The sequence below is a fragment of the Rattus norvegicus genome, chromosome 1 (assembly GCF_036323735.1).
Source record: "Rattus norvegicus strain BN/NHsdMcwi chromosome 1, GRCr8, whole genome shotgun sequence".
In the NCBI taxonomy this organism is placed as follows: domain Eukaryota; kingdom Metazoa; phylum Chordata; class Mammalia; order Rodentia; family Muridae; genus Rattus; species Rattus norvegicus.
Genome location: NC_086019.1, coordinates 85,766,473 through 85,869,295, shown reverse-complemented (window position 1 = coordinate 85,869,295; position 102,823 = coordinate 85,766,473). Strand labels below are relative to the sequence as shown.

Here is a 102,823-nt window from a genome sequence, read left to right as displayed (position 1 = left end):
AGCTAGGTTGCTAATCTACTTTTTAAACCATATTCATGATTTTTTTTTTTTTTGGTTTTAGGAATTTTTACGAAAACGTGCACCTCAGTTTCTTGACTGGCTTTTATTAAGGAAGCTGACAGACACCCCAAAAAGGATTCTTCAGATCCAAAATCCCATCCTTAGTGGTCCTGTACTCTAAGAGCTGTCAGCCGCCAGCCCTGCTCTCCGAGGCCACGCCTCCGAAGCCCACCCGCTCGGCCTGATTCAAATCCAGCCAATAGAAGCGTGTAAACAAACATAAGCCACGCCCGCTGCACGAATAATTTCGAGCACCGTGGCGCGAAGCCTATTTTATCTTGTAAGTGTGTGTGATGGGGTGGAGGTGGGGAGGAGCTGTGGCCACGCCCCCACCTTGAGCCAATCAAAGACCAGACTCCGCCCCTCGCACTTGCGGCGCTGAGGACCCCAGGCTGGGCTTGTCTAGTCGCTGCCTGATTTTGCTGTGGGATTATTGCGCTCTGATCGTGGCTGTCCTCGAAGGGGTACCTTACAGCCACAGTGGAAGGGCATGGCTAGAGGACAGAGGCTACAAAGGAAGCGGTGCCTTCTTTTCCTTCTCTTCCTCTTCCTGGCCACCAAGACCCGGGGCCCTGAAAGTCTCGTGAAAACTTTCTCTTCTCCACCTTATTTAAAGTAACCTGGAAAGGCAGGAGTGTTTCAGGAAGGGAGCCAGGCTTTGGTTGTTGAAGTGTTCTATGCAAAAGAAAAAAGTGCACCAATCGTGTGCCATTGGTTTCGCGGGTAATGAAACAATTGGGGCGCAAAGTTCGAAGCTTCTGTTGCCTGACAGGAACCGCAGGAGAAGTGTTTCTACTTGCAGTGGTAGAAGCCATTTATTTAAAATGAGGTGGCAGAGGGGCTGACGAGGTGGCTCAGCGAGTAATGGCGCTTGCGACCAAAACTTGATCTGAAATTTATCTTCAGAAACCACAACCGTGTGTGTGTGTGTGTGTGTGTGTGTGTGTGTGTGTGTGTGTGTGTGTGTGTGTGTGTGTGGTTTCAGGTTTCCCTGGGCTACACAGCACGACTGAAGTCCACCTAGGCTATTAAACGGATGCTACTAACATCGTCTGTAGACAGATGGCGCTGATGAGGTTCTCCTGGGTAGGAGCTGGCAGTAGTGTGTTGCGTTTCTGAAAAGCTCAGGGCTCTGAAGAAGCTAAGGCATATGCAGAAATGTGCGAGAAAGGATGCTCACCTGGCTGGAGGATTCAGAGGACAAAATGATGTCAGGCCCTTTGGGCAAGGCAGTTCCCAATATCTGGACTTGCCCACAGCAAGACCATTGGACTTCTACCTTTTCTTTTTCTCTATACTATCATAATTAAAATCATCAGCCCAGCCTGGTGGTGCAGGCCTGTCATCACTGCTGCTAAGAAAGCTGAGGCTGGAGGATAGCAAGTTCAAGACCTGAACTTCGGCAACTTAGACCATGTCAAGATTAAAAGTGAACAAGAAGACTGGGGATGGTGGCTAGAGCCCTTGCTGTATGACACCCTGGGTTTAACCTGAAATAGAGATTAAAAACAAACAAACAAACAAAAAAAAAACAGCAGCCATCTGTCCCTTTGTGTGTGTGTGTGTGTGTGTGTGTGTGTGTGTGTGTGTGGGTGTGTGGTTTTTGTGTGTGTGTGTGTGTTTTTGTCCCTTTTTTTAAAAAAGATTTTTTTTTCTTCATCATCATCATCATCAAGACAGGGTCTCATTATGCAGGCTGGCCCTGCATTCAGAGACCCACCTGCCTCTGTCTTCCAAGTGCTGGAACTAAAGATGTGCTGGGTCACATGTAGTCCAGGTGAGCCTTAGATTTGATATGTGACTGACTGTTGTTTAAGATTTATTTTTATTTCAAACTATGTGTATGGGATTCCTGTTTGAATATATACACACGAATTACAGTGCCTAAGGAGGCTAAAACAGGGTATCAACTCTCTTGGGACTGGAATTAAGGGCTATTGTGAGCTGACATAGGTGCTGGGAACAGAACTTGGGTCCTCGTGTAAAAGTAATTCAGTCTTAACCACAGAGCTATGTCTCCAACCACTGATCCTAAACTTTTGATCCTTCTGAATACGTCCAGAATGCTGGGCTTATAGGTGTGCAACCACCATGCCTAGTGTATGTGGAGCTAGGAAAACTCTAGCAATGGAACTATGTCCCCAGCCTCACACAGTGCTTTTTGAATACCATGGGCTCTTGTCACTAGCTTGGAAGCCTGGATGGGCTTTCAGGGATGCCCAGGAAGATGGACATTTGATCTCCCAGGGCTGTGCCAGCTCTGACTCAGCTTGGGGGCTGTCTTGTCTTGGTTCCTCCACACCCAACCAGGGACTTACAAGTAGCACGTGTTTAAAGCCCTCGCCTAAGAGGTCTGGGTATTAGTCATAGTATCTTTTCAGCAAACCTTTGTTTTTGAGGCAAGGTCTTATGAAGCCCAGGCTTTGAACTTGCCGGACATCAGAAAATGCCTTTGAACCCCCAGCAAACCTATCTTATGTACTAAGTGCTGAGTACAATCCTAGTGGTAGAAGATATATCACAGTGCAGAAAGACCCAGAGCCTAGACCGGTGTGGTAGCACAGCACTTGGGAAGCTGAGGCAAGGAAACAGCCAGTTCAAAGCTATGTAGCAAGACCTCTTTCTCTAAACACTAAATTAAATGAAATCTGGGACTTGTAGAGCATGGTCTAGTAGAGAAGCGAGGCTGTAACTTGCTTGCTCTCTGCCTCACCTAATAAACTAAAGTGGGTGAGAGGCAGGAGGAGTTCATGGCTCTCATTGAATTCCTGATGCAGCTAGTTAGAACACATTTTCCATGTGAATGTATGAGCTGATGTAGAGTCAACCCCTTGGCTTCAAGATATCTAGTTCCCCGTCTGTTCCACCTTAAGTTCTGAGTTTTCCGGGGCTGGTAGCTCTAATATAGACACCCAAGTGACGCCCAGGTCAGGTCATTTTGCACATCATTTTCAGTAGATGGTTGGGTCCCACTTCCTGGATGCATGATCTTGGACAAAACGCTTCCCTTTTGGGAGCCACAGTTGTGTTTCTACACTGTGTGAAGTTATCTACATCGGGGTTAACTCCTTCTCCTTTGGGCAAGTTCTGAGACTTGAGACAGGCACTCGTGTAGCCCCAGGTAGCTGAGGAGGACCTTGATCTATTCTCTATCTCACATCTCCCAAGTATAGTGATTCTGCATGTCCAGCCCTCTGAGGGCAGTTCTGGTTAGAAACATCCTCAGGTCAACCCACTGGGCCAACTACACAAAAATAAAAGCAATGTGCACAGTACCGGTTTCCCAAGTGGTCCACACACCTCAAGGCTGTGCAAAAGGATGAACGCTCTCAGTGCTTCACTTCTGCAATGGATTCTACCAAGTCATCATATAATGGTAGCGGCTGGCACTTTATGATGGCTCTATAAAACCAGCCCATCATATTAAAAAAAAATACCAAAGACATTCATTACAAGCATAGAGCTCAGAGGACAACTTGTTGGTGCTGTTGGTTCTCTTTCTACCAATGTGGCTCCTGGGGATTGAAATCATTTTGCCAGGTCTTGTGGACAGCAACTTTACCCACCGAGCAACAAACCCACAATCAGCATTTTAGAAAACAGGAAATAGAGGTACAGATGAAGTAATTTACATCACATTACACAGCAAGCAAGTAGCAAAGGACATCGTTTAGCAGGATCCTGCTCATTGGTTCAGGGCCCATAGCTTCCAGCCTCTTACAATTTTTTATTGTTGCACCCGGACCTTCATTTACTAGAAAAACACCCTCATTACATATATTCTTAGACTTCATGAAAGCAATTAAAGAAATTAAGCCAGTCATAGTGACACCCAAGTGTTATCCTAACACCTGGGAGATGAATGGAGGAGTTCCAGGCCAGCCTGTGCTTCATAGCAAGACCTAGCCCCCCCCCCCCAAACAATTAAAATGTATGCTTAAGTATTAAGGCTAGTGCACCATGAAATCAACGATAAGACTTACAAAACAGATCGATCAGTCGTTTATACAACGCATTTATTCGATACCTACTGTTGTGCACAACGTTTTCTAGAGCTCGGGAGAAAGGGTATGTGAGACCTGAATGTTAAGAGATCAGGCCAGTGCTGTGCAGAAGGGCAGGCCGGGGCGGTCTGGGAACGCGCTGCGCAGTGCTAAAATGCCCGCTCACCAAGTGCTCTGCGAATAGACCTGTGAATCCAAGCGTCACTCAAAGGATTTTTGAGCTTCGGATCTGCGCGGCTGGCCAGGCATGAAGAAGCAGGCTCTCTAGCAGGGCTGACCATGGTCCTTGCGCCACAGCGGCTCAAAATCCCCAGGCTCGGAGAGACTTGATACGCCACGCCTGGAGTCCGGGTCATCCCCAATGTTCCCATCGCCTGGCACCCTCGGGGTCCGATGCGGGAAAGCACACTACTGTCCCACCTCCTCTAGAAGCCTCGACCGCACTATCTTTGCAAATCTTCTGAAGTGCCCTGCGCATCGTCCCGCAGAAGCCACTATCTTGGGCCACGGAGCACAAGGGGTCCTCTCTAGGCGGGCCTGGCGCAGGGATGCGGACACGTACGGATCCCCCTAGCTCCTCTTCCACTACCAACCGGAATACCAGCTCCAGGTTGCAGACCTACGGCACCAGAACGGAGCAGGCGCTCTAGCAGCCGGGCTCCGCCAGGAGGAGGGGGCGGTGCCGATACTCCGTGCTCCCGCCCACAGAGTTTGCAGCTTTTTATTGGCTTCCAGATCTGCCGCTCTAGCGCTCTTCACTACGATTGGTTAGATGACACATTAGAGGCGGACCCTTCTGTGGCTCCTCCTCGTAGCTGGGCGGAGGGGAGGAAGAGGAGGAGGAAGGGGAGGGGGGGCGGGACACAAAACCAGCAAGGTTTTTTTTTTTGCATTTAATTAAAAAAATTTTTTTTGCATACCCCAGGGGCGCTCCCCGGAGCGGGGCGCGGGGCCGGGCCGCGCGGGGCCGCTTCGTTGCAAGGGCGGCGGCGGGCCCGGGCGCAGCGGAGCCGGGCCCCGCCATGCGATCAGGCAGTGCGCTGACCGGCCCGGCCGGCCGGCCCCTTCTGGGTCCTCCCTGTGCAGCCCGTGCGGGGCCGTCCCGGAGACCCCGCGCCGACGGCTGCTCAAACATCAGGGTGAGTTTCTCACAATGTAGCAATTTCTCTTTAAATCTCTTAACTCTCTCTACCTGCGAGTCGGGGCTGTGACAGGGCGCAAAAGCGAGGGGGGGAGTGGGGCTCGGCGGCGAGGGTGTGTGTGTTGGGGGGAGAGAGCCAGAGCTGGGGCCGAACCCACTCCCCCCCGACTCTCCACACTCAGCCCCCCAACCGGGGCGCTGCGCCCGCTGCCGCTGCTCCGGCTCGATTTTTTTTTTTTTTTTTTTTTTTTGTGATCGGCGCCCACCACTATCCGCACACCCCCATCCCGGGTCTCTCGCGACACCGCCGCCACCCCGATCTTGCAGAGAGCTCCCCCTTCATTGCGCCCCGATCTCAAACCTTGCGCCCCGGTTCCCTCCCTGGTCCTTCCCGGGATACAATGCAACGGAGGAGAGGGGCGAGCGCGAACGTCCCACAGGGGGGAGGGGCGGAGACCCCCCCGCCCGCCTTAAGGACCCCCTCCCTTCCTCGTGCTCCCCGCCTTTTCTGGGGAGCGCCAAGGGCCATAGAGAGGCAGCTGGATCCATCTCCCCCCCTGTCGCGCGTCCCGTGCGCCCCCCTCCCCAAGTCCCTCTTGGGGGTGCCGGGGAGAATCGGGGGTCTTCTGCAGGCTTGTAGGGAGGGATGAACTGGGATGCAGGCCATTGGGTCTCCCCTCTCCATCGCCCCTAAACAATGAGAGGAGTTGACTTGGTTCTCCTATCCCCGGCAGGGAGTGTAGAGGACCCCCGCCCCCTCAGCGGGCTAGTCCTGCAGGAGGCCTGTTCCTAGGGATCAAAGGGAGGGAAAAAGGAAGCCTCCAAGCCTGTCACCTTCTGGGATTTGGGGCGGCCCCTGAACTCCAACTCCATGGGCCTAGGAATGGGAGGCACCAGGCCCAACCCTGGGCACCGCGCTCCGGGTGGTGACCTTTAGACAAAGGCAATCCTTTCCCCGGAGTGATCCCGGCCAGGTCCCTACGGAAGGGGGCCAGGCCGTGGGGTTGGAGGGAGAGGGGTGGGTTAGGATGGATGGATGGATGGTCGGGTGGATGGTTGGGTGGGTGGGTGGGTGGAGAAGGAGGGAGGAGGAGGTTTAGGACCATCTGGTTTTCCCATCGCCTTGGCTGCCCCACGGCTGCTTCCTCCGCTCCTGTCACCGGCAGCCGCGGGGAGACAAGGGACCAGGGAGGGAGCTACCCAGCCAGGCCTTGGGCCTCCGCCAGCCTGAGGACCCGGCGACGAGCCGCGGGAGGGCGCGGGCTCAGAAGCCCGCGGTGATTGGAAGGCATAGTGGCTCCTTCCTCTCCTCGCCCCTTTGTTTTGCTTTGTGGTTCTGAGCAGCTGAACATCCCTGGAGGTGGGGTTAGAGGCTGCCGGGTCAACTCTCCTGGGGAAGTCTTGGTGACAGGGCCTTCTGAGTCCCTGTGCACTGCATTTGGTACCCCACCCCCAAGTCTTAAACCTTCATCCCCTTTTGTTGCTATCCCCAACGTGGTGTCAGAAAAATCTGGGGATGTGTGAACATCCAAGACTCCAGGCTGGAAGTCAAGAGATCTTTGGCACACAGCCTCTCCCCACACCTGCACTCCAAGATGACCCCAACCCCCAAGATGAGGAAACAGGGGAAGCCACGCTTAGAGACCACCCTTTTCCTAGGCGGCCTCACGGGACTTATCAGTTGTTTACCTCAGTACCCTGTCTTCCTCTGTAGCTCCCCCACCTCCCAGAAGCCGGAAATAACCACTCTCTACCCTGGATTGGCTACTGCTAAATGTCTTCCATCCTTGTTACAGTCTGAGGAGTGAGCACAATGAAATGTTCCCGTTTCCCAGGCAGGCTCACTGAGGCCTAGAGTAGTTAAAGGATTAGTATAAGGTCACACAGTTGGGGTCACTTTGAGCCCCAGGTCACAACATCCTAGAGATTATACAGCCTAGCCTATACCAGTTGGCACTCACTTTGCTTTACTTTGTCCACTTTGACTTAAGTGGACTTGGGTTTAGAAGACATCCGCCAGGTGTTTTCCCTGCAGAGTTGGTTTGGCAGAGGAGGATGAGGGCTCAGCTCCATGGGCCATTTCACCTGTGTCTGGTGTGTGTCGGGACAGGGGGAGCCCAGGTCTAGCTGGATGTCTAGGGCTTGGCATTGCTTAGGACCCAGTACTGTGCCACCATCACTCAGCACTTCATCTGATTGGGACTTAGCTTGATTGCTGTCATTGGACTGTAGGGAGGGAAGATGAACTGATTGTCTGACTGGGACTGTTGTAGTGGTTTCTGCTCCTCTGGCCTGAGACCCACATGGCGTCTGGATACAACTGGCAAAGAACTTGGATCTCACACCAGCCCTAACCTTACTTAGGCAGGACTGTCACCTGCTTGGCTCTGTCACCTCCTTACAACATGCTGGAAGTTCTTTGACCTGACTCGGAGGTAGGGAAAGGAGTGGCTATCTATTTAGCCTTAGGTGTTTGGGATAAGGATGACCCATGTGATAGAGGGGTGTTCCACACTAAGGTGAGCAGAGAGAGAATACAGTAAGCAATGGCTAAGGTGTGCTCACTAGAGAAGAGCTCACTGCCCCCAGTGAGGGAGGTGATATGGGTGGTGTCTTTTTTTACAGGAAAATAAACGGAGGGCCAAGTATGTGCTCCATGGCTAAGTTGTGCTGGCCAGGTTGCAGGGGCTAGTGATGGGAGGGTTCCTTATGAGGCTGAGGCGTAGGCATAGGGTCTGATTCTAGGGTTGTTGCTCCCACACTGATTTCTTCTTTTTGTAAGGATAATATAACTCAAGGACTGGGCACACCAGGAGGAGAGGGGGCTGCTGGGAACACTGACTTTAGAGATTCAGTGTTCCCTGAGAGGAGGTGCCTGTTTGGGGAAGATAGGAGAAACTTAAATTAGATCTAAAAGGGACAGTCCTATGTCTTGCCTACTGTGTACTTACTTCCTTGCTTTGCCAGAAGCCTCTGGCACCTATGCTAACTTTTCCTGGGATATTGGGGTAGGGGTTCCCCTATCCTGTGGAAGGACCAGGAGTCAGCATCAAACCTTTGGGTCACAGGGAAGATGGGGGAAAGAGGTTCTAGGGTATACATGGGGCTTCCTAGTCCTAAGGCCAGCTCCCCCTCCTGACTCCCCAAGGCTTCCTTGACTCCTAGTCTCAAGAATGCAGAGGGCGGCTGGGGGGGGGGGGATGCTAATTGGAAACAGAAAAACGTGGCATTCCTTCGGAGGAGCTTGGGCTGCAAGCAGGCAGGCCTGCCATCTCCCCCCACCCTTCTCCTGCAGCTCAGGAGCTGGGGTGGGAGGCCCAGGTCATCTCATCCTGGTCTCCTCCCCTGATTCTTGGATGCAGCCCAAGAGCCTTGCACCTGGCTTCCTCTCCCCAGCAGGGTCATACACCCCCTCCCCTTTATCCTCTGTTCACTTTTTTTTTGGTCCCCAGCTATGAAAGATATAGCCATACCATAGCCTCAAGCAAGGTTGGGAAGTGCTGAATCGAGTGGTCCCCAAGGATTCCCCGCCCCCCAATTCCTTCTGTGCCTGTAGCAGCCTCTGTTTAACTGTTCCCAGTGGACTGAAGCCTTTGTGTCTCCAGGACAGACAAGGTTCCCCGTGAAAGGGCCTGAGGAGCTTTCCAAAGGCATTTTTAGTTTGGGGACAGTGAATTTTGTGTATGAGTTCTATGCATTCAGGTGGTGGCTGGTGAGGCAGAGTGCCTTTGTTTCTTCAGTTGTTTCCAGCTAAAGTTGCTGGGGGTTGGGGGACTGTTGGGGAATCAGCCCTGGATCAGTGTCTTTGCTGGAAGCCTGGTCAGCGGGAGAATTGCTGGGCTCCCTGCAGCAGGGCTTGATTAGTTCTGTCTGGATGGCCCGAGAAACTCCAAGGAGGAAGTTTGAGCTGTTTTTGCTCTCTCCTCCCTGCTTCTGATTTTTTGTTTTGTTTTTGTTTTTACTTTGATATATATATATATATATATATATATATATATATATATATAACCTCCAATTGCTGAGATTCTGTCACACCAGAATTTTTTGTTGTTATCAAGACAGGATTTCTGTGCGTAACAAACCCTGGCTGTCTTGGACTTGCTTGGTAGACCAGGCTAGCCTCAAACTCACAGAGATCTGTTTGCCTCTACCTCCCTAGCACTGGGATTAAGGGTGTGCGTATCCACCACGCCTGGTGAGGTTCATTTTCTTAACTGATTAATACCTAAAGGACAGATTAAAAAAAAAACCAAAAACCTGAAACAGAAAGTTATGGTTGTTAGTCTGCCTTCTATCCTCCCTCCAGCTTCCTCCCTGGGGATAACTTCTCAACTCTCCAAAGAAACTCACTTTGCATGGTTCGTAACACATTCTCCTATTGTTCAGCCCTTTGCTTTTTCATATCATCTTCCTAGGACAGCTTCTGTGTGGCTTTTCCACCTTTCGGTGGGCTCTGTGGTATTCCACTGGCTAGATAAGACTTTGTTCCCTGTGATGGTGTGGCTGTGTTACTGTGTATTGCCAACCTGCTGGATGAAGGCCTGGGGTTTGTTTCCTGGTAGCTCTCAGAGATGTCTGGGATGCTGCCCTGTAAGGAAGTCCGTTCTGGCTGTTCTCATCCAGAGTCTGCCGAGCTGCCTTAACGAGCTGGCAGTGTTTGTGTCCCAGGACATCTTTGCTTTCTACCCCTGCTTAGAGCCTGTATCACATGTAGTTGTGCAGGGCAGAACCTTGGAACCCAGCAGAGGGTCTGAGTTTCATTTCTGTAACTCGCTACCCAAATGGGGCTTGCTGACTCTAGTCCTGTTTCTCCTCCTCCATGAAACCCAGGACCAGCCTTAACCGGTAGCTGTGAGGAAATGCAACTCGGGTGAAGTTCATGAGTCACTGTGTCTGGGGTCTGTTCCACCTCAGCCAATTCTTTTTCCAGGCAACCTTTTCAACCTAGGTGGGCTGGGAATTCTATAATGGAGGCACAAAACAGGATGCCAGGTTTCTCAGTGCTGGGTCTGGAATCCAGGGTCTCATTGCATGCTAGTAAGCTATACTGTTAGCTCCTCCCTGGGGGATTCCAGGCAGGGGCTCTACCACTGAGCCATGCCCCCAGCCCCTCATTGTGGGATTTTTGACTGGTGCTCTACCACTGAGTCACTCCCTGACACATTGTATTTTAAATTATGTTGCCCACACAGTCCTTGAACACTTTAAAAAGTATTTTCATGTATATGTCTGTTTGTGGTCATATGCCTATGAAGGCCAGAGGATAGCTTCGCCTTCCATGCTGTTGGAAGTTAAGTCTCTTTTACTGTTTGCCCCTGTTCTGGGTACTCCAGACTAGTCAGCCCAAAAGCTTAGGGAAGGCTCCTGTGTCAGCATTCCTATCTCACCATAGGAATGCTGGCATTACAGATGCTCACCACCTTGTTTGGCTCTTATATAGGGTTCAGGGACCAAGTTCAGATTGTCTGGCTTGCACGGCCATCTCCCAGGTCCTAAGATTTTGTGAACCTTTTTTTGTTCAGCTCCCCAGTAGCGAGGAGGACAGCTCTGTGCCAAGTTCCGGGTCTTATATCTTACACAGCCCCCCCCCCCCCAGCATTGGCATTATAGTTTACTTTGTGTGTATAGGAGCTTATGAGTGTGTATGTGGTAAGTGCGTATGTGTGCGGAGGCCAGAGCGAGGTCCCAGGTGTCTTGCTCTCTCATTCCCCTCACTTTATGCTTATGCTTGGAGACAGGGACTCTCAGCCCAGAACTGTGTTCTGTCTCCCTCCATTCCTCTCCTTCAGTGCTGGAGCTTTGCATGGTCATACCTGGCTTTTTATTCCAGTTCGGGGATCTGAACTCGTGTCCTCATGCTTGCACAGCGTACACTTTTTCCAGCTGAATCATCTCCCCAAGCTACGTACAGTCTTGCATTTATTTTATTTTTTTTTTTTTGGTTCTTTTTTTTTTTTTTTTTTTTCGGAGCTGGGGACCGAACCCAGGGCCTTGCGCTTCCTAGGCAAGCGCTCTACCACTGAGCTAAATCCCCAACCCCGCATTTATTTTATTATGTTTGTTTGTTGTTTATTATATGTATGGAGGTCAGAGGGCAACCTACAGAGGAATCAGTTCTCTTCTTTCACCATGTGGGACCTGGGGATCAAATTCAGGTCATCAGGCTTGGCACTGTGTGTGTGTGTGTGTGTGTGTGTGTGTGTGTGTGTGTGTGTATTTAAAGTTTTTATTTTTTAATTTTTTTATATAGGGGTCTCACTATTTAGCCCTGGCTGGCTTGGGACTTGCTATGTAGACCAGTCTGGTCTCAAACTCACAACAGAGATCTGCCTCCTGAGTGCTAGGATCAAAGGTGTGCACTACTAAGCCTGACTTAAAAAAAAAAAAATGTTTTCCAGCCAGACGGCGGGTTTATTAATGATGCACTCATCTTTAAAAGCATTGGTAATTACATTTATTTATGTAGAGGTTAGGGCCAGATTGTAAGGAGCCATCTACCATGTGGTTCTGGGGATATGATTCAGGCTATCAGGCTTGGTGGCTTGTGCACTGAGCCACTGCAGCAGGTCAGGTATTGGCACTTGAAGTGGAGGGCACCAGGCACGATGGTCACATACCATCCAGCCTTAATTGACTTCTGGGTAACAGAACTCCCTCTCCTTGGATGGTTGTGAATTACAGGAGGCTTTCAGTATAAGCCTCACCACTGACGGAGAGGCTCCCAGGCTCACTTTGTTATAGTTAGCTTCCCATTTTGAATTTTTTATTGCTTTTATTTTTAAATTACATAAACGTGGGAGGTGGTGGGATTTGCACGTGTGAGTGCAGTGCCCAGGAAGGTCAATAGGTGTCGTGTCCCCTAGAGCTGGAGTTAATTTTGAACCAACTGAAGCAGGCGCAGAGAATTGAACTTGGTGAATTCGAGTCTTTTGAACATACTTTTAATCCCTGCCATCTCTCCAGTCCAGATTCTCATTTTCTATTAGAGAAATCTGCAAGCAACCACTCAGCAGAGTTCAAAGTAGCATATAGCCTGCCCAGATGTTCCTGGAACAATTTTTTTCCCCTGATCCTTTTTTTGGTCGGTTACCCCTCCTCCACACAGGTCAATCATTTTAACTTTTGCTCAGTGTTTCTTTTCGGTGGGATCATATTCTAACACATGGTGTTATCCATTGTGTTGTTTCTGGGTCCAGACTCCATTTCACCTTCTCCAGGGGATGGCCTGTGCTTCTAGAAGGTGGCGGCGGCGTTGGCATTGTCCATTTCTTGGGTGGGGAAAACAGATCACAGATCATGAGGGTTTGGGCTTGCTTATACATTCTCCTGACTTCCCCAGCTTGGGACTTCAGTACCCCCCCCCCCATCTTGGTCTCGCCCTATGGTGCATTGTCTGATTGCCTAGGTTTGGGGGGTCATACATTGGGTGTGTGGAGTGTAGGGTACAGATGGCTGAAATTATTGGAAGAAATTGTTCCCATGTGTTAGGCCTGGTGGTGCGGGCCCAAAATCCCAGCTACTTGCAAGGTTGAAGCGAGAGAATCCTGAGTTTAAGTCCTACCTGGGCTCCAGAGAGAGGTCAAGGTCAGGCCGAGAAACTTAGTGAGACTGTGTTAGAAACAGAAAAGGGGGGCTGGGGATTTAGCTCAGTGGTAGAGCGCTTACCTAGGAAGCGCAAGGCCCTGGGTTCGGTCCCCAGCTCCGAAAAAAAAAAAAAAAGAACCAAAAAAAAAAAAAAAGATTTAAAAAAAAAAAAAAAAAAAAAAAGAAAGAAACAGAAAAGGGGTCTGAGCGCCGCCGTGTGCTGTGATGGCTGTTGTTTTCCCACTAGGAAGCACTGGCTTTGCCACACCGCGAGAAACAAAACATTCCTCCTCTTTGAAAAAAAGGGGGATGGAGGATGGGGGCTAGGGGGTGTGGCTCTGAGGATGTAAAGTGCCTGGAATCTCCCTGTGAGAGGCTGGTCCAGGAGCATGTGGGAGGCCCTGATTTTGTCCCATTCTAACATGTACACATAAAACAGATACATTGTTCTCATCAAGGAGAGTGGAAGAAGGGGGCTGTAGCCTCTGCTTGGTGGTATGTCCCTTGGATGCCTGGGTCAACTGCCTGGGGTTTAATTAGACCTGGCTCTGCCCCTTCTAACTCTATGGCTGGGTGACAAGGCTGGTCTTTTCCTTAAAACTTAGGGGAAAGACAAGACTAGCCTCTCTCTCGAACCCCATTGTTAACTGCAGTCTTGTGTGACCAAGTGTTCCGCACTGGCACTAGGAGTGAAGTGTGTTGGTTACAGCTGGTGTCAGTGCTCTAGAGATGGCGGACAGAGTCGCTCTTTCTGCAGTTTGATTGGGTCAGAGAAATAAATGGCTGATGACTCAGGATACCCCTACACACGCCCCTCCAGCCAGCCTCAGCTGCCTTTGCACCCTTCTAGTTGCTAGCGTCATCCTTCCCTCTGCTTGGAGGGAACTCATGATCCTTCGGTGACCCTTCCCTAGTTTCTTCTCCAGCAGGCTCAGGGGCCCAGTGAGCTGAGATACCTGTCTAATGCTATGGGACTGTTGTTAATGACCCTAGGGACCTTGAAAGAGCCGGCGGGGGAGTCTTGCTACCTCAGCATTCCAGGGTACCTAAAGATGAGGTCCCCCTGGTATCCTGAACCAGGTGTGGGCACTTCTGCGGTTTGTCTGTCCAGATACAGGGTGGGCTGGCTGCCATATCGTGGACCCTACCAATGCACTGGACCTTAACTTTTCTCTGTCCCTCCTGAGGGACATATGGTGCCTTGAATGCTTGGCATAGTGGGGAGAGATCTCCTTAGGGGGCTTGGTAGCTCCCGAGGCTTCCTCGTGATGGCTCCTCTACTTCATGGTTTCAGTTATTTAAATTGAGCAAGAGGGGTGAATACAGTGCTGTAGGATGCATTACAGCTGGGCGTAGTGGTACATCTGTTGTCCAGCACTTGAGAGGCAGAAGGAGGAGGATTGCAAGCTAGCCTGGGCTACAGAGCAAGACTGTCTTAGAGCAAACGCCGTAAAAATCCCAGGGTTGTAACACATGAATCCGCTTGGTAGGTGGAGGCAGGAAGATCAAGAGTTCAAAGCTATCTTCAGCTATGTAGCAAATTTGAAGCCAGCCTTGGGTACAGAAGACAGTGCTTCACAAATAAATAAAATAAATATGAACAAGCAAAAGTGGATCAAAGTACCTTCCCGGTTTGGAGAGATGTACCTCTGAAAGTACTTCTTCACAAGCACGTGGACCCACGTTAGAATCCCAGCACTCACTTCAGAGGCTGGGCATGGCCACCTCCATATCAGTAACCCATGCATGGGGCAGAGTTGGTGCTGGGAGCTTTTTTTTTTTAAGGGCTTACTGGCTGCTAGCTTAGCTCCAGGTTCAATGAGAAACCCTGCCTCAAAAGAAAAGGGTAAGGCAGAAGCCAGGCAGTAGTGGCATGTACCTTTAATCCCAGCGCTTGGGAGACAGAGGCAGGAGGATCTCTGCTAGTTTGAGGCCAGCCTGATCTACAGAGCAAGTTCTAGGACAGCCAGGGCTTCTCAGAAAAACCCTGTCTCAAAAAAAAAAAAACAAAACAAGGAAGAGGCAGAGACGGAGATGGAGGGGGAGGCAGCGTCAGCAGCAGAGAGTGATGGAGTAGGGCACTCATGCTCTCCTAGCCTTGGGCACCGGCACACACAGGGTAGGATGTGGCTCAGCTTGCTTAGCTGTGAACAAAACTGGGTTTAATCCCTAGCATCTCAAACCCAGCATGGTGAAGCAAGCTTAGCATCCCAGCACTCAGGAGATAGAGGCAGGAGGATGAAAAGTTCAAGACTATTCTCAGCTTCACAGAAAGTTTATGTCCAGCCTGAGTTACATGAGCCCCTGCCTCAAAATAAAATATAAACACCTTGGATGAACCATTTTCAGAGAACATTCATAAACTTCCGGTAGATGGTTTAAATTGTTCCATTTTTCAATTTTATTGTTGCGGTGTGTATATACACATGTCATGGTAGAGATCTCAAGGTCAGAAGACAACCGCGTTATCTGTTCTTTCCTTCATCTTTACGGTGCTTTAGGACTTGAACTCAGATCTTCATGCTTGTGCAACAGTCACCTTTACCCACTGAACCATCTCACCAGCCCTAATTGTTCTATTTCATTTCTGTTGCTGTTAATCTCTTGCTATGTCTAACTTATAAGTTAGACTTTATCGTAGATATATATGTATAGAGAATATAGACTTTTCATATATTATTTATATAGTCTCATTTGTTTTGGTATAAGTAAATGATATATTAATTAGGTTAATTTATATACTAATTAATATATGTGAAAGACCATATCATTAGCGTCTGGAACCATCCTCTAGAGGTCTTGGGCTTTCTGCTCCTCAGGTAATGGAGGACTGCTGCAAATCTGCTTCCTCGTTGTCATCTCACTGAGGTGTAATTTACATACAATAAAATATACAGAGTCCACCCTTGTCTTCTGACAAGTCTTAGCCAGAGAATGCCACAGTGTAAGTCACACTCCTCAGCAAGACACAGCACATTCCTGGCCCCACCCAGCTCGCACCCTCCCAGTCACTGTCCCTGATGACTGTCATCCTGGCCACAGCCGGTGTTTCACAGTTGTGGAATACCACCTGTAGAGTGCTGTCCTTCAGCGTGTTGCTAGAGACAGGTCTGTGTGGTGTCCCTCCTGCTACCTCCTCAGTGCTGGGGTTATGGGCAAGCACAGCCATGCCTGGCTGTCCTTCAGGTTGAGCGCCTTCTACGTGTGTTTATGACGTGAGTTAGTATGTGTACAGGCATGGACTTGCCAGTACATGTATGTGTTTGGAATTCAGTGCAACCTGGGGTGCCCATCCCTGCCTTCCACTTGGTTTGAGGTAGTGTTTCTTGTTTTGCCAAGGTAACAGGGTCATGAACACTCAGGGGTTCTTGTGTTTCCACCTCCCATCTTACCACAGGATCATTGGAATTGTACGCATGTGCTACTGTGCCCACCCTTACTTGGGACCTGGGGGATTCAAACTCAGATCCTCACACTTATTCAGCAAGCACTTTACTTACTAAGCCATTTCGTCAGCCCTGGAGTGAACACATTTCACTCGGTATCATTCTTTGTAGACCCACTGCATAGATCAGGGGTTTGTGGTATGTAGCTGTCCACATAAACATGTGTTTCCCTTTGGATGGAGGCCAGAGGTTAACAGCAGATAGTTTCTCAATACCTCTCCTTTTTTTTTAACCTTTAAATTTTTATTTTAAATTTTGTGTGTATATGAGTATAGGTGTTTCTTGGTGTGTTGTATGTTTCTTGGTGTGTAGTGGATTCCAGGCAAGTGCTCTACCACTGAGCCACACTCCCAGCCCCTCACTGAGGATTCTAGGCAGGGACTCTACCACTGAACCATGTGCCCAGCCCCTCACTGGGGGATTCTAGGCAGGGGCTCTACCACTGAGCCATGCCCCCAGCCCCTCACTGGGGGATTCTAGGCAGAGGCTCTACCACTGAGACATGTGCCCAGCCCCTTACTGGGGGATTCTAGGCAGGGGCTCTACCACTGAGTCACGCCCCCAGCCCCCTCACTGGAAGATTCTAGGTGGGGGCTCTACCACTGAGCCACGCCCCCAGCCCCTCACTGGGGGATTCTAGGCAGGGCTCTACCACTGAGCCACACCCTTAGTCTTCCCTTTTCTTTATAACTTGGGACAGGCTCTCACTAAGTTACTCTGACTGGCATTAAATATAGTCCTACTTTGGTCTCTTAAGAGCTGGCATTATAGGCTTCTGCCATGCTTGGCTCGAGGTTCACTATTTGTTAGAGTTCCTGGCTTCTTACTTGGATGAACAGAATTTTCTGGTGTCCACCCAGACCATTTCCTTCCTGAGTATGTCCCTTTCCATGACTCTGTACTTTAACTTAGGTTTAGAAAACAAACAAACAAAAACTTTTCAAGCTAAATGTGTGTGTGCGTGCGTGTGTGTGTGTGTGTGTGTGTGTGTGTGTGTGTGTGTGTACACGTGCACCTCTGTGTGTATTGAGGTCGGGTGACAAACTTCTCTCCACCATGTGGTCCACAGGGGTAGGCTTCAGGTGGTTAGCACCTTTACCTGCTGAGCCATCTGGCTGGTCCTTACTCTGATTTTTAAGAAGCCTGGAGCTAGCTGTGCCCCCTTTTGTTGCTGGGAAACATAGAGGCAGCTTCTGTGCCTAGATATCCCCTCACCCACATAGCAGAGGTACAAGATAATTATTTAACTCAGTACAAATATAGGGAGGGACAAGGTATTCCTCACCAATTAAGAACGCTTGCTGCTTTATTGTAAGGACCAGCATTTAAAACCTAGCACCCAGTCCCATACACAGTTACACACATACCTAAGCAAAAACAAAGTAAGTTATACCGTGTGCATGTGCTGGCTGGGGGCGTGGGGTGGTGGTGGTGGTGGTGGCTCAGTTTCTAAAGAGTTTGGTTTGCAAGAATGGGGACCTGAGTTCAAGCCCCAAATCCTGGTTAAAAAAAAACAAAAAAAACGAAAAACCAAAACAGTCACGTGTCATAGTGCATATGTATAGCCCTGGCACTGGGAAGGCAGAGAAGGTGGATTCCTGGGGTGCTCTCAGCTAGGCTACCGTAATCAGTGAACCCTGAGTCTCTATGAGACCTGTCTGAAGAAAAGGTGGAGGGCCTGAGAGATCAGCAAAGTAGATACTTGGGACCCATGTAGTCAGAAAGAACTGAGTTCTGAGAGTTATCCTCTGACCTCTATACATGTGACATAAAATAAAATATTAAGAATTATTTTTTACGTGGGTGGTGCCTGGGGAATGACATCCTAGGTTGTCCTTGAACTCACACATATACACATGTGTGCACACACAGAGTGGCCATAGGGATTCAGCACTAGAGGGGCCGAGGTGGGAAGATGAGAATTCCAGGCCAACCCGGGCTACATAGCAGATTCCATTTCAAAACAAAAAAAAAAAAAAAGAACAGAATCACTTGTGATAAATGTACTACTCCAGGTCCATATGTTCACCTATATACATATATGATCAGTTCTAATACATCCAGAGACATAGTGGAAGTGTGATCTGCCTGCTCAGCCTTCCCTATCACTCCTGGCAGTTCCAGCCCGCGGTCACTCACCGTATCTGTGTGTGGCTCATCCTTCGCTGTCCCTGCAGATGGATCTGTGTGGAGATTTTGCTGGGTGTAAAGGCTTGTGTCCCTCCTGTGCCTTCCTCCCCAGCTGCCTTTCAAATACCACATGTACACTCTCTGTCTGTCGCTTTTCTCTGTGTCATGTACAATGGCTTACACTGCTTGCCTCAGTAGTAGAACATTTTTGCTTTCCCCTTTAAAAAAAGCCTCTTATCACATTTATCTACTGATTTGTGTTTATGAAGAGGGAGTGCATGTCATAGCACATGTGTGGAAATGAGAGGACAGTGTGCTGCAGTCGTTTTTCTCAGTTTACCCTGTGGGCCTGGGGGGTGTTGAACTCAGGTCACCATGCTTAGCTGCAAGCACCTTTTACCTACCCAGCCATTGTACCTGCCAGTAGAATATATTTCTTGAGTCCATGAGGCCTGGATTTGTCCCTGGCACTGGAGTAATGGTTTGGAGGTACGGGGGTAAATGAGGGAAAGTAATTGAAAGAAATCTACAGTTTAGATTCCCAGGTTACTTCTGGCCATCTGTCTGTCCCAGAGGCAAAGCCCTATGCCAAGTCTCTACCCGAGTTGAGATTTGCTGCTAGTTAATTCTAATTCTGTCTTCCTGGCCTGTGGTTTGTGGCCCCCTTGAGCATGGTGAGGCAGAACTTTGCTTTCCAGGCAGGTGAGGAAGAGGTTCTGGATCGAGATTCCCGGACTGGTTCAGGAAGAGGCTTCCGTCTTGATTATGCACTTTGGCAGGCTTCTTGAAGTAGAATGTTCTCCGCGGGCATTGGGCACAGTGGCTAGCAGTAAGAGGACGCCCTTCGCCTGAGGTGTTTTGATCAAAGCCACTAGGAGCTTTTCAAGGGAGGGTGGGCCTGGCAGATGGAACTGGACGTGAGTGGTTTTGTGGGTTTGTGGACGGAAAAGGAGTTCAAGAGCAAGGCCACGGGGATGAGTAGCTCACAGGTGGACATGCATGTGGTATAAGGGGCAGCCCTTCCATAAGAAAGTTCAGACACCCCTGGGTTGGCAAAGGGAGACAAGGGTGAGGATGTGTGAGGACAGCTCCTGAAGGAGGGACTGGCCTGACCAAGAATCAATCTGTCCTCCCTATGCTGTGCACTTGTGGGGAGGAGAGTCTCGCCCAGGTGTGAAGGTCAGTGTCTCCTCCTGAACAAGTAGGGAGTTTCCAGAAGCCTCTTGGCTCAGAGGGACTAGGGTCAGGTTTCCTGGGTTAGAACAGGTGTTCTGGAAGCTCTGGACCACGGTTAGGAACTCAGGAAGCTGGGAGGGCGGGCCCTGTGGGGAGTTCATGACCATTCTCAATTATATAGCAAACTCCCTGAAACCCTATCTCTAGGAAGGTTGAGGAGTGGACAGCGAGACGGCTCCATAATAGATGCTTGCTGCCTGGCTTCACCTCCTGAATTCAGCCTAAGGGATTTACATGGTAGGAGAGAACCAACTCCCACTCCATTGGTCGCCCTCTGACCTCCACACAGCACATTGTGCACACCACTAATACACTCACAAACACACAGAAATATAAAAGGGGGAAAGAAGGAATGAGTGAGGGCTGCCCGGGCGGGGAGAGGGCAGACAGAGGCAGCTATAAGACTGAAAGAAAACAACAGTTTTGCCACCTCTTGGCTCTAGGCTCTCTGAGGTGGAAAGCCCTGTCCTTCCATCCAAAGTCCTTGTACCTGGCTCCTTTCCCTAACCTTATCTCCCGCCCTTTTATCTGTTTTCCCCACACCCAGGCTCCCAGCTCCTTCACTCTCACCTGTCTCTACTGGGCTGTGCCCAGGGCCACTTCCCCATGCTCTACCGCTGGCTCCTTAAGCAGGTGTCTGCCCACAGCCCCCTGCCCCATTGGCACAATAGTCTCCTACAGGCCCTCCAGGACCTAACACACAATCCAGTCCATACTTAGTAGGCAGAAGAGGCCACACGCAACTTTCACACAGGTTGTGGGTATAGAGGACACCCTGGGCGAGTTCTAAGAGTATGACCAGGTTTCTGGAGCGTATGAGAAGAAAGAGTGATGGAAGGTTCTGGAAGAGGCAGGGGAGTGCCGGACTGAGCTGAGGAGAACAGCTTTCTCACAGGTTGGCTGCTAAGGACTCTGGGAATAACTGAGGCCACCCTGGTGGAGAAAACCACTTAGGAGGTCTTCCTGCCTGGCCTGGGTCAGGGACCTTTGTTTCTTTGTGCCTTCTATAAGCACAAGGTAGTTCTGGGGTCTTCAGATTCCTCTAAGGGGTTCTCAATAGAAAAATACATCAATAACTGTATACCCTCCAGGTTTTTTTTCTTCTGAAATAGGGCCTCACTCCAGATAGGCTTACCACAGACTCACAATGATGCTCCTGCCTTTCCCTGCTGAGTGCTGAGGTTAAAGGTGTGTACTAATATCCCTGGTCTAATTTGGAGAAAGGATTTTGGGCTCTTTTCAGTGAGACAGGAACTCCTGTGACCCAGCTTTTTTGAGCTCACAATACAATCAAAGATGACCTTGAATTCTCAAGCTTCCCACTCCCAAGTTCTCTGCCACACCCAGTAAACCCATGCTCTGCTGGGAATCAAACCCAGGTCTTTGTGCTAAATAAGCATTCTCCAACTGAGCTTAGCCCAGCCCTGCCTAAGGGCTTTATCTAGAGTCTAGAGTCTAGATTATGACAACCTGAGTTGGCTCTACCTGGTCTATATCTGGATAGATCTTTTTGCAAAAGACTTGGGAGTATTGTGCTGTTACTCACAGTTGCATTTAGGAGTTTGGTTTAGAAGTGCCTTATTTCACAGAGGAGGAAACTGAGGCATGGAGATGTTCACTGCCTTGCTGGGTATCATCATCGTTGTCGTCATTATCACAACACACACACCTTGCCAGTGTTTTATTCACAAACTATAAGACCAGGTCCTAGTTCTCAGGTCCAAGGCCAGAAAGCCCAGAGCCACTTTAGAAAATAGCTTACTTCTTCTCTTATCTCCTAATTGCCCCTGAACCATAGTTCTAATTGCCCCTGAACCACGGTTGATGCAGTTCAGAAGCTTCTGTTCTTTGTCCGTAAAGCCTTGGTAACCTGTGGTTATGGTGGTGACCCATGTCAACAGCCTCCTGGAGTCTCTAGGTATATGTGAGAGCACCTCATCTACTGAGGCTGGTGACAGATTCATGTCCTGAGAGCAAAGCCCTGCCCTCCCAGCTTGGTTTCCGCTAGCGAGCCCTTCTGCCTTCTTGGTAGCTAGAAGGATGACATTCTGGGTCACCAAAGCTCTGTGTTCCTCCTCATAGTAGCCAATGTAGACGTTTCAAAATTCATTCCCTGGCCACCCATGTAGAGTGGCTGTTGATATTAAGGGACAGTTAGGGCAATCCAGGGACATGTGCACTGTGAGTTGAGGTAGGGGTGGGGAATGCAGAATTCAGTTTTGTATTGACTGCAGATCCACACTACCCCCTGGGAGGGTGGCTGTGGAATTTAATTTAGCTGTGGAATTTAGTTCCGATGACTTTTAAAGACCCTGCCAGTTGCTCTCTGTACCGGCTGTTGTTGCTGTTGCTGTCACCAATATTTTGTGACTTGATACTATACCTGCCCTGAAATAGACAAGATTGGGCTGCAGCTCAAGGGCCTCAAACGTTAATGCACTGATGCACCCCTTGGGGAGCCTGGTAACCTGTGGGCTCTCAGACACTGGCTGGCAAGTCTCAGACATAGATTCCTTCTTTCCTTCCCTGTGCAAAGGTGCGTTTTGGCTTACAGTTCAAGGGTGAAGCCCAGCAGGATGGAATGAGAGGCAGCCACAGGCAGTCACATTGTCTACACAGTCAGGGAGCAGACAGAAACGGACACTGGTACTTGCCCAGGGAATGGTGCTGCCCACATTTGGAGTGAGCCTTCCCACCCGAGTTGAGCCGGTCTAGGAACACTCACAGCCTCAACCTGGAATCCTGTAATTCTAGATTGTCAAGCTGACAGTCACCGCCAACCATCGCAAATTCACTCTTTGTCAGCTAAACACCCAAGTATAGCAATCAAAACATTTTCTTACCCTCATTTATATGAATGTAAGTAGTGTTCATGCCACAGCACAGTGTGGAGGTCAGAGGAAAACTGGCAGCAGTCAGTTCTTGCCTTTCTACTATGTGGATTCTAGGATTTGAACTCAGATTGTTAAGCTTGGCTGCAAGCTCCTTTACCAGCTTAGACATCTCACAGTCCCCAAAGATAGTGAAAGATTTATTTTTAATTGTGTATGCTCCTATTCAGTCCTCACAGAGGCCAGGTGTCAGATTCCTTGGAGCTGGAGTTACAGGGGTTTTGAGCCACCTGATATGGGTTAAAGGAATCGGACGGGGTCCTCCGGAAGGCCTGTGTACCCTTTTAACTCATGAGCCATCTCTGTAGCCAAGTAACATGAATTCTGGGAACTGAACCCCAATCCTCTGGAAAAGCAATAACCTCTGAGTGATCTCTTCATCCCCCTGGTTTTATTTTTTATTTTTTGAGACAAAGTATAGCCCAGTCTAGCCCTGGAGTTCTTGGTTCCTGAAGTTCGTGATCATGTCTCTCCCCAGTACCTGTAGCTGCATTCATGAATATAATAACCAAGCTATGTTTGCTATAATCTTCGATAAGGTTGGATTTAAATCTGCATTCCTTTTTCGCTTTTGGATATCTCTTGTGTTCTTTGCCCCCATCCATGCTCTCTAATTGTCAGTTTACTTTTTTTTTTTTTCCCTTCGGAGCTGGGGCCCGAACCCAGGGCCTTGCGATTGCTAGGCAAGCGCTCTACCACTGAGCTAAATCCCCAACCCCTCCCATCCATGCTCTCTTCTTGCTTCCTATAGATTGAATATTTTGTTTTGTTTCCATTAAGGATCAGACTTAGGGCTTCTAGCATGTTAGGTAGTCTCTCCAAGTTGCTCTACCACCGAGCCACACCCCTAGTTCCTCACTGGGAGACTAGTGCTGAATCACATCCTCATTTCCTGAATTAAAGCAAGGATTAATGACAGGCTCTGCCTCCAGTCCTTTGGGTGTCTTGTATTGACATTATTCTAAGCTGGTGAGCGAGTGTCTTTTTGCTCTGTGGTTTCCATTCTGTGTCTTTGGCCAGGACTTGGCTTTGATTCTGAGTGCTGGGAGCCTGTAAGAGTGTGGGGGATGGTCAGAGCCTGGTAGTGACCTGACCTCACATTTCTTTTCCATCTCTGAACCTCAGATCTCTTATGCAAGAGAGAGGCATAGCTGAGGCAGAGGCAGCGTGCCCTTACACTCGAGGAGGCTTGCCAAATTGCATTCCAGGAGGGCTTTGCCATTCTTGCCCCTCGCACGCACAATCAGAGCTTCTACGTGGCTGGTTGGTGACAGGCCTGTGCTAGACCTTGGGAACACTGGCCCACAGCAGTCTGGGGCTGGCTGCTTCATTCTTGAGCCTCCACTGTGATCTTAGAAAAGGGGGAGGACTTGGAGGGTGGGTGTAGCAGAAGGAGAAGCACGAGAGAATTCTAGAATTGTAGCCAGATGCTGTGGGTTGTGCCAGTGTTCCCAGTACTGAGGGGAAAAGGGCAGGAGTTCGAGGCCAGTCTTGAATACAGAGTGAGACTGCCAATGGGAGAGAGAAATAGAAACAGACCTGTTTCAGAGCCTGTCTAGCCTCGAAGCCATTGGCTTGTGCATTGGGCACAAAGACCTTTTCGAATAGCAGGAACCAAGACCCACATGCCAGCTTCAGCAGTGGTGGTGGCAAGCCACTGAAATGACTTACTGGGCCACAAGACCTGACCTGGAGGCAGGATATGTATACTCTTTTCTTAGCTCTGTGTGAACATGTGTGCTTCTGGCTGGAAATACTGGTGTATGGTTGCTGGGTAAACCCAGAGCCCACCATAGGTGCTATGGGAGAATCTGAAAAACTGCCTTTTGAGAGGCATATGTCATTAGAAAGGTTTTGATTGGTTCTTGTTGCACTTAAAAATTATTTTTACGTTTTATGTTATGCAAGTGTACATGTGTGCATGTTCTAAGCCACGAGGAAGTCATAAAACAAGTCCCTTCACCATTTTGGTCACAGGGATCCATCTTAGGGGTTCAGGCTTGATTGACTTCAAGCATCCTTACTCTCTGAACCCTCTCACTACTGGTCCCTGTGTGTTCTTTAGACCGTAACTCAGATAACCCGGGCTAGCCTTTAACTTAGATAGCCCAGGCTAGCCTTTAACTCACTATGTAGCTGAGGATGGCCTTGAACTTCTTATACTGCTGATAGATTCTACCTGCCTTCCCAAGTGCTGCCATTACAGCACGTGTCACTGTGCCAGGCTGCCTTGGGAGCTTTAGAAGGCTACTGTGCAGAATCCTGCTTCTTTGTATAACTCCCAGGGTTGTGTGTTGCATATCCCGCTTGTTGTCTTCAGGTCTTGCTATGTTTACTTCTAGGTTCCCCAGGCCTGGCCAGAGTCAGGATGAACAGTGACAGTGTCTGATGGGCCTGTGGTGTAGTTTCAGAAGCTTGCTCTCTGAAGGCTCAGAGCTTGAGGCTGGCTCATAAGCCTGGCCTCCCTGGTGCTGAGGGAGGAAAGAGAAGCTCCTTGCTGGGTTAGATCAGAAACCAAATGTCATGGGCAAATCATGTGGGTCATATAGTTTGATTGGAAGCAAGCAAGGCCAGACCTGGAAAGGGTCCTCAAATGGAAGAATCCTTGAGGAATAGCCAAGGAAGGGGTTTTTCTTCTCTCCCTCTGTCTTCCACATTCTCTCTCCTGGGTTATCTGAACCTTCTCACTAAACAGGCTCAGTTTGGACCTCATGTCCTTACTCTCAAGCGCCTATAAAACCCCAAATAAGAACACAAACCAAGGGCTGGAGAGATGGTTCAGCGGTTAAGAGCACTGACTGCTCTTCCAGAGGTCCTGAGTTCAATTCCCAGCAACCACATGGTGGCTCACAACCATCTGTAATGGGATCTGATGCCCTCTTCTGGTGTGTCTGAAGACAGCTACAGTGTACTCACATTCATAAAATAAATATATCATAAAGAATAAAAAAGAACTCAGACTATTCCCCATGAGGTCATTATGTTAGTTATCAGAAGCTCTGCCCAGGGGATGACTGGTATGAGTCTGGCCTGGGTATCATCTTTCTTGTGTACACTACCAGCCCCTGGCTTTGTTCTCTGTCCTCATCTGTCACTCATTCCTCCCTCCTTGCCTCTCTGGCCTCCATCCTTCCTCAATCGAGACTGAAGATACCACTTCATTTATGTCCTTAGTCCAGGTTGGAATTCACTGTGCAGTTGAAGGGGGCTTCAAGCTCACAGCAGTCCTCCTGCCTCAGTATTGCCCATTTAAAACTATACATTTTTAACTCTTTTTCCCTAGAGGCCTTTTACTCTATAGCTCTTAGCAGTTTTTGGCATGCTATCTACTTTATATTTATGTTGATTTTACCTACAGCCATATTTGCAATATAATATTTAAATAATTTGATATAGCATATCACCTGTAATTTTGCATTTATAGATAGAAAATCAAAACATATTGCATTTTAGTCAGTTGGTAAAAATCAAATAAATGTAAATTAAATATATGTAAGTATGTCATTTGCTAGTTTATGGTGCTGTTTTATATGTCCTCTCTCAATCTGCTTTCAGAAATAAAGTGTTAAACTGAGTGTGGTGAAGCATAGAATCCCAGGACTTGGAAAGCAGACCAAGGGGTCCTGTTTCAGAAACCAAGTAAAGGGGGCAGGAAATGGCCTCAGGATTGTGTTGCATAGCTCACAAATGCCTGTAACTCAGGCTCCAGGGGACACTGCACCTCAGGCCTTTTCTAGCACCTATACTAACATGCACATGCCCCCATACATATATCCCCATATGCAAACACACAAATGCACAAAGTAAATCTTTAAAAAAACAAACAGCCAGGTATGGTGGTACACACCTTTAATCCAAGCATCCTGGAGGCAAAGGCAGGCAGATCTCTGTGAGTTCAAGGCCAGCCTGATCTATATAGTGAATTCTCCAACAGAAAAACAAATCAAACATGGAGACTGTTAGATGGCTCAGTGGATAAGAATGCTTGCCACTTGCACTGGAGAGATGGCTTAGCAGTTAGGAGTATTGACTGCTATTCTAGAGATCCTGAGTTCAATTCCCACCAACCACATGGTAGCTCACAACCATCTGTAATGAGATCTGAAGCCCTCTTCTGGTGTGGCTGAAGACAGCAACAGTGTATTTATATAAATAAAATGAATAGATCTTTAAAAAAAAAAAAAAGAATGCTTGCCACCAAGCCTGACCACCTGAGTTTGATCCCCAGAACCCACATAAGCAAAAAGAGAACCAACTCTGGAAAGCTGACCTCTGACCTTTAATTTGCTCCATTCTGTGGCATGGGCACCCACCCACATACATACACAAATTAATAAAATTGATGTACTAAAAATCCCAGCTAGGCTCTGGGCAGAGCTGGTGCACACTTTTAATCTCAGCACTCGGGAGGCAGAGTCACACAGGGCAGATCTTTGGGAGTTCGAGACCAGCTTGGTCTACACAGAGGACCCTGTCTCAAGAAAAAAAAATCACAAATAAGCTAGGCCTGGTGGTGGACACCTTTCATTCCAGTAGTTGGGAGGCAGAGTTTGAGGACAGCCTGGTGTACATAGTGAGTTCTAGGACAGCCAGGGCTACCTGGTGAGACCCTGTCTTGAAAGTAAACTATAAATGAACAGATATCTTTGTCGTATTTTAGGCCGTCCCCTTAACTTCTAGACTGGACCTAGGCATGTAGCCCCATGCCTCAGAATAATTGACCAACATATGAGTATTGACTATAAAGATGTCTTTAGTCATTTATTTAATTATTTTGTGTAGGCAGGTGTGCCAAGTGTAAGTGTCAGAGATCGAACTTGAGTCATCAGAATTTGTGGCAAGCACCTTTGCCCACATGTGCCAACCCATGAATGTTGATTGAACAGGGAACTTAGATGAAAGAAAGTGTGTTGAATGTACAGGGGAGAGTTGAGAACCTTACAAAAAGGCCCAAAGGCTTCAAAGCCGGCTGGCTCCAGATTCAGCTGTCTAAGTGGGCGGGGTGAGTGTGTGACTGAAACCACTTCCATCGTGCACATCCTGTGTGACTTGGAGTCCCCAGCTTAACCCAGTCTGGTCCTCGGGACCTCTTCTGTGAGAAGCGAGGGAAAGAAGGGTTCATTTATTCGACAGCTGTGCACTGCGAATTGACAGTTTCTTGGTGAGCTGCTATAACTATTACCTGGGGTGAGCAGCAGCAGGAGAGGGTGGGGGGCTCTTGTGGGCCCCATTTCCTCCTTCTGTAAGCTGGAAAGATACCCAGTTCAGGGGTGGCCTTAAAAGGTCAGTTCAAAGCTGGATGCCATGTCTTAGGCACTGAGAAGGCTAAGGCAGGTGGATCCTCAGTTGGGATATACAGTGAGATTCTGTGCTTTCCAAAAAGTGGTTCAGGTGTCCAGCCTGGGGTCCTATTTGTGGCCATAGTGGCTGATAAATGGGTCTGGACACACTAGCCTGGCATGGAGTAGAGGACCGGGATGTGGCTGAGTAGGTAGAGTGCTTGCTAGCATGCATGGGGTCCTGGTTTGACTCCCAGCAATGCACAATGGTGCACATGTCTGTAACTCTGGCATTTGGGAGGTAGAGACAAGGGGGATCAGGAATTCAAGGTCATGTTTGGCTACCTATTGAGGGATCATGTTTGGGGGTTCTGGTGATGGTGTGTGGTGATAGTGGTGGTGGTTTTGGGGTTTTTTTGTTTTGTTTTGTTTTGTTTGATATTTTTTTCTGTGTGGCCCTGGCTGTTCTGGAACTCACTCTGTAGACCAGGCTGGCCTCAAACTGATCCACCTGCCTCTGCCTCCTGAGTGCTGGGCTTAAAGGCGTGCAGCACCACTGCCCCGCTACACACTGAATTTTAGACCAGTTTGGGTTGCATAAGGCCCTGTCTCAAAACAATAATGATGAAATGGTGTATTGTATATGGTAACCGGTGCTTGTATGTACACACACACACACACACACACACACACACACACACACACACACACACACACATATGCACACACTCTTTTCCATTTTCTTCATTTGTTTAGCTGATGGTTGAAGCCCACCAGCTCCATTTCAGCAGTTAGAGCCTGCAGTTTGACGAACAGAGAGTGGAGACAGAATATGAGGACAAAATCCAACAATGGAAGCCACTCATGGCCTGTTGATAATGCCCTCTCAGTGCCCCATGGTCTGGACTCCAGTCTTAGAAGCCTGCAGGGGTCACTGGGATAACCCTGAAGGTCAGAACATAGAAAGAACTCAACCCACTGTTCCGGGATAGGGTTTGCCCACTCTCCACCCCCACCCTGCTGGAATGACTTCGTTTCCAGTGCCCTCTAACCTCCTTCACAGTAGCTAGTTGTTTCTAGAACCCTGCAGACCATTTCTGCCCCAGGTTCTTAGCACTGGCTATTCCCTCAGCCTGGGATACTTTCTTCGACATATTTCCCTGGTCTCTGCTTCAAGGTCACCACTGCTGAGAGATGTCTGCCCCCCACGAACAACTTGTTTAAAACTGTCTTGTTACACACACACACACACACACACACACACACACACACACACACACACACACACCGGGGGTGGAGGAGAACATTCAGTAGGTAAAGGCACTCACTACTCAGTACTCAGCCTGGTGATCTGAGAACAACTCTGTGGACCTCCATATGTGTACTGTTGCATGTGTGGAACCCCCCCCCCCCCAAACACACACATACATCCTGCACACATACAGTAATTAATGATAACAGGCTAGACCTGAAAGCCAGCCTGGTTTTACAGAGTTCTAGCCAGATGGGGCTCCATATTGAGATTTTTCTTAAGAAAAGGGAGGAAGGAAGAGAAAAATAATAACAACAGTTAAGGGCTGGAGAGATGGCTCAGTGATTAAGAACACTGACTGCTCTTCCAGAGGTCCTGAGTTCAAATCCCAGCAACCACATGGTGACTCACAATCATCTGTAATGAGATCTGATGCCCTCTTCTGGTGTGTCTGAAGACAGCTACAGTGTACTTGTCTACACAAAATAAATAAACAATTAAAAATGTAAAAAAGCAGTTTACAGTTGGATGCCCCCCACTCTCTTATCCTAACCAGTTTGTAGCCCTTCACTTGGTTGATGAATTGAGATAAGTTGCTTGCTAGTTTATAATTCTGCTAAGTTTTCCTTTACCAGCAATTTAAGCTCTGATGGGGTCTCCCAAAGTTTGGGACATAGTGAGTATCCACTAAATATTTGTGAATTGAAGAAAGCAACTGCCCCCTGCCTTAGTACTTATTTGTTTATTTTTGAGACAGGGTGTTAACATGAAGCTCTGGCTGTCCTAGAACTCCCTCTGTAACCCTGGCAGGCCTCAAACTCTCAGAGATTTGCCTGCCTCAGGCTCCAGAGTGCTAGAATAAAAGTGTGTGTCACCACAGCCAGCTTCTTTTGTTTTGTTTTTATTCATGTGTCTGAGTGCAGGTCCCTGGGAGGCTGGAGGATTACCATGGAGTAGCAGTTACAAGTGTTGTGAACTGCCAGATGTGGGTGTGGGAATCAAACTCTGATCCTCTGAAATAGCAACGTGTGCTCTTAACTATTGAGCCATTTCTCCAGTTTGTTTGTTTGTTTGCTTGCTTGTTTTAATGCCCACTGTTATGTGACAACATTTTTTTCTGGGGAGACATAACACATCCCAGATAGAGATCACATGACAAACCAAAGTATAGATACCACCAAAGTCCAGTTTGGTGAGCCAGTGAGTTTTTGGGGGTTACAGATGGGTGAGGAGCATCTGCATCACCAAGGTTCACCCCAGCATAGGTGACAGCTCACAAAGCTGGGAACCCGGAGCTCACTGCACAGCCTGCGGGCAGCTCAGAGTCTGGAGAGTGACCTTTCCCGATACCTTAGTTGGTCTAGCCTCTTCCAAGCTGGTCTGGTCTCAGATTCTTCTTTTCAGTTTTTCTTCCTATGAGTGTCTTCTTGGCAGTTCAGCTTCCTCCTTTCTGAGGGTTTCTCTGAGTTTTTATTGCTTACTGAGGCAGGGTGGAGCCTAGAGGTTCTAGTCAGTTTCAGAGACTTCCTGAAACTACTTTGAGTTGTTGGCTTTCCTGCTTAAGGAGCTTACTCTGGGATGGAATGTTTTACTCTCAGAGGAAACTATTACACAGTACCCACAGAGAAAAACCTCTCTCTGTCTCTGTCTCGCTCTCTCTCACTCTCTGGTTGGTTGGCTGGTTGGTTTCTCAGACAGGGACTCTCTATGAAGTCCTGCCTGTCCTGGAGCTTGTTATATAGACCAGGCTGACCTCAAACTGGCAGAGGTCCTTTGCCTCCCAAGTACTGAGATTAAAGATATGTACCACCATGACTGGTCTGGAAGACATACTTTTTTTTTTTAAGTTTTATTTTATGTGAGTACACTGTCACTGTCTTCAGACACACCAGAAGAGGGCATCAGATCCCATTACAGATGGTTGCTGGGAATTGAACTCAGGACCTCTGGAAGAGCAACCAGTGCTCTTAACCAGAGTCATCTCTCCAGCCCTGGAAGACATTTCTTAGAGTCAGAAATTGGATGGCCCATTGGGTCTTGGAGGGAGAGGCAGGGATAGGAGGTGGAAGTCACCACAACCTCCAGAGCCCTTCCAGCTGTGCAACAGTTGCTTGGGAGTTTTCTCTGTCTTGTGTCTCCATCTCTTCCCCTCCCCACTCTTTGGTTGAACAGGAGAACCTGCAAACTACACAAATGAACTACCACTGAGCCACGCCCCCAACCCCTCACTGGGGGATTCTAGGCAGGGGCTCTACCACTGAGCCACGCCCCCAGCCCCTCACTGGGGGATTCTAGGCAGGGGCTCTACCACTGAGCCACGCCCCCAGCCCCTCACTGGGGGATTCTGGGTAAGAGCTTTATCACTAAACTGTGTCATAATCACCATTACCATAATTTTGAAAAAATATTTTTTATTTTAATATATCTTATTAAATTGTCCAGACTAGATTGGACTCACTAGGCTGGACTCTAGAGTCCAGAGGAATTGAACTTTAATCTTTTAAAATTTAATTTAAAAATTCATTGCACTTTTATTTTATTTTGTGTGTTTGTGCTCTGGAGCAAGTGTGCAGTCAGAGGACACTAACAGGAATTCGTTTTTCTTCCCACCTCACTGAAGCCTGGTTTCTGCTGTGGTGATGTGTACTCCAGGCTTGCTTGCTGGGAGCTTCTGGCCAGTTGACTTTCAGCCTTTCATCTTGAAGTAGGCGTCCTGGGGTTACAGAAATGTGTCTTTAAGTGAAGGGTTAGAACTTCAACTTCGGTCACCAAGCTTGTTCCCAAGCTCTTTTGTTTCCAAGCCACCTCTCCAGCCCAAGACTTTATTTTTCATTCAAGTTTAAGCTTTCTTTTTTGATGTTTACTGACTTCTGCAAAGCCAGCTCCTCCCCCACTGCCTCCTATGGCTTCTGGTTGGGCCTATTTTAGGCTTTGGGGTGAGGTTAGGGCTGGCAAGCCAGTGGTTTGGCTCCTGTCGCTTCAGTTGGCTAGCTGTTTCAGAGGAAAGGCAACCCCAGAAGTGCAGCCAGGCCTGGAGGTCATGGTCCCTTGTGCCACCAGTGATGGGGCAGGCAGTGCTCTGTGGTTGAGGATGTGATCTGAGGGAGTTTAAAGCCTAGAGTCTTAGGTTGACATGAAGAGTTGAGGTGACCACTGAAGGGACTCTGACCAGCTTGACCATGGTGAACATGTCTCTCGCAGGCCTGGCCCTTCTCCCCCATTCCCTCTGCCTTGTTTAAAACCATTAGATGACATTCTTAAAGCTAGCCATCGAGGTCTATTTCCTTATTTGGCCACTTCCTCCTCCTGGGGCTACCAAGGTCCAGCTACCAAAGAAGTACTGAAGTCCAGCAATCAAAAGGCCACACTGGTTCAATCAAAACACACCACCCTATCCTAACCTATTCTAGCACAGACCTCCCCTTCTCTTCTTAAACATTGTACCTGCAAGGTCATTGGCTGCTGTTTTTGTTCTGCCTAAGTCAGAAAGCAGGCACTTTAACTTAATAAAGAATCTCTGAATCTCTGCTAAAACTGGTGTTTGGGTGTGGTTTGTGCCTAATCCAGGGCCTACATGGACCCCCCCCCCACGCACACACGTAGGGTCTCCTAATAACTGTGGTTGTGTATTATCATTCTTTGGTCTGTAAACTTTTATTTGGTTTTGCAATTGTGTCTCATTTAGCCCAGGCTGGTCTTGAACTTCTAAACGAGAAAATAACCTCAAACTCATTCATCCCCCTTGAGTTCTGGGATTATTGGCCTGATTTACACTATACAGGGGGTGGATCCTGGGCTTTTGTGCATGCCAGCCATGCATTCTCCTAAGTTAGCTACTGCCCCAGATCCCTCACTTAAGATGGAATTTGTTTTTTTGTTGTTGTTGTTGTTTTGGGGGGGTTTTTTTGTTATGTTTTTTTTTTTTTTGGAAGTAGGTTCTCATTCTTAGCCCAGGTTTGCCCAAAAAAACCAGCTCAGTTACCACTCCTGGCTTTAAATTTTTTAAATAATTTTATTTCATGCCTACAATCCCACCAGTGCTCTGTGGGCAGAGGCAGGAAGAATACCACAAGTTCAAGGCTAGCCTGTGCCACCTAGTGAGACCCTGTCTCTGAAAACCAACCCCCGCTGTGGAAAGCTTTATTTAGCCCTAATTTGCCTACCATAAAACATGTGTAAAGCACGCAGTTATGCGACTTCCCTCTCCATATTCTTGCACAATCATCCTGCTCACCGGTGCAGGAACCCTCTCATCACCCGAAAGGGAAACTCTAGACCCGCCCAATGCTTACTTCCTCTGTCTCCCGCCCCTTCCCTGGCAGCCCTGTGTGTGTCAGCACTGCCTTTCTCTGTGTACTTCAGATAAATAACACAATGTAACTGGCAGTCTTTGATACAGTGTCATATGGTTGAGGTCCAGGTGTGCTAGCCACAGATCATTTTCCGGCTGAATAGTCCCATGGGATGGGTTGTGTGATTCCCTGGTTCTTAGTGGAGGAGAGTCGGGCTCTTTTCTGTGTTGGGTTTTCAGGAATAATGTTGTTTAACTTTTGTGGGTGTGTTTCTATTATGGAAGTGGAAACTGGGAAGATCGTGTTTGAGCAAAGATGTTCAAGGAAATGAGGAAGCATGCCCTGTATATTTAAACAGGAAGGGAGTTGTGCACAGAGACTGGTAATACCAAAGGCCCTGAGGCAGGGAGTGTGACAGGAGCTGCCTTGAGGAGTAGTCAGAAAGCGGCCAGGCTGGCATTAGGATTGGCATTCTGGCACTGCCCTCCTGTGTGTAAAGGTCAGAGGGCAACCTCCGGTGTCTTACTCAACTGCTCTCAGCTATATTTATTTAAGATTTTTTGTTTATTTACATTTATATGTTTTGCTTTGTTTTTGTTTTTTTGAGGCAGGGTCTCTCTATGTTTCCCTGTCTGACCTAGAACTCACTCTATAAACCAGGCTGGCTTTGAACTCACAGAGATCTGCTTGCCTCTTCCTCCTCAGGGCTTGCGTTAAAGGTATACGCTACCATGCCTGGCGACGTGTGTGTGTGTGTGTGTGTGTGTGTGTGTGTGCGTGCCTGTGTGCGTGCCTGTGTGCATGCATGAGTATGAAGGTCAGAGGACTTGTGGGAGTTGGTTACGCAACTCCCCTTCCATCAGATTGGTACTGAGCTAGACCTCAGATTCTCAGGCATACATGGCAAGTATCTTATCCACTAAACCATATCCCCAGTCCCTGGAGACTATTGAAGTGTCCAGAACCTTCCTCAGAAGGTATTTGTATGACGGACATAGAAACTGAACGCAGAGAAGGGAAGGCCATTCGCTCCAGTTTGCACAGAAAGCAGGTGTAGGGCAGAGTAAACTCGGTCCCACAGCTGAGCTAGCTGACATGTGCGTGTTAAAATGATTGTGTATTTCTAGAAAAGTAGAAAAAAATATCTCCAACAGGCGATTACCAGGTTAGCTGTAAACTGTGGCTCATTGACAGAAAACCAATCCCTTCTTGATTTTGGGTGTGGTTTTTTTGTGGGTAGGGATGCAGTTCAAGATGGGGTTTCTCTGTGTAGCCCTGGCTGTCCTGGCACTAGCTCTGTAGACCACGCTGGCCTCCCGGGTGTTGGGATTAAAAGCATGCACCAGCACCACCCAGCTTTAGGATGTTTTTGAGACAGGGTCTCATGTGGGCCAGGGTAACTTTGGAATCTCCCTCCTCTTGACTGCATCTCCATGCCTGCTATGTGCGCCAGCTGTCCTGGGTCATGAGGGCTGCAGGCTGTGGCACACACCACACATTGCTTCTCATGGACTTTGTCTCCTTCGGGGGTCTTCAGTCTGAGGTGTTCTCCCAGCTTCCCTTTCAGTTCTGGGGAACTAGCAGTCTGTTTATAGGTTCGACTGTGGCCCATTTGGTGGAGAACTTGCCTAGTGTTCTGGAATCCCTGGGTTTGACCTCAACACCACATAAAACAGTGTACTCGTGCTGGAGCTCGGTCATCTTCTCCTACATAAAGCAAACTCAAGGCTAGCCCTGTAGGTCTGTCTGTCTGTCTGACTAACTTTGTTTGTTTCTTTGGTTGGTTGGTTTGGTTTGGTTTGGTTTTTTGAGGCAGGGTTTCCCTGCATAGCCTTGGTTGTCCTAGAACTCACTCTGTAGACCAGGCTAGCTTCAAACTCAGATCTACCTGCCTCTGCCACCCGAGCGCTGGCTGGAATTAAAAGTTTAAAGAATTAGTCTAGGCATAGAGGAATGTGCCTTTCATCCCAGCACTCAGGAAGCAAAGGCAAGTGGATCTCTTCGAGTTCCAGGCTAGCTGGGGCTATAGAGAGAGACCCTGTCTCAAAAGACAAAGCCACACAAACAGAAAAAACAAATCGTGGTCATCACTTTATGCACCTGCAGTGCCCTGAGGTGGGAAAGCCCCACTCTAGAGTTCTGCTGTGTGCAGTCTGAAGAGCTATACAGTTAACCCCGGGTTCAGAAAGTATTTCCCAGGCGTCTGGATACAGACAATTAACAAAAAAGGTCAGTCAGGTATTTAGTAGATTAGACGGTGAGCATTCAACATAAGAAGAATGAAAGGTAGAGAGTGAGGTCAGAGATGATCTCAGAGAAGAGGTGGCATGTGATCCCAAACCTGAAGATGGTAAAGGGGTAAGTTGTGTGGTCTTGGGGGAAAACAGCCAGTGCAAAGGTCCTGTGGCAGTTAAAGGCTGGCCTATTTGCATGTCAGCAAGGAGGCTGCAGGGTGCCATGGTGAGTGTCCAAATTGGTGTTCTCATGGAGCCTTATGGGCTACGGGAGGACATTACATTTCCTGTGATGTTGACTGGAGCCCTGAGATAACTCTAAGCCACTCAGAGGGGACTCAGCTTCTATTTACATTCCTGTGAGAATTAGGCAGAGAGGCTGGGGAACCCATGCAGAGGCAGAGGCAGAAGATCTGGAGAAATGTAGACTTAGCATATTTTTGACTTTTGGCTGACTGAAGAAATGGTTTCAAGGAAGAAAAGGGTGCTTGTTCTGCAAAGGGGGATGAGGAAAAACTAACCTGGGAGAGCCTGCTGTAACCCAGGGCAGGCTTAGAGAAGTTCACCTCCATTTTTGTTCTTGTGGGGTTTTTTCTCAAATTTATTATTATTTAAAATATTAAATATATGTGGTTTTATATGGCCCAGACTGATCTGTATTCATTCTGTAATCCAGGCTCCTACCAAACTCATTGCAACCCTCCTGTCTCAGCCTTCCAAGTGTCATCACCTCCGTTTTTAGTCTTTAAAAATAGCATAAATCATAGTTTGGTGTGGCCAGATGCATTGGTTATTTTCCATGTTGTTTAATAGCATTTTAAAAGTGTGTGTGCGTGCACGTGCGCCATGAGTGTGGGAGCCATGAGTGTGGTCGCCTACAGAGGCCAGAGGCACTGGATGCCAGTGGAGCTGGAGTGGGTGCTGAAACTGAAATTCTGTCCATCGGAATATGCCCTTAACTGCGAAGCCATCTCTCTGTGCCTGTCTGCTTCCTTGCTTTCCTCCTTCCTTCCTCCTTTTCTTCTTTTTTTTAATGGTGAAAAATAACTTCAGAGCTGGCGAGTTGGCTTGGCGGGCCTGCCACCAAGACTCACGGCCTGATTCCTGCTCTTAGAGATCCATAGAGTGGAAAGAGAGAACCTGGTCCTGCAAGTTGTCCTCTGATCACTGCACCCAATTCTCCACAACACAAAATAAGTCAAGAAATGTAATAGAGAAAGTTTAGCAAAAGTAAATTCAGTCAGAGCTATGCACTCTCGCAGTGACACAGTAGTTCTGCATGATTGCTCCCTGTGACAGAGTTTAATTGAGATGCATTTGCATATCTACAACCCACCCATTCAAGCATACAGTCCCCACATTAGCGGAGCCCTTTTCACCCTGAGAAAGAAATTTTAGAATAATTTTCATTTCCCCAGGAAGACACTCATGTCCCTTAGCTGCCCACCTCTCCATTCTGTATCCACACTGACCCCTGAAAAGTGTGCACGCCCTTGCTGCCTATAGTAACCTATGCCACATCTTGAATGGTAGCACACCCTCACAATGTTTAGGGGTTTCCCATTTAACTGGGGAGTAAAACCAGGGCCTTCTGTATGGTAGGCAGGGGCTCTGCCACTGAGCCACGCCCCCAGCCCTCTGGGGAATCATAGTAGGTGAGTACCCTGCTATTGAGCTGTGTCCAAAGCTCCTCACTTTTAAAAAGTCTTTTTATTTTTGACATCTTACTATGTTAGTCAGGCTGACTCGAATTCACTGTGTCGCAGGCAGGCCTTGATTTTAAGATCCCCCCCACTCCCCAGCCTCCTGAGTAGCCGGATGACAGGCTCAGTAATCATTCTGGTCTGTCGGTCGTCTCCGTGTCGTAACATTTATCAGACCTCCTTTCTGTGGGTGAGTGGCTGGTTACCCACTCATGGTTGGTAGAGGTTTGAGTTGATTCTCCTTTGAGTTCTATGAGTATGTCTGGGTTCTTCCATGAGCATGTGCTTTCATCTCTGCTGTTCATGTAAGAATGGACAGCGGCCAGCTCACCATTCCCTTAACAGCCAACCTCCAGATGACTTCCCACGGCTGACCAGCTTATATTCCCACTGGCCGTGAATGGGAGCTCAACTTGCTGACCTCTCGGTTACTCATGCCTTCTCCTGTTGGAGGGCATATGGGTTGTATGCTGTTGGGAATGTTCTGGAATGTATTTTAGGGTCCACATCTCCCCCTTATTCCAGAAAGTGAAATTAACATCAGGAGTATCTGCCCGCCTGGTCCATGCTTGGTTCTCACTGTACATTCTTGAACCTTCTTTGTGAATGAGCATGGCAGTCCCACTGTGTTCCCTGTTGCCTGTGGGCAAGATACCCCCTTCCAGATCCCTGGGGCCCTGCCCTGTGCGTGATGACACATGAGATCTCATTGGGTGAGTGGTAGGCGTGGAGTCCCTGCTCCCTGGTATTGACCCATAGTGGGTATGTCTCCACACTTTCCAACTCACTTTGTTTTGTTGAGGTTAAGAGTCACAGGTATTCTGGGCTGGCCTGAAGCTTGCTCTGTCGTGGATGATGACCCTGAACTTCTGACCCTCCCTCCACCTACTAAACACTGGGATTTCCCCAGTCTGGTGTTGGCTGGTGGGAAAGCCCTGGTGGAATCTGTATGTCATCCTGAGCTATTCTCGAGGGCCAGCAAGAGAGGACATTCGAGGAGCTGCCATCCCAACAGATTCCTGTGGATATACACTGTCTCTGTGTGGACCTAGTTGCTTGGGTCTTTCAACTGTTCTTCTGTTCCCTGGTGGCCCTGGCTGGTTCTGCTGACCCACCTTCACCTTTGGTGACTCTGGACGGAAACCTGGCACTTCTGTCTTCCCAGACAGACTGTGTGTCTATGAAAACCCTAGTGGCCACCCTGGACGTGACCCATCCTGTGGGTACCCTGGGCCTCCTGTCTGAGTAGCAGGGTGCAATACTGACAACCTTCTGTGAATGTCCCATGCCCTGGTTCTGGTCATTTTGGATCAGGTGCCCCTTATGTTCAGCACCAGCTGTGACCGCACTGGGCATATGTCTTAGTTAGGGTTTTATTGCTGTGAACAGTCACCATGACCAATGTTAAGTTTTATAAAGGACAACATTTAATTGGAGCTGGCTTCCAGGGTCAGAGGTTCAGTCCATCATCATCATCAAGACGGGAGCATGGCAGCATCCAGGCAGGCATTGTGCAGGAGGAGCTGAGTTCTACATCTTCACCCGAAGGAAGTCAGGAGCAGACTGAGCATCTTCAGGCAGCTAGGAGGGTGGTCTCCAAGCCCACGCCACAGTGACACACTTCCTCCAACCAGGCCACACCTTCTCATAGTGCCCCTCCCAGGGCCAAACACGTGCAAACCATCACAGCATAGCCCTCCATCATCCAGTTACTGTTCACACAAAGTGCCCAGAAGAATACTGGCCCAGAGTTCCTCCCAAGGGAGACAGGCAGGAGCTCAGAGAAATCATATTTATGACATGTTATCCACCCTTTTTGGAGAAAAGCATATTAGGAGGGGGAAGGGTATACTGATCAGGGTTCTCTATAGAGTCACAGAACAGATGGGATATCTTTTTATATTGAGGGAATTTATTATGATGATTAACAGTCTATAGTCCAACTCACCCAATAATGGGGAGCTGTGGACAGGAAGACTAGGAATCTAGTTGTTGCTCAGTCTAGTTGTTTCAGCTGGTCTTCTGTAGAAGTAGGTTCCAACAGATGTGCTGGCAGTAGGTACAAGCAGGTGAAGAAGAATGAGTCTTCCTTCTTCCAATGTCCTTATGTAGGTCTCCAGCAAAAGGTGTGGCCCAGATTAAAGGTGTGTGCCCTCACGCCTGGATCTGGGACTTGAATGTTCTGACCTTGAACTCAGAGATTTCCTTGCCTTAGTCTCCTGGGATTTAAAGGCAGGCACTACCTTGCCTGGGCCTAAACTTTTTATAGCCACTATGCCTCAAGATCTCCATGTGACCATCCAAATCAGAAACTTGTGTCTTCCAGCCTCAAGATCACAGGTGAGCCCTCCAATTCTGGATTTTAGTTTATTCCAGATGTAGTCAGGTTGACAATCAGGAATAACCATTGCAAGGAGCATATGTCATGAAGACGGCTTGCCAGTCTAGATGCTGACCTGGTGACAGCTGGGAAAGAGGAGGAAGGGCTAAGCATTGGAGGAAGTAGGAGCAGTCACGTGCAAACGTCCTGAGATAGACTCTGGCCCTGCACATGGGAGGAAAACTGAACAAGCCGGTATGGCTGGGGGGGGGGGGGGGTGGAAGAGAAGGGACCAGGCAGACCATTTAGAATTGGCTGCTGTGTAAGAACCTGAGGTTTACACTGAGGTTAGGAATCAAGGAAGGGTGCTGGCTGACAGACGTGAGCCAACCTGGCTTCTTCCTGTGTGTTGTGTAGGAGGACGAGGTGGCAGAGGATGGGACACAACAGGGTTGTGCTACGGTAGGACTGTGGCTTCCATCCCAGAGTTGTGGTGTAGGGGGCACCTGAGCCCTCAGAGAACAACTGTCCAGGGAAGCAGACAGTCAGAGCCTGATGGCAACAGAGTTCTTTCTCGTTTGGTTCTGTAGACTGAGGGGTCTGTTGCTTTTGCTTTTTTCTGTACTTGAGATGAGACTCAGGTCCCTGAATGTGCTGGGCAAGCCCTATGCCACTGAGTCACGCCCCCAGCCTCTCACTGGGGTTTTCTAGGCAGGGGCTCTACCACTGAGTAATAGCCACAGCCTTTGGTCTTCAGAGAAAGGTTCTCCCTGTATATCCCAGGCTGACCTTGAACTCTTCACCATCCTCCTGCTTAGCCATTCAAGGCTCAGACCTCAGCCACCATATCTGCCTCGCATGTGTTTTTTTCTTATTCATGGATTGAGTTATTTAGGACACTCCTTACATTTAGTTACCTGTCTACCATCTTTCTTTCTTATCATGTCCATATTTGATGACTGGTGACTTTAAGGAGCACCCCATAGCACCTGAGTAGAATGGACCCAGTAAGAATATCTAATGTTTTGTCCTGACTAGATGTGGTGACATAGGTTTGGAGAGGCAGATACATGGGCTAACTGCCTGTTCATTACATCATACCAAAACTATGTGGTCTGGGGTCTAGAGTGACTGCCTAGCATGCATAAGTCCCCAAGTTCAATTCCCAGCATCACAGCTGTTGTGTGTTTACGTGCATGGGTATGTGTGTCACTTTATGTAGTCCACTGTACCTTCCACCCTGCAGTCCAGGGGTCAGGCTTCTGTGGCAAGTGCTGCAATTCACTAATTAATTAATTAATTAACCCACTGTAATCCTACTAGCCGTTGTTCTTCGATTTCTTTCTTTTTCTTTCTTTTTTTTTTTTTTTTTTTTTGGTTCTTTTTTTCCGGAGCTGGGGACCGAACCCAGGGCCTTGCACTTCCTAGGCAAGCGCTCTACCACTGAGCTAAATCCCCAACCCCGTTCTTTAATTTCTTTGTGAACACTGTTACGGACCTTGTGTTATTTTTTTTAAATGGTTTTGTTAAAAAGATTTACTTAATTTTCATTTTACGTGTAAGTGTTTTACCCACACATATGTGTAAGCACTGTGCGGATGCCTGGTGGCCGTGGAGGTCAGAATAGGACATCAGATACCCTAGAAGGGGAGTTCCTGGTAGTTGAGCCACCGTATGGGTGTTGGGAATCAAACACAGGTTTTCTGGAAGAGCAGCCAGTGCTCTAACTGCTGATCCATCTAGCTTCATAATGACTTCTTAAATTAACTGTACAAAACAGTGAGTCCCACAGCGGCGTTGACTAAGCGTCCTTACGCCTTCCTTTACCCCTCCTCATCCCCAAACTCTGCTTCATTTCACAAAGAAATGCTTAAATCGAGATTCCGCTTATAAGAGACCTTGTGCAACTTTTTTCTTTCTGCCCACATGGCCTCCCCCTCCCTCATGTCTTCTCTTTAGACTGATCCTTCCCCCTCTGACTCCTTTTTGTGGCGCTAATTAAAGTTGACAGTATGACCCAGAAGTCGCCAGAATGAAACACTCAAAAACCAGGACTGGGCCAAGCCGAGGTCTGACCCGTAGGAACCCATCTGGGAGTTTCACTGCCGAGTCTTAAGATAATAGAATTAGGAGGATGGAGGCTAAACCCAGCTGTTTAGAGGTGATTAGCCGAGATCAGGGCTGGGACATGAGCCTCTCCTGCAGCTTGTGCTGTAGTTGCATAAGGAAACAGAAACTTGGCTTGGTGGCACGTGCCTGTAATCTCAGCACTTTGGAAAAGGCTGGAAGCTCAGAGTTCAAGATCAGCTGGAGTTACATGAAACTCTGACTTTGGTGGGGGTGGGGGTGCTGGGAGGAAGTAGCTCAATTGTTAGAGTGTTTGTTTGCCTAGTGTGCACAACCCTCTCCAGAACCATGTTCTTTAGCCTTACAGCTTCAACACTGCTCTGAGCTAAATCAATCTACCATTTTTTTCTCTAAAGTGACTTGCCTCAGGTATTTCATTATGGTAACAAGAACCAGACTAATACATGCCATGAGGTAAGGCAGCAATGTTTTCTTTGCCACAGGTACTGGTGCTTTTCTAGGACATGAAAACAGTACCTTGCTTCCCTGCATGCTGGCTGCCTTCTGTGGAGCATCAATTCATATATTAATTACATGCTCACATGAGATTGCTTGACATTGGAGGTTTGGGTATGAGGAACAGTGCAAGAACTTAGAGCCCAGGTCATGAGCCCAAGGAGGGGCCGGGGGCGTGGTTCAGTGGTAGAGCCCCTGCCTAGAATCCCCCAGTGAGGGGCTGGGGGCATGGCTCAGTGGTAGAGCCCCTGCCTAGAATCCCCCAGTGAGGGGCTGGGGGTGTGGCTCAGTGGTAGAGCCCCTGCCTAGAATTCCCCCAGTGAGGGGCTGGGGGCGTGGCTCAGTGGTAGAGCCCCTTGGTGCCTAGAATCCCCTAGTGAGAGGCTGGGGGAGTGGCTCAGTGGTAGAGCCCCTTGGTGTCTAGAATCCCCCAGTGAGAGGCTGGGGGCGGGCTCAGTGGTAGAGCCCCTTGGTGTCTAGAATCCCCCAATGAGAGGCTGGGGGCGGGCTCAGTGGTAGAGCCCCTTGGTGTCTAGAATCCCCCAGTGAGAGGCTGGGGGCGTGGCTCAGTGGTAGAGCCCCTCCCTGCCTAGAGTCCCCCAGTGAGGGGCTGGGGGCGTGGCTCAGTGGTAGAGCCCCTGCCTAGAATTTCCCCAGTGAGAGGCTGGGGGCGTGGCTCAGTGGTAGAGCCAGTGCCTAACTATATTGGCAGCTTTGGCTCCTTCAGTACAAGCATTGATAATAATCATCTTTGCTTTGCCTAGTGTGCTCACGTGACTACAAAATTTGAATAATGTTAAGCACCCCCACCCAAGCTGATCCAGCTGTTTTAGTGTTTACCAAAAGTCAGAAAATGCTTCAATTTCTTTCCCTGTCTCTGGTAAGGCCTCAGGCCCCCGTGTAGTTAATTAGGGTGTGGAGTGGCACGGCCTTTCCCTCCCAATGCTCTTCACATATACAAAGCCATTCACAGTCCACATTCTTCTGCCTCTTTCACTGTTTGTTTGTTTGAGACTGAGTGTCCCTGTGCAGCCCTGGCTTTCCTGGACTCACTCATTCTGTAGGTCCTGGAACTCACAGAGATCTGCCTGCCTCTGCTTCCGAGTGCTGGGATTAAAGGCATGTTCCACCATAATCAGCTCTTCATCCACAGTTTTAAAGATTTAAACAAATCGTTAACTTATATGTATACATATGTGTCTGTGGTGGGAGGGTGCACATGACCATGGGTGTTGGGGTAGTTAAAGGTCATGTTCTATCCTTTGGAGCTGTAATTACAGGCAGTTGTGAGCTCTGGCTGTGAGTGCTGAGAAGTGAAATGGGGCATTCTATAAGTTCATCAGACGTTGGCTGTTGAACCATCTCCCCAGGGCTTCTTCACGCCTTAAAAAATGGTCAAAAATGCATTTATTTAGTGTGTAAGTGTAGAGGCATGGAGTCCCCATGTGGAGGTCAGAGCTCACCAGGGAGTGAGAAGAAGACACTTGTCACCAAGCCTGATGACCTGTGCTTAATCCCTGGAACCCATATACTGGAAGAGAAAACTGACTCACACAGTGTCCTGTGACCTCCACGTGTGGTACACATTATCCTCTTCATCAATATAAAGTAATAAATAAAAGTTGCCTTCAGGCATTGGCAGAGAAGTGTAATTTCAACCACAGTTGCTTTAAGAGTTTTATTGCTCTCAAAACACCCCATGGCTGTGAGCTCCCAACCCTGCTATCAGTAGGGTTCCTGGCTGCCACTAACCTGCTTTCTGTGTCTGGACCCAGAACACTTCATCCCAGTGCCATGATCTGCTGGCCTTTGGGTCTGTCCTCTGTTTGACTTCCTGTTTCCTGGTGCCTGTCCCACCTTGTGTCCTGGCCGTCCTGCATGGTGACTCTATATGGACCTTCATGGGGCTGATCCATCTGCTGATTGGCTCATGATTTGTTTCCATCTCCGACTCCCATGAACAAGGTGCTGCAGACACGTGTACACATTTTTGCGTGGACATAGGTTTCTCCTTTTAGGACGGTGTCTTGCTATGGAGCTCAGGCTTCAAACCTGTTATATAGATCAAGTTGGCTTTGACTATGTGATCCTTCTGCCTCGGCCTCCTAAGTAGATTGGTTTAGATTACAACAGCACCACGCTTGACTCCACAAGGTGTTTTTCAAAGCCAGCCATACTTGGTTCACTGTTTAAGCAGTAAGACACACAGCCTTTTGAAGAATGGCTTGGTGAACGTTGTTATGTAAGTGAGCATCCCAGAGGCTCACTCAGCATCGGCATCACTCTAGAATTCCTGAGGGCTCCCGATGGTCGTCTTCCATCTCCTGCCTTGAGACTTGCACACCTTTGGTTTTCCCCCAGTTCTAGAGATTGTTACAAATGGCCGTGTCAACTCTGGTCTGGCTTTCTTGGTGCCAGTTTATGTCAGGTCCATCCATGTTGCTTCCTGTGGCAGAAATGCATCATTCCCTGATTGTCAGAGCAGTGCCCATCCCATGCCTGAGCTTGGTGCTAAGACAGGTGATAGACAGTTTCCAGGTTGTGGCTTTCTTGTTTACTGGCTAAGCTAGGGATGAAACCCAGGGAATTGTCCTTGTTAAGCAGGGGCTCTGCCACTGAGCCACGCCCCCAGCCCCTCACTGGGGGATTCTAGGCAGGGGCTCTGCCACTGAGCCACGCCCCCAGCCCCTCACTGGGGGATTCTAGGCAGGGGCTCTACCACTGAGCCACGCCCCCAGCCCCTCACTGGGGGATTCTAGGCAGGGACTCTACCACTTAGCCACGCCCCCTGCCCCTCACTGGGGGATTCTAGGCAGGGGCTCTGCCACTGAGCCACGCCCCCAGCCCCTCACTGGGGGATTCTAGGCAGGGACTCTACCACTTAGCCACGCCCCCTGCCCCTCCCTGGGGGATTCTAGGCAGGGGCTCTGCCACTGAGCCACGCCCCCAGCCCCTCACTGGGGGAGCTTAGACAGGGGCTCTACCACTGAGCCATACATTCAGGGATTCTAGGCAATCTCTGATGGACTCTTCTTTGTATGAATTAAGAAAAGAGGCTTCTTTTTATAGGCAGATGCCATCATGTCCAAGCACAACCTGAGCTGTATACACTCAACTGAAGGGTAAAGATGGGGACTGTAATTAGCAAAGGATAGCTGGGTTTGGAGAGGCATCCCTGTAATCATAACCTGAGAGAGGTTGAGGCAGGAGGATCATGAATTCAAGGTCAAATATCACAGTACAAGTGTGGCAGCCAGAAGGCAGCTCTCAGGGCTTTGTTGACAGGGAAACTCCTTCACATCCAGAGCTACCTCACCAGCCCCGAACCTGTCTTTCTCCTTGCCACATACCTTCAGGTGGGTTTTCCAGCCTCAGATTCTTTACTTCACGGTGACAGAATAGCTGTCACAACTCTAGTCAAGTCAACTCCATTCAAGCTGGAAACTGAGCTCCTTGTTTACTAGAAGAACTTGTTCTGTGACTCCCACGGTCTTACGGAAGCCAAGCCTGTATGTACACTTTAGTGTGCACTGTACGGTGCCATGGCTGCTGTAGCTTCAGGGGAAGCCAAGAGTGATCATAAAGGAGATAGTATGCCCCCAGCTTATGCCTCATGTGACCTAGAATACAAATACACATAGTGAGTACACATGGGACCAGTGTGCTTTTGAGTTTTTCCATTCTGTATTCCTGTATTCGTTCTCTCTCTCTCTCTCTCTCTCTCTCTCTCTCTCTCTCTCTCTCTGTGTGTGTTTGTGTGTGTGTGTGTGTGTTTTCCCTCCCGAGGGGTGGGTCTGTCTGTCTGTCTGTCTTTTTTGGAGGGGAGGAGGTTGGGCACTACTTATGAAGGCTTCCTTGAACCAGTAATTCTCCTGCCTCAGCCTCCAGAGTGCCAGGAGGTGCACCACACCAATCCATTTGTTTGTTTTAAACCAAGCCTGCTACTGTGCTTTCCCAACAGAGGTGTGACCCTGGTATGAGGTGTGGATGGCAGTTCACAAAGGTCTTTGTTGTTGGAGCCAGCCATGGAGCAGCAGGCAGGCTTGTGTGAGTGAGAAAGCCAGGGAGGAGGAAGTGAGGAGGAGTGGAGGTGCTTGGGGTGCTGGTGATGGGAAGCACCAGGTGAACTTCCAGCAGCTGTGGTGGTGTTCCGTGTACTCCTTGTAGCAGACATAAGGGTCGCTAGCATCATTCCGGGAAATGACCAGTAGCCATACTTTTTATGTTTACTGGAGCCTTTGAATTCCGATCCCGCTAGAAGGCTGGCTCCCCTGCAACTCCCCATGACAATGCAAAACTTCAGTTGCATTCCTGGTGGAGGAGGGATCCTCAGGGCTTTCTGGAAGGACACCCTGTTACTGTTCTCCTCCCAGACTGCTTGCAGTTGGCAGGCCTGCTGGGGAAGAATCAGGGCTTTAGAGTCATGGGGTCTGAGTTCAAGTTCTGGCCCCCACAATGTGGTTAGGACCCAGTGTCCTCACCCCCATGTGTCACTATTCTTTTACTGGAAAGCATGACTCAGTTTTGTTCCTTTGTAACTGTCACTTTGTGAGGACTGGGGTCGGACTAGGCCTGATGCCCAGGACACCCTTGGGCAATGTGGGCTCAGTGGTGTATCTGTCAGCTTTGATTGGGAGAGGACCCAGTCACTAACAGAGAGAGCAGCAGTAGTGAGTGGGCCCTAGATATATATCAGTCAGCCTCAGTAGAGAGAGGTATAGGGATGAGTGAGCCTCAGGTCTCTGCAGTTACAGCGTCAGAGGTTCAGCTGCCCCGGTGCAGCACCAGCATGGATTGGCAGTGACTGTCCCATGTCCACTCTGTCCTGAGACTGAGGCAGAGCCACAGCGCTCTGGGTTCCATCTGTGTCACTCAGCTCACGCGCCTGGATTCCATGGCAGGTCTTTCAGTGGGTGCTGCTATTTGGGGTTGATAGCTTTGCGTACATTGTACGGCTCAGCTGCTTTTTCAAGGTTTCAAGCAGATGGGCTGAGCTGGGAAGGGCTGTCCCTGGCTGAGAACCGCTGGCCATGTGCCCCTCCCTGCCACAGCCACTGACTTCTCAGGCGGCTTTACTGCTCTCTGTTTACAAGAGGCATTTAATGGTTGCTCTTTGAACAAAAGAACGGACTTGTTTATTTAATGTCCACTGTGGATTCATTTATTCACTGTCTTGAGCCTCTTTCTACCACCACACGTCGTCAGATTCAGGGATCTCAGACACGAAGCGGGTGACACCCCTTCCCTGGTGAAGCCCACTTGTAGCAGTGAGAGGGGAGGCCATCAGACGTGGGCTAGCCGATCCTATTGTGGGTTTTGTCTTCCTTTTTTGGGGGGGGTTGAGGATGATTACATTTTTATTCATCTTATTTTTACATTTTATGTGTGTAAGTGTTTTGCCTGTGTGTATGTCTGCGCACCACATGCATGAAAGGCTGGAGTGGGGCCAGCCTGGAGTTACAGAGGGTTGTCAGCTGCAGCATGGGTGCTGGGAGTTGAACCATAGTCATTTGGAAGAGCAGTCAGTGCTCTTGACCCTGAGCCATCTCTCCAGCCTCAGTCTGATTTATCTCTGTGTATGCACTTGTAGAGGGATTGCCCAGTTTCGTGGTAGGTGACTTTATTCACTGAGCCCTCTTGCCGGCTTTTTTTTTTTTTTTTTTTTTTTTTTAATTTCTGAAGCAGGCCCTGTGCAGTCTAGGGGAGCCTTGACCTCACTATGTATCTGAGGATGAGCTTGAACTCCTGATCTCCCTGCCATCCAAGGGCTGAGACTATAGGCAAGAGCCACCATGCCAGCTCCTGCACCTCTTTTCGGCTTTCCAAACTCAGGATCTGTCTGTGACAGTGGTTCTCAACCTTCCTATTACCATGCCCCTTTAATACAGCTCCTCATGCTGTGGTGACCTCTGAACCATAAAAGTATTTTCGTTGCTACTTCATAACTGTAATTGTGCTACTGCTATGAATAGTAATGTAAGTATTTTTGGAGCTAGAAGTTTGCCAAAGGGGTTGTGACCCACACACAGGTTGAGGAAAACTCATCTGTGTGCTCATGTTAGAGCTTCCTGAATGTTCCATCATACAGACATACACTACAGCTGGTTTTTCTTTTATTTATTTTGTTTATACGAGCACACTGTAGCTATCTCACACCAGAAGAGGGCATCGGATCCCATTACAGATGGTTGTGAGCCACCATGTGGTTGCTGGGAATTGAACTCAGGACCTCTGGAAGAGCAGTCAGTGCTCCTAACCGCTGAGCCATCTCTCCAGCCCTCAGCTGATTTTTCTATCTGTCCATTCATGACCACTCAAGTAACTTCTTGTGAGCTATTGTGGAAAACGCTATGGTGGGCTCTGGTGTGCCAATCCCTGTTTAAGACTTTTGATTTCTTTGCACATACACCCAGAAGTGGAGTTACTGTGCTGACTGCTAGTGCTATTTTTAATGTTCTGAGGAACTGCCAAACCCTACCACAGCAGCCAACAGAGTTGCACTCCCTCCAGCAGTGAGCAAGGGCTCCGGTTTCCCACAGCCCTGCCAACACTTGCTACTTCCCAGTTTCTTCATGGTAGCTGCTCTGAGGGGTGTGGGGCTTTGTTTCCTTGGGGTTTTGAGTGCATTTCCCCCATGATGAGTCATGCTGGGCATCCTTTTGTGTGCTATTGGCTGTTTATTTTCTCTGGAGATCATCCCAGGATCCCTGTGCATGCTAGTCAGGTGCTGTACCACTGAGCCACGCCCCCAAGCCCCTCACTGGGAGATTCTGGGCAGGGAGGGGCTCTACCACTGAGCCACGCCCTCATCTCATTGGGGGATTCTGGGTACCCCTGAGCCACACCTCCACCTCCAACCCCTCACTGGGGAACAATCTCCCTGCCCTCCATCTCGTCTCTCTCTTGCTTCCTCTCGGTTTCTGTGTGGTTGGAGACCAGAGAACAACCTATACTAAAACCCTTCCTTGAGACAGTTTCTCACTAACACATGAAGCCAGCTGGCCAGCAAGCCCCAGAGAGCCTTTATCTCTGCCTCTCTCATGCTGAGGGTACAAATGTATGACACCACACCCAGACTTTTATGTAGAATAGGTGCTAGTGATCAAACTCAGGACCTCATGCTTGCAAAACCCCACTTTTCCTAACTGAGCTCTCTTCCCCAGCTCCCTTTCTTCCCTCCCTCCATGTCCCCTACCTCTTCCTTCCTTCCTTCCTTCCTTCCTTCCTTCCTTCCTTCCTTCCTTCCTTCCTTCCTTCACATGACTACTGCAAAGCTAGGTGTGGTGGCACATGCCTTCAATCCCAGCACTTGTGAGGGAGAGGCAGGTGGATCTCTGTCAGTTCTAGGATAGCCAGAGCTACATAGTGAGACCCTGTCTCAAGTGAAACAAAGACCTGACTACCACAAAGAAAATTCAAGAATAATGGAAGTTCAACAGTTAAACGTGCCATGTGTTGCTCTGTGAGGCAGGATGGTGGCCGGAATTCGGGAAAGTGAGGCCAACCTGGGGAATATAGCGGGATGGCACACTTTTGTACTCACAGCACTTAGGAGATTGAAGCAGAGGACTGCCAGGAATTGGAGGCCCGTGGTGGCGCATGAGGCAGGGGCAGTTCTGTGAGTTCAAGGGCCTCATGGTCTGTGCAGTGAGTGTCAGGATGGCGAGGGCAACAAAAATGAGACCCTGACTCACAAAAAGAAAAAGGAAAATGAGCCAGCTCATGGTGGCCATGCCTTTAATTCCAGCACTGGGAGGCAGAGGCAGGCTGATCTCTGACTTTGAGGCCATCCTGGTCTACAAAGTGAGTTCCAGGACTCACAGAGCTACACAGAGAAGCCCTGTCTCTAAAATTACATATTATACATATGTGTATGTATGTATATATAAAATATAATTAAGTATATATACATTTGTACACAAAGATATATACATATAAACATACACACACACACAAGACAAGACAAGACAAGGGTGGCAGAATGACTCAGCAAGTAAAGGTGCTTGTCCCCACGTCTGAGCGACTGGGTTTAATGCATGGGAGCAGCATGGTAGATGGAGAGAACTGATTCCTCCATGTTGTCCTCTGACCTCCACACATGCTGTGGTAGGCGAGTGTGTGCACACACTCCACCTCCACCAATTACATAAGTGTAAAGACAACAACATAAAAAACTGTTTTCACAGAGAACTCAGTGCTTCCCCTTAACTGCCCTCTGGGAACCCATTTGGAGACAGTTGTTTGCAGTGCTGGGGCCAAACCAGAAGCAGGGTGTAGGGACAGTGATAGTGAAGCCACCGTGGGAGCTTGTGAAAGCCTTGCAGACCCCTGCCATCGGTCGTAGGCAGCATACCTGGAACTCAGGAGGAGAGGGCCTGTGCTCCAGGGCCTTTGACAGCTGCTGTGTCTCCATCGTCGGGTGGGGAGCGACTCGAAGGCGACTTAACCAGAGCTGTCATCTTCACTCTCCTGCCATGTTAGCTCCAGTTCCGAAGCCCTAAAGAGAAACTGAGGGCCCAGGACAACCTATGGGAGTTGGTTCTCTCCTTCTAGCATGTGGGTCCCCTTTGATTGAACTTGGGTCACCAGGCTTTATCCACTGCGCCATCTCAGCACTGTGATTTTGTTTCTTTTTTTTTTTTTTTTTTTTTTTTTTTTCGGAGCTGGGGACCGAACCCAGGGCCTTGCGCTTCCTAGGCAAGGGCTCTACCACTGAGCTAAATCCCCAACCCCCGTGATTTTGTTTCTTGAGGCAGGGTCCTGCTATGTAGCCCAGGCTGGCCTCAAACCCACTGTCCTCCTGCTTCTGCATTCCAGGAGATGGGATCGCAGCTGTGGGTCACTGTGGCTGTCTGTCTGTGTGGCCAGATACTTTATTTTCTGATGATTTCCTTGTTTGAAGTGTCCCTTGGATACTAGTAGGATCTGTCAGCCCAGAGGCTGTAGGGTGTCTGGCAGAGAGAGTCAATGTATGAGGTGAGCTCCATTGGTAACCTCAGTGAGGGATAACAGTACATCCACGATAAGGTGCCTTTGCCAGAAACCAAGGCCCTGCATTGAGCGACTGATGGAGCAGTTGTGACCACAGGCCTGTGGGACCCAGACTCTTTATCCCCAGGACACAGACGCCATGTTTCAGGGACTGTTGTGGCTGTTTAGTACGACACACCTGTTTCAAGTAATAACTGGCCATAGGGCCAGAAGTTGTGGTACACACCTTTAATCTCCATCCTTTGGAAGCAGAGGCAGGCCTTTATAAATTGCAGGCCAGCCAGGGCTACATAGTGAGGGCATGTTCTTCCCTTATTTCCTATCACCATCCACCCACCCACCCAGAAAAACAATAGGTTCTACAAGGCTGATGGTGTGATAGCTCAGTGGTTGAGCCCCTGCCTAGAATCCCCCAGTGAGGGGCTGGGGGCGTGGCTCAGAGGTAAAGTGATCCCTTACTTCAAACATAATTATCTGGGCTCTGTTCCTAGAACAAAGAATAATAGTGCAGAACCGGAATTGGATATTTTATATAAACTGAAGTATCAGTAAGTGATTTGGTGTAGTGTGCTGTGGTGTATGTATGCATATGCACACCATAGATCTTGTTCTAATATTGTAAGTTTGCTTTGTGTGACTTTGAACTTGTGGTTTTCCATCTTTCCTCCTCCCCGTTCTTTCTGTTCCTACTTTAAAAACTTACTAACCGGGCTGTCCTGGTGGAACACAGTGTAATCCTGGCACTGGAGCTGAGTTAGGAGGGTCTCAGCCCAGCCTGGGCTACATGGTTAGTCTTTGTGTTAGGTAAACTAGTTAATGATGGCTCTTAGTTGTAATTCAGTTTAGTAGCAGTGGTCATTTGCTTCTTCTTAAGATGTTTTAAAACAGAATGTTCTTATGTAGCCCAGGCTTACCTATAACTCTCCATCCTCCTGCCTCAGCCTCCCCAGTGTCAGGATTATAAAAATGTGCTCCCTTATCTTTCCAGGCCTCCCTCTCTTTCCTGTCATCACTCTCTTCCAGATTCTTCCCTTCCTCCCTCCCTCTCACCTCTGTTCCTCCATGTGTGTCTTCTGCCAGCTCATGACCTTCTTCACTCACAGCTTCTCTCCTTTCTTTCCACAGCTGGCCCCACAAAGGACATTGTCAAAGTCCCCAGCCCGGGGCCCTGCATAGACCTGGAGTGGCCACCCCATCCTTCCCTTCATGATTCGTTCATAGCACAGGTAACCAGGGAAGACCCCCAGTTTACTCTTGAAGGTGCAGCTGTTCCTCTGGGTACTTGTGGGGCCCGCTGGCATCTGACTTGCAGAACCTGGTTTAGCAGTGTTCTTCAGTCCCTCCTCTCCAGCCTACATCCCCACGTACAGCTGTAGGAAGGATGACCCTCAAGCTTCGCCTTTTCCTTTATATTCTATAATGAGACAATGTGAGAGTAGCTCAGTGGTAGAGCCCCTGCCTAGAATCCCCCAGTGAGGGGCTGGGGGCGTGGCTCAGTGCTGGAGGCCCTGCCTAGAATCGCCCAGTGAGGGGCTGGGGGCGTGGCTCAGTGGTAGAGCCCCTGCCTAGAATCGCCCAGTGAGGGGCTGGGGGCGTGGCTCAGTTACAGAGCACCTAGGAGGCCTGCAGCAACCACAGTAATGACAAAGAAAGGAAAGGCCGGGCTGGGGATTTAGCTCAGTGGTAGAGCTCTTACCTAGGAAGCGCAAGGCCCTGGGTTCGGTCCCCAGCTCCGAAAAAAAAAAAAAAAAAAAAAAGAACCAAAAAAAAAAAAAGAAAGGAAAGGCCAGGAAGCTATTTCAGTTGGTAAAGGAGAACTGTGGTCCTCATTGTATCCAGTATCAGTATTGTAAGAGAAAGACCAACATGAGGCCAGTGGATTGAGGCACTGGAAGAAGGGAAAGATGAATGGGTATGTTTGCCTGGACATTTCTAAAGTGAGTGCATAGGCATTTAAAAAGAGTGGAAACGGAGAGGCACTTAGATGATCAAATGGATCTGTAACTAGGAGAGTTGGATAGGAGGACGGATATTTGGAAGGATGGAGAGGGGAGAGAGGAGGACAGAGGCTTAGAATGTCAGGTGGGCACTGAGGAGATAGCTCAGTTGGTAAAGTGATTGTGAGTGAGAATATGAATTGGATTCCCAGAACCCATATAAAGAGCAGGGCATGATATCCCAGCACTGGGGAGGTGGAGGCCATGAGATACCTAGGGTTAGCTCGCTGGTTAACCTAGCCTAATTGGTGAGCTCCAGGCCAGTGAGAGACCCTGTCTCAAAAAAGGTGGACAGTGTGGAATGTGAAGGGCCCTTTGGAGGAATGTTTTAGGGCTGAGAGGATGTGGTTAGATGCTCTGAGGGACTGGGTGGCTGATTGGCAGGCAGAAATTCTGTATGGTGGGAGGCAGATGGGAAAATGCAGACAGCATCCGTTCCTTTTGGGGTGCAGGGGTAAAAAGCAGCCTCTTCCCCTTCCCGGGGGCTGACCACGCTAACCTTTGTCATGGGCTCTGATAATGCTAGCCAGTGGAGAGCGCCAGACAGCTCCAGACAAACGTTAGCCGTCCGCATCCTCATCATTCAGCTGTGGAGGCCAACCCCACACTGTCACCTCTCTGGTCCAGCCTTGTGACCCTCCCTGCTCCTGCTGCCTCAGTCCCCTCCGCCATACATCATGCCTGTCACCTTTCTTTGCCTGAGACCCACACTGCGTAGGTCTTCAGGATTCACCCAGGAGTGTGGTGACCCTTTCTCTTACTCTCTCATTCCACCCTCCCTCTCTTGCTCTATCCCACTGATACTCAGGACAGGCCCCCACCACACCCGACGGGCCACAGACTGTAGTCAGAACAGGACAGTGAGCCGTGACATGCTTAGGCTCAGGGGCATGGCTGGCGAACTCAAGCGGAAGCCTGCCTGGTGGGAGTCTGGTGTGAGCTACAGACCCTGAGAGAACAGTTCAGGTTATTTTGTTTTTGAGACGGGGTTTCACCATGCAGGCCTGGCTGATCTTGAACTCACAGACATCCTCCAAGTGCTGGGATCAAAGGTGCAGGCCATCTTAACACCCAGCGAGTTTGGGTTTTGACTCTGAACTAGACTGTATAACGCAAAGTAGAATGGCACCCTGGAGGCCGGAGCGCATGTGTTCCCTAGGACTCGGGCATGTACAGCCCACTCGCTGGAAGTTGGTGCCTCCAACTCCTCACCCTTAAAGTGGGGGTGCCATAGTTTATTCAGTTAGACTTCTCTGCAGCACTTAGTGTAAGAGACCTTTTCATTTCAGTTGATACCCCCTTCATCATCACTGTCAGACGTGGGGGGTGTTGGGCAGGAGGACAGAGGGTAAGAATGCTACCCCGTCCCTGGTCAGGACTTCTGTGTGGGAGGGTACCTGGGAGGTGGTTCTTGTACCCCTCCACCTAGCTCTGTGTACTTCAGAGACAGTTGGTCAGACACCCCCCACACTACCTCCACCACCCCGTGAAGGGGCAGCTGGGCTATAGACTGCCTCAATCTAATTGTGTCTCCCCCACCCTCTTCCCACCCCCACCCCATCTAGTGGAAATGGATGATGAGGATGGGAGATGCTTACTAGACGTGATTTGGTGAGTAACGGGCTCCCCCCACCCACCCACGCCCGTCTCCCACACCCCTCCCTTCCCTCTACTCCTCAGCCTAGCTCCTTAAGGTCTCTTTTCCCTCTCTCTTGCAGTGACCCTCAGGCCCTCAATGACTTCTTGCATGGATCCGAAAAGGTAAGTGCCAAAGGCATGGAGGGGCCTTCTTTGGTCATGGGGCTGGAGGATCCGAAGGGAGGTGCAGGTCCCCTAAGTCTCGTCTCCTTGCTCTGTCATCTTCCTGGTTAACGAACTAAGCCAGCCATTTAAAAGGGGGGATGAGTGGGAGAGGGGGCCGCAGCAAAAAGATCTCAGCACATTTTTAACTTGGAAATGATGCTGTATTGAATATATACATTTTCTTAAAATATCATACTAGATTAAAAACAAATAAATAAAAGGCCAAGTGTAGACTATTAATCCCAGCACCCAAGAGGCAAAGGCAGGCAGATCTCTGTGAGTTATCTACAGAGTGAGCTCCAGGACGGTCAGCGATACATAGGAAGCCCCTGCCTATAAACAAACGAATGAATGAATGTCATTTACTATTCACTAGTTAAGGTTTTCTTTAAAAGTCATACAGAAAATGGCTAGAAAGAAATAATGAGAGGCGCTAGAGAGATCGCTGTATGGAGAGCATGCGTAAGCATGGAGACCTGAGTTCAAATCCCCAGCATGCATGTCAGAAGCTCGGCATGGTCATGTGCACTGTAACCTCGTTTCTCTGGGGAGAGGGTAGAGACAGGAGGATCACTGGAGCTTGCTGACCCCTCTCTTAGCTCCCAGTTGAGTTGACAGGGCTGTGTCTGAGGGTAATGGGGCAGAGTGGTGAAGGTGTGAGGGGTGTTGGGCATGATGAAGGAGGGTCAGAATGCTGCCCCATCCCTGGTCAGGACTTCTGTGTGGGAGGGTACCTGATCCTTATATCCCTCCGTCTCGCTCTGTGCACTCCAGAAACAGTGCTGTGACCCCCTACGTCCATTACCTCCAGGGGCCACGCTGTGAAGGGGCAGCTGGGTCTTAAACTACCTCAATCTAATTTTGTCTCTCTCACCCCCAAGACAAGACACTGTCTTCCTCTGCCTTCCTTCCTTCCTATGTGCACCTGCATACACATGTGTATAGCAGGTGTGTACACAAACACATACAGAGAGAGAGAGAGAGAGAGAGACAGAGACAGAGACAGAGACAGAGAGAGACAGAGAGGAGACAGAGAGAGAGAGAGAGAGAGAGAGAGAGAGAGAGAGAGATAAAGCCTAAAGCTGGAGAGATGGCTGAAGCAGTAAAGAATGTTGGCTGTAGGCCAGGTGGTGGTGGCACGTCTTTAATCCCAACACTCAGGGGTCAGAGCCAGGTGATCTGTGAGTTTGAGGCCAGCCTGGTCTACAGAGTGGGTTTCAGGACAGCCAAAGCTACACAGAGAAACCCAGTCTTAGAGAACAGAGTGCTGGCTGATTCTATAGAGGACCCAGTTCCAGGGGATCCAACCCTCCTCTGGCCTCTGATAGCACCAAATATAAGATATATATTTATGTCTTAAAGAAAATAAAGGAAAGATCTCGTTTAGCTGGTGTGGTCAGAGGAGGTCACTCTGGGGTGGCAGCATTAAAGATGACCACAGTGCTCTATCTAGCAGGGGTAACATTGAGAGAGAGGCTAAATTCAGAACTATTATGAGACAGCACGGAGTGCTTTAGACGTGGTTAGGTGATTTTGTTTTTATTTGTTTGTATATTTCTTTATTGTGAGGCAGGTTCTCTCTTTGTAGTCCTGGCTAACCTAGAACTTACTAGGTAGGTCAGGTTGGCCTTAAACTCACAGAGATCCACCTGCCCGCCCTGCCTTCCCACCATCACACATGACTGATTGATTTATTCTGAACCTGACAGCAGTTCTCGGGGACCCAGATTTGATTTGTGTCCCAGGAAATCTTGGAAAATGTGGCTGTCTGGAGGACCAGTGTGGAACTCTTTGTATTCTACAGTGGTATGAGAGATTACCCCCACATGGTGACTTAGTGCCTAGTTGTTAGACTTTTGCCTTGTTGGGAATCTGGGTCAAGAGTCAGCTGGGTGGTCCTGCCTCAGGGACTTCCCCTGAGGTCACAGCAGTCTGTATATTACAGGAGCTACAAGCATCTAAGGCAATGGTTCTCAACCTGTGGGTTGTGACCCCTTTGGGGGTTAAATGACCTTTAAACAGGAGTCAGTTAAGACCATCAGAAAATACATTGTGGTTCATAACAGTAGAAAAATTACAATTATGAAGTAGCAACAGAATAATTTTATAGTTGCCGGTCATCACAACTTGAACTGTATTAAAGGGTCGAAGCATCAGAAGGGTTGAGAACCACCGTTCTATGTGCTGGTCTAGAGTCAACTATATATTTACTCTAACCTCCCTTCTTGTGGCCACTGCCAGGAGGCCCAGGTACCTTTCCCGTGGGCCCCTCTCTCACTGTTTAAATGTACTCAGGATATGGTAGCTGATTTCCCTTGTCACAAGCACCCTATGATAGAGAGCCAGGAGGAAGCCACAGTACCTTTTATGACCTAGTTTCATGAGTCACACGGATACTTGGGAACTGCTAAGTAAGAGCTCTTCGGTTCCGTCCCCAGCACCACATAAAATGAGGCATGGTGGGGCATGCAGTCCCAGCACTCAGGAGACCAGGAGTTTACCTCCCCCTCTAATGGCTAGCATGTTTGAGGCTAGCTTGGACTACAAGTATCTGCCTTGAAGGAGGAAGGAGCCACTAACTCCGGTGTACACTCTAATGGGATAAGTGAGCCATGCCTCTTCGAGGAGAGGCATCAAGTGCTGAGCTCTCTAGAGTACAATGAGGTGGTAGCTCTGAGTGCAGTATATATGGTGGAGGGAGGCCAGGCATGGTGGTGCATGCCTTAAATCCCTCCTGCACTCTGGAGGAGGCAGGTAGATCTCTGTCATCTATGTTAGGCTCAATTCAGGTGTCAACATTCCCCAGGACTCAGCAGTTCCTGTCCCCTAAAAAGCAAACACACCACTACATATTACGCTGGGGAGAAGGGAAAGAAGTGCAGGGCAGGTGTCATGAGCAGGTGCGTCATTGCCACAACGCCCTCAAGGATGTGCTACCAAGAGGGCTATGGTTTCCAGGCAGGAGCACAGCTTGGGTGCAGACCAAGAGGCCAAAGTCCCAAGTTCAAGGCAGGCACGTCAAGGGGTGGAGTCTTAGAAGCCAGGCAGGGGACTTGACATTGACAGGAAGTGCCCTGGGTGGAAACCCTGTGTCCAGCCCTGTTCTTGGGACAGATGCTACTATGTTTCCTCCCATACCCCTCTTCTCTTGTCTCAACCCCAAACTGATTTCTGCTCTAGAGTCTGGACCTGCCCTGTTTATGTTTGACCTTGGGTTGGGGGGTGGTTCTCATTGCAGCTGGACAGTGATGACCTCCTGGATGCCCCTGTGGAGGCCCAAAGTGCCTTCTATGAAGGTCCTGGGGTAAGTGGCTGGCTATTGGTCATTGCCTATATACTACTGGAGCAGAAGGAGGTGCAGAGGCTGGAGGGCAAGCCTGAGCATACCCTGGGTGGGGGTTCAGGAACCAAGCTGTCCCACTATCCTGGCCATAGAGAGGGGCAGAGGCTGGCTGGCTCTAGTGCTTTTGGTAGATACTATGTGACCCTGGGGGAAGGGCTCTTCCCTGGTGGCTACAGAGAGCACTGAGCATATACTCTGTGCTTGACTATGCCAGACGCTCAATTGCTTCTCTCTCTGCATGGGAGGTTTGCACATACGTGCATGCATGTTTGTACATGTGGAGGCCAGGGGCCAGCCTTGGGTATCATCACTTGTTTCATAAGGGTCTCTACTGCCCTGGAGCTTGCCACAGCAGGGTAGCTAGCCAGTCCCTCAAGTCTTTCCTGTATCTGCCTTCCTACCACAGGGTTTACTGGATCCTCCACTTTTTAAAACTTATCTTACGCCTATTACGTTAATGTTTTGCCTGCATGTATGTCTGTGCATACTTACTGTTTGTATTTTAGAGGTTTATTTATTTTATATACGGTGTTCTGTCTGCGTGTACACCTGCAGACTAGAAGAGGGCATCAGATCTCATTACAGATGGCTGTGAGCCACCATGTGGTTGCTGGGAATTGAACTCAGGACCTCTGGAAGAGCAGTCAAGCTCTGAGCCATCTCTCCAGCTCCAGCTAGTGCTCGTAACTGCTGAGCCATGTCTCTAGCTGCACTTGGCAGTTTTTTGGGTGGGTTCTGGGGATGGTCAGACTTATGAGGCAAGTCCTTTCCCTACTGTTCATCTCCCAGCTCCCTCTTTCCTTTTTCTCCCTTCCTACCCTGCTGCTCCTGCCCTCATTTCTTTCCCTGGTCCCTGTCATCGTAACTGCCATCTTTTAACGTGTTGCTTTATGAATCAACCATATTCCAAATAACCTTTATCATAATGATTAGGTTTTAGAAAAACAAACTGGATTTTATAGACCCAGTTACAGCAGTGGCCGCTCTGTCTTGTTTTTTTCAAGACCTTTATTGAAGCTTCTGTATTTTGGTTTTCTGAGATAAGGTCTCTTGGGATCCAGAACATCCAGAAACACAATAGGTAGCTGAGGGATTGTCTTTAACTTCTAATCCTCCTGCCTCTACCATCACATGTTGGGATTACAGCCATGCACCACCAGCCCATGCTGGGAAAAGAACCCAAGTTCGTGCTCTCTGGGCAGGTGCCTAAGCACTAGACTCACTAGTCTGAATCTGAGGGGTTGACGTGCCCTAAGCCTATTTCCTGCCTATGGCTCTCTGCACCATATGCCTGCCGAGCTGTGTTTGTCACTGATGGTGGTCACATTGAGGAAGCATTGAACCCCACTGAGGATGGCTCCAGGGTGCCCCCCAACAGCAGTTGCTGTGCTGCGTCTATCTTTCCCCCAGCCTCCTGCTTCATATCCAACTTGGGAGTCAGACAAGTTTTGTGTCACATACTTGCCTTCCTGTGGCAGCCATATGGGGCTGGAGGGCTGGGTCATTCATTCTGCAGTGTAGTACCTGGAACTCCTAAGAAAGTTTGCTCTTATTTAAAGAAAGAAAAAGACCCAAAATCAGGTATAGTGGTGCTTGCCTATGATCCCAGCACTTGGAAGGTGGAAGCAGGGGGATCAAGAGTTCAGAGTCATCCATAGGGTCTGGGGAGATGTCTCAGTGTTAACAACAATGGCTGCTCTGGCAGAAGAATAAGGTTTGGTTCCCAGCACCCACATGGTAGCTCACAACTGTCTGTAATTCCAGTTCTAGAGAGTCTGACTTTCTTCTGACCTTCATAGATGCCAGGCACATATATGTTGTGCCTAAATACACAGAGGCACACATATACACATAAAATATATATTAAAAACAAGTCAGCTTGGTGGTGTGCTGTATACCTTTAGTATCAGCACTCAGGAGGCGGATGTGAGTTCAAGGCCTGGTTCTACAGAGCAAATTTCAGAACAGCCAAGGCTACATAAAGAAACTCATTCCTGGCGCAAGGCCCTGGGTTCGGTCCCCGGCTCCAAAAAAAAAGAACCAAAAAAAAAAAAAAAAAAAAGAAACTCATTCCTGAAAAACAAACAAATCCACTACCACCATCCACCCCCCAAAAATGTTAGCTATCCTTAGCTATAGAGCAAGTTCAAGGTCAGCCTAGGCTACACTAGGTTAGTTCTTTCTAATCTGGACAAACCCAAGGTCATCCTGAGCTATGTAATCTGCTCGAGACCAGCCTAGACTACATGAGGCCTTATCTCAAAAGAAGAGATTCAGAGCCCATTCTAATAGTACATACCTTTAATCCCACCATACCGAGGGAGAGATCTAGGAGTTTAAGGTCAGCGTGATGTATATAGCAAGTTCAAAGATAGTCAGGATGAAGTAGAGAAACCTTGTCTCAACCTCCCCCTTCCAGAAAAGAAGATTAGAAGTGAGGGGTATCCGAACCACAAATGAGTACCGTGGGTCTCTGTAGCTGTAGTTTTATTTATTTGTTTGTTTGCTCATTTTACCTATGTTGTGCGTGCCTGTGTGTGTGTGTGCATGCGCACGTGCTTGTACACTCGAGTTTACCACAACGTAGGTGTGGAGGTCAGAGAACAGCTCCCCGAGTCAGGTTTCTCCTACCTCCTTCTGGGCTCTGGGGATCTCAGGTTGTCGAGTTTGCGTGCAATTGCCTGTATCTGCTGAGCCATGGTCCAGTTGACTTTAAAAACTGCGGGCAGATCTCCATGAGTTCAAGATTACTCTGGTCTATATAGTAAGCTGCAGGTCAGCCAGGTTACATAATGAGGCTCTTTACTTAAAAAAAGAAAAGAAGAAAACCTTTTGCTTATTAACATGGTGTGTATGTGTGTGTGAGTTGGGACACACACATGCCATGGCTCGCGTGTAGAGGCATAAGGACAGTTCTAAGATGTCAAGAGTTCCCTCTTTCCACACTGGGACCTGGGATAGAACTCAGGCCGTCAGTGCTTTTACCCGCTGAGCACTCTCCTCACGGTCATTGCCGGGTTCCTAGCACCTGCTGCTTATAGGTGCAGATGGGGAAACCGAGGTCAGGTTAAGCAAGCGGCAGGTTGCACAGTGAAGCCTGCAACTGAGCCAGGGTTTGGTCTGTGCCTGGTCACTTTTAGATGGAAAGTTCTTGTGGTGGTCTTGACAGAAACCTCTGTTGACCTCAGCACTGCCTTCTTCTCTTGACTGCCTCCAGCTCCATGTGCAGGAAGCTGCCGGCAACCACCTGAACCCTGAGCCCAGCCAACCTGCCCCCAGCGTGGACCTGGACTTCCTAGAAGATGATATCCTGGGCTCCCCTGCAGCAGGAGGAGGTGGAGGGGGCGGCGGGGGCCCAGACCAGCCCTGTGACATTCTTCAGCAGAGTCTTCAGGAGGCCAACATCACAGAGCAGACCCTGGAGGCTGAGGCTGAACTGGACCTGGGCCCCTTCCAGCTGCCCACCCTACAGCCCGCTGACGGCGGGGCAGGTGCTACTGGAGCTGCAGGAGCTGCTGCAGTGACCGCAGGGCCCCAGGCTCTCTTCCCAGGCAGCGCAGATCTGCTGGGGCTGCAAGCCCCGCCCACTGTACTTACCCACCAGGCCTTGGTGCCACCCCAGGATGTGGTCAACAAGGCCCTGAGCGTCCAGCCCTTCCTACAGCCCGTGGGCCTGGGCAATGTGACCCTTCAGCCCATTCAAGGCCTCCAGGGCCTTCCCAATGGCAGTCCTGGGGGCGCTACAGCAGCCACTTTGGGTCTGGCACCTATTCAAGTGGTGGGCCAGCCCGTCATGGCTCTCAATCCACCCACCTCCCAGCTCTTGGCAAAGCAGGTGCCTGTCAGTGGCTACCTGGCCTCCGCAGCTGGTCCTTCAGAGCCAGTGACACTGGCATCTGCCGGCGTGTCCCCCCAGGGAGCCGGCCTAGTCATCCAGAAAAATCTTCCAGCCGCAGTGACCACCACACTCAACGGGAACTCAGTCTTTGCCGGGACAGGGTCTGCCACTGCAGCAGCCAGTGGGGCACCCTCGGGACAGCCGCTGGCGGTGGCCCCGGGCCTTGGCACGTCACCACTGGTACAAGCACCCAATGTGATTTTACACAGAACCCCTACGCCCATCCAGCCCAAGCCTGCAGGGGTACTGCCCCCCAAACTCTACCAGCTGACCCCCAAGCCCTTCACCCCCACGGGAGCCACCCTTACCATCCAGGGTGAGCCAGGCACCTTGCCCCAGCAGCCTAAGGCCCCCCAGAACCTGACTTTTATGGCCGCAGGCAAAGCTGGTCAGAACGTGGTGCTGTCTAGCTTCCCAGCACCGGCTTTGCAGGCGAATGTATTCAAGCAGCCACCAGTCACCACCACGGGGACAGCCCCGCCACAGCCACCCGGGGCCCTCAGCAAACCCATGAGCGTCCACCTCCTCAATCAAGGCAGTAGCATCGTGATCCCAGCCCAGCACATGCTGCCTGGCCAGAACCAGTTCTTGCTGCCAGGCACCTCGGCTGTACAACTACCCCAGTCACTTTCTGCCCTGCCTGCCAACGTGGGAGGCCAGATCCTCACAGCCGCAGCACCACATGCAGGTGGACAGCTCATTGCCAACCCAATCCTCACCAACCAGAACCTGGCAGGCCCACTAAGTCTGGGCCCAGTGCTGGCACCCCACTCTGGGGCACACAGCGCTGCGCACATCCTCTCTGCAGCTCCCATCCAGGTGGGCCAGCCTGCCCTCTTCCAGATGCCTGTGTCGCTGGCCACTGGCAGCCTGCCCACTCAGAGCCAGCCAGCTCCCACTGGCCCCACAGCCACCACCGTCCTCCAGGGTGTCACCCTGCCTCCCAGTGCTGTGGCCATGCTTAACACACCTGATGGGCTAGTGCAGCCCTCAACCCCAGCTGCCACCACTGGGGAAGCCACACCTGTTCTGGCCGTTCAACCTGCCACCCAGGTACCCCCTGCTGTCACCACACCACTGCCTATGGGTCTCCAACAGTCACCGGCACAGCAGCCTCCACAGGCCCCTACTCCACAGGCGGCCACCCAGCCTCAGGCCACCCCTCCTCAGGCCAGTCCAGGCCTGGCATCCAGCCCAGAGAAGATAGTCCTGGGGCAGGCGCCCCCTGCGGCCACAACGGCCATCCTCACTCAGGATTCCCTCCAGATGTTCCTGCCCCAGGTATGGGGGAGTATTGAGGGAGGGAATGAGGTTGAGCGGCAGCTGAGGCGGCTAGTGGGGGCTCTTGGGGATGCCCACAAGGTAGGGCAGACTGGTAGGCCAACTGACAGGCTGGGAGGGGCATACCTGGTGATCTCACAGACCAGGGAGAGCATCTCAGTGAGGGTGTGTGTAAGATATAGATGGGATGGTGACTGGTGGGTGGAATGATGGATAGGCAGACAGACGGAACACTAGAGGGTGGGCAGACAAAGGTTCTAGGGTCTGCCTGCCCTGCACCTCTTGTCAACTGTTCGCCATGAGATGGAGTGGGGGTGGCAGACTCAGATGGGAGCCCGTGGCCTCTGGGGGCCATCTGACCCTGTGTGGGTGGCCCCTTGCAGGAGAGGAGCCAGCAGCCCCTCTCTACAGAGGGTCCCCACCTCTCGGTGCCTGCCTCCGTCATAGTCAGCGCCCCGCCTCCTGCCCAAGACCCAGCCCTGGCCACGCCCGTCACCAAAGGAGCTGGCCTTGGCGCTCAGACCCCCGACAACCGGGCTTCCCCAGCTCCAGCTCCCCAGGTAGATGCATCCTGGCAGCCTGGCCTCAGCTCCCTGCTCGCTCTGCCCTACCTGCCTCTGTCTTGCTGCCTTGGGAGACACGCTGTCCTTTGTTCTTCACCCTCATATTCCCTCAATGTCCCCTGGCCACAGTGCACATCCAAGACCAGGGCCAGCCCTGGGAGAGTCCAGCTCTAGACAAGTACATTAAGTCACGAGGGGGGTGGTGCAATAAGATCAGGGCCATCCTGGGCTACATAGGGAGTTTGAGGCCAGCCTGGTGGGCTACATGAGACCCAGTCTCTACAACAACCAGAAGAACCATACTGAAATCCTCTGCTGCTCCTGAACAGGGCTCTTGTGTTTCCTTTTCAATGTGAGTGTGAGCATGACCACACATGAATGCTCTGCCTTCCAGTTTTATAAGATGCAGTGGAGTGCTGTGGTGAAGCTCACACCTTGTGTCTGTTGTTTAAACATGACCTCAGTGGCTGCTTTTTATTCTTCCACATGACTGTGTAGCAGACCATTGTGCAGGTATGGGTTGGGTTGGGTTGGTTTGGTTTGGTTTGGTTTTTTTTTTTTTTTTTTTTTTTTGCCAGTCCTTGTCCATCAACAAGGCTTCTAAAGTCATTCCTGGTCTTGTTATGAACGAGGCCACAGGTAACAGCATTGTGTGACATTTTGCAACATGAATTATTTTGTGGTCTGGGGTTTGAACTGAGTTCTGTGCATGCAAAGTAGGCATCCTGCCACTGAGCCACGCCCCAGCCCCTCACCGGGGGAGTCTAGGCAGGGGATTCCCCTTATTGGTAGACTCTAGGCAAGCTCCTAGTACTAAGATCTATCACAAGCCTTTTGAACATTTTTATTTTGAGAGTCAACTTGTTGAGTTGACCGGGGAAGTCTTTAATCTGTGGTCCTTCTGCCTCAGTGTCTCAAGTTGCTGGGCCCACAAGTCTGTATTCTACCACACATAATCTAGAATAAGTTCTTTAAACTGAATTTTTTGGCCTTCTATTGTAATGCTGTCTCCAAGCTGCCCTCTGTGGACTGTTGTTTGGCTTTGCCAGCAGCGTAGCATGCACCTGTCTTCCAGCCTCACTAGTGTATCGAGGTGGCCAGTGTGGCGGTTGTTAAAAAAAAAAAAAAAAAAAGAAGCGCCTCATATTGATTTTTTGTGTTTCTTTTTGTTGTCACTGAAATGAGGCAAGTTTGTATACGTTTGAGAGTGATTTGTTCTGGGAAACTGTTGCTGTCCTTTGCCATTTTCCAACATGGGTTCTTGTTGATTTGTGGACACTATCTGGATGTGAGGGAAGTGAGTCTTCAGATCATATATTGGCAAGGGTATGGATGGCAAAGTCAGTGTGGGTTTGGCCCTTGGACAGCCGTGGTTTTACATACAGGTTGCCTGTCACGTAAACTTGAACAATGCTTTTCTTCCATTTAGATTGAGAGTGGGGAAGAGGGCTTAGGTTGGACAGATGAGCTGATGTGTGAAACTCCACACATATTAGGAGTTTGCTTGTGGGGTTGGGGATTTAGCTCAGTGGTAGAGCGCTTGCCTAGCAAGCGCAAGGCCCTGGGTTCGGTCCCCAGCTCCGAAAAAAAGGAAAAAAAAGAAAAGGAGTTTGCTTGTGTCTGCTGTGGTTGTGTGCCCTCAGGTCTGAGGGACTGGACCCCTGGAGCTGGCATTACAGTTGTGACCCACCTGATGACAGGTGCTCGGAACAGAACCTGGATCCTCTGGGCAAGCCGCAGTGGTCTTAACCACCGAGCCAGCTCTCCAGCTCAATCCTGCTGGCCACAACCTGTGAATGCCCCTAACTGGCAATGCATGTAGTTGACAAGCCTTGGTCCGAGGGAATTGTGGGGCGTTGAGAGGAACGCTCTAGCATCTGCCAGCACTTCTGTCCCTGTACAACTTGCTTATTTCTCTTTGCATCAGTTTCCTTACCACTCAGGTAAGGATGATAATGATAGCAGCTACTTTATGGGGCTAGGACATGTGCACAAACTCACCTGTCTAAAGGGCTTTTTTTCCCCTCCCTTGAGACAGGCTTTCTCTGTGTAGTCTTGGCTGTCCTGGAACTTACTCTGTAGACCAGGCTAGCCTCAAACAGAGATCCACCTGCCCATGCCTCCTGAGAGCTAGGATTAAAGGAGTGCGTCACCACCGCTCAGCTTACTTGCTAGTTTTTTGTATGCTGTGTTACATCAGGCTTGACCAACACTGAGATAGCTCTTAATGAAAAGAAGCGAGGCAAATAATTGTAGTGGCTCACACCTGCAAGCCTGCCTGCCCCTTGGGAGTCAAAGGCAGGAAGACTCAGGTTCAAGGTTATCCTGGCCTTATAGAGTACGTTCCAGTTTAGCCTACAGGACATGAGACTTAGCAGTCAAGGCTCAAGCCTTGAATCCCAGCACCTAGAAGGCAGAGGCAGGCAGAGTTATGAGTTCAAGACCAGCCTGATCTGTATAGTGAGCTCCAGGCCAGCCTGGGCTACATGAGACTCTTTTCTCAAATCAAGAAATAAGAAAGGTGTCAGGCAGGGCTGCAGTCATGTAAAGGCTTGTTGAGGCTGGTAAACCTGTCTCCCAGCTCAGCCTGTGTGGGCGTCTGAAGGGACAGGTCACAGCAAGCTGTGGTTGGCTTCCCCCCAGCACATGAGTAGTGAGAACCAGCTCTGGGTGGGAGTTGAAGCCTGCTTATGTCAGTCTCGGAAGTGACATATGTTCATTTCTGGGGAGTTCCTGGTCACAGAAACTAGTCCTGAGGTGGGGGTTAAATATGGATAGGTGGCAAGGATGAGGGTGTTTTAGAATCTGGCGGTGAGTGTTTTCTACTGGACTTATTTTTAATGTGTATGGGTGGTTTTGCCTGCATGTATGTATGTCCACCACTTGTATCCCTGGTGACCACATACAAGTGTGAACTGTTGTGGGTGCTAAGAATCAAACCGTAGTCCTCTGGAAGAGCAGGCAGTGCTCTTAAACACTGAGCCCCTCACCAGCCACTATCCATCTTCTCCCCAGGCCATACAGCGTCTCCCTGTGTAGCCCTGGCTGTCCGGAAACTTGATCTGTGGACCAGGCTGACCTTGGATTTGTTGATCTGTCTGCCTCTGCCTTTCTGTCTTCCTTTAATGTTTGCCTTTTTTTAGTACAAATTCTGGTTTGTTTGTTTGTTTTGCCTACTTGCATCCTTTTAAACTAGGTTGCACATGTTACCTCCTGCCCCATAAGATTTTAAAATTTAATCCTAGGATTTTAGTGCAGTATACAGCTCTGGGGGAAATTTTCTCTTTACCTATTGGATCAGCCAGATGTAGTGTTATACATCTAGAATTGAAGCGCTTCGGAGGCCAAAATGAGACCCAGCTCAAAAACAAGCAAACAAAAAACCCACATTGTACTGTTAGCAAAGCTATCAGATTTACTGTGTACACGGGACTGCTACCTGATTCAGTTCTATACAGCACTTGATATGTTTTAAACCTATTCTCACATTTATTTTGCGTATACATAATTAGAGAACCTTTAGAGAGACTGCGAAGGTTAGCGTCTGTTCTCTTTTCACGCCTGTAGATTCCAAGGTTTGAACTTGGGTCTGTGGGCTTTCGACTGCATTCAGAAACCAGTTTAAACACCTACTCCGCCAAAGTCCTGTTTTATGTAGCTCTTTTACGCCCCCATGTGGTCATTCTCTGGAAAGTCATGTGGGATAATGAAAAGAACTAAGTTTTCTTGGGCACCAGAACACCAATTTGCTTTTACACCAGGTTATACTGTGGTTTTTCCATTTGTAAATAAGGCCACAGTGGATGTCCCTGTGAGCAAGGGTGAGGCTGTCTGTCTTCCTTCCTTTCATCCTTTCGAGATTTATCTACTTTCTATGGATAGGTGTTTGCCCACATCTATGTCTCCATTTACCACATAAATAACCTGGTGCCCAGGGGAGTCAGAAGATGCGGTCCAATCCCCTGAAACTGGAGTAAAGAAGGGTTGTGAGCCTCCATGTGGCTGCTGGGACCTGAAGCTGGGTCCTCAGGAGGAGCACACAGTGCTCTTCTGAGCCATCTCTCCAGCCTCTTTTACTCTTTATTTTGAGACAGTATCTCAAATTTGCCTAGGCTAACTGTAAACTCACTCCACAGCCCAGGTTGGCCTTGCTATTCCTCTTCATTGTCTCTAACCCTGTTTTCTTCTCCAGTGCTAGGTACAGACCCAGGGCCATGTACATTCTAAGCACACACTCTTCCACTGAGTTACCATCTGTTTTCTCTTTTTATAAATGATTCTGTCGCTTTAAGCTGATGCCTGTGTGGGTTTGTGTCCGTGGTTGGGTTTGCCTAAGGATATCAGAGATGTCAGGTACCCGGGAGCTGCACTTACAGGTGGTTGTGAATTGCCGGTTTGGGTGTTGAGCCAAGCTTGAGTCCTCTGGATGAGTGGCAAGCACTTGTAACAAAAAAAAAAAAAAAAAAAGCCGGGCAGCGGTGGTACACACTTTTAACTCCAGCACTCAGGAGGCAGAAGCAGGTGGATTCTGTGAGTTCAAGACCATCCTGATCTAGAGTGAGTTCTGGGACAACCAGAGCTATGTAGAGAAACCCTGCCTTGAAAAAAAAACAAAAACAAAAACAGAAAAAGAAAGGTTAAAAAAGGTGAAACAAATATTGTATCATTTGTGGGAAGATTGAATAAACTAATCAAAAAATATCCCAGTATCAAAAAATATTCCAAGGGATCCAGCGCCCTCTTCTGGCCTCTGTGGGCTAGACATACAGACCTGCAACAATGTAAAATTTTAAAGGACATTAGGACATGTCTGCCTTGCCCTGCCCTGTCCCTATGTCCCTTCCAGTTTTTTTGTATTGCGTAATCCCAGAGAAACAATAACTAAAAGTTTCTTTTGTTTAGCTGGGGGTGACCTTGAACTCTTGATCCTCCTGCCCGAAGCTCCCAAGTGCTGGGATCTACTGCACCCTTGAACCATGTGCTAGGCTAATGTAGTAGTGGGGATCTAACCCAAGTCTTTGTGCATAGTAGACTGACCAGCTACCAACTGAAGCACATTCCCAGGAAGTAAAGCTTTGACATTCCCCTGAATTGTTGCGGTGTGCAGGATTGTTAGGGAACAGTCCCTTTGTCCTGTTGGCAAGCCCAGAGCTGTTGATGTGTTCTCTGCTCGGAGCTGGCAGCGCTGTAGGGAGGGGGAGAGACTGGTTGCTTGCTCTACTTTGTAATAGGTGCGTTGTACCTCTTCATTGCCAGAAGTTAATTGGTGCTGAGCTTGGAAGGGTTGCTCAAAGTGTCCCAGACTTAGATAGAGGTCAGATGCTCTGGTGACTGACTCCATGCACAGGTCAAGGCAGGAAAGCTTAAGCTGCAGATTGCCTCTTGGTGTAGAACAGTGGTTCTCAACCTGTGGGTTGTGACCCCTTGGGGTGGCCTGACCCTTTCACAGGGGTCATCTCAGCTATTCTGCATCTCAGATAGTTACATTGTAACCGTAGCAGAATTACAATTATGAAGTAGCAACAAGATAACGTTATGGCTGGGGATCAGGACAACATGAGGAACTGTATTAGAGTCACAGCATTAGGAAGGTCGCGAGCTACTGGCATAGAGTGGGAGTTCTCAGGCTCTCTGGTCTTGGGTCCTTGTGTGTGCCCATGTGCCTGGCATGTGAAATGTGGAGGTTTGAGGACAGCTTGTGGGAGTTGGTTCTCTCTTCCCACCATATGGGTTCTGGGGATCAAACTCGGGGCATCAGACTTGGCAGCCGGTCTTTAGCTGCTGAGCCATCTTGCTAACCCTTGATCCTGGATCTTACACACGGAGCTTCCCATCAGTGGGTAGTTTTATGAGGCTGTGAGCAGGGCTGGAGCCATAAGAGGACTTTCAGTCTAAGCTGTGCCTCTCCTTGGCGATGGACTCCCTCTCCCTCAGCAGCTGTCAGTCCTACCCACTTACCTGTGAAGTAGGTGAGAGCAAGCCATGCTGTGAGACATCCCATTAGCCAGTGCTGGTGGCCTGGCCCGTGCTGTAGGTCACTGTCCAGATGCTGGCCCAGTCTTGGGTACACAGCTGGCACTCACTGGTTGCACAGTGCCTGCCAAAGTCATGACTTGAAGACAGTTTCAAGGGGTCAGACTATGGCCGAGGCCGGCATAGGAAAGAGGACGGTGGGTAGTATGGCTGATGGCTCAGGCACCATCTGGAAGTACAATACACACACACACACACACACACACACACACACACACACACACACACACACACACGCAGCTGAGGCCATGGGCACACTGAAACAGGCAAAAGGGCCCAGGTCCCAAGTGCAGTGCCCAGAACATCCACCCACACCCCCATTCCCCATGGTTGGCCATTCCTATTGCCCTTTGTCCTTGCTCCTGTGTCACGAAGCCCCCCACACTGGCCAGCAGCCACATGTCCTGAGTGGTGTCTGTGTGATGTTATGCAGGCTCCTCCCTGTGCTGTGCTCCTCTTGCCTCCTGCTCAGCAGCTTGTGGTGCCCCCACTCCCAATGTCCCTGCCACCGCTTCCTCTGTTGCCGCCAACCCGCATACCCTGCAGGGCTTGCCTTCATCTGCTGGGCGGGGTGTGCATGGGACCTTGCAGGGAAGATCAGAGGGAAGACCAAGGTGGAAGGTGTTTGGGGACAGAGGTGTGGGGAAGAAAGGGTGCAAGGGTGGCCAGGTGACGTGAGCTAGGAAAGATGAGCAGTCGCAGTGGGGTCCTGCCACGGGCAGGACTGGGACAGGCAGAGAATGGAGCTTTTGGGTGGGATATTGAAGTCTGGGTGAAGGGTGGCTTGGGTTACAGTGTCGTGGGAAAATGGAAGCCAAGGCTAATATGAGCCTGACTCTGCCTCTGCCTCCCTCTTCTACACAGATCCCAGCAGCTGCTCCACTGAAAGCCCCTGGCCCTGCCTCCTCCCCATCACTACCTCACCAGGCCCCCCTGGGAGACAGTCCCCACATGCCCTCCCCACACCCTGCCAGGCCCCCTTCCCGCCCACCCTCGAGACCCCACTCACGCCCTCCATCCCAGCCCCAGAGCCTGACCTGCCCACCCTCCGAGCCCACCCTGCACCCTTGCCCTCCACCCCAGGGTCCCCCAACTCTACCTGGCATCTTTGTCATCCAGAATCAATTGGGTGCCCCACCACCAGCCAGCACCCCAGCCCCCACAGCCCCAGGCCCACCCCAGCCCCCTCTGCGACCCCCATCCCAGCCTCCTGAGGGCCCATTGCCCCCAGCCTCCCACCTCCCTCCTGCCTCCACCCCTTCCGCTGTGGCCTCCTCCTCTGAGCCTTCTACCAGGTTGCCAGTCCCCACACCCCCTGACTTCCAGTTCCCACCAGGCCAGGGACCCCATAAGTCCCCCACTCCACCACCAGCCCTCCATTTGGTCCCTGAGCCCACGGCACCCCCTCCTCCACCACCTCGGACCTTCCAGATGGTAACTGCCCCCTTCCCAGCGCTGCCCCAGCCAAAAGCACTTCTGGAACGATTCCACCAGGTAACCGTCAGCAGGGACGCCTAACTCCCCCACTTCCCAAAGCTGGCCCCTTGCTTTTCCCTGCCTTGCGTACTATGTGTCCACACCTTTCCCTAGTGCATCTGGCCACCCCACTGTGATCCCATGTCCCACCCCTCAACTACCTACCCTTCCTCAGGTGCCATCTGGGATTATTCTCCAGAATAAGGCTGGGGGTACTCCCACCACCCCACAGACATCCACCACCCTGGGGACCCTCACCAGTCCTACTGCCTCTGTGCTAGTCAGTGGACAGGCACCACCTGGGACTCCTGCTGCCTCTAGCCATGCCCCAGCCTCCACACCTATGGCCACCACAGGTAGGGTGAGGAGCCTGCCTAGGCAAAGGGGTTGGGTAGAACTGTGTACCAGAGCCCAGGGTGTCACCCCACCCTCCTGGTACCAACAGGTAGAGGAAGGAGGGTGGACTGCCCAGGTCTCAGGAATGAGGCACTGGTGGGAGAGCTGCGGGATGGGAAGGGGGCTCACAGTGGAAAGTCCTTCATGTCAGTGACTCCTTGGCCCTCTCCTTTCCTCACCCCACCCCAGGTCTCCCTCCTCTACTTCCTGCCGAAAACAAAGCTTTTGCCAGCAACCTTCCAACCCTGAGTGTGGCCAAAGCTACTGTGTCTGGGCCAGGGAAGTCCCCAGCGATGCAGGTAAGTACGCATCTAGAGATTGAAGAGTGAGCTGGCAGGAGAGAGGTGAAGATAGGACACTGGGCAAGGGCGGCTAAGATGGTGATAAGAGCTAGCCAGGGGCAGAGGTGTGTGGATCTCTGTAGGGTCACAGGTGAACCGCCAATACAGCACTTTAAATGGGGGGTAGGACTGTAGCGCCCCTGCCCAGAATCCCCAGTGAGGGGCTGGGGGCGTGGCTCAGTGGTAGAGCCCCTGCCTAGAATCCCCCAGTGAGGGGCTGGGGGCGTGGCTCAGTGGTAGAGCCCCTGCCTAGAATCCCCCAGTGAGGGGTTGGGGCCATGGGTCAGTGGTAGAGCCCCTGCCTAGACTCCCCCAGTGAGGGGCTGGGGGCGTGGCTCAGTGGTAGAGCTCCTGTCTAGAATCCTCCAGTGAGGGGCTAGGGGCATGACTTGCACAAACCCCTGGATTTGACCCTTGGCATAGTAAAAAGTTTGAACAGACCAGTATCATAAACTAAGGATATCAACACTAGACTCAGCAGAGGGAGAGAGGAGACAAGGAAGGATATTGATCATGATGAGATTCAAAGGCCAACAGATGAGACCTATCCTACACCAATGGGCGACCCAAGGGTTTGTACCTACTTGCTAATAGCCTTTTCCCACAGCCTAGGCCACATATCCCAAGCAGATTTGTTTTCTTGTACTCTGTCCTTCCTTCCCTCACTCCCTCTATCCTTTTCTTCATTTTTTAAATTTTCTTTCTTTCCTTCCTCTCTATTTGAGGCAGGATCCTGGTAGCCCTAACTGGCCTGGAATTCACTAAGTAAACCAGGCTGACCTGAACTCATAGCTGTCCATCTGCCTCTTCTGTCCTTGGTGGTGAAGGTGTCTTGTATCTGAGGCTGTCCTTGAACTCCTACCTGTGCTTCCCAAGTGCCAGCTGTCCTGTTTGCTATCTGTTGCTATGATAATAAGACTCTAGCCAGCCAGATGGTGTAGCACACACTTTTGATCCCAGTCAGCACTCAGAGGCAGAGGCAGGTGGATCTCTGAGTTTGAGGCCAACCTACTCTACAGAGTGGAGTTCCAGGGCAGCCAAAGCTGTAACAGAGAAACACTGTCTCAACAACAACAAAAGATTGTAACCTACAAAAGCCTAGGGAAGGAAAGGGTTTATTTAGCTTACACATTCAGTCTGTCACTGAGGGAGGCCAGGGCCGGAACTGAAGCAGAGACCATGGAGGAATGCTGCTCACTGGTTTGATCAGTAAGCTTTCTTACAAAGCTTAGGACCACCTTGTCTAGGAATGGTGCCATCCACAAAAAGCTGGGCTCTCAATTAATCAAGATAATCCCCAAAAGGCCAGACATCAGTGAAGGCTTCCCTTGGGTGGCTCGAGGCAATGTGAGGTTGACAATTAAGGCTAACCAGGGTGCAGGCATATAACATCACACCTGGCATTCCCACCAGGTTTCTCTTGATGGACAGGGACGCTGTAGCTGGGGCCAGCTTCCTTTACCATCTATGTCCTTGGCTAGAGGGAGGATGTAGGCTGAGAAGGCTGAGGAGGCTTCTTCCTAGCAACACTGTCACTGGTCTTTCCTCCTTCCACAGTATGACAGCAAGTTGGGTAGCCTGAAGAAACAGCCCCTTCTGCAACCCAGCAAAGAAGCCTGGTGAGTACAGCTACCTACCCCAACATATCTGCCCCACTCCCACCGCTCCTCAAAGCACCGCTCCAACCAGTGTGTGGATTCCCCTTTGATCTCAGTTTTCCTTCTGCCAAGGGTAAGATAGAAGTGAAGTCAGTGAGGGGACCTTGCAGGCTGTTGACATCAGGCCCCCCGATTCTACAGTTCAATGTCAGGGTCACTGATTCTACAGTTCTTGTCAGGTGTGGTGGGGAAGAAAGTGAATGTGTGAATAGATTCCAGGCGTGTCCAGGCAGGCCTGTGAGTTAGGTGCACACAAGTTTGACGTTTTATAGGCCTCTGTTCATTGAATAGGTAGCAAGATGGCTGGCCTTTGAGCTGTTTTGGAGAAATAAATGGTGTTCTCCTGTTCTTCTCCCACCACAGTGTTTGTAAGCACTCACTGTGTGGGTTCCAAGATCACAGCAAATAAACATATCAGGAAATCTGCCCCATGGTGCCAGAGGGCTGATCTTCTAGGCTTGTCTGATGGAAACGTGGTCGTGTGATAGGGAAACCAAGCCTACTGTAGTAGGGATTCTGTAGAAAACCACAAGGAGAAAATGAGTAAACTCTTAACCTAACCCGCGCCTATGCAACCCCTATCCCTACACACTTTCCTAGGCCAGAGGCTGTGGCGAGATCCTGCCCGCTGGTGGCAGGAGGCAGAATAGCATGGACCTTAAGGTTCCCACCTCACTCCCAATTCCTCCCTTTCTCCTTTGGATCCTCTAAGCGGGAGTGATGTCCCCTTACTTTCCCAGGCTTCTCTTTCCCCCTCTGTTAACTGTTGGTCCATAGCCGGGGAATCCATGAGACAAATGGAAGGCAGGGAGCCAGATTGGCGCCTTTGCAGTGTTAAGTGTGTAGCTTGGGCTGAGGTCCAGGATCAGTGTCCCTGGCCCTCACCCCCAGCTCTGTATGTGTGGTCTAACCCCACCCACAGCTTCCTGGAGCATCTGCACAAACATCAGGGTTCTGTCCTGCACCCTGATTACAAGACAGCTTTCCCCTCCTTTGAGGACGCCCTCCATCGCCTCCTGCCCTACCATGTCTACCAAGGCGCCCTCCCCTCCCCCAATGACTACCATAAAGGTGAGGCTTCCCCACTGCTCTCCCCCAATATCCTCAAGTGCCCTTAGCTCAGCCACCAGCCCTCAGTATTCAGGCCACAGAGTGTGGAATGGGTTGAGCATTGCGTGCTTGCCTGCAGTTGGCCACAAGTTCCCTGTGTCACCTACTCATACCCCCCTCCCCTACCCCCCATGTGGCTTTTCTTCCTCCAGTGGATGAAGAATTTGAGACTGTCTCTACGCAGCTGCTCAAACGTACCCAGGCCATGCTCAATAAATATCGGCTTTTGCTTCTGGAAGAGTCCAGGGTAGGAGTCTCAAGCTGCTGGGGTCCCTCCCCTGCTGTGAACTGTTCTTGTCGGGGTGGTGCGGTCTCTTAGCTGGGCGGGAAGACGGAAAGGAGGCAGATGGTCTGAGCCTGATCACATCCTGCCAGTATCCTCTCTTCCCCCATTTTCTTTTTCATACGTCCTTTACTTCAACCCACCACAGAGAGTCAGTCCTTCCGCAGAGATGGTTATGATCGACCGAATGTTCATTCAGGAGGAGAAGACCACCCTTGCCTTGGATAAGCAGCTCGCCAAGGAGAAACCTGGTGAGAGGGGAGGGGAGGATGAGGCATCCCCTGCCTACCTGGTGCTGAGATTTCTAGCAGGCAGCCTGATGTGGTGGTGCACAGGGGAGGCAGAAGCACAGTAATCCTTGAGAGTTTGAGTCCAGTCTGGTCTACAAAAACAGGATTTTGTTGAGTGGCTTTACCTTTCTTCGCCACCAGGGGGCGCGAGAGCACCTCCTGCTTCCTTAGCCTTTTAGAATAAAGGGCTTTCCTGTCAGTCTCAGCCCGGAGGGGGGGGGGGGGGGACTAAGGCCCTGTGCCCATTCTCTGCTTTTTTTTTTTTTTTTTTTTTTCCTTTTCTTTTTTTCGGAGCTGGGGACCGAACCCAGGGCCTTGTGCTTGCTAGGCAAGCGCTCTACCACTGAGCTAAATCCCCAACTCCTGCTTTTACCACTCTTAAGAACGAGCCTTCCCTCTTGCTCTTTAAGCATCTTGTAAGCCTTCCCCTTTCTTCAAGGAAAGCATGGAGTCACACCCCAGCCCCTGCCTTTTCCAGAAGACCCCTTAAGCCTTCTGCATTCAGCTCCAAGCACCATTATTCTCTTTAAACAATAACAACTATGCCAGCAACGTTGAGCTTCCCACTCCCCCAGCCCTGGCCTCGCAGGAGTCAGGACATTAGTTTGTGATCTTTCTGTGTCCTTCAGGATATGTTCTAAGGCTTTCTGTCACAGGAAGGTGATGTGTCTTCTGAATGTACCTAGTGACTCTAGGCAGGACTCTATGATCACAAGTCTGATAGGTAATCTAGGAATACGTCAAAGCTATAAACAACTGCCAGGAGCTGTAGGCATGCCTACACATAGAAAACAAGGAAATAACCTGCGAGCACTTATTTTTGAGGTGCTAGTGTTTAAACTCAAGCCAGGCTATGACTGAACTGTGGAGCCACACCCCAGCCCCTCAGTGGGGGATTCTAGGCGGGGGCTCCACCACTGAGCCACACCCCCAGCCCCTCAGTGGGTTTCCTAGGTAGGGGCTCTACCACTGAGCCACGCCCCCAGCCCCTCACTGGAGGATTCTAGGCAGGGGCTCTACCACTGAGCCACGCCCCCAGCCCCTCACTGGGGGATTCTAGGCAGGGGCTCTACCACTGAGCTACACTCTAATCCTGCTTTGTTTTAAACTTCATTTTTCTAGAGACAGGGTCCAAGTGCCCAGGCTGGCTTTTGTATTCTAGATTCTTCCCATCAACCTCCCGAGAAGCCTTGGCGACAGATAAAGGCTGCTACACCCTGCTGGGGATTGCACTTTTTGCTTTAAATTCTTATTGTTCATTTCACACACTTGTAACCTTGTTGGGCAGTGAAGCTTTAGGGAGGGCTTGGGGTTGTTGATAAAGGGAGCCTGTAGAGTGGGTGACTCAAGGATCAGCTTGATCTAGATCAGTGATTCTCGACCTTCCTAAGGCAGCCACCCTTTAATACAGTTCCTGACCCCCAGCCATAAAAGTTATTTTCGTTGTTACTTTATAACCAATTTTGCTACAGTTGTGTATTGTAATGTAAATATCTGATATGCATGATATTTGACATACAGCCCCTATGAAAGGGTTGTTCAACCCCCAAAGGGATTGCAAGTCACAGGTTGAGAACCACTGGTCTAGACTCACCCTGGACCAGAAGATAAGATGTTCAGTGTATAAGTATCTCCGTCATCTTAGCTAACTAATGACCCCATGGGTTTTCTTTGTCCCAACTCTTCAGATGAGTATGTGTCTTCCTCCCGCTCCCTTGGCTTCCCTGTCCCAGTGTCTTCCGAGGGTCACCGGCTCCCCAGCCACGGCCCATCTTCTTCATCCTCCACATCTGGAACATCTGCCCAGCCCCCTCCTCACCCGCCCACCAAGCTAGTGATCCGGCATGGCGGAGCTGGCGGCTCCCCCTCAGTGACCTGGGCCCGGGCATCATCCTCCTTGTCATCAACGTCCTCATCCTCATCCTCATCCTCTGTCGCCTCATCCCTGGACGCAGATGAGGACGGCCCCATGCCCTCCCGTAGCCGGCCACCCATTAAGACCTATGAGGCCCGGAGCCGCATTGGCCTCAAACTCAAGATCAAGCAGGAGGCGGGGCTCAGCAAGGTGGTGCACAACACTGCATTGGATCCTGTACACCAGCCCTTGCCTGCTCCAACCCCTGCAAAAGGGGCTGAACCTCCGCCACACCCAGCTCCTCCCCCACTCCCACCTGCCACCCAGGCACAGATGAATGGCACTCTGGACCATCCCCCACCCATAGTACGCAAACCCACGGTGCCTGCGTCCTGCCCACGTCTACCACTGCGCAAGACCTACCGAGAAAACATGGGCGATCCTAGTGCCACTGAGGGTGCACAGGGACGGCCGCGGGGTGCGGGCAGCCCCACCCCACTGCCCACCAAGGTAGACGAAGCCACCAGTGGGCTGATCCGGGAGCTGGCAGCGGTGGAGGACGAATTGTATCAGCGGGTTCTGAAGGGCGGCCCACCACCCCCGGAGACCCCAGCCTCTGCTACTAGCCAAGGCCCCACAGAATCTGGTTGGGAAGCACCCATGCTACCCCCAACCAAACGACGCAAGTCTGAGTCCCCGGACGTGGACCAGGCCAGCTTCTCTAGTGACAGCCCGCAGGATGATACACTCACTGAGCATTTGCAGAGTGCCATCGACAGCATCCTTAACCTGCAGCAGGCCCCCGGCCGGACACCTGCAGGCCCATACCCCCATACGGGCCCCACGCCTGGCACCCCCACATCCCCAGCTCCTCTGCACAGGCCTGACGCCTTCCCACCCTCTAGTCACAATGGTGGCCTCGGCGCCAGGACGTTGAACAGATAACACTGGGCTGCTCCTGCAGCCCTTATCGGGTGCCGCCAACCCCACTTCCAGGAGAGCAGCCTGACAGCCAACCTCCACCTCCCAGGGGCACTAACCCAGTTCCCCTGACAATTCTTGCCTAAGTTATTTGAGTCACAAAGGCCTCCCCACCTTTCTGCTTCCACGTTGGCTAGAGATTTGGGATGGGGTGTGGGTTTTCTAGGGGAAGGTGGGCTATAAGGTACAACGTCCACCTGGCACAGCCAGGACAGGGGATACGTGAGTGTTGTCCAGGACTGGGCTACTAGGGTGATGCACTGGTAACATCTGAATACAAGGTCTTGTCTGTTTGGCTTCATGGATCACTGTCCAAGGCACTGAGAGCTGGGAGAGACCTTCAGAGAGGCTCGACTCTCATCCTGTTGCCCACAGTCCCTGGAAAATTAGGAAGCAGGGACTCAAGCCAGTGTTCCAAAGTACCTGCATCCCATCCAAACGTGCACTCGCCTGAGTCATCCTGTGTGAGTGTGTGCGCGCACGAGAGAGAGAGCGATTCCCACCAACCCCATCCCTCCAGAGGAACAAGACACGGGGTCTTCCTTCCTTCTCCCAAGCAGTCTTCCCTGTATTCTTCTTGCCTCCAGCCCACCACGCCACGTTTTGAAATCTTGGAGACAAAACTAGTACTGTAAGATAAAGATTTTTTTTTGTACTGTATTTATTGTGTATAACAATTTTTTAAGGGAGAATTCTGTACATCTAGAACTCTTGTAAATTAAAAGCTGATCCTTTTTTTTAAAACTGTACTCAGGCCCCCTCCGGCCCCTGTTGGTTTTGGGTGTGTTATTATGGGAATAGCGTTGGTGGGTTGGAACCAAGCCAATAGAGAGGAATGTCATATGTTGGGTGAATGTCCACTGGTCCTAGGCCATGTTCTAAGCCCTGTGGGGATGGTGAGATGGATCAGTAGATGTGGTAACATTTTCCATGACCCTAGTCTGATCCCTAGGACTTAGAAAGAAACTATGCCCTCAAGTTATTCTCCAACCACTACATACATGCAGTAGCACATTTGCCCCCCCCCCACACACACACACAATTGTAAGGGGTTTTTGTTTGTTTTTTTAATTAGAAGGTATTTGGAATTTCCTGTCTCTGAAACCAGTGCTGTCAGTTCTCAGTATACCCAATTTTGTACTGTGAGCTTTGCCTGAAAATGGTCTGAACCATTGGTCCAGGGGATGTAGGATTGGGGCCCTGGCAATCTAGGGTCAATAGATGGTTTTCTGTTCAAAGACATTTATGGGGCTACAGAGATGGCTTAGTGGTTAAGAGTGCTTACTGCTCTTGCAGAGGACCAGGTTTGGTTCCTAGCACCCACATAACTGCTCACAACTCCAGTTCCAGGGTTATGACACCCTCTTCTGGTCTCTTTTGGGTTGCTGAACATATGTGATACACATAAATTCACATGGACACAAACAGAGAGACACATAAATAAAGCTTACAGACACTTAGGGCTGTGGTGTGGTATGTGTCGATAGTCCCAACACTCGGGAGGTGGAAGCAAGAGAATCAGGAGTTCAAGATTCTTTTCAGTTACTTGGAGAGATCAAGGTCAGCCGATGCTATACAAGACCCTGTCTTAAAGTACAAATAAGTAGAGACCGAAGAAATGGCTCCACAGTTAAAAGCACTGGCTGCTCTTGCCAAGGACCTGGGTTGGATTCATAGCACCCACATGATGGCACATAACCATTTGTAACTTTAATCCTGGTCATCCGGTGCCCTCCTCTGGCCTCTGAGAGTACTGCAGGCACATGGGGCATATGCAGTATGCAGGCCACACACCTGTCTTAGGGTTTTATTGCTGTGAAGAGACACCATGGCCAAGGAAACTCATAAAAGAAAACATTGTGGTTAGGGGGCTGGCTTACAGTTTCAGAGGTTTAGTCTATTGTCATAGTGAGAGGTATGGCAGCATGCAAGCAGACATGGTGCTGGAGGAGCTGAGAGTTGTTTTGGTCGGAAGGCAGCCAAAAAAGACTGTCTTCCACACTGGGTAGAGCCTGAGCATAGAAGACCTCAAAGCACACCTACACGGTAACACACTTCCTCCAACAAAGCCACACCTCCAATAAGGTCACACCTCCTAATAGTGCCACTCCCTAAGGTCACACCTCCTAATAGTGCCACTCCCTAAGGTCACACCTCCTAATAGTGCCACTCCCTAAGACACATGAATCCCTGGGGCCCAAACCTATTCAAATACCCATGCATATAAAAATAAATCTTAAAAGATCTAAAATAGGTAAAAATTGAGGAAAAAAAATCTTGACTAGTAGCATGAGACCCTGAGTTTTACCCCCAGCATCCTATAAACTGGGCATGGTGTTACTCACCTGTAACCCCAGCACTCTGAAGAGTGGTCATTGTTGGCAGACAACGTTTCCAAAAAAGCAACAATTTGCTTGCAATACAACACGTGGGAGGCTGAGGCAGGAGGATCATGAGGGTAACTTGGGCTACTAAGTGGTACTCTGTTTTAGAAAGCCAAAATAAAGTAAGGCATATGTCATAGTTGTGTTTTACTGCTATGAAGAGACACCATGACCACAGCTACTCTTATAAAGGAAATCATTTAACTGGGCCTGGCTTGCAGCTTCAGGGGTTCAGTCCATTATCAGAGCAGGAAACAGGAAGGTATGAAGGCAGACATGGTGTTGGAGAGGTAAGTTCTACATCCAGATTGGCAGGCAGCAGGGAGAGGGAGACTGGGCCTGACTTGATCATTTGACATCTCAGTGTCCCCCCCCTGACACCCCCTGCACACTTCTTCCAACAAGGCTATACCTACCCCAACATAAACACACCTAATGATGCCAGTCTCTATGAGCCTATGGAGGCCTTTTATTTAAACTATCCGTGTGATGTATCTGTGAACTGGGGCTGAGAGTACATCCCTGTACCACCATGCTGGGTCTGTTCTGTACTAGGGATAGAAGCCAGGGCTTCATGTATCCTAGATGGGCACTCTAGCAACTAAGCCTAGCCCCATGCCCTTGAGGGTTTTTTTTTCCCCTTATGGTGGTGGTAGTGGTTGGTTGGTTGATTGTTTTTATAGTAGAGACACAGCATCTCTACTAGATAGCTTTCGCTGGCCTGGAATTTGCTATGAAGATCAGACTAGCTTTAAATTCATAGAGACTCACCTGCCTCTGCCTCCCAAATGCTGGGATTAAAGGCTTGTGCTACAACACTGGGCCCATGCACTTACATTTTAATAATTTATTTTTACTTACATGCATTGGTGTCTTGCCTACTCTGCACGTGTGTGTGTGTGTGTGTGTGTGTGTGTGTGTGTGTGTGTGTGTGTGTGTGTGTGTGTGAAGGTGTCAGATATTGGAGTTACAGACAGTTGTGAGCTGCCATGTGGGTGCTGGGAATTGAATCCAAGCCCTCTGAAAGAGCATCCAGTACTCTTACCGCTAACCTGCACTTCAGCCCTGCACTTAGATTTTATTTTTTTTTTTCCGGAGCTGGGGACTGAACCCAGGGCCTTGCACTTGCTAGGCAAGTGCTCTACCACTGAGCTAAATCCCCAACCCCGCACTTAGATTTTAAAATTACTATTGTTACAATTATTTTTGAGACAGGATCCCGCCAGGTAATCCAGGCTGGCTTCAAACTTGCATGCACCACTATGATCAGATAAATTATTGGTAGGCCTGCTGCAGCCTCTGTCCCTGCTAAGAGAGGGAGCCAAAAGCTGGAGATTGGGTCTCACATTGAACTGACTGAACGTTCGAACCTGTGCGCGTTTTCACAGTGCCCGCCAGGGGGCGCCCGAAGCTGGCGCGGGCTGGGACAGGGGGCCCGGGCCCGCCCTGCTCACCGCTCCTCCCGCGCGGCCCCACCCGTCTCACTCCACTGCGGACAGGACAGGGCTCAGGCTGCTTGCTCTGCGCTCCCCAGATCCCTGGTGAGTGCTCCCCAAATCCCACCTCTTATCCTCGCTCCCCTCTGTAATAGTCTGTGCCCTCTCCTTCCCAGTCGCTCCCAATTCCCACACTCTTCCTCCAGGACTACCCCCACCCCTCCTCAAATCTCTGTGACTTCCCCCAACCTCCTCAGGTCTCCCCAGCCTCTCTTTAGTCCTCCCATCTCCTGTAACCTTCCACCCCACCCCCAGTTCTCCCAGTCTCTACCCAGCCTTCATCTTTGAAGACTCCCTCCTTGAAGTGGCTTTGTACCCTCCACACCCATGTCTGCTCCTTTTGGTCCATCTTGCCACCCAAGAGCCTTCTCCTGCCTCTTGAAGTGCATAGACCCTTCAGCCACTCCTAAACGTCCTTTTTGAGATGTCCCTCAGATGCCTCTTTGCATGGAATACTCATCATCTATGTCACAGATCTTCCACCCTTCCTTTTCTCCAATCCATTTTCTTTCCACCCTTCCCTCTTCCTTTGGGTCACAATGATTTTATGTTTTGATTTGCAGGGTTTGGGGTTTTGTTTGTTTGATTGTTTTGATGTTTAGATTGTCCCATCTTTGAGACAGATATGGTGGCACACTTCTTGAATCCCAAGATGTGGGAAGCAGAGGCAGGCAGATCTCAGTCTAAGGCTAACCTGGGCTACATAGTTCCAGGCCAGCCAGAGCTACATAGTGAGAATGTAGGGGAGTGGGGTGTTGGGGAGGGGTGGCTGGAGAGACTCAGCACTGGCTGCTCTTCCAGAGGTAGAGGTAGAGGATGGTCTTGAACCTCTAATCTTCTTGTGTCTACCCTCGTGCTGGGATTACAGACATGCCCTGTGCCCCACATGTTAGCTCACATCCATCTGTTACTTCAGTCCAGGGGAGTCCAAAACTCTTTTCTGGCCCCTAATGGCACTATATACACATGGTACACAGGCATACATTCTTAGAAAAGATACATAAAATATTTTTAATGAAAGAAAAAAAAGGAAAAATTGTCCCATCTTTGGCTAAGGAGAGCCATTTCAGGCTGAGAGCTGGGTGGCCTTTGAGCTGACTTAGACTGGCTTGTCCTTTCCCAACACCCCCCCCCCAGCCCCGGCCCTGGCCCCAGCCCTGGGACAGCTGTTCTCTAGGGAGCCATCAATTCTTTTTCTGAGGAATGACAGTCAGAAACTCCGATCTGAACAAAAGCTGGCTCTTTAAAGTCACTAAAGTAAGCATCTACCTATGGAGCGAGGGGAGGGACTATTACTGACAGCCCAGAGAGACTCTTTCTACTACAAAAGCTCATAAGGGTGTTGAGGGACTACAGAGAGCACAGTCTGGCTTTGGGGGTGCTCACTACTACAAGGTTGGTGAGGTTTCCCCTAATTAAACTTTCGAGACCCAAGATGGGAACCCAGCTGGAGTGCTTTCTAGCTCAGTGGTCCTGTGCAAGCTCCTGATGTCTTCCTGAGACTCAGTTTCCTCCATAAAACAGTGTGGCTAAGGTTGGGGAAGTAGCTGGGTTTGTAGCGTGCTTGCCTAGCTTGCTTGAAGCCTTAGATTCTAGGCCCCAACGCCGGACAAAGGTAGGCATACCAGTGCATATCTATAATCTCAGCACTAGAAGATCAGAGGTTCAAGATCATCCCCTGTTCAAGTGCACCGTGGAATACACAAGACACGATCTCAAAAAGAAAAGACTTAACATGAGGTTAATGATAGAGACACCGGATAAAGTCATGAAAATTAAGGGAGCTAGCACAGGGCTATGGGCGTGGCTCAATGATAACATCTCCTGCCTAGAATCCCCCAGTGAGGGGCTCAGGTATGGCTTAGCTCTACTGTGTTTGCCTAACATGCTCAAGATCCTGGGTTCTGTTCTAGCACCACACCCCAAATATGAGCTAGTGCAAAGTCTGCCTTATAGTTTTCATGCTTCTTTCCCATGCACAAGGCTCCTCCTGACCTGGGTGCACCTAGGTAGCCTCTACAGCCTGTTTCTCCTCCCTCTGTCTCTGCATCCCCTCCAGACAGTCCTCAGCTCCCAGCTCCTAAGAACCTGTCCCACACTTGGACCTTTGTACCTGCCATCCTCTGCCTAAGACCTTTGTCTTGCCTGTGCTCCACAAAGAAGCTCAGAAGTCAGCCTTTCCCAGAGCTTTGCTGACCCGTGGTCAGTTTCTCATGCCCCCTCTGGATGCCTGGAATCCAGCAGGTATCACTAATGGTTGGGTTCCCAGGCCCTCAGTTGAGGGATCTGGTTGGGAGGCAACTGGACTTTATGGCTCTTATCTTGGACAATAGCTCCTGCAGCATGGAGCAAGCCATGGGCATGTGATGTAATGGTGCAGATTGGGGAATGAGTCTCTTCGGGTCCGGGTCTTTTGAGATAGGGTCTTACATGTTGCCCGGTCTAGCTTTGAACTTCTGGTCTTCCTGCCTCTGCTTCCCAAGATTGCAGATGAACTCAACCATGCTCAGGGATGCATCTCTTCCCCAGCAGTTCCTTCCTTTGCTATATAGTCTCTCTTTTATTTTTCATAGCACTTCCTCTCCTTGAACCCAACCATGGTCAGGCTCATGCTAGCCCCCCCCCTTCCTATCCCCTGGTCACCCTGCTCCTCCCCATATCTATAGCCATATTTCCTAGCAGTCTTCCATTGAGTTCCCTTCTCTCCTGGCAGGTGAGCTCTGCACCCAGTAGTCTCTTTGGGTGACCCAGTGGGCATCGAAAGTCACCATGTTCAGCTGGCTGAAGAAGGGTGGGGCTCGGGGCCAGCGATCTGAGGCCATCCGCACCGTGACCTCGTCTCTCAAGGAGCTGTATCGCACAAAGCTTCTGCCCCTGGAGGAACACTACCGTTTCGGGTCTTTCCATTCACCAGCCCTCGAAGATGCTGACTTCGATGGTAAACCCATGGTGCTGGTGGCTGGCCAGTATAGCACCGGCAAAACCAGCTTCATCCAGTACCTCCTGGAGCAGGAGGTCCCTGGCTCCCGCGTGGGTCCTGAGCCCACCACCGACTGCTTCGTGGCTGTCATGCACGGCGAGACAGAGGGTACCGTGCCTGGAAATGCTCTCGTTGTGGACCCAGAGAAGCCCTTCCGCAAACTCAACCCTTTTGGAAACACTTTCCTCAACAGGTGTGGGAACTGCCAGCCAGGAGGGGGGCGAGGGACATCTGTCTCAGAATACTTCTGTCCTTTTCAGCTCAGATTCTCTTCTTTCTGCCTGCTTCCTTCCCTCCCTGCGTCTGCTCCTTCCCCTATTGGGGCCTGGGTTCCAATTGAGCCTCTGCCGCTGAATGCTGGGCAGCCTTGGTCAAGTGATTTAACTTCACTGTGCCTCTTAAGTTCATCTGGAAAATGAAGGTAACAACAGTGGTGACTCGGGATATCCCTAGACACAGACAGAGTTTTATATAGATCCCATGATGCCTCTGGACTTTCTTCTTTCCAGGACTTCTGTCCTTTGCACCTGCCTTTCTTTAGGGTACCCTTTTTTTTTTTTTTTTTTTTTCATGCTTGGGGTCACCACAGCACCAGGAATTGTATTAAAGGTTGCCATTAGGAAGGGTGAGAACCACTGGTATAGAGACTTAGGTTTTAGTCAAGGATTCCATGCTTTCTGTTGGCCAGCACACTGGGTCTGCTTCAAGACTTTTTCCAACCTGGTTATTTAGTCGTTCCCTGGTGTGCAGCAGAACTGACATCACTGATATCTTCCTGTTGGGTTTTTCTCTGGATTTTACTCTTGCTTCTCTCTTTTTTCCCTCCATTATTTTTATTTAAAAAATTGCTTCTATACAATATATTTTAATCATACTCTTTCCCTAACCTCCATTCATCCCAGACCCTCCCCACCTTCCTGACCACCTAACTTCATGTTCTCTTTTTCTAAAAAAAAGAAAAAAAAACAAAATTTAAATAAGCAAAATCAGTAAGGCAAAAAGTAACAAAAAATATAAAACTGTCTCTCTCCCCCTTCCCCTACCTCCACACACACTTAAACACTGAGTCTTGTTTGTGTTGGCCAAGTATTTCTGGGCATGGGACTGCTTTAGAGCAGGAGTAGGTCCAAGAAAGTCTTGCTACCAAGGGTCTAGTTTAGGGTGATAAAGCCCTAAATAAAATAAGGCTCTGGGCGTACCATGGAAGTTGAGCTGGTCGGTCAGTTTCCCACATAGGTGTGTCTGCGATTCTCTGTCCCAGGGTCTGCTCTCAGTTTGGACACACCTTCTAATGTATCTTAATCACGTACAGTCTCTCCCCATATTTGCTCACTCAAGTTTAGTCTGTAGTCCAACTCCCCAACAACGATCAGCAGCAGCTGTGAATGGAAGTCCAAGGATCTAGCAGTGGCTCTGTCCCGTGAGGCAGGCAGATAGGCAAGAGAGAGAGGAGAGAGGAGAGAGGAGGGAGGGAGGGAGAGGGGGAGAGGGGGGGGAGAGAGAGGGAGAGAGGGAGAGGGGGAGAGGGGGAGAGAGGGGGGGGAGAGGGGGGGGAGAGGGGGGGGAGAGAGAGAGAGAGAGAGAGAGAGAGAGAGACCTCTTTAGGGTACCCTTAGTATTCCTTCTTCACTTCTCCTTTTGCCCTCCTTTGTGTTGACCCCTGACCTCCTGTCTCCCTGCACTCCAGGTTTATGTGTGCCCAACTCCCCAACCAGGTCCTGGAGAGCATCAGCATCATCGACACGCCCGGCATCCTATCAGGTGCCAAGCAGAGAGTGAGCCGGGGTGAGTGAAGAGGAAGCCAGTCTGAGGGAGGAGGCTGGGCCCCTGGACCCTTGTGTCTTGGGGAAGAGGATGGTGTCTGTACACACAGGTCTGAGGGAGGAGGCTGGGGCCTTGACTTCAGTGTGCACAGTAGGTGGACTGAGCCTGTACCTTTAGATTTAATAGAGGAGACTGGGGTCTCCTTTGATTGCCCCCCTACAGGCAACTGGAGCTACAGAAGGCAGCCATTCCTTCCATGGGGGCTGGTGGTGGGGCGGGAAGACACACACGGTGAACACACTTGAACAGGCTGCTGCCACATGCCTGGGCGGGCCAGGGGGATGGAAAGGAAGAGAAGAAGAGGGACAGAGACTGGGGTAGGGGGTGTGAGATACTCAGAGAGTCCAGGAAGAGACAGGGTTGGGCAGGGAGGCCCTGGGCCCCACGCTTGTCCCTCTGAGCTCCTGGCTCAGAGGTTGGGCCACAGATGAAGCTGAGAGGGAGAATCTGGGTGGGGGCCAAGGCCTGGCCTGGAATTTATAAACAGCTGTGCAGGGGGAGCAGCGGGGAGTGAATTCCAGCAGAGCCTCCAGCGAGCACGCACGTCCCCACCCACTCCGCCCACCCTTTTAGCCCCACTCCCTTCTCAGTCTCCCCCATTCCAGTATCTGGGTCCACAGCCCCTCTGCCCATCCCTGCCACCACCACTGTCTCTAGGCCTCGGCCAGGGAATTAGGGCAAAGGAGGCAACAGTGTAGGGCAGAGGGGACCCAAGGCCAGGCGGGAGGAGGGCCCAGGACAGGGTTTGGCTCCAAAAGTGCCAGTACCCCTGGCCGCTATCCAGCAGAGCGGCCCCGAGGGAGAAACACAGGAGGCAGCTGCAGAAGCGGCCACAGTGCTCTGCCAGCTGGAGGTGGGGGGAACAGGGGCGGGGAGAGGAATTCCTGGTGTACTTAGCCCTTGGGTTGGGCCTAAATGATGGCGGGAGCCCAAGGCCCCAGCTTCCGCAGGGGATGAAGAAGGGTGGGGATGGGGATCCCCTTCCTCTGGCCCTGGAGGCATAGGAGGTGGAGCCTGTCTGTCCAGGGGGACTTGTGGGGATGGTGAGAACTGGGGAAACCCTGGGCGGGGGGTGGGGGGTGGGGGGGAGTAGTGTGTGGCATGTCCTCCGTTTTTGGTGGTGTGTGCTGGCAGGCGTGTGACGTGCAGGCCATGACTCTGAAGTTGTGTGAATTGATGGAAGTGTGTGAGTTTCAGGCTACATGTGCTATGTACCTCTAATTGTGACTAGTTGTGATTTTATGTGATCTGAAGAGATGTGGAGCAGGGGGACATAGAGGGATCCTGTGAAGTTGTTTTATTGCAGTGTTGGTGCCTTGAACACAGTAGATAAGTATGTCATGTCCCCAGCCCCTCACTGGGGGATTCTAGGCAGAGGCTCTACCACTGAGCCACGCCCTCAGCCCCTCACTGGGGGATTCTAGGCAGGGGCTCTACCACTGAGCCACGCCCCCAGCCCCTCACTGGGGGATTCTAGGAGGGGCTCTACCACTGAGCCACGCCCCCAGCTCCTCACTGGGGGATTCTAGGCAGGGGCTCTACCATTGAGTTACATAACTATGCACTTATGAAATGTGTATGCACATGTGCACGCACATGCATGCCTGGATCGGTATTTGTCTGTGTGGGTTATACCGTGCATCTTGAAAGGTGTAAAACTGCCAGAGAGAACTCATGTGGCAGTACATATTCTAGCTCTGGGAAAGCTGGGACAGGAGGATTGTGACTAGTTCGAGGCCAGCCTGGACATCATGGTAATAATTGCAGCACAGTGTGTGTTCAGATAGGCCTCCGTGCTGGAGAGTGCATTCAATTCTCTGTTCGTGGTGGTATATAGGTCCCATATCTGTGCAGGTCCTGGACTCTGACACATAAACGTGTCTGGGAGCCTGGGTCTGGCTCTAGGAGACTCTGATGCATCCAGCTATTTGATGCTGGGTGTGCATTGGCAGAGAAACCTGCCCCGGTGTAACTGTTGCCTGCGGCGTCTCGCTGGCGCAACGCCGGTCTGGACTCTGCTAGTCTTTTTTTTTTTTTTTTTTTCATTTCCTTGTTTTAGAGACAGAGTCTTATCCTGTAATTCAGGCTGATCTGGAACTCAGTGTATGTTCAGGTGGCCATCCTCCTGCCTCAGCTGCTCTTGCACTGAGATGACAGGCATGCACCAGTACCCCAGGCTTTGTTCCCTGAAACTATAACTTACGCAATCCACCTTGTATTTCTGTGCCTCAGTTTCCCGCCCAAGAATGGGGCGGAAGCTGCAGGGACTTCTGAAAAGGGTTAAATTAGCTGCATGAGGCAAATAGGTGCCTGGGTGATGGGCAAGGAGAACTGTTTTTCTTGGGTGAACATCTCGTCTCTCTGCCACGTCTCCATTCCCATGCTGACTCAACCTCCCTGCCCCCCTCTCCCCTCCCTTTCTCCATCCCTCCCTCTCTCTTTCTTTCAACCCCATGAGACACACTTTCCAAATCCAGGCCAGGGTGTATGTAGATGCTAGTGGGGGAGGAGAGGCCCAGCTGCTGCCCCTACAGTGACCTGGCCCTTCCTTCCCCAGGAACAATGCCCTTGCCCCTTCCCCTCTCACCAGTAGGGACCGCGCTGCCCCCTGAGCCTTTGGGGGCGGAGTGTGGACTGGCAGCTACAGCTACTGAGGCGGATGCCTCCTGTGTTCATGGCTTCTGTGTCTCCATGTCCTCGGCTGGAGAATGGAGTCATAAATCCCATAAATGGGATGAGTGGGTCTGTGCTACCCCAAACAAGTCAGGGCGTCAGTGATGGCCCCTTATCCTGTCATTTGCTGGCGCTGTAAGGTCTCCTCCAGGAAGTCCTTCTAGGTCCACGCTTAGGCCAGATCACAGGGAACTCTCTGCGGCTTCCAGGACTCCACATCCTAAGCTGACCACTCTGAAGATGCACTCGTCCCCAGACTCTAGGGGCAGAGCTGGCGTCACCCCAGCCTCCCTATCTGCTGGCACAATGGCACACGCCAGCTTCAGTTTTTCCCAGTGATAAGCTCTTGTGTTGTGGGGTGTGTGTGTGTGTGTGTGTGTGTGTGTGTGTGTGTGTGTGTGTGTTTGAGACAGGTTTCTCTACGTAACCCTAGCTGTATTGGAACTCTGACCTTTAACTCGCAGAGATCTACCTGCCTCTACCTACAAGTGCTGGGACCAAAGGCGTACTCCACCATGCCCGGCCTGGCTTCTGTGTTTTTTCATTTTTGGTTTTGGTTTTGGTTTTTTTTTTCATTGTTGTTGTTGTTTTTTAATTTTAGGGGATAGGCAAGTTCAGAAAGGTTAAGCTGCTTGCCTACTATGACACAGTAAATGGGGCAGGGCAGTGATTCCTGATTTGCAGGCCAGGGTAGGTCTTACACTCTCGGTTCTAAACTTTGCTCATCAGTGAACGCATAAGTGAATGAGTAAAGGGGAGAAAAACTGAAGGGATTGGATGGAAAAGGAATGAATGAATGAGGGACTGGATGGACACAAATCATTGAGCATCTATGGTGGCAAGAACAGAGCACTACTGGAGAGACAGCTCAGTGGGTAAGATTGCAAATCGCTCTTACAGAGGAAACAAGCTCGGTTCCCAGCACTGGGCTGCTCACAACCACTTGTAACTTTACCTCCAGGGGACCTGACATCTATGACTTCCATGGGTACCTGCACTTATGTGCACAGCACACACACACACACACACACACACACACACACACACAAATACATATACACACAGACACAAAGACACATGCAGGTACATATGCATACACACAGACACACAGGCAGAAACACAGATGGAGACAGACACACACGCAGGAGCAGACAACTACACAGACAAACACGCAGGAGCAGACAAACAGATACACAGACACACTCAGAGACATACACACAAACAGACCCACACAGACATACACAGATACATAGATATACATAAGGATACACACAGAGACATACACACACACGCACACACACACACACACGCACACACACACGCGCACACACACACACACACACAAGAAAACTGTCCTAGCATCTTGACCTCTTGTCACTCAATTGCTGGCACATCCAACAAGTCCCAGGAAGGACCCTGGTCAGGGGCATGGCAAGTGCTGGGAGCTGGCTCACGAGTACTGGAGTTTCTTTGAGGTCATTTTAGGATTTTTCTTTGAGACAAGGTCTAATATATAGCTCTGGGTGTCCAGGAACTCACTCTGGTAGACCAGGACTCAAACTCAAACGAGATCCGCCTGCCTCTGGCTCCGGAGTGCTGGGATTAAAGGTGTGCACTGCCATCTCTAGCTGCTTTAGGAATTTGGAAGTGTGTGTGCTGGAGGGTGGGCTGGCTCTGTGGTCAAGAGCATTTGCTGCTCTTGCAGAGGACCCAAGTTCATTTCCCAGCCACCCTTGTCAGGTACCTCACAACCACCCAAAATTCTTGCTGCAGGCAGTCTGTATGACACACTGTGGCCTCTATAGGTCCCTGTACACATGTGCACACAAAACCACACACAGACACGCACACACACGCAAAATGACAAAACTTTAAAATGTATAGAAAGTGTTTATGCATATGTGCACTAGTGTGAATGCACACACGTGTGCAGGTGCCCGAGGAGGCCAGGAGAGAACACTGGATCCCCTGGCACTGGAGTTACAGGTGAGAAGCTACCTGAAGTGGATGCTGGGCACCAACTGAACTGGGGTCTTCTGGGAGTGCAGTGTGTTCTCCGAACTGCTGAGCCCCCAACTTCAGCATCTGAAAGTATTGTTATTATGGTTTACTTCTCGTGTGGCTATAGGTGGGTATATGCCACAGCGTATGAGAGGAGGTCAGAGGTCAACTACAAGTCGTCTGCTCTGAGCCATCTCACAGGCCCCAAACACTTCAAAACAAATCCCTAATATCCTAATAGCAAATGAATGAAAAAGGCAAGGATATAGAAATCAGGAGGGTAGCGAGGTTGGGGAGGAGGCAGTGAAAAAGGGTAGGGAACATAGGTGCCTCATACCAGTAAGGCAGATGGCTTGAGGGTCTGGTCAAAAGCTGGGTGCTGAAAACTGGCAGTTATGGGACAGTCGTGGAGGCTCCGGGCTAGTTGGCATGCACAGGAATTACATGGTTAACAACGTGAGCAGCCAGTCAGTCGTAGCGCTTGCCTTAATCCCAGCACTAGGGAAGCAGAGGCAGGCAGGCGGATCTCTGAGTTCCAGGCCAGCCTGGCCCACAGAGCAAGTTCCAGAACAGCCAGGCTACACAGGGTAATCCGGTCTTCAAAACAAAACACCATTCTGAGTATCTGTACCTTCCAGTATCAGCACAAAAGAACCGTTCCTTGTGTCCCTGTCTCCTGCTTGCTCCAGGCTACGACTTCCCAGCTGTCTTGCGCTGGTTTGCTGAGCGCGTGGACCTCATCATCTTGCTCTTTGACGCCCACAAGCTGGAGATTTCTGATGAATTCTCAGAGGCCATTGGTGCCTTGCGTGGCCACGAGGACAAGATCCGCGTGGTACTCAACAAGGCAGACATGGTGGAGACACAGCAGCTGATGCGCGTCTATGGGGCGCTCATGTGGGCGCTGGGCAAGGTGGTGGGCACGCCTGAAGTCCTTCGTGTCTACATCGGCTCCTTCTGGTCCCAGCCGCTCCTTGTGCCAGACAACCGGCGTCTCTTCGAGCTGGAGGAACAGGACCTCTTCCGTGATATCCAAGGCCTACCGCGCCACGCGGCGCTGCGGAAGCTCAATGACCTAGTGAAGCGGGCGCGGCTGGTGCGGGTGAGCACATTGGGTCCGCAGGAGGACCTTGGGAAATTGAGGGAGGATTGAAAGGGAGATCAGGAGATGAGGGAGGAAGTCGGGAGGATGTATGAGCATTGAAGGAAACTGAGGAGGAATTGGAGAGGACTTTACAAGGCTATGGAGTATTGAAGGAGTCCTAGGAGTCCTAAGTTGGAAGCCTTGAAAAGGGTGGACAGATTTATCTTTTCTCTTTCTTTGCTTGTGTACCTAGGTAGGCACCTAGGTTCTAGATCAGTTAATTCTCCTGATGGATTGGTTTGGTGCAGCGTGGACTGAGGGAGTCCTGTGCAGAGGGTCCCTCTTTCACCATTGCCCTGGGTTTGCATGTCTCTATGGTTTTGTTGGCCTCCTTGCTCTCCTATCCCACTGAACAAAAGCCAAGTCCTTTTGGTGGCTGTTTTACTTTTCTTTTCCTTTTTAATTTATTTATTGTTTTATTTATTTATTTATTGTTTTTACGAGTACACTGTTGCTGTCTTCAGATACACCAGAAGAGAGCATCAGATCTCATTACAGGGGGTTGTGAGCCACCATGTGGTGGCTGGGAATTGAACTCAGGACCTTTGGAAGAGCAGTCAGTGCTCTTAACTGCTGAGTCATTTCTCCAGCCCCCAAAGTAACTAGCACATCCTGTGGTTCCAGTGGGGCTCGAACCCAGGACCTTCTGTGTATAAAGCAGATGGGATAACTGCTACACTATGGAACTGAGCCTGTCTTACTTTTCTATAGCTGTGGAGAGACACCAGGACCACGGCAACTAATAAAACATTACTGTGCTCATGGTTCCACAGGGTTAGAGTCCATGACCATTGTGATGGGGAACCTGGCAGCAGGCAGGCATGGTGCAGGAGCAACAGCTGAAAGCTTACATCAGCACAAGACAGAGAGAGCAGGAGAGTGCTCGCTGGGAATGGTGTGGTCCTTTTAAACCTCAAAGCCTACCCCTAATGACATACCTACTCCAACAAGGCCATGCCTCTAAATCCTTCCCAAACATTTCCATAAACTGGGGACCAAGTATTCAAATACATGAACCTAGAAGGTCATTCTGACTCCAATCAACACAGCAGCTCACTCCTTTCCCTACCTCCTCGCCTCTCACTCACTCCCTTCCCTTCAGCCACTGTGCTTCACACTGGCCTCAGTCCTACCTCTGGGCCTTTGTACTCAACTGCTTGCTCTTCTGGGTAGCCTTCTCTTCCTCTTGACTTTGCACAGGGATCACTCAAATGTCACCTTCTCAGGAAGGTGCCACTCCTTTAAGGAGAATATCTGCTCCAGATTTACCCCTAACCCTGTTGTGACCTCCCCACCCCCTCCGTGTTGTCATCTCCTGTGAGCCTGTCAGGGGGCCCTGTTTTCTGCCTCCTCAACTCTGTACTCAAGTACTCAGATACCTGGGGTCTTAGAATTCCTTCAGTGAGTGTCTCCAGAGCCTGGGTCTGAATTGCTCTGTAAATATTTACGGAATGAACAACGCTCTGGGGAACCTCAGCTTGAAGGAAGTCACTTCTGTGTCTAGCCCTCTGCTGGGACACGCTGGGAATGCAGCAGTGGCTATGGCTGTTCTTGCCCTGCCCAATGGGGCTCCAGGTCTGAATGCCCCAGGGCAGTTTCAGGACTCAATCTTTGCTGGAGGAGACAGACAGATCCATCCCACAGCAGTGATAGCCAAGCAAGGTCCAGTCTCAGGACCGGGTGGAATCAGGAAGGCTTAGTAGAGGAGAGGGCATCTGAGGGCATGCGCAGTTAAACTGAGGAGGGGATGGCAGTCAGAACACTGCCGATCCTGTGGACTACACCAAGGATCTTAAGCTTCGTTTTAAGGATACCAGGGAGACACGGAAAGGTTTAGCGCAGGATGACAGGATTGCACTTAAGCTGCCTTCTGGAAAGAGAAGGATTCTTGTCTAGGAAGAACCTAGGGGCATGGAGGACATAGTCTGCCTCAGGCTGGACCCCAGAGAGGAAGAGGGGCGCAAGGGGTTTGCTTTTAGAGACGAATGGAGCATTCACAAGGGAGGCCGCCAGGGAGGAGGTGGGGCAGGAAGCTGGGCAGGAGAAGAGGCCAAGAAGGTTCTCGGTGGCAGAGGCATCGAGGTGTGGTTTAAGGAGCTGAAGAGGAGTGAATCACCACCTTCAACCCCACCGCAGGAATCTTCTAAGGGAACACCAGGTGCCCAAGGCGACTGCCCCAGGAGGCCAGAGCTGTCTTTAAGTCACGAAGTCCCATCAACATCTCACTTTCCCAGTTCTTTCCTCTTGTTCATACTCTTTTCCTAGCCTTCTCTCGCTTCCCACTCCTCCCTCTCTCTTTCTCAGTACCCCCGGCCCAAACTCACTCCCCGCTGCAGGACACTCTTGGGAAGCAGAAGCTAGAGCTGGGGCCCGCGACACCGGGACCAAGGAGCAGGGCCGGACACCTGGCGCCCCGGCCAGGAGGGAGGTGGCTCCGGAAACTCAGGACAAACCCCGGCGTCCGACCCGAGCCCCGGTCCTGCCCACGCCACCCCCTTATCTCTTCCTGCCACCTTCCCATGCTTCCTCTCTGGAAAAGCCATCAACACTCCCGCCTGCCTCCTTGGCTACAGGAGCCACGGCAGGACCGCCCCTACCACGATCCTCGTAGACTCCGTCCCTCCCATTTGGGCCCCCCTGGGAGGCCACGCCCCTTGATTAACAAGCCACGCCCCTTCCATTGCCAGCTCTTGCCCATCCTCAGGCTGCGCCCCTCATTAGGCCATTCTCTCAGTCCGAACCTTCCCCATTAACTCACTCTAGCAGGCCACACCTCCTCCCCCAATGGCGCACCCACACATTCCCACACATCCTTCCTCATTAGCTGACCCACACTATCTTAAACCCTAACCCTCCCCGTTGGGCAGCCATTTTAGCCCTTCTCCTCTTTGCTTTCCCGGCAATCCCTACTCTTCCTTACTGGCTTTCTCTGCTCAACCGTGCATCTTCTCCATTGACTCCAGGTAGCAGGCGGTGACCACGCCCCTATCCTGATTGGCCTCTCTGACCTGTAGGTAATGTTTTCCTCTAGTCCTGCAAATTTATCCTTAGTTCCCCTGCCTCTGTGATTCAGTCTTCAGGGTTGGCTTTGACCAAACTTCATCATACCTTCCCACTTTGTGGGCACACTCTCCCACACACACCCCTCACAAATGACCCAGACACAATTGATTCGGTCACTGATAACAGCGCAGATGGCTTTAACGTCCCTTGAAAATGCTCTCCTTTGGTGGCCCAAGGCCATTAAGGCCAAAAAGCTGCTCGTTAAGGATTCTCTGTAACTCACCCCAGTACCTCAGTTTCATATCTCTACAAGGCAAGACACGGATGATCGTTCTGGTTCTGCCCTTTGGTGGAAGTATAAACCACTAGAAGGGATGATTCCAGAATGCTGTATGCTTGTAGACAAGATCCGGGAAGAATTTAATTTTTAAAAATCACTGTTGAATGTTGTTGTTATCATCATCATCATCATCATCATCATCATCATCATTTTATCCTGTGTGAGCATGATATATGTGCTGGGCATGCCTCTGTATGCCACATTCTACCTATTAAGGCCTGAACATGCATATTCAGCGATGGCGCTGGCTGTCAACAGCAGACATGCCTGTGGTTCATTATTCTGCCACCCCCGATTATTTTTCAATAACTTATGAGAATGGGGTCCAAAGTTTCTCAAGTTCAGCGTTTTATCCCACAATGATTTCCTGAGGGACACTGTTCGTATTGTCCCAGGACTGGAGACAGAGGAAACAGATAAGGCCTGGCAGAGCTTGTAGTTTGATGGAGGGAAATGAAGTGGTTAGATAAAATAGTCATGAGTCCAGCCCAACTGTGAAGAAGACAGGCTGGAGATCATCAGAGGGCAATGGTCTGGGCGCTTGGTTTTCATGGACAAACTCAGTGGGAAGACTGGAACAGAGCTCCAGGTAGAGAGCATGATCATATGCAAAAGCCCTGGGGTGGGGAAAATGTGCCGGTCGTTGTGAAACGCTGGCGAGCAGTATATGAAGGGGAAAGACTAGGGAGAGGCTGTAGGTGCAACTTCAGGAACCAGTCCAGGAGGGGAGGGCGGCTCTGAAGAATCATTGAAGGGTAGCTGGGGAGATGCTCAACAGTTTAGAACACTGGCTGCTTTTCTAGAGGATCCAGGTTTGGTTCCTAGAACCTACACGGCTGCTTGCAGTCAGCTGTAACTCTAGTCCCAGAGGATCTGATATCCTTTTCTGGCAACAGTGGGTTCTGTACACACATGATGCTCAGACATGCAGACAAAACGCCCATACAAGTGCATGTAGAAGTTTTTAAATGCAAACAATAAATTGAAGTCTTTCTAACCTCAGCATTCAGGAGGCTGAGGCAGGAGGGTTGCTGCAAGTTTGAATCCCGCCTGGGGTACGTATGTAGTGCAATCTTCTCTGACAATCCCAAGGGGAAGGCTGTGCATAGGGATGTACACTTGTCATCCTGGAACTCAGGAGGTGGAGGAAGGAGGACCAGGTGTTCAGGGCCAGGCTGGGTTAGAGAGAGACCCTGTTTCTGAGAGGAGGGAATGCAGAGACCCAGGCCCTGCCCGCTGCCAGCCTCCTCCTGGTGACTGTACTATGCGCTCAGGTGCGGATGTCCTTTTGCAGGTGCACGCTTACATCATCAGCTACCTGAAGAAGGAGATGCCCTCGGTGTTCGGAAAGGAAAACAAAAAGAAGCAGCTGATCTTCAAGCTGCCTGTCATCTTCGCCAAGATCCAGCTAGAGCACCACATCTCCCCAGGAGACTTCCCTGACTGCCAGAAGATGCAGGTGGGGGGCACTCCAGACTGGGAGGCAGGGTGTTGGAGAGAGTTTCCTGGGGGTCCTGAGAATGGAGCCTGGAAGGCTGTGTGGCATTTTCATTCCGGGGAACCTGGCTTTATGAGTTAGGGTCACAGAGTGCAGAGAAAACCCATATACTTAGGGTGGGGCAACCTACTATGGAGCCTGGGACCTACTGTATTTCTCTTTTCTTTTTCTTTTTAAAGATTTATTTATTTACTATATATAAGTACACTATAGCTGTCTTCAGACACACCAGAAGAGGGCATCAGATCTCATTACAGATGGTTGTGAGCCACCATGTGGTTGCTGGGATTTGAACTCAGGACCTCTGGAAGAGCAGTCAGTGCTCTTAACCACTGAGCCGTCTCTCCAGCCCATGTATTTATCTTTTCCATGCTTGTCCATAACCAAGAGTTCTCGTGGTATTAATGGCTACAGGAACTCCAGTCCTACCTGCATTACAGACAGCAAGAAGAGAGGGAGGGGCTGGGCAATGGCTCAGAGCTTAAGAGCACTCATTCCCTTATAGGGGGTCCTAGGTTCCTAGCTTACACCCACATTGCAGTTCACGACCATCTGTGACTCCAATTCTAGGGGATCCAATGCCCTCTTTTGACCTCCATGGGAACCAGACACACATGTGATGCACAGGCAGAGCTCTCATACTCATAAAATAAAAATAAATATTTTAACATAAGAAGAGAGAGAGGAGCTAGGTCCTGTATGCCTGTAACCTAAGCAATTGAAGGTAGAGACAGGAAGATCAAGGATGCAAGGAAGTCTTAGTTACAGAAGGAGTTCAAGGCTAGCCTGGGCTACATAGGACCCTATCTTTGAAAGGAGAAAGTATCTTTCTTTAAGGATACTACATTTTACATTAGTGAAAATGGTAGTTGGGGATTTAGCTCAGTGGTAGAGCGCTTGCCTAGGAAGCGCAAGGCCCTGGGTTCGGTCCCCAGCTCCAAAAAAAAAAAAAAAAAAAAAAAGAAAATGGTCCAAGTTCTAATGCCCAATATGGTAGCCACTGACTATATTAAAGCTGAGTTATACTCAGGTATGTTGGCCTTTGCCTATTAATCTCAGTGCTGGGGAAGTGTGCAAAGGCAGGATGATCAGAAGTTCAAGGCCAGTCTAGGTTACATAGAGAGTTCTAGGCCAGCCTAAGATGAGCTGCGTAGTTAGGTCCTGTCGACAGCTAGCAAAAACAAAAGAGACAGGAGAGGTGGCTCAATGGCTAAGAACATGCACACTCTTTCAGAGGACCTGGATTCAGTTCCCAGAACGAATGGCCCACATGGTGGCTCACAACCATCTGTAACTCCAGTTTTAGGGGATGTGATACCCTCTTCAGACCTCTGTGGGTTTCGACATATATGAGGTGCGCATGAACTAGTGCAAACGCATACACAAACATAGAAATAATAAATTAAAAATAAACAAAATGGAGTTACAGATCAAGCTACTTTACGTAACCACATGCAGCCTGTGGATACCATATTAAACTGGGTAATGCAACTTGTGCTTAAAAACAATTGGCTGGAACTTAGTCACATGGCCAGCTGGCTGTCCAGCATGCTAAGAAGTGTAGCCTTTCCCGTAGGCAGGCAGGCTCTCTGGTGCTTTAACACACCCGGCTACTGGGGAAAGCTGAGGTGGGAAGATGACAAGTTGAAGGCCAGTGTTCACACCTTAGAAAGACCATGTCTCAAACAGTTTAAAATAAGCAAAAGAGAATTGGTGGTACAAACGGGCTTGTGATGACATTTGTAAAGTGAAAGCAGAAAAGTCAGAAGCCTGAGAACACCTCTTTACACAGTGAATTGGAGGGCAGCCTGGGTTAGACGAGACTCTTGGCTCAAAGGGTGGGTAATTGTAAAACAGGACTGGGCTCATTTGTGAAGATTATTGGCCTAAAATCCCCCCAGTGAGGAGCTGAGGGCATGGACTTATGTTCGTGCCCCGGGCCTGTGAGCTTTTCCTTTCCTCCCACAGGAGCTGCTGATGGCACATGACTTCACCAAGTTCCACTCCCTAAAGCCGAAGCTGCTGGAGGCGCTGGACGAGATGCTGACCCACGACATTGCCAAGCTTATGCCGCTGCTTCGGCAGGAGGAGCTGGAGAGTGTCGAGGCTGGCGTGCAGGGTGGTGCGTTTGAGGGCACCCGCATGGGCCCCTTCGTGGAGCGGGGCCCTGACGAAGCAATAGAAGATGGCGAGGAGGGCTCAGAAGATGATGCCGAATGGGTGGTGACCAAGGACAAGTCCAAATACGATGAAATCTTCTACAATTTAGCGCCTGCTGATGGCAAGCTGAGTGGCTCTAAGGCCAAAACCTGGATGGTGGGCACCAAGCTACCCAACTCCGTGCTGGGGCGAATCTGGAAGCTGAGCGATGTCGACCGAGATGGCATGCTGGATGATGAGGAGTTCGCCCTGGCCAGCCACCTCATTGAGGCTAAGCTCGAAGGCCATGGGCTACCCACCAACCTACCCCGCCGCCTGGTGCCACCTTCTAAGCGACGACAGAAGGGCTCTGCTGAGTGAGACAGCAGGGACTGCTGGCCCACCCTCCCACTTTGCCCTGCGGTGGCTCCCCAGCTCCAGTCAGCTACACGGCTACACGCGGATCCCTGCTCTGGCCCACTGACCCTGCCTACCCACCCTGTCTGGCTATAAGGACTTGAGGGGGAAGCTTCTCTCCTACACCAGACATTCAGTCAAGGCACTTATAGAGGACCAGGTGGGGGAGTGACAAACCTTCTCTGTCTGTCCTTCACCTTCACATACACAAGGGCTTATCACAGAAACACACACATCCATCCAGCCATCATTCATATAAAGACTTTTTTTTCTTTTATTTTTTTGAAAGTGTCTCACGTAACCTAGGCTAGCCTTGAACTTCTTATGTAGCTGAGGATGACCTTGAACTCTTCATCTTCCTGGCTCCACTTCTTGACTGCTGGAGTTTCAGTCATGAATCAGCATGCCTGGTTTATGCAGTCCTGGGATATGAACCCAGGGCCTCCTGCATGCTAGGCAAGCACTCTGTCAACTGAGCTACGTCCACAGCCCCGTCCAGATATTTATTGAGCATTTACTGTATGCTGGGCCCTGGTGGAACCAACTCTCAGGAGTGTGACATCTACATAGTCACACAAACACTGATACCAGCATGACCCCTTTTTATAGGTAAGCAGCTACTGTTACTCAGCCATGCTAAGTCTCCATTATGTCTTCAGGTCTCAGTCATTGGGGGTTCAGAGCAGACACCTGGCTTCCTTTTCCTCATGTGGACCTCTCTTTCACTTTCCTACCCACAAATCCTAAATTCTGACCACATTCAGTTCACAAAGATTATGCAGCTGATAGAAAAACCACAACTTCCTGGCTCCTTTGAGGATGGTTCCCATAGTCTCCCCAGTGTGTGTGTGAGATTGGGAGCCAAAGTATCTGGCCCTTTTATCCACCTTCAGGTCACATTTAAGTAGAGTCCCTATCAAAGACAGAGACCATGGGATGGGGATAGCAGATGCCTTACCAAAGCCCAGGGTTTCACGGATATCCTGGGGGTGGGGAGGATTGGGAATTCTCGGTGCTATAGACTTTCCTCCAATCTACAGGGGCCCCACACTATGTCTTCACCAACTTAGTACATGACCCTGGTGGGAGACAAAAAAGATGGGGGGAGGGAGGGAAGGACAGCTAGAAGGGGCTGAAAACCCAAGAGTGTCCCCTACAGGGCCAATAAAGCCAAACCTGCTGCTTGTGTCGCTGTCAGGTTATCTTGGGGCGGGGACCCCTAAGGAAGAGGTGCCTGGGGGACCATTCTGGCACACAGGGGCGGTGCAGCTTGTGACTCAACTCTGCGCTGACTCAGTCTCAGGCTGGGGGCCAGTCCTGCATATTTTCCGAAGAAAAGTTACTCAGGGCCCTCCCCACCCTTGGGACACCCCTCCCTCCCGCCTTCCGCCTTGGGGCCTGGGAACCCAGTCCTGGGCGTGGAAGAGGGCCAGTGCCAGTTTGTGTACAGTTTGCCCTTAGTCTCCAGAGCACTTTCCAGCGCGCACGGACACGAATCGAATGCACCAGAGCAGATCCTTAGCCCGAGACCACCAGGTCCTGGGGAGGGGGGATTGGTGTAGGAGTGCACAGGACCCTGACCCGGCCCACACCCTGCGCGCCGGAGCCACGCTGGCCAGGAGAGCCTCTCCCGCCCACGCATACCCTGCTCCGCAGCCCTGGGCGCCCCCTGGTGGGAAGGCAGTCCGTGACTCAGGCCAGGCCATTACTTCAATACCCTGCCCAAGGATGAGATGAGTTCTGCAGTGTGACCCTGGCGAGACGTGTTCCCTCCCCGTGCCTTTTTTTTTTTTTTTTTTTTCTTTAAGATTCCGGAACAGAGGTCCATTTTAGTTCCAGCATGCCGCAGCAAGCCAATCTGAGCCTGGGGTGGGGGCGCAGTGTTTGCTCACATCTTTAATCCCAGCACTCGGTAGGCAGAGGCAGGTGTTGGATCTGTGAGCTAGAGAGCAGCCTGGTCTACAGAGCAAGTTCCAGGACAGCCAGGGCTACACAGAGAAACCTTCTCTCGAAAAATAAACTAAATGTGTGGTGTGGCTAGGGCTGTAGCTCAGTGTTAACAGTACTTGCCCTGCTTGCACGGGGCTCAGTTTTCCACTCTTAGCACGACTGGAAAACAAAAATAAAAACAAAACCCTTTGTAGGTCTCTTTGGATGACTACCACTTTCCAGGGGTCTGGGGATGGGGATGGGGGAAGGGTGTGGAGGCAGTGGTAGTTGACTGGCACTCAGGTGCTAGGCACCAATATTCTAAGTTTGGAACTTTAAAAATGTTATCTTTATTTTCATTTATGTGTGTGTTTGAGTGCATGCATGAACAGGTCTGTGAATCTCAAGGAGCTGAAGTTAGTTATGAGCCACCATGTGGGTCCGGGGGACTGAAGCAGGGTCCTCTGGAAGAGCAGCCAGTGCTTTTAACAGCAGAATCATCTCTTCAGGCTGCATACTCAGCTTTTTGTGTTAAGTTTAA

General features: G+C 50.1%; 2 protein-coding genes and 1 long non-coding RNA gene across 7 annotated transcripts; 2 read left to right on the top strand and 1 right to left on the bottom strand.

Moving 5' to 3' along the window:
- The first annotated feature begins 1,639 nt into the window (after nt 1-1,639).
- Nucleotides 1,640-79,203, top strand: Bicra (BRD4 interacting chromatin remodeling complex associated protein). Of its 4 annotated transcripts, XM_006228343.5 has the most exons (15): nt 1,640-5,203; nt 52,272-52,372; nt 54,709-54,754; nt 54,862-54,904; nt 58,185-58,250; nt 61,507-63,468; nt 63,852-64,028; nt 70,929-71,558; nt 71,716-71,896; nt 72,126-72,235; nt 73,835-73,896; nt 74,858-75,006; nt 75,198-75,292; nt 75,477-75,579; nt 77,307-79,203. In XM_006228343.5, exons 3-15 carry the CDS (start codon nt 54,714-54,716, stop codon nt 78,416-78,418), a joined length of 4,731 nt encoding a protein of 1,576 aa, XP_006228405.1. In that variant the 5' UTR covers nt 1,640-5,203; nt 52,272-52,372; nt 54,709-54,713; the 3' UTR covers nt 78,419-79,203. The 4 variants fall into 4 exon arrangements, with proteins under 4 accessions (XP_006228405.1, XP_006228406.1, XP_006228407.1 ...); XM_006228344.5 differs by lacking the exon at nt 58,185-58,250; XM_006228345.5 differs by lacking the exon at nt 63,852-64,028.
- LOC103691043 (uncharacterized) lies at nt 73,377-78,362 on the bottom strand. The gene is made up of 4 exons (XR_001835677.3): nt 78,226-78,362; nt 75,472-75,576; nt 75,244-75,364; nt 73,377-74,451 (listed from the first exon to the last, which is right to left on the bottom strand). It is a non-coding gene; the product is annotated as an uncharacterized LOC103691043 (long non-coding RNA).
- Nucleotides 79,204-82,321: 3,118 nt separating the features above from the next.
- On the top strand, nt 82,322-101,539 carry Ehd2 (EH-domain containing 2). Of its 2 annotated transcripts, XM_039081636.2 has the most exons (7): nt 82,322-82,379; nt 84,394-84,578; nt 85,048-85,507; nt 87,002-87,099; nt 92,502-92,914; nt 97,594-97,758; nt 99,766-101,539. In XM_039081636.2, exons 3-7 carry the CDS (start codon nt 85,104-85,106, stop codon nt 100,315-100,317), a joined length of 1,632 nt encoding a protein of 543 aa, XP_038937564.1. In that variant the 5' UTR covers nt 82,322-82,379; nt 84,394-84,578; nt 85,048-85,103; the 3' UTR covers nt 100,318-101,539. The 2 variants fall into 2 exon arrangements, with proteins under 2 accessions (XP_038937564.1, NP_001020068.1); NM_001024897.1 differs by lacking the exon at nt 84,394-84,578 and having other exon boundaries at nt 82,353-82,379; nt 99,766-100,630.
- Nucleotides 101,540-102,823: the final 1,284 nt, after the last annotated feature.

Bases quoted from the DNA above. Each gene is read 5' to 3' on its own strand.
- Bicra (XM_006228343.5), top strand. From the start codon at position 54,714: ATGGATGATGAGGATGGGAGATGCTTACTAGACGTGATTTG. The intron at 54,755-54,861 runs GTGAGTAACGGG...TCTCTCTTGCAG, and splicing joins TGCTTACTAGACGTGATTTG to TGACCCTCAGGCCCTCAATG. The intron at 71,897-72,125 runs GTAGGGTGAGGA...ACCCCACCCCAG, and splicing joins CACACCTATGGCCACCACAG to GTCTCCCTCCTCTACTTCCT.
- Ehd2 (XM_039081636.2), top strand. From the start codon at position 85,104: ATGTTCAGCTGGCTGAAGAAGGGTGGGGCTCGGGGCCAGCGATCTGAG. The intron at 92,915-97,593 runs GTGAGCACATTG...GTCCTTTTGCAG, and splicing joins AGCGGGCGCGGCTGGTGCGG to GTGCACGCTTACATCATCAG. The intron at 97,759-99,765 runs GTGGGGGGCACT...TTCCTCCCACAG, and splicing joins CTGACTGCCAGAAGATGCAG to GAGCTGCTGATGGCACATGA.